At 49.5% G+C, this 138235-nt stretch overlaps 4 protein-coding genes across 11 annotated transcripts in view; 3 read left to right on the top strand and 1 right to left on the bottom strand.

Moving 5' to 3' along the window:
* The first annotated feature begins 16880 nt into the window (after positions 1–16880).
* Positions 16881–73851, top strand: Fgd3 (FYVE, RhoGEF and PH domain containing 3). Of its 4 annotated transcripts, none has more exons than XM_075969720.1 (18): positions 16881–17227; positions 38198–38350; positions 39415–39905; positions 46764–46853; positions 47565–47701; positions 49205–49361; positions 53191–53329; positions 53990–54048; positions 55253–55399; positions 56658–56750; positions 57996–58075; positions 60358–60388; positions 60987–61094; positions 62522–62584; positions 67023–67145; positions 69442–69582; positions 70927–71058; positions 71651–73851. In XM_075969720.1, exons 3-18 carry the CDS (start codon positions 39465–39467, stop codon positions 71900–71902), a joined length of 2193 nt encoding a protein of 730 aa, XP_075825835.1. In that variant the 5' UTR covers positions 16881–17227; positions 38198–38350; positions 39415–39464; the 3' UTR covers positions 71903–73851. The 4 variants fall into 4 exon arrangements, with proteins under 4 accessions (XP_075825835.1, XP_075825834.1, XP_075825836.1 ...); XM_075969719.1 differs by lacking the exon at positions 16881–17227 and adding an exon at positions 28011–28109; XM_075969721.1 differs by lacking the exon at positions 16881–17227 and adding an exon at positions 36980–37179.
* An 11393-nt stretch (positions 73852–85244) lies between these two features.
* Positions 85245–98003, top strand: Susd3 (sushi domain containing 3). Of its 3 annotated transcripts, none has more exons than XM_075969706.1 (5): positions 85245–85368; positions 92978–93166; positions 93643–93790; positions 95335–95544; positions 97501–98003. In XM_075969706.1, the coding sequence occupies exons 1-5, from the start codon at positions 85281–85283 to the stop codon at positions 97694–97696; spliced, it is 831 nt and encodes a 276-aa protein (XP_075825821.1). In that variant the 5' UTR covers positions 85245–85280; the 3' UTR covers positions 97697–98003. The 3 variants fall into 3 exon arrangements, with proteins under 3 accessions (XP_075825821.1, XP_075825822.1, XP_075825823.1); XM_075969707.1 differs by lacking the exon at positions 85245–85368 and adding an exon at positions 88880–91176; XM_075969708.1 differs by lacking the exon at positions 85245–85368 and adding an exon at positions 88882–91161.
* An 11530-nt stretch (positions 98004–109533) lies between these two features.
* Card19 (caspase recruitment domain family member 19) lies at positions 109534–123192 on the top strand. Of its 2 annotated transcripts, XM_075969703.1 has the most exons (6): positions 109534–109690; positions 117493–117635; positions 121077–121230; positions 122500–122559; positions 122729–122800; positions 122903–123192. In XM_075969703.1, exons 1-6 carry the CDS (start codon positions 109684–109686, stop codon positions 123016–123018), a joined length of 552 nt encoding a protein of 183 aa, XP_075825818.1. In that variant the 5' UTR covers positions 109534–109683; the 3' UTR covers positions 123019–123192. The 2 variants fall into 2 exon arrangements, with proteins under 2 accessions (XP_075825818.1, XP_075825819.1); XM_075969704.1 differs by lacking the exon at positions 122500–122559.
* Positions 123193–130213: 7021 nt separating this feature from the next.
* The window catches only part of Ninj1 (ninjurin 1), a 9235-nt gene continuing 1213 nt past the window's right edge, over positions 130214–138235 (bottom strand). Inside the window, exons 2-5 of one of the 2 annotated variants that reach the window (XM_075969702.1) lie at positions 135553–135712; positions 132686–132916; positions 131424–131587; positions 130214–130897 (exon numbers count right to left, since the gene is read on the bottom strand). In XM_075969702.1, the coding sequence (XP_075825817.1) occupies positions 131433–131587; positions 132686–132916; positions 135553–135712 (546 nt within the window). In that variant the 3' untranslated portion in view covers positions 130214–130897; positions 131424–131432. The remainder of the gene's footprint in view (positions 130898–131423; positions 131588–132685; positions 132917–135552; positions 135713–138235) is intronic. The other variant, XM_075969701.1, reaches the window with a different exon arrangement.

Below are 138235 nucleotides of genomic sequence, written 5' to 3'. Positions count from 1 at the left end.
TAAGTGCATGCAACCATATCTATCTCTTTAAATAGGTGCTGGGGATTCAAACTCAAGTTCTCAGGCTTGCAGAGCAAGCATTTCTACCCACAGAACCAACCTTCTCTCCATCCCCTAGCTTTAGGTACTTTTAATGAGATTAACAAGCCAGGCATGGGAGACTCAAGCAGGACTTTGAGATCAGACCAGACTGCTTAGTGAACTGCAGGTCAGTTTGGATAAATAGCAAGCACTGGCCTTGCAAGTGTGAAAACTTCAGTTCCATGCCCAGAACACAAGCAAAAAGAAGAGGAGGAAGCTTGGTGGTGGAGGAACATGCCTTTAATCCCAGCACTCGGGAGGCAGATCTCTGTGACGTTGAGTCCAACCTGGTCTACAGGGCAAGTTCTAGGATAGCTAAGGGTACACAAGAAAACCCTGTCTCAGAAAAAGAAAATCCCAGAGCATGGTGGGATATTGCATCTTTGTAAACCCAGAGACAGCAAGGTTGGAGGCAGCTCACTCCCAGCATAGGCTACTTGGTGAAGTTCCAGACTAATGACATGAGAGATGTTGCCTCAAACAAAAGGTGGGAGGCATATGAGATACAACACCCAAGGCTGGCCTCTGACTTTAATTTTTAATGGCGGTGTAGATGATTACACACCTACCAACCTTCACTTAATAGCTATTATTCTTGTTGCTGCCGACTGAATTGGGTACCGCTGCTTCAGTTGTGTAGAAGCTCTAAACCTAAATAGGGCCCGTGAGGATGTGTGGAGTTTGAATATAATTGACCCCCATAAACTCATTGGGAGTGGCATTATTAGAAGGTGTGGCTTTGTTGGAGGAGGTGTGGCCTTGTTGAAGGAAGTGTGTCACTATGGGGGCAAACTCTGAGGTCTCCTCTGCTCAAGCTTTGCTGAGAATGACACTCAGATCACTTCCTGTTGTTTCTAGGTCAAGGTGTAGGACTCTCATTTCCAGCACTGTGTCTGCCTGCACACCACCGTGTCACACCATGATGACTGACAATAGACTAAACCTCTGAAACTGTAAGCCAGCCCCAATTAAATGTTTTCCTTTATAAGAGTTGCCGTGGTCATGGTGTCTCTTCACAGCAATAGAAACTCTAACTAAGACAGAAAGTAATGAAGATTAAATGATTTCATATGTGGGGAGGGGAAGATCTAATAGGGCTGGTGTCTACATGGACATACACCTGAATAACACACATATACACACACTAAAAAAAAAAACAAAAGAAAAAATGTACCTACTGTTTGTTCCTTCCTGAAGGCTCACAGGTGTGTCGGATTTCTATCACTGTAATGAATACAAATGGAAAGGCTTCCCTTTGGTTCAGCCTTGGAGGTTTCAAACCACGACTGCTTGAGCCCTTTGCTTCTGCTGCCTGCGGTGAGGCAATACTTCACATAGAGTGAACCTATTCTTCTCATGACCAGAGGTATGAGAAGATACAGGAAGGGGCAGGGTCCCACTGTCCCCTTCAATAGCATGCCTCCCAGAGACTCAAATACTTCCGACATGGTTAACTGACGCACTCCTATAAAATGTGATTGTCCAAGAGAGGTTGTAGCTCGGAAGTTGAAGTCATTCCTGATGTTTCAGACAGAGGAAGATGTAAAACTAGGGATTTATTACGAAAGGACAAAGCCATAAAGAAGTAGCTGCCAGGGACCTGTGGCTGGATCCCAAAGTCATGTGCATCAAGAACACGTGGAAAACCAGTGGAAAACCACGGTCAAGGTCACAGCTACGTGGATCTGTGATGCTGGATAAGAGCTCAGCGAGAGAGGTCATTCTAAAGTGCCAGAGCCTGCACATCATAGGGTACCACCGTTTAGAGAGTACTACCTTCTTCCTTCTAGGGGTCTCATTTCACTGGCCCAACCTATGTGTGCCCCTCCAGCGTTCTAAAAGGAAGGGTCACCAGGATAGGGTTAGGGTTAGAGTAGCTTTTAGCTTGACAGCCCTTGTACCCCCCACTGCCCGGTACAAAGGAACAAGTAAGTGTTGTAGAAGTGGTCTATGAGTAAAAATAGATAACAAGAAAAGACAGTTTTAAAAAAGATGTATTTATGTTTATGTGTATGTTTATGTAGGTGTGCCTGTGTGAGTGTATGCCATGTATATGCAGGTGTCCAAGGAGGGCAGAAAATGACGTCGGATCCCTTGGAGCCGGAGTTACAGACAGTGGCTGGAAACCAAACTCAAGTGTTCCGGAAGGGCAGCACACAGTCTCAGCCTCTGAGCCATCTCTCCTGTCTCAATAGACGAGAGTTTTTGCAATAAAAGTGTTATTTGGATTTGATGTGGTGGTCCATGCCCATAAGCACTTAGGCGGCTGAGGCAAGCAAGATAGCTAAAGGGCATGGCTGGCCTGGCCACTGAGATAGTTCAGGACAGCGCGGGCAGCTTAGTGGGTCCCTGACTTGAAAGACAGAGTGCGGGAAACACGGTGCAGTGGGAGAGTTTGTTTGTTTGGTTTTAATTTTTGTTTGGTATTGTTGTTGTGGTTTTTAGTTTTTTTGAGGGTTTGTTTTTGTTTTTGTTTTTGTTTTTTTTTGGTTTTTCAAGACAGGGTTTCTCTGTAGTTTTGGTATCTGTCCTGGAACTAGCTCTTGTAGACCAGGTTGGCCCCGAACTCACAGAGATCCACCTGCCTCTGCCTCCCGAGTGCTGGGATTAAAGGCATGCGCCACCACGGCCCGGCTTGGTTTTGTTATTTTGAGACAGGGTTTCTCTGTAGCTTTGGAACCTGTCCTGGAACCCATTCTGTAGACCAGCCTGGCCTCGAACTCACAGAAATCCACCTGTCGCTGCCTCCTGCGTGCTGGTATAAAAGTCTGTGACACCACCATCAGGCCAGTGCTTTCTTACTAGGTCTGAAGCTTTAGGTTTAACCTATAGTATTGCAAAAATAAATAGATGGACAGAAAACATCACAAACAAGATGCTATTTGCAGTCTTGTTGCGTGGGTGCATGTGTGTGTGTTCCATGTGTTCATGTGGGCTGTGGGGGTGTGAGCGGAAGCTAGAGGTCAATATGGAGTGTCTTCCTCAACAGCCCTTCTTTCTGTTTTTGGCAATGAACCTACAGTGCATCTTTCAGCCAGACCGGCTGCTCAGCAAATCCCATGGATCCTCCTGCCTCTGCCTCCTCAGGGCTGGGATGACAGGTACACACTGGGGATCTGAACTCAGGTCCTTACGTTTGCACAGTGAGGCCTTTACTACCTGAGTCACCTTTTAGCCCCCTAATCATCAATTTGGATGCTATATAGTTATAAGATTAGTACAGTTTTTCCCCTAAAGAGCACCTATGAGTCTGGAGAAAATAATCAAAACAGTGAAACCCAAAAAGCAAAAGCCCAATCCACTCAGTGCTCTGGAAGTTTCTTTCCCAATCGCATGCATCAGACTAAATATTTATGGAAACTGCTGATGTTGGATACAAAGAGCCTGCGTTATTCTTGGCTAGTAAAATTGCTATCATCTCTATTTCTTTTTGCTATCAGATTGGCCAATTTTTATTGATCTGTCTTTAAGTTTGCAGTTGTTTGTTCTGCCGTTGCTGTCTCTAGTCAGTGCTCCTCTTCTGTTCCTATGCTTTTCCGTTCCCAAATTAGGATTCCCGCTTGTTTCCTCAGTGTAACCTGTCTTTGTGGAATCACGCTGCCGTGCTCGTCCCTTAGCTACTTAACTTTTCTAAAACTTAATCTTTGAACTTCTTTAGCATAGCCGCTTTGAAGGCTTTGTCTGATAAATCCAGTGTCTGAGGACAATAGGACACAATTCTCCCTGGATTTCTTTTTTCTGAGTGTTTGTTAAACCCTTGGCCTTTGAAGGACAGTATTGTACCAACTCAGATAATGGTTTTGTTTGTGTGTTTGTTTGCTCCCAGACTCTGTCTCCCTGACGACTCGTAGCTGTCTTGTTTTGTTTTTATTCATAAGCCCTGCTTCCCAGCTTTTGCCTCTGTGACTTCATAGCTGAGCATTCAGCCAAAGGCTTGCCAGCTTATACTCAGAGCCAAAAATGGCTTCTATCCTTGGCCAAAGCAAGAGGCTGAGCAAAATGGTTCTAACCATGACCACATCCAAGTCTTCTCTGGCTTCTACAGAAGGAAATGAGTCTCAACACAATGACCGCACAACCCAGAAGGTTTTTTCAGGATAAAAGGTTTGCTTTTGCCAAAGGGTGAGCACCTGTGTCAGGCCAAGCAGTCAAGCGCTCACAGCAGGGGCCACTGGGTGTTTAATCCTAACATGAATCCGTCCTGTGTCTCCCTCAGCGTGGTCAGGAGCTCGATTTCACATGGCATACGACTGGCTAATTTAAAGAGCCACAGCTGGTAAGGAGAATGAAGATTTCAGCACCGAGTACAACCTTGCACATATATTTTGATTTCAAAAAGTACTGACCCTGAAGAAATTTAAATTTCTGCCAAGTGGCTTTTTTACAAATTTTTAATTAATTTTTTAAAATTTATTTTACATACCAACCACAGTTTCCTCTCCCTCCTCTCCTCCCATTTCCTCCCCCACCTCCCATCTATCCACCCCATACAATTCTTTTTTTTTTTTTCGAGACAGGGTTTCTCTGTAGCTTTGGTGCCCATCCTGGAACTAGCTCTTGTAGACCAGGCTGGCCTCGAACTCCCAGAGATCCGCCTACCTCTGCCTCCCGAGTGCTGGGATTAAAGGCGTGCGCTACCACCACCTGGCTACAATTCTTTTTTTTTAACAGAGTTTTGTCTTATTTAACCTTTTGACAGAAAAGAGAGTGAGACATAAAGATAGTAGGAAATAAAGTTAGAAATAGAGGGGGAATAAAGAGTATATTTCTTTTCCATATCCTCCAATCAGAAGAGGGAAAGGAGGAAGATGGGGAGAGAGGAAGCGTGGCTAAGGTGTGAGGAGTGAGCTTCCAAGGAGTCCCCTAATTACAAGGCACTTATCCCATGCCAGGAGCCCCACCCTCATGACCTCCTAAAGGCTCCCAGGGGCTAGAGAAGAAACCCTTCTGGCATGTTTGGACATGGGACCCCTGTAAACTGGAATTCCAACAGCCTGTTGGCTAAGTTCTGACTGGGGCTTCAGTTATATGGGAAAGTAATCGCTGCTGGGTCGAGGAGCCCAAGCTGAGAATGTGCAGGAACGTTTGGATGGGTTCTGTGAAGTGACTGCGGTTGTCTCCTCTACCTGCAAGAGTTCGTGGGGTGGATACCACATCAGATTAGAGACTTTCTCCCGACCTGCTGTGAGATGACAAACATGTAGATTTGCTCTTCAGCCCATATTAATTGCCTATACCCCATGATAACACACAGAATTACCTAATCCTATATACGTCCTTATATGCCATTAATTTGAAACAATGTACAATACCTGCTGCATAAGGAGATAATCACTTGCTAGGCAGTGGTGGCACACGCCTTTAATCCCAGCACTCAGGAGGCAGAGGTGGATGGATCTCTGTGAGTTTGAGGCCAGCCTGGTCTACAGAGCTAGTTCCAGGATTGACACCATAGCCACTGAGAAACCCTGTATCAAAAAACAAAACAAAACAAAAAATAAATAAAAACAAAACAAAACAAAAGAGGCAAAAACAAAAAAGAAAGAGATGATCACTTTAATTAATGATAATGTTAAACATTGCCAACTTATCACCAACAAATTCACTTCAGACCATCCATCATGTGACTCACACACAAAAGGTTCCGAGACCTTAGATTCTGGTTGAGGAAAGGAGTCCACGAGTGCCACCTAGTGGTGAGTACTGGGATTTTTTGACAAGGACTTTGTCAGTTGCTATGTACATCTATTGTTAGAGACAAAATTACTGGCTTGCAAGTAGGCATTTACCGGAACTCCACTAAGCCTGAGGGCCCTACAATAATCTTGAAATCTGAAATACCCACAATGCATGAGTAATGGCGAAGACACACTCCAGGGAAGATGGTGCCGAGAAGACTTCCCAAGTGAGCTGGAACATCAAACAAGGGAAGCACACCCACAGGATGAACAGACAACCATCTGGGGGTCTTCCAGGTCTATGGCCACAATGATGCTGCCCCATGAGCAAGGACCTTCAGAGCTGCTTAACTTACAGATAGCCATTTTAAGGTGAATGGCTAACATCTGACCCTAAGGCCACCATAACATGACCTACTAATGAAGAATCTCAGAGCCAAGGCAGTGAGAACAAATCCACCCAATGGGATGACCTGTGCGCCGTTTTCCTTACAGTTGTGGAAGGATTGCACAATGCTAAGAGTCCTTGTGTTAGAATCTCGCTGACTCATAAGCAGCGACCAGTGGCTTGGCCGTGTGGCAGACAGCAGAGGTGAAGCGGGTTTTTGAAAGGATACCCAAGTTGTGTGTGGCCCTGAGGAACTCACTATCGACACCTGAAGAACCCTTCTAAGATCAAGTAGATGTAGCAGGCGTGTGTCCCAGGGGACTCAAATGAGGTGCCCACCGGGGTCTGACACATGGGAGGCCTTGGGGAACTGCAGCTGAGCAGAGGGGGGCTGCTTGTGTGAGTCTCTTGTTCCTTCTGGGGTATAAGATGCCCTTAATAACTCTCTTGTCAAGCCAGATATGAGAATGCGTGCCTGCAATCTCAGGGCTAGGAGGCAGATGGGAGACTCCCTGGGGCTTGCTGGCTAGCCAGCCTAGCTGAAGGGCTCAACACCAGGTTCAGGGAGAAACCTTGTTTCAAAACATAAGGTGGGACTGGAGACAGAGGTTAGTGATAGGCCAAGCGTGTTCAAGGCTTTAGGTTCAGTTCCCAGTACCACCCTAATGACGATCAGATGGGAAGTAGTTTAAGAAGACATTCAACATCAATGTCTCACAAGTGCATGAACACGTGTGTATACACACACACACACACACACACACACACACACACGAACTCTCTTTTCTGACATCAGAGACAGAAACTACAAAGTGATTAGGGCAGGGCAACCCTCCATATGGAGGTCGTGCCAGTAACCCCTTGTTGGAGCTATAAGCTGGTTCTGGCAGGAATAGACACGTCACACCGGGCTTTTCATAGTGAACCAAAACTGAAAATGTTAAACCTGTGATTTAAAAATGCCTGACAGAAGACAACTGTGTCATTTTATACTGCAAAGTTACATTTCCACAGACCGGGGGGCACACTTTCCCATCCACATAAAGCGAAGGAAACGTATCAAATGGGTGTGCCCTGCGGCACCTAACCCTTAGAGCAGTAACTCACTAGAGGGCTGAAATGGAAACGGAAACCCTTGTTCTCTTTTGGCTTCATTAAATATTTATGTATTTTGTGCACATGTCCGGGGGGGGGCACACAAGCAGTGTCTCACGTGTGGCAGTCAGAGGAGTCTGACTGTAGGAGTTGGTTCTCTCCTTCCACCATTGGGTCCTCAGGTCGTCAGGTTTGGCGGCAAGCATTTTCACCCTTTGAGCCATCTCATTGGCTTACGAGATTGATGAGTTCTCTCCCCTTTCTCCTATTAGGGGCTGTGGTGGTTTGACTATAGTTGGCCTCCAAAAGCTCATGGGGAGTGGCACTATTGGGAGATGTGACTTCGCTGGAGTAGGTGTGGCCTGGTTGGAGGAAGTGGGTCACTGTGGGGGTGGGCTTTGAGGTCTCCTGTACTCAAGATACACCAGTGTCTCAGACTACTCCCTGTTGCCTGCAGGTCAAGATGTAGGACTCTTAGCTCTTTACCCAGCCCCTGTCTGCCTGCAAGCTGCCATGTCGCACAGTGATGATAATGAACTAAACCTCTAAAACTGTAAACTATTAAAAAATTAAATGTGAGCCAGGCAGTGGTGGCACAAGCCTTTAATCCCAGCACTCAGGAAGCAGAGACAGGCAGATCTCTGTGAGTTCAAGACCGGCCTGGTCTACAGAGCAAGTTCCAGGAAGTCTCCAGAGGGGAAAAACATGTTTTTTTCTTTAAAAGAGTTGCTGTGGTCATGGTGTCTCTTCACAGCATAGAACAGTGATTAAGACGGGGCTAAGGATTGACCAATTTGTTGAATCAATTCAAAGGACCAATTCTTGGTTTTACTGATTTTTCTCTAATTCTCACCAAGTCCTGTTTGTTATCTTTCATTGCTTCCTTCTATTTGTTTTAGGGTTGTTTTTCTCCTTCGTTTCTCAAGACAGATGCTTAGATCACTGTTCAGATATTTCTTCTCTCGTTTCTCAAGACAGATGCTTATATTGCCATCCAGACGTTTCTTCTCTTTAACAAACATCTCTCATAAACATCCAGTGTGAACATAGTTTTACCCACCTTCAACAAATTTTGAGATGTGTATTTAATTTCGGCCTAAAATATTTTACAATATGGGTATGGTAGTTCACCCCTAAAAGCTCAGGAGGTGGAGGCAGGAGGATCAGGAATTTAAGATCATCCTCAGCTACATAGTAAGTCTGAGGCCAGTTATACACCCCCCGCCGCCCCGCTGTAGCCCTAACACCCACTGTTATTTTTATTTTTTGGGTTGGGGGGCGGTGTTGAGACAGGGTTTCTCTGTGTAGCTCTGGAGCCTGTAGACCAGGCTGGCCTTGAATTCACAGAGATCCGCCTGCCTCTGCCTCCCAAGTGCTGGGATTAAAGGCAATGCGCCACCACCTCCTGGCTCAGGATTTCTTCTTTGCCCCAATAATTAGTTAGAGGTGAGTTGTCTGAGAATAGGAGCCAACCTGGCTGTGGGGAAAGTGTCTGAATTCCTGAATTGCGGTGCCCAGCTCAGGGCAGGTATAGCCCATGAGATTTCTAAGTTTAGCTGGCACTGACATCTGCATTTCCTGATGGAAAAACCACTAGGCATCAGTATTGCTGGTAACATGTGGATGCTGGCTATGATGTCTGGTCTTTGGAAGCAATGCTGGATTATATGTTTCCTTCCCTGGGTTTTGCATGAAGCTGGAACTCACAGAACTCAGATTTAAGGCACTTCAAGTGGACTGGAGGGAGAAGGAACAGAAACTTGGACTGAGGAAGTATCAGGACATTGGTTTGGGGCCTGAGAAATGTTCCCAAGATATTGGGTGTTCTCAGTCAACATGAACACAGTGCCATGCCATAAGCAATCATGGAGTCTGGGGACCACATTTAGACCCAATCCAGGAGACTCTGAGAATTTGTGATATAGATAAAGAAACTGAAGTAGGAGGAACAAGTCTCTTTCAACATTCAGAATGAACACTGGCCTCCAGGTAGTAGCTGACTCCCTGGGCACAGTTCAGTTCCTGCAAACAGAATGGAAAACATAAGCTAGATATTTAGGACCCAACCAAGTGGTTATGGCAGGTCTGGGACATCAGCCTCAGAATCATTGGTAGCTGATCACATCCGCCATGATCCAGAAGCTTCTCACTTCCTGTCTCACAGCCCACTGTCACCCACTCTAGTCTCAGAATCATATTAAGGAAGCATCTCACCATTTCTTCTCTACCCTGTGCCCACGACAGACAACTGAAAACTGATTCTTTCACGGGCCACAGCAAGAATGGCAGAGTCCCTCTTGCAAACATCAAGCTAGTTAGTTCCCGGCAAGCTTATCTTCGGCATGAGCTCCACCTGAAATCTGGCTGAAGCAACCTTTACACCTTCCCTTTCAACACCTAGAATGTCTGCCCCGGCCTCCTTCTAGAGATTTCCCACTTACCCGTCAAGATCCATAAGTTATAACTAAGGAAACTTTCACTGCCCTCTCTGAGTCTGTGCTCGAGGCGCTCACACGGTCTCACCCACTTCTGCTGTGCCTGTCTTGTCATTGTTTTAGCTCTTGGGGTTCCTAACTCCCTGCTCTGTTAGACCAAGATAATGAGATAGGACCTTCCACCTCTCCATTCTGCATTCAGGGCAGCTTCATGGGTCCATGTCTGTGATCTCAAGGCCCTGCATTTAGTAGAATGCTAAACTGTCACTATTTTATGATTCTAAGCCCTTTTATCATGGAACATGTGCTTGTGGGTAAACTCCAATAGGATAATGATCAATCATTCATCAGGAGTGAATGGGATCCAGTGAGCCCTATTACTGCTGCCCTCCTGCCTTTCCTAGGGGTCCCTTCCCTTTCTCCCTGGTCTCTCAGACCCTTCCTCCACCCCCCTTTGCCTCCAAACCTGACAAGACAAGGGCACCTTCTGCCTAGGGCAGTGAACAGGTCTTTTAGGTCAAAGGAAGCTCCTGTGGGTGCTCAAGAGTCACAATCAAGGCTATAGACCCTGGGACATCTAGAAGTGATGGTGAACATTGCTGTAGACATTCAGACTCTGAGTCTTTGGGGTCGCCTATGTACCACAGAATGGGGTGATGGCTGTGGGAAGGGAAGAGGCTAGCTCAACTGCTTCAGGGTCTGCAGAGCAGTCAAAGGGACCCCAGCAGCTGTGGAGCATGACTCACAGGTTGGTGAGCAGCCGTGAGCAGCTGCATCTCCCATGAGTGTCCAAGTTCACTGTGTCTAAGGGCTGGGGACTCTCTCCTCCTCCTTCCAGCCTACCAATCAGCTACCATCTGCTTCTATGTCCTGCTTGCAGCTCCTCCACCCTGAAGCAGCTACAAAGGACAGCTTATTTAACTGGTGGTTCTGCCTGCAAGTTAGAGGGTTTATATTTGCATTTGAGCTGTTTGTGTGTGTGTGTCCACGGGAGTGGGTGGTACCGGGGATTGAACTCTAGGTTGATGCGTATGAGGTAAGGGTCCTAGTAGAAGGAGAGAACTGACTCCTATGAGTTGCCCTCTGACCTCCATGTGTATGCCATGGTGCACGCATGAGCACACACACATCAGATGTTTTAAAAAAGAAAAAAAAACCTGGCATTGCAGGATGTAAACAAGACCATAAAAGTCATGAGTGTAGTGACCAAGGAGCTCAGAATACGGCCTTGGATCCTCTGGAGCTAGAGTTGCAGAGTGCTGGGAACCAAATTCAGGTCCTCTGTAAGGGTAGCAGGTGCTCTTTACTGCTGAGCCATCTCTCCTGCCAGATGTTAAAACTTGAAATTTCCCAGGTAGTGGTGGCGCACACCTTTAATCCCTGCACTCAGGAGGCAGAGGCGGGGGGGGGGGGGGGGGGGGGGGGGGGGGGGGGGGCTTTGAGTTCAAGGTCAGCCTGGTCTACAGAGAGTGAGTTACAGGGCAGCCAGGGCTACACAGAGAAACCCTGTCTCAAAAAGAAAAAAAAAGACAGCAAACTTCCAAATGTTCAGTTTTCTCTGAGTGATGTTAAGTGCAGACGTGGGACACCACGAAGAGTAAAGAGACCTCGGGAAAGAGGAAGGGAGCGTGAATTATCCTCTTCTGCTCTGCACACAGCCTGGCCGGTATTCACAAGTCGCAGAGCCCAGCGAGCTGCAAAAATTGCCCTTAGCACCTGGCAGAGAAGGTCTCTGCAGGCCGTTTGTCCAACTAAGTTGAACCTGGAAAGCAGGTTTTATCTCAGCCATATATGAGGACATCGGGGCCCCTGGCCTGGGAACAGGATGTCTCCTTGACCCAGTCAATGTGTTCAGGGTGCAAATGGCCTGACTCAGGGTGCCTGTTGCACAGGAAAAGGAGAGGTGAATGGGGGACACCTTTTGGGGAGTTTGACCAAGAAGGGTGTAAGATTCTAAGAGAATAGTGTCATCTCCAAGACAGCCCTTGCAAATACCAGATATCCAGGCCCATGAGCCGAGCTCAAAAGTGCTTGCCACATGATGCTCCACTAGGAGCCAGGGAAAAACATTTTTATTTATTTGTTCATTCATTAATTTATTTTTCATCGAGGGAAACATGAAGAAATGAACAGACAGACAAACAAAACCCCCTGACCAGTTCTTATTATGGATAGAAGTCTTCAGGGGAGCCGGGCGGTGGTGGCACACGCCTTTAATCCCAGCACTCGGGAGGCAGAGGCAGGCGGATCTCTGTGAGTTCGAGACCAGCCTGGTCTACAGAGCTAGTTCCAGGACAGGCTCCAAAGCCACAGAGAAACCCTGTCTCAAAAAAAAAAAACCAAAAAAAAAAGAAGTCTTCAGGGGAAAAAAAGCCTGGAGACATAGAAAAATACTCCATAATGGAAAATTTGGGGCCTGTGTTGGAAGTGTTTGTTCCCATAAATGATTGCCCTGCTGAGTTTCGCCTTTCTCTCTCTCACTGAGTCATTTTTATTGCAGGCTTTAAGAACAATGTCATTTTGAAGTCTGCGGTTCCCAACAATCTATCCTCCAGCCCCCAGCTTCTTCCTTCTTCCTCAGAGAAAACCATCTTCTTGAATTTGCCTTTTCTGCAGCTCGTGTTTCCTTAATCTTTCAGCCAATTTGTCTGTGTTGGTTTCTAAGTTGGCATGCATGCTCTCCCTACCACAGGGAATTTGTACCACAGATGTGTGCTACCACATCCAGCTTTTTATGTGGGTTCTGGGGACCTGAGCTCAGTACATTAGTCTTGTGCTTTAAGTATTTGTACTCATTAAACCATCTGCCTGGATTTCTTGCTCCTTTACTTCTGAGACAGGCTGGCCTCAAACTGACGCAGCTGAGAGTGACCTTGAACTCCCGTTTCTCCTGCCTCCACCTCCCAAGATCTGGGGTTACCATGCCTAGTTTGGTGCCTGGGATGGAACTCAGGACTTTGTGTATGGTAGACAAGATCTCTACCAACTAGCGGGGCGGTAGAGACACGCCTTTAATCCCAGCACTTGGGAGGCAGAGGCAGACTGATCTCTGTGAGTTCAAGGCCAGCCTGGTGGACTGGTGGATAGGCTCCAAAGCTACAGAGAAACCCTGTCTCAAAAAAAAAAAAAACAACAAAACTCTATCAGTTGAGTTGTAACCCCTGCCCAGATCTCTTTTCTTTGTCACATTTGCCTATGCTTGCAACATTTTACAGAATGAATAGGAACTTTGTGTCGCCTAACACACCCAGCCCAGGTCCTCTCCCTTGGTCACCACCTGTGACTCTGATTCAGAGGGGAAAGAGTAGCAACATCAACTCCTCCCCCAACTCCCAAGCTAGTATCCCAGCACTGGGGAACTACCATGTATCAGGCTTGCCAGGGCCCATAGGCCAGAAATGGCATCTCAGGTATCTCAGTGTGTACCAACACAAGATAAAATGAGCAATATCCTGGAAGGAAAACCCACCTCAAAACAGAATTTGGCAAGGTGTGATAGTGTATAGTTGGAATCTTATTACCCAGGAGGCTGAGGCAGGAGAATACTGAGCTACATTTTAAAAAGTTATTCAGAATTTTTATTCTGTATGAGGTCAAAAGACAGAAATAAAGTATTACTACATATATTTAATAAAAATTAAATGAGAATTGGTTACTAAATATTTCCAGAATAAGTGATGGGTTAATCACTGTGAACACGTTTGAGCACACCAGGCCCTCTCATCTTTAATTCTAGCACTGTCTTGTGGTGATAGAAGGCTGAGTAGTAAGGAGACCTGGGAACTCAAGGCCAGCAGGTCCCAGCCCAGCTCTAGAAACAAGAGAGACTCTGTCTCAAACAAGGTGACCGTGAAAAGTGACTCCTGAAAGATGTCCTCTGACCTCCATGTGGATGCTGTGGCATGTGTGTGCCTGCACGCATGTGCACGCACATACACTCACACAGAGAGAGACAGAGAGACACAGAGAGAGAGACAGAGAGATTCCCTGAGACTCTTTGGCCTTCCTTCCCTTCTGTAGTAAAGCAGAAAGTTCCCACAGGCACAGCCCGCAGCTAGGGTCCTCTTCAGACCCAGCAGATGAAGCTCAGGATGAAAATGTGGCCCACATTTTTCTGTGTGCTTCTGGGAAACCCACACTCCTCAAACCTTAAATTTAGATTTTGAACTACAAAGTCCACTATAGGCTCAGATCTTCTGGGGGTGAATTCTGTGTGACGTGTGGTTAGCACCGCTGGGGACTTCTTTTGGGGAGTAGAATTTGGAATGAATCCTGGAAATGAGACAGTGCTGCTCCCCACTCTGCCCCTCCCCAGTGTTTTAGGGATTACAAAACAGGCTTTTTTCTTATTTTTGATACAAGGTTCCGTGAAGACCAGGCTAGTCTTTAACTCGCTACATAGCCAAGAATGATCTTGAACTTCTGATCCTGCTGTCTCTGCCGAACACTGGGATTATAGGCACGGGCCACCATTCCTGGTTTGTGTATTGCTGCATTCGAAACCAACGCATGCTAGGCAAGTACTCTACCAACTGAGATATATCCCAGCAGTCCTTTTTTCCTTTTTCTTCCCAAGAGATGGATTAGTTTGGAATAAAATGATCTGAATTTGGACAATTAAATGAAGCCATTTATGAAGCGTGCCTGTAACACAATGAATACTCCGGAAACAAAGGAAATCCCCTTCTGCCCTGCCTTTTGTTTACTGTTCGTCACAGTAGCAGGTGGGAAAGGAGGGAGCATTTCCCATGGACCCCCACGCTCTGCCTGCCCCACATTTCCAGAAATCATTTTTTTCCAAGTGCTAACCACAGCCCTGCCATCCCACCTATTTTAAGTGACTCCCTGTGTTGCTGTGTTACCCTCTGGTTATTCTGGTGACCACATGACATGCAGTGCCTCAGCTCTTCACAGCAAGGGCTCCTCAGAAGATGAAGAATTCATCCCAGACCTCAAGCCAATGCTGTTATTTCAGGGATTTTCCCGACATAGCGGAGGCCAGATGGGGACACTTGCAGCTTCAAAGCCAGAGCTGCCTCCAAGTGGGGAGGGTTGAAAGGTAAGCAGTTTTGGGGTGCCGAGCACCTCCCCTGATTGTAGTCTCACACACAAGGCAAGCCTACCACCGTGTGGGAAGCTGCAGCTATGGGACTGGGGTGCAGAGCACCAGATCCCTGTTGTTCCTTTCCCGACATAACACTCAGGAACAAATCAGAAATGTGGTCGTACAGGGTCTGGATGTGGGGGTGTAGTCCAGTGTTTGCCTAGGATGCAGGGAGTGCTGGGCTGGATCCCCAGCACCGCACAAACTGGATGTAGTGGCACACACCTATAATCCCAGGACTTGGAGGTGGAGATAGAAGCCTCAGAGTTTAAGGTCATCCTCAGCTGCATAGTGAGTTCAAGGCAGGCAGAGACACACGTCTCAAACAAACAAAAACAATGAGCTAAATAAATCTCCAAATAAACAAACAGAGCTTGAGATATAGAGGGGCGCAGGCCTGCATGCTCTGGGGAGTGTGAGGCATCTTAAGATGGCAAAAACTTCTCCATCCATCTCTAAAATAGCCATGTGGCCGGGTAAAAATGAGTCACCATCTGTGGTCGACATCCTGGTTGGCAGCTGAGGTTGCGTGGGCTTGTGGTTCAGGGCTGGAGAAGAGAACCTGGCACACGGGGGAGAGAGAAGTGCCTCTGTCGGGGTTTGGATGAGGGGGACTTAGAGAAGGCTGAGAAAAGAGCAGGCCAGAGAGCAGAGGGACTGGGCGGAAAGGGCTCTCTCAGTGGAGGGAGACGCGGAATCAACAGAACATTTACAGTTGGTTGAAGAGCGGGAAAACTGTGTCTACACGTGGGGTTGACGCTGGTTAAAGAATAAGAAGTACATGCAAATACTGATCGCATCTGCAGATTACCTAGGCAATGACTGTGAGCTGGACCCTGCATCAGAGAGGCACAAGCATTTGTATCCAGCACTGAGGATTGAGAGCTCACTCGAGATCTTCACAGAGCAAGACCCACCCCTCCAGGTGAAGACTGGGCTCAGGCCCCCACTGATTCTGCTCACAGGAATACTCTTTTCCTTTAGGATGGGTTTTCTTCATTGCACTTGATTTTAATCTCCCAAGTAGCATCTTAGATACCCAAGTTTCTGACTTCCTCTCCCTCCTAGCATGTGGAGGGCACTTCAGGGACATCTGTGGGACTTTGGCCTTGTTCTAATGAATTCCACGTGTGTAATGAGATGGTGGGTATATAGACAAGTGGACAAAACCCGAGAAGCTCTGGGCTTAGAGGCAGATGGCTGGACAGGACTGGCCACCCAGAGCTACTGACTCATGAATCCTGGCCAGCTGGTAGCACCCAGGACTGTGGGATTCTTTAGGGCTTATTCTAATTTCCCCATTTATAACTAATAAACACCATAGAGACTGTCCAGACTTCTTAGAGTCCCTACTTACAAAACAACACCATATCCACGCCACATACCTACAATACAGATAGATACATACCACACATGGCACATACCCAGACTTATGTGATGGATATCACATATGTGCCCTACACACCACACATTGGGCACGCACACCACACACTCTTTATACTACACATATGTGTATACACACCCTGGCACAGCGTCCATACAAAGACCTCTTAAGAAAATGCACATTAGCCGGTGTGTGTGTGTGTGTGTGTGTGTGTGTGTGAGAGAGAGAGAGAGAGAGAGAGAAAGAGAGAGAGAGAGAGAGAGATACCCCTTCAATCCCAGCACTCAGAAGGCAGAAGCACGCGGATCTCTGTGAGTTCAAGGTCAGTCTGGTCTACAGAGTGAATTCCAGGACAACCAGAGATACAAATAGAAAAATTCTGTCTCAAAAAACCAAAAAATAAAAAAAAAACGCACGTTTACTTTCATTGTAGCCTCCCTATACACAAGAAAAGTGTCCTCACACCACAAAAAGGAATTCTCTGTGGTATTAAGGGTACTTAAGGATCCCTGCAGCTTCAGTACCCTCAAGAGTCTGTCAGAAGTGGTAGGTGGGTGATGGTGTCAAAAAAAAAAAAAAGTAGCCTTTTCTCCTGCACCCGCCTGTAACCTAAACCCCCATGGATTCCTGCTCGCCCAGGCCACTGTCTCCACTCACTACCAGCTCGGCACCACCAGCCTAGCTCCTTGCCCTGTTGCTATGGGGACCAGCCTGTGGCATCCCGGGCTGAGCCCCGCCTGCCTGCCTCCTTAGTTCTCCACGTGCTGGCTTTGTCAGGGCTCTGTCTCCACAGCTGTGGCCAGCAGAAGACAAGGGCGCTGCCAGAGTAGGCAGGACCACCCACAGGACCCCAAGCGGGACTGATCAGGGCCTGAAGCACAGCTCAGCTCTTGACATCTCTGAGGAGACCCCCCCAGCTCGCTGCCCTCTGGGACTCGGGTGAGCTCCTCCGGAAGCTGTCCCTCGGAAAGTGTGCCAGTCTCCAAGGTTGCCTGCTTGGGGCGACGGAAGGCGCGAACTCCTCGTTTGTTTTAAAATGACTTTCATTCCCAAAGGAAGACGGTAAGTACTCTGGCTTTCAGGTGGCTTTGGGGCCTCCTTTGGGGGATCTGTGTGGCTGATTTCCAAGGGGCGGAGCCGGCAGGCAGGACTCTTTCTGAAGGAGGAGGAAGGTGTGTAATGAAGCCTCCTGAGTGAGGCTGTGAGGAAGTCACTGGGCCTGTCTGCTGTGATTCTGGGGTCCCCAGTTTCCACAAAGAATTAATTGTCTAGGTATTTATTAGACAATATGCAGAGATTTCTCCACCCTTAGTCCACTCTTCCAATTTTGTTTTCAAATGAACAGCAAGGGAAAATAATATACTTAAATAATATATCATTGCCTGTAAGGGCCCCATGTCAGTGGACAAGCATCTTGTCACCCCTTTTTCCTTTAGTTAGTGTTCCTAGTGCTGCTCTCCTGGAAAGTCACCTCTAACGCAAGTGACAATAAACCAAGAAAAAAAGGGATAGTCTGCTTTTCTGTGGGGAATTGGAGGATCATTGAAAGAAACTTGCTCTTTAGGTGAAGGAGGGGGAAATTTTATCAAAGGGTCATGCAGTGTGGCCTGTCTGCACTTTCTGGTGCAGACCCCTGGGCACTCCAGAAAGTCCCAGTCCCTCCCTCCTTCCCTTCTTCCTTCCCTTCTTCCCTCCTTCCTTTCTTCCTTTCCTCCCTCCCTCCCCCCTTCCCTCCCTCCCTCCCTCCCTCCCTCCTTCCTTCCTTCCTTCCTTCCTTCCTTCCTTCCTTCCTTCCTTCCTTCCCATTCTTCCCTTCCATCCTGCACTCCTTCCTTTTCTTGTTTTTATGTTAGCCTAGGCTAACCTCCTACTCACATGTAGTTGAGTTGGAACTCTAAATCCTCTACCTTCCAAGGGCTGAGATTATAGACACACACTACAGTATCCATTATCCAGCTCAGCTGTGTGTAGATTATGCTCTATATCAGTGGTTCTCAACCTATGGGCCATGAACCATTTATGGGTTGAAAGACATTTCCCAGGGGTTGCCTAAGACCATCTGCATATCAGATTTCGCATTATGATTCATAGCAGTTCATTCATTATTTACAGTTGTGAGGCAGCAACAAAAATCATTTTTTGGCTGGGGGTTACCGCAACATGAGGAACCGTATTCAGGGGTCGCAGCGTTAGGAAGGTTGAGGACCATTGCTCTATGTCACTCTGTAAGCTAAGACAGAGTTCTCATTTCCTAGAGCAACTGAGAACATAGGTATGGTTGGCTGAAATTAGCCTGAGGTGAAAAGAATGTGTGTTTAGCTGTGTGGGGGCGGGGTGGGGGGGGGTAAATGAGGGGTTTGAGTAGGTCATTAGGGGCTGTATCTTGTACACAGAAGTAAGTCAAGGATCTCTGTAGTGGTGAACCCAGCTGTTCTTGGATGACAGCTTACAGCTTCTCCTTCCCTGACTTTGTTCTGGGGTAGGGGGTGGTCCACTGAAGGGCTTCTGGCTTTGAGGCCTGAAAACCAGGATTATCTAGGGTGGGCAACTGATTTCCAGTCCCTCCGCCCCAAGGCTGGGCTGGGTCCCAGGGCATCTCCTCATCCTTGGGCCCAGGGACTCAGAGCTCAGGCTCCTGACAGAGACCTTAGTTTCCTTATTTGCGCTGTGAGAGCTTGTTTGGTGAGAGTCAGCCTATTGTTGGTCTGGTACTGTTCCAGCAGAGTGGGTTACACACACGTGGCCTTGGGGCCAGAGCACCCACTGTAAGAGGATCATGTGTCACCTATTGGCAGCCTTCTGTGGCATGGAAGAGCCAAGGGTACTTTTATGTCCTGAGTGGCTGGCAGTCGGGTCTGATAAGAGCTCCCCACTTCCAGCCTTCTGGGAGACCATACACATCTGGTCCATTTACTAAGTTTAATGGATATAGAGTCACATCACCCTTGCAGCTTCAGAGTGCAGCTGGGGCGTACACTCTCTCCCATGGAGGGAGGCTGAGCGGGGACTATCAAAGACAGAACAAGCTGGGGTGGAGACTCAGCTCAGCGTTCCAGGGACCTCTGAGACCCCATATGTGTCTTTGTGGCCTACAGTCCCATAAGAGGTTAAGAAGCTTTGCTGATAGAGATGTGTTCAGGAAGAGGGAGGAGACTGACGACTGCCCTGTCCAGATCAGCACCTGCCCCTGGATGACTATCACAGTCCCAGGTGTGCAGCCAGCGAAGGTGCAGCCATCTGTGCCTACCGTCGATCTGTGTGAGCCAGCAAAGGTATAGCCAGCCACCCTCCCGCAGTCTGCTGAGAAGCTCTGTTTGAGTCAGTTTCGTGGAGTTCAGTCCGTTCCCAAACTTGCTTTGTAGCCAAAGGCGATTTTTAATTACTGATCCTCCTGTCTCCAGCTCTCGGGAGCTGGGATTTCGTGTGTGTACCACCATGCCCAGATTACACAGTTCTGGGAATTGAGCCCCATGCTTCATGTATGCTGTCCCATGAAGGTGCTGTACCAGCTGAGTCACATCCCCAGGCCAACTGAGGAACTTTTAATCTCCCAATGTCCAAAAGCCCTGTGCCTACTGCAGGGGCCTAACTAACCAATCGCTGACCATATCTGGTCATGACATCTGGTCATAGATAGATCTATGATAGATATAAAACTAACTAATAGAATCCATCCTTCTTCTTTCCTTCTCTCCTTTTCTCCCTCCCTCCCTCTTTTTTTTTTTTGTTTGTTTGAGACAGGGTTTCTCTGTTTCTCTGTATTCTTTGGAACCTGTCCTGGCACAAGCTCCTGTAGACCAGGCTGGCCTCAAACTCATAGAAATCCACGTGCCTCTCCCTCCCTTCTTTCCTTCTCTCCCCCCATCTCCCTTTTTCTAGATAGCTCTGTGGGCATCCTCAGTTGCTGACAGCTCGGTTCTTTCCAGTTCTCCACACCCGCAGCTTGCCAGCTCAGCCTCATCCTGTTAGAAGGATCCTCGAAGTACACACCTGCTGTTGAACCCTGAGCAGTTTTCGCTTAGGGAGGAGCTGGGAATAAAGAGTGAAGAGTAAAGGTTGGGTCCAAGTGGTGGTAAAAATAACCATTTGGCAGGATTTAGTGTCTGGGTTGGATGCGGAGGGTAGAGGCAGGTTCCACATCGCTCAGGCTTCAGAGGGTGTTCCTGGCTGACGCCGCGCAGCTGCACCGGAACAAAGCTGGAATTATGGTCTATTCAGGGCCTGATGGAGTAGGGGCGTGGCCACCCCTTTAGTGCCTTAGTTTTTATGGATCACTCTATTTATGCTTCGACGCTTTTTTTCTTATAGTGTAAAGGAGGGGGGGGCACCAGTCACAGACTTCGCATGAAGGGCAGACACATCAGAGCTTTTTGTTATAAGTAAGAAGAAGCAATTGCTTTCACTTCAGGCTCAACTGTTATTGGAGGGATTGCCAGAGTCAGCCTGTAATTATGTCCCCTGTCTGGGATGCTCTCAAAATGCCATTTCACTTAGGCACTGAGCTGGTACTGCCTCTTCAGTTCAGAGCTGAATGCTCTGTGCGCTAAGATGACTGAACCATCAAATATTTGAAAAGCTTTTTTATTTTTAAGATCAAGAGGTATAGAGAAGCCTCATTAATTAGCTACTCTCTGTTCCCAGCGTTTTACGTGCACGACCTAGTCGGAGTTAAGGGCTCATCCAAGGTCAATGAGCTGACTGATTTCACACACAGACCTTTTTTGAGCACCCTGTGGCTACTTCCCCGAGAGGAGAAGGTAAGCCCCGGTAAAATTTTGTCAAAGTTTGGGAAATATTGTTCACCCCTGACCTGAGTGCCATTGTAATTGAATGACCTAGAAAGATTTCTGAAAGAAAAGAAAATGGTTTTCAGAAAAGGGACTCGCTCTCAGCTCCCCTCTCTCCGTTTCTTGGCTACATTTTTCCTTAGGGAAATTTAAGGGCGGTGAAGGAGGAATTAAAATCTCCATATATAAACAGACACGGAGACAGCTGGCTCTCATTGCACAAGAACTCTGGGCTGAGAATCTTGGACGAGCAACCAGAAGTTTTGCGCTTTTATTTTTAAATGGATTGACTTTTCTCTTGGTTACAAATATTGTGAATTAATCTCGTAAAATGTATGAGTTATTGAGAAATTTTGAGAAGAAAACAAAAATTATTGTATGCTCATTACCCCAACAGAGCCACACAAGTGGTCTCCTGGAAGCGTTGTCTTCCTGGGTCTAGGCTATCATTCAGAAGGAGTTTGGCTGTTGGACCCAGAAGCTGACAAGCGTATCTGGGGGCTGGGAAGATAGTTCCATCTGTAAAATGCTTACCTTGCAAATACAAGGACCTGGGTACAACCCTCAGATCTTACATAAAAGGAGCCGAAGAGATGGCTCAGTTGGTAAAGCACCCATTGTGCAAGCATTAGGTCCTGAGTTTACATCCCTAATACCCGTGCACATTGATCCCAGCAGAGGCAGAGGCAAGCAGATCTCTGTGAGTTCAAGGCCAACCTGGTCTACAAGAGCTAGTTCCAAGATAACTAAGACTGTGACGAGAGGAAACCCTGTCTCAAAAAAACAAACAATCAAACAAACAAACAAAAATATTCATGTACAAAAAAGTAAGGAAGGGGCTAGAGAGATGTGGGTAAGAGCACTGCTGCTCTTCCGGAGGACTAGGGTTTGGTCCCCAGCACCCATACAGTGGCTCACAACCATCTGTAACTCCAGTTCCAGGAAGTCTAACCTTCTTCTGGCCTCTGAGGGCAAGGTGTGCGCATAGTACACACACAGACATGCATATAGGCAAAGCACTCAGACACAGAAATTGAGGACCATACCTGATCATGACTGATGGTTTCCCCACACATGTGCCCCCACACACAATTCATACCTGCATATGCATATACACTACCAACATAAGCACAACATGTACACACACACACATTCACACCTGCACATGAATATACACATACACACATAAACACAACACACACAGACACAGACAGACAGACAGACACGCACACACATACAGACACACACACCCCTCTGGGCATGATGCACTGGCATGTAACCCCAGTGCTGAGACAACTGGAATACACAATGAGACTTTGTGTCAAAAAAAGAGAGGAAAGGAGAGAAAAGGTGTTCAGGACCTAAGGAACCACACTTGAGGTTGCTTTCTGGCCTCCACATGCATATGCACACAAATGTGCCCACACATACATGAACATGCACACACACATACATGCAAAGATGCTCCCTGTCCATGCCTCTTGGAAGTACTAGAAGGGTCTCCACCCTTCTGCTTTGTTGGTCTGGTGTTTATTTGTCTTTATGAAAAGATAAGACCCACTTAGACATTTTGCCCAGCACTTGGATTCTAAAGGGTTCCAGGAAGGATTTGGGACTTGTGACTCTCAGTTCCCAAGAACAGATGGGTAACTGGAAAACTCCATGCCCTCATGGCTAGAGTGACTGGTTGGGACCCAAACAAATGAAGGGCTAGCACGGGGGTTCCCTTGCTCTGCAAGGTCTCACTGTCTTTCCTTCTCCAGGAATTGCCTGTGGAGCCTGCTGTATGTTCTGTGTCTAGCAGCTGATTAGTAAAGGGTCATTGACTAGGTAACAGCATTGGCTCAGCCTCAGCTGTGGGTTCTGTCCTGGCAAGTGGATCTTTCCTATGGGGATTCCCAGAAAGTGGCATTTTCCCATACATTCCCCTGTAGACAGGTCTCTGCTCCACTTCCCTCTCCTTCAAGGTCTCTCTGAGTCTGCTCTTGGGCTTTTGATCTTCACAGAGGAACCCGAGTTAGGGGCCTGGTTCCCCCTAAGTCATTGCTAGGTTTCTTAGAGAATAAGGCTTAGGGATCTTATAGGCAGGATAGGGGCCTAGGAAGGGGTGTCCTTCCTCTTGGGAGCTGCCTCCTGTGCAGTGAGCTGCTTGGCAGGAGAGGGAAACACCCCTGATGGATATCTGAGGGGGACCTGGAGCCGATGTGGCCTTCCTCTGCAGAGCCTCTGGCTGCACGAAGTTATTCAGGGTCCTTGAGGTTGAATAGCATATACAGGCCTTCATGTCTACGGTATTATGGTTTGAATATGAAATGTCTCTCACAAGTTCATGTGTTTGTTTCAGTTTTTGAGACAGGGTTCCATGTAGTTCAGGCTGGCCTCAAACTCAATATGTCGCCAAGGACTACCTTGAATTGATCTTCCTTTCTGCACCTCTGCAGGGATGGAATGACAGGCATGTGTCACCATGCCTGGCTGGTTAGTGTTAGCTTCCTACTTCATAGCTGGTGGAGTTATTAGGGGAGGTCATAAACCTTTAGCAGGTGGGACCTCTCTGGAGGAAGTACATCACTCACTGGGGGCATCCCTTGGATGTGTATTATCCTTGGTTTTTTCCAGTCCCACCCTCTCTGCTTCCTGATCAGTCACTATGTAAAGCATTCTATTACATTCCCACTGCCACAATGGACTGATAGATTGTGAACCTTGAAACCTTTGGCCGGGATAGGTTCTTCCTCCTTTAAGCCGTATCTGGCAGGCAATGTGTCTCAGTGATACACGGTTAACACATCAGGAACATTGGAGGGCCGTGGGTTCATCAGGCCATTGGTCTCACGTACTCTTGGCTGAAATGATCAGAAAAATTAGAACATGTGCCTTCACTTCCCAGTGCCCACTCTTCTACTTTGGGCCGGAGCCTCCCTCCTTCTGACCTCAGGTCACCTCCTTGCTCTTTTCCTGATGAAAATATTGTACTGTGGATCTACTGCTGCCTAATATATCACCCAGAATTTAGTGGCTTAAAAAAGTGGTAGGGGCTAGGAGATGATTGGGTGAGTGATTTAGATCCCACACACAAGCCATTGTGGGCAGTTCTCATCTGTAACCCAGTGCTGAGGAAATGAAAGAAGTGTATGTCTGGAGCTCACTGGCCAGCCAGTCCAGCTGAAAGAGTGAGGTCCAGGGTCAGGGTCAATCCCCAGAGCTCACTGGCCAGCCAGTCCAGCTGAAAGAGTGAGGTCCAGGGTCAGGGTCAATCCCCAGAGCTCACTGGCCAGCCAGTCCAGCTGAAAGAGTGAGGTCAAGGGCCGGGTCAGACCCTGTCTTGAAAAATAACATGAAAGGCCAGCAAGATGGCTCAGGGATGTTCTGTATTGGCGTCCCTTCCAGGGAGGCTTCCAACCCAAAGAACAAAGAACACCACACAGAGAATGGCCTCATCAAATCCAGTGCTCACAATATCTAGCAGCAGACATGGACTGGGAAAGTTGAGTCTGGCAGCCCGAGTGTTTCTGGTTGAGCTTTCTCCCCATGACTGTGCCCCTGGTTTCTCTTCCCACCTCAGGCTCTTTTCTACCATATGATAGATAATAATGCCCTCTTGGAAGTGCCGTTCTCCAGGACACAGTGTTCTCACTCTTGATGTTAGGCTGTCTTCTCCTCCTTGTCACAGAGTTTTGGGGGGCAGCTCATTCCCAAACAAGAAACCTTGAAGGACACTTGATATACACACTTGGGTCTAAGTGGGGGTCAACTTCCTCTCAAGCTTGATGAAATGAGTTTGATCTCTAGAATGGCGGAAGTGATCCCACATGGCGGAAGTAGGGAACTGACCTCTGAAACTGTCTTCTGGCCTCCACATGCACACCATGGCCCATGTGCACCCACTCAAAAACACTCAAATTAAAATGCACTATAAAAGGTTAGGAGGGGAGAGACAGGGAAGATACCCTACATTGACCTCTGACCTCAGCATACATGTGCACCCTTGCATGCATGTACCCATGCACACACAGGTGAACACACTTACATGTGTATACTCATATCCTACACACACACACACACAAGCACACAGTAGTGAATCTATTACCTCTGTTCAGTTGTCTGGTCAGGAATTTGGGTGAGGCCTGGCTCTAGTTACTGTCAGATGGTGGCTGGGATACGCATCTTCGAAGGTAGCTCACTCTTTCATTCAGGGCAAGTTGGTGCTGATTGTTGGCTGGGGTCTCAGTTTCTTGTGCATAAGTCTTAGAGCTGCTTGATTACCCTTCCAACATGGAGACTGACTCTACCCTACCACAACGGAAATAGCAGTGCTGTGTGTGAATGACCCGATCTAGGAAGTCACCCGGCCACCTATGCAGGCTGTATTGGACACTAGTATTTATGAGTCATTCGTAGTGGGAGGGGCAATGAAAGAGTTTATCAGGATATAGTCATTTTCTGAGACAGGGCTCTCTATGTAGCTTTGGAGCCTGTCCTGAAACTAGCTCTGTAGACCAGGCTGGCCTCAAACTCACAGAGATCTGCCTCCCTCTGCCTCTCAAGTGCTGGGATTAAAACTGTGTGCCAGCACCATCCAGCTCACGGGGATTGTTTTTAGCGGTGTCACCCCAAGTCCAGGCAATGCTTCTTCCCAAGAGGGCATTGGCCTCCCTCCGTTTTCACCTCTTTTTTTTCCCCTCACTTTTTTGAGCCCTGGCTGGCTTGGAACTGGATTTGTAGACAAGGCTGGCTGCCTCTGCCTTCTGAGTGCTGGGATTAGGGGCGAGCACCATCACACCTGGCCTTGGCTTTGCTTTTAAGCCACAGGGGTTCTCCCTCCTCCCTCACTTTCTTCCCTCTCCTACTCTGAAGCCCTTCTCTCCAGTCTTCACACCTGGCCTGCCCTGCCGCTGCTCATCTTGACTTCCTCCAGCTGATCCTGACGGAATGGCTCCCAGGCCTGGTGAGAGTCCACCGCTGGCCTCCAGACTCAGGATGTGGCAGCAGAGAGACAACAGGTGCTGTGCTTCCTGGCCTGAGCTGGAAGCATCTGGGTGGCCCAAGGCCACCTCCTCAGGCCACAGGGTCCTTCAGGGAGTGAAGCAAAGGTCTCTGGGCTTCACACTGTCAGCACAGCAAGAGAGGTTCAGACAGGGACTGAGTCTCCAGGTCCTCAGACAGGGACCGAGTCTCCAGGTCCTCAGACAGGGACCGAGTCTCCAGGTCCTTGTCTGGCTTCGCCCTCACTCCTCACAACACTTCTAACGCGCATAACCTCTCCATTTTATGGAAGAAGAATTTGAGGCTCTGGGACGGTCTATCAAAGACACACGTCCTGAGAGCTAAGGTCTGAGCTCCTGGAGAGTTGGACCATTCTAGCCTATCACTTCTGCATACAGCAGCTTTGTGTGTGTGTGTGTGTATGTGTGTGTGTGTCCCATACAATGGCCAACAGAGTCAGAAGAACCTGTAAAAGTTCTGCATCACCTCAGTCTTCAGCTTCTGGAAGAGGACAATGCTCACCTTGCAAACATGAGAACCTGGGTTTGACCCCCAGAACCCACATAAAATATCTGGGTGTGGTACAAGCACTTGTAACCCCAGCTCTGGGGAGGCAGAGACAGGCAGATCCTTCAGGCTTGCTGGCCAGCCGGCCTTAGCTTTTACTTTCAGTTCCGGTCCCCTGAGAAACCCTGCTTTAAAAACAAATGGATGGGCAGCATCTGAAGAATGCTGCCTCGGCGTGTCCTCTGGCTCCAGGTGCAAGTGCACACAGGTGCATGTACACCCATGCACACGGGTGCACACTCATATGCACAGAAAAAGTCAGCTGAATAAAATAGGAGTTTAGAGAATCGAGGGGATGACTCAGGGCAAGCATGAGGACCTGGGCTCAGTTCCCAGCACCCACGGGGAAAATCTGGTGCAGTAGCAGACACCTGTAATTCCAACACTGGGGAGGCAAAGACAGAAGGCGCCCTGGGGATGACTGCTGGTTAGCCAATCTCCATGCTGATTGATCCCAGGTTGATTTAGAGAATAAGTGCCGAAAAAATAAGGTGGAGAGCAATTGAGGAAGACACTTAGCTTTAACCTTTGGCTTCCACGTGCACATGAGCACACACACTTACACATATGTGTACCTGCACACACACACACACACACACACATGCACGCACACACAGAATTTAAGATGAACTGATGCGGTGATACACAATAGCGATCCCCACATTTGAAAGATTAAAATAGTGTAAATTCAAATCAGTTGGAACCACTTGGCAATTCAAGACTATCCTGGACTACTTTGTGAGACTATCTCAACAAAACCCAAATAAAAAAAGTAGGATAGATCAAAAAGGCATTAATAACCAGATGTGGTGGCGCACGCCTTTAGTCCCATCACTTGGGAGGCAAGAAGCAGGCAGATCTCTAAGTTCAAGGTTTGCCTGATCTACAGAGTGAGTTCCAGGACAGCCAGGGCTACTCAGAAAAACTCTGTTTTGAAATATATATATATATATTTTTTACTAAAATGGAGGCAAATGCCCCCATTATTTATTGACTTCCTGAGATAATGAGAGGGCCTTCTCCTTAGGGCTGACGGGCAGTACTCAGGCCTGCTGGGGCGGGCAGTCCTCATCAGCCAGTTCACCAGAGGTTCTCCAGGTCTCTTGGAGTGGCCTTGAAGCACTCTTTCAGGGGTGGGGTCTGCCTCTTCAAACCTGTAGTCATTTTGCTGTTCCAACCAAGGTTTGAAGACCAAGTGGGGTTTCTGAGTCTGTCTGGCTTGGGTCACCTGTGTCCTGTGTATCGCATCCTCTTTCTGAAAACTTCAGTGATCTTAGGTCTGCTCAGAGGAGCCCACCAAGTCAGATGCAACAGTGGTCCTCACCCAGGGACTGTTAAACTTGAACTCAGCCCTGGCTGCTGCTCCTGCAGAGCTAGGAGCCCATGTGACTGAGAATTACGCTTTCGAAGTCATCCCCACCACAAGCAGATCAGGCCCTTCAGAAACAGCAAAGCAGCCTCCTCTCACATTGCATCATTGCTACGGAAATGCAAATATGCCACTGTTGTGTGACCAATATTGCAAAAATTAAAAAGAGGAAGTTGGGTTTTGTTCTTGAGTGAGTTCAGCCCTGGCGGAGACACAGACTGGTCTTGGAAGAACGGTGAGTAGAGACTGGCTCCTGGGATCTTTGGTGAGCCCTAAAATGTTGTCGCTGTCGTGAGGGGTGTTACATGGGGGAGGGTAATGGTGAAACACTAGAAGCCAAACAGGAACCATTCAGGCAGGCAGATGTTTTCAGGGCAGGAAGTTGCTGGGGAGTGCTAGCGGCAGCTCATTTCTTGTTGTTGTCCCTCGGTGGCTCGCACTGGAGAAAAGACAGTTGCTACAGGCATTGGCTGGCAAGAAGAGAAACTTCTGTCACTAGAGAGTACTGGACGTGCTGTTGGCAGATGGGGCACGGCTCAGACTGATGAGATGAGATGGTGAAGCTCAAGAGGGGCACAGATCCAAGGCTGACCCCAGGCAGTGATGACCCCATTCAGGGTGTCCTCTCCTGTCCTCCAGGCTTGAGGGAAAGAGAGCAGGTCTCTATCTAAGCTGAGGAGGATAGTGGGGGATAGGCCTTCCCACTCCAGGTGGCCTGGAATCTTCTAGAATCTACAGTTTAGATATTCACAGATGCACCTGCCTAGTAGGGCACTGCTAGGAAAGGAAGCTGAGCCCATCAAGGACTCCTTGGGACCTCCAAGCTGTGTCTGGGCAGCTCTGGGAGTGAGTGGTACCTTAGGAGCCTGTCAGCCCTAGGGCAGGCAAGATCACAGCAGCAGAGATGGATCGATAGGATTGTGATCACAGTCTGATTCTGTGCCGTGCAGAGGGCACAGAGACAGAAGAGGCAGGGCATATTTGAAAAGCCGGGCTCTGGGACCTGTGGGGAGTGTGGGGCAGGACTCACTGTCATTGTGAATGACCAGCCTGTTTCCGTTTTTCTGGGGATCTGTGTGAGTAGAGGATGAGCAGCTTTGAGGGGACAAGGAGAGGACCCTGACGGAGAAAGAAAGCCGGGAACAGGGTAATGGGCAGTTGCAGAGCCTAGAACTGCGACTTGGGGCAACTTCTCAGACTCTGCCTTGATTTCCCTGTCCATAAAGTGGAATCTGAATGACGCCAAGCTTGCTGAGGTTTAGAGCTTATGCAGCGCTGCCTCAGTTTAGATTGGTCCTTCAAACACCCTGGGGAGTCATGCGTGCGTGCGTGCGTGTGTATGTGTGTGTGTGTGCGCGCACGTGCACGCATGTGTGTGTACAGGCATGTGTATGTGAGCCAGAAGACAATCTCAGGTGTTATTCTCCAGGACCTGTCTTTCTTGTTTTTGAGACAGGGCCTCTCATTAGCGTGACTAGGCTGGCTGGTCAATGGGCCCCAGATCCGTCTCTATACCCTCAGCACTGGGATTACCAGAGCAGGCCATTGTACTCAGCTGTTGTTTTTGTTTTTAGCCTGAGTTCTAGGGAATCAAACTGAAGTCCTTATGCTTGCAAAGCAAGTGGTTTACTGACAGAGGTCTCTTCCCAGGCCCTGCTTGGTGAGAGAGGGAGCCCGTACAGAGTACTCTGTCAGCTCATCCTGGCCTCTCAAGCCTGTGAATGAACTGGCCGGTCCCCACAGAAACTCTCTGAGCTGATAACTTACAGAGTGCTTGGGGGGATGGGTGGGGCCAGACCCAGCAAGGACAGGAGGAAGTGGTTTGTCTCAACTGGGCTGCTACAGGCCCAGTGAAGCCTGCTTCTGCTCCTGGGGGTAGAAGTGGAGGCTATAACTTCTGTTTCTAGAGGAATCAGTACCTCCCAATGTTCAGGGGCCCCAGAGCCACACTGGACTGTGTGTACAGAGGTCAAACACATCATGAGATTAGCACTGAAATGAGCTTGTCTTCGGAAGCCTGACTGATGAGCGCGGTCCTGCTGCCCCGTGGTGAAAGTCAACTCCATAGGCTACAACAGGACTTGGGTATCTTTTTTTTTTTTTTTGGTTCGGTTTTTCGGGACAGGATTTCTCTGTGTAACAGTCCTAACTAATTCTGGAACTAGCTCTTGTAGACCAGGCTGGCCTCTAATTCATGGAGATCTGCCTGCCTCTGCTTCCCAAGTGCTGGGATTAAAGGTGTGCTCCACAACCTCCTGGTGACTTTGGGTATCTTAATGCATGTTCAGGAAGTTTCCACTGTATCGCACCTTCTTATAGGCCCTAGGTAGGCTGACTGATCCCCTATGTACAGATAGAAAAACTGAGGCTCCTTTGTAAAGTGACTGGGAAGGGAGTTAAAAGCAGCATTGGGCAGATATAAAACCCAGATGATGCGGGGTTTGTGGACTATTCCGAGATGGGTGTGTGCTGAACCAGGACAGAAGAAAGCACAGGGTTGGTCATGGCTGTGATGGCCTGTCTCTGCCTGCCCCTGGACAAGGCGACTGACTGGGCAGGGACCAAGCTAATCCAGGAAGGAAATGAGAGATGAGAAGGCCCTTCATTCATTGTGGTCACTTCCCTCTGTGCACAGGATCCTCCATGCCCCAGATACCCAGCAGGCGAACGAGGGGTTAGACCCGACAGATCTGTGCTGGTGGGAGGAGCGTAATAAGGCAGATCCTATATAAAATGGAGGCAGCACCATGATGGGTTGAGGGCAAGCCAAGTGCAGCCCGGTGACATGCCTTGCATCCACAGTGAGGCAGACATTTGGACCATCTTGAGGTTCTTCCCACTCTCCCTTCTGGTGCTCTCAGTGCTAGGACAGCCTCTTCCGGTCAGCAGGTAGGCTCTGTGGCATCTGAGCCTCACATTTGACTTTCCTTTAAAAAGCTGACTGGTGAGACCTTGTTTCAAAAACTCCCCAACTGGGGCTGCGCCTACTAGCTTCCATCTACACTGGCCACTGAACTTAGTTTACTGGTCTCAAGTCCTTTCCCCAACACCCACGCCAGTGACCCCTGCCCTGGATGGCCCCGCTAATACAGAGCGTGGTCTGTTAACTTCAGTCTTGTTAACTTTCCCTTTCTACTGTGTCACTGCCCATCTCTGAACCCCTAGGGATGAGGGATAATTAGATGTGTGGGTTCTGTAAAGCAGGGTGATCTGGACACTCAGGTTCTAGGAGGTGGGGTGATCTATGCTGGAAATGAAATCTGGAGTTTAAAGACCCCACCAATACTGCACAAAAAACACACAGACAAAGTGAAATAAATTGACAAAGCAACTTTTACTTTTGCAAAAGGGTACATTCCTAGGTGGCAAGCACATAGAGCAAGTTTTTATCCTAATGCAAGGGTCTTGTGTCTTTTCCCCACTGGCTGGGGTTCAGCCTTACTTGCTATTGGCTAGTTTAAAATCCAGTGCAAGTTTGTGAGTCTCCATGTTAATTGTCACCTACTGCAAATAGAAGCTTCTCTGATGAGGATGGAAGGGCACACTAATCTATGGGTCTAGTAAGTCGTCAGGAGAGTGTTTAAGACAATGTCTACTTGGTAGAATAGTGGTAATAGATTCTTCCCTAAGGCCTGTGATGTGTCTCGTCACAGGTTCTTGGCCTGATAATGGTGCTAGGTATGGGTTTCCTCTTATGGAATGAGCCTTAAACCCAATCCGAAAGTCGTTGTTTACTCCCATGGTGTTCATGCCACTACTACAATGCTGAGCCTGTCTTTCTAGGCCAGTCATTATGGTAGCTCAGGACACAGCTGGGTATGACTGACGGTTGGTTACTTTCTTCCTCTGGTAGCAACTTCCAGCGCCATGAAAGCTAGCTAGCAGGGATGAAACTTCCAGGTCAGCACCAACTTTATTTCCTCCATGTTTCATGACTCCAATATGTGATATCTTCAGCAATTGGGTCTTACCATCAAATTCTGTAGGGTGACCAATAACATTGGCCTGTAAAGTTTGGAGGTCTATGGGGCCTCATTGGACAACAACTCCAAAAGAGGTAACCCACTTTTAGTCCTGAGTACTTTACTTGTTAGCCTATGGTGTTTAGTAGGGGTATTACTAGTCACCCCATTATAGGGTAGCTCTAGTTTAACTCTCTCTGTCTCTGTCTCTCTCTGTCTCTCTCTGTCTCTCTCTGTCTCTGTCTCTGTCTCTCTCTCTGTCTCTCTCTGTCTCTCTCTGTCTCTGTCTCTGTCTCTCTCTCTGTCTCTCTCTCTCTCTCTGTCTCTGTCTCTGTCTCTCTCTCTCTCTCTCTCTCTCTCTGTCTCTCTCTCTGTGTGTGTTAAAGAAACACGTAGGGGCTGAAGAGATGGCTCAGAGGTTAAGAGCATTGCCTGCTCTTCCAAAGGTCCTGAGTTCAATTCCCAGCAACCACATGGTGGCTCACAACCATCTGTAATGGGGTTTGGTGCCCTCTTCTGGCCTGCAGACATAAAGACAGAATATTGTATACATAATAAATAAATAAATAAATATTTTTTTTAAAAGAAACATGTATAATAGGCTTTCATATAAGTTTTTTTGAAAAGTCTTTAGTGTTATTTATCCCTTCCCGGATCCCTCCTCTATTTTGCCCTCTCACCCCATCCCAATTTAATCCTTCCTGTTCCAGTATACACAGCCCTGAATGGGCCGTCTCTGTCACATCCCCTCCTTCCAAAGCTCTGGGGTCATTGCAGAAGAGGGAGCAGAAAGATTGTCAGAGCCAAAGGCAACAGGTGACTATAAGGAAAGACTGTCTTCTGGACACAGCAGGACAGGTAGATATATGAACTCACAATGGTTGGCACAGCACATACCAAGTCTGTGCAAGCCCAGGCCGGACACACCCCGGGATCGAGAGTGGAGGTGGACACGGAGTCCCACGTCTAGCAGTGGAGCTGTCGGCAGTTGATAGCTGCCCGGAGATGGAGACTCGCTTTCTTTAAGACTGTAGCCCCTGCTAGGCCGACGATACTCCGGTGGAAGGCCACATATCCAACATACGAGCAAAGCAAGCTGAGCTCAATGGTTTAAAATAAAAAGACACAAATTTGGGTGGGTAGAGAAGGGAGTGAGTGTGGGAGGAGTCAGGGGAGAGGAGTGACTGCATAAAACACATTGTGTGGAATTCTAAGAGAACTAATAAAAAACAAGAGGGAAAACTTCAGTGCAAAGAAAATGAATGAAATGAGAAAAGGGGTCCTCCGCCCTGGCCATTAAATTTTGGGAATGGGGTAGGGCCTTTAAGTAAACAAAAATCTTAAAGATGAGGAGATTACAAAATAGCATTGGAAAGGTCGCATTCCCGGGGATCATTCTTGCAATAGAAAACATTTAAGTTCCTTGTAATTATTACCCTCACTTGGGCACCCTGCTCTTAAGACATGGGTGACCTGGGCAATGGAATGACATGGATTCATAGGTCCTATAGGTGGGTTAGCCTGGACTCTCAGGGCCTATGAGATGGTATGCCCTGATCCCATGCTCTCAGGTTCTGTAGGTGGGTTAGCCTGGACTCTCAGGGCCTATGAGATGGTATGACCTGATCTTACGTTCTCAGGTCCTGTAGGTGGGTTAGCCTGGACTCTCAGGGCCTATGAGATGGTATGACCTGATCTTACGTTCTCAGGTCCTGTAGGTGGGTTAGCCTGGACGCTCAGATCCTATGAGATGGTATGACCTGATCTTACGTTCTCAGGTCCTGTAGGTGGGTTAGCCTGGACGCTCAGATCCTATGAGATGGTATGACCTGGTCCCATGTTTTGTGAAGTAGATCCTGACAGGTGGATGACATGGATACTCCTGGATATGCAGGGGTCCAGCCTTCTTCTGCTTTCCCCTTCCCCCGTCTCTGGGTCTGTCATCCAGGGAGATGACTATGACCTAGAAATGTAGCCCACGAGAAAGTCATTCTTGCATTTATTTTCCTAGAGTTACATGCTGAAGCTGTACTAATACCAGGGCCACAATACCAGCTCCCCCATGCTGTGCCACCACTCACTGTCCCTAGCCTCAACCCTAGGTGACAGGATGTATAGCTGGGCCTTGATCTTGTGGGCAGGACTGTGAAAAGAGGGTAAGTGGTATAGGGAACCAAATCTGTGTGTTGAGGCTTCAGAAACAGGGTGGTGAGTGTCCTCTGCATGGCTGAGGTCTCTGTGTGCCCTACTGCTCCCGGAGCGCCACTCGACCTGGATTAAACTCAGGTGCTTTGAGATGTTGGCATCTTGATGTGAATTCTCACAGCTTTTACCTGTAGCACACCACGCCCGTCTGTGCTCTATGCGCTACCATACAGTTAGTGAACCGGGCAAGGGGCTGGAGATTGAAACACACAAAGACTCACAGACAGACACAGGTCATCCTTGATGCCAGAATGCCCCCTTCTATTGTGTCCAGGGGCAGCTTATATAGGGATCCTTAACTGATAGCCACGCTCCAGCCAAACCCACCAGAAACCACTCCCCTGCCATCAGGAACTCCTGAGGGTCTCGTGCTCAGAGCAGCTGCAAGCATAACACATTGTTTACAAGAAATTCAGAATATGGGGGTTCACAGATCCCAACATTTACCCCCCTTGATGGTTCAAAAGAAACTGTTTCCTCTGAACATGGTGGCTTATGCCTGTAATCCCAACTCTGAGGAGGCTGAGGCAGGAAGATGCTGAGTTTGAAGTCAGCCTGGACAATCACAAGGCACTGCCTCAAAAAAAAAAAAAGATATTGCGTTATCGTCTTTCTTCTGCACTTAGCTTGTCCTCGTACCCCTGCTCTGTTCTGAGGTCCCACTAATCCCACCCCCAATTCCAAGGCATGAGGCACCCTATTATGCTCTCAGCAGACACCTCCCTGTGGGAGATGGGGGAAGATGGGGGCTCTTGGCCACAGCTGCAGCAACTAGAGCCCTTCCTAGATTGAGAACCCACAATGAGTGCTGATCGCTCCTAGGCTCCTCTGGGTCGTGAGGTGACATTAATCTTGCTGGGTTGGGAGCTGGTTGTCCTACCTGGGCTAAGCAGGCTAGAGGCACCCTGGGGCTTGCTCCTGGATGATATGGACTTGGTGGATTCCCCCTCCCCCCCCACACACACACAGTCAGGGTTTCTCTGCCTGTCCTGGAACTGTCTCTGTAGAGGAAGCTGACCTCAAACTCAGAGAGCCACCGACCTCGGCCTCCAGAGGGCTGGGTCTAAAGGCATGCACCACCACTACTTGGACTTGGTGGGTTTTCAATGTGAAGCCATTAAGTTAAGCCAAGGAAAAGCTAAGCAGGGACCCAAAGTGGCTTACCTACAGCTATCTGTCATTATCCTTAGATATAGGGTACGTTTTAATGTTCTTGTCTGATAGTTCCAACATCCTTGTCAGTTATGAGTCAGTTTCAACTGACTAGGGTTTTGGTTTGGTTTTTTTTCCATCATGTGTCTGGTATTTGGGAGGAGAGAATTTTTTTCCCCATACAAGGTCTATGTGGCTTAGACTAGCCTCTAACCTCCCATATATCCAAAGATGACCTTGAATTTCTGACCCCCCTGCCTTCTCATCTGAGTAATTACAAGTGTGCAACACCACACAGAGTTTAGTGCGCTGGCAACTGAACCCAGGGCATGCATACTATGTAAGCCCTCTACTGATTGGGCTACGTCCCCAGCCCTGCCTGGCGTTTTTTGATTAGATGCTAGGAATTATTGTTTTTTGCCTTGCTGGGTGCTAGATATTTTAGAGTTTTCTTTAAGGATAAAACTAAATTGTAAACAGTTTGCCCTTCCTGTTAAGACTTGTTAAGTGGGAGGGCAGAAGTGGGCCAGTAGAAGGTGAGTGACCTCCCTGCACTGAAGCGAGACCCTCCTGAGTACTGGGCCTGACTTCTTGCAGCTCTGCAGTTTCCCGCTGGACATGGTCATAGGAACAAATGCTCCCTCTGGTCCTCTGAGGGGCTTTTCTCGGTCCAGGTTTCTAGATTTCCTCCCACATGTTCTTGACAGTCCTGGGGGCATCTCTGCAGGTCTCTGGGTCTTTTTCTGTGAAGTTCTCTTCTCTGTAGGGCTTTGTCCTGTCAGCCCCATCAGCCTTCTTAGTCAACTATGGGGGACATCTTCTCACCTCTGAGAGCCCACTGGGCTCTCCTTCCTGCTCCGTGGCTCACAATGATCCTTAGGCAGTCAACAAGCGATCTCAAGGCTAGTGGGGCTCTGCCGTCTGACGTGTGTTATCTTGTGAACTCGCCTTTGTATGGTATATAGTAGCATACAGCACACCATTTTGTTTTTATTGTTTTTTTGTTTGTTTGGTTTTTTTAGACAGGATTTCTCCTCGTAGCCTGGCTGTCCTAGAACTAGCTCTGTAGACCAGGCTGGCCTTGAACTCACAGAGACCCGCCTGTTTCTGCCTCCAATTAAAGCCAAGTGTTAGGATTAAAGCCACGTCACGACCGCCTGGCTTCAGCACACCAATTGTAATGGGCATTTTCTTCTCCATTTGGTGTTGGCTCCACTAAAAATAAATCTGGTTTCTGAGCTGGACATGACAGTCTACAGCCAGCATCCCAGGCCTTGGGAGATAGAAGCAGTAAGAGTCAAGGGTTAAAGGTTAGTCTAGTCTCGGCTACTTAGCAGGTTTGGCTCCAGCCTGAACTACATGAGACCCTATCTTAAAAACAAAGATGAGGTGGGGAGATGGCTCAATTGGTAAGATGCTTGCTGTACTATACAAGAATCTGAGTTCGGGTCCACAGCACCCACATAAAAAGCTGGGCGGGGCAGCCAGTTCCTGTAATCCCAGTTTTGGGTAGATGAAGAAGAATCCCTGGGTTTGTTGGCGAGCCAGTCTAAACAAACTGAGCTTCAGGGTCAGTGAGAGGCCATGTCTAAATAAGATGGACAGCGACTAAGCCGGACATTCAGTGTTGACTTCCGGCACGCACACACACAAACCCGTCTTGACCAGAAGCACAACTCCCCTGTAGTGGGGAAGAGACAGCCTCTACTCTGCCGGAATCGCAGCCTCTGACCACACTGAGACTGAACTCGATACTCACGTTCCTTACAGAGCTTTTTATTGCTGTGTCATGTGTGACTTCTGGAAACTAGCAGTTTATCTCCCGTGCTATGTCAAGAATGCAGCGAAACATGTATTTTCTGTTTGGAAGTCTAATGTTTCTGTCCAGCGAGCCCGCAAAGAATGAAACGTGAATTCTAGTTACTGTTTAACTTGCTACCGTCTTGGAGCATGCTCAACAAACTTCTTTCTGGTGGAATTTGACAGGTAAACTCACTTACAGTCCAGCTACTATAGACGTTTGGACACCTAACAGGCATTGGCCTTGAGGCACTGTTACATAGTAACCTGAGTAATAAAGCTATTTCCTTTAAAGAAAAAAAAAAATGTGACGCTAGCCAATGAAAACTGTCTTCCTGAAGTGACTTTGGAGTCGCTGACAGAAAAACCCACTCCAAGATAGTTTAGCCACAGGAAGGTAAGAGCTCAGGAGCCTGTGTGGGTGGGAGGAGCAGTGTCCAGTGGCCGATTGGTTCCCAGAGATAGGGGGACACCACTGATTCCTTGTGAGAGTCTAGAGGCAAGGCAGTCAAGTGTAGCTCCAGGACAAGGACAGACATCTCTCTCTCTCTCTCTCTCTGTGCGCACAAGAGTGTGTGAGGCTGCACCCATGGTTCTAACTCTGCTCTCCAGGGAAGAAGGACGTCAGGAAAGAAGCTGTGGGCCAGGGAATATCTGAGAGTGAGTGTAGGGGAGCCAGCAAGAGCATCGAGCTACCGAGTGTCCAGGGTAGGAACAGTGTGAGCATGTTGGCTGTGTGTGTCCGGTGGGGCCACTGTCAGAATGTGTTATAGAGTGTGGCTAGGAGAATGTGGGTGTGTGTGAGTGACCGCGTGAATAGCAGAGCTACTGTGTGTGAGTGTTTAAGATCACTACTGTGTGTGCGTGGGGGACTCTACAGTGAGTTATTAGGAGTGTATCTGGTGACAGTGTGGGCTAGGGAGAAGGCGCCCAGCTCTCCTAAACCTGGGCGTGGCCCTTGCATTCCAGCTCATCCCTGACTACAGGGCACTGCTCAGCTATGGGCACTGACCCTTCTTAGGTCACTTGTATGGTTTAGACGCTGACAGTGAGCCTTGCTGTGCCTCCATCCACCCCGAGGAAGCCTGTGTTCTGCTTTGGGTTTGGTATGATGGGTGGGGGCCTAAGATGTCTTTCTCCAGCTCCTTCCTTTAGAACTTGGCTTTGACCCTTCCAAACACTATTCTCTTTTGTGTTTTTCCAGTATTGTCTAAACATCTCCACTTCCAATGGTCTGGGGAAGAAATTTTCTATAGACTCTGCCAGCCTCTGTTGGGCAGTCCCACAGCCCAGGAGGAAGCAGGCGCCTGCCAGTCAATCTCTGACTGCCTCTTTGGGCAACAGCATCGGGTAACAGGTAAGAGACTGTTGTCTGCAGCCCCCTTGTTCCTCTGAAGCTGTACTTAGCCTCAAGAAGATGATTTCAGGGACGGTCTCTCTCCCTTTAGTTGAGTCTCACCTTTGACCCTCCTAGAGCTGTTGACCAATTCCGTGAGCTCTGAGAATTGACACTTGACTTTGTCTCCTGTCCGGTGTACAAGTGTCACGTGAACTGCCTGTAGTGCCCAGGTCATTGGCTTCGTCTCCTGAGAATGCCAGGGTTTAAAAAGCTGTGTGGACACAGCGGTGTGTTGTGAATGGAAGCTGCCACCCTACTGCTGGCTGCGTCACACACTATTCCACAGGATAACTTCTGTGTGGGTGGGGGTGGGATATCCTCATCTATGTATACGAGAGAGAGACAGAGACAGAGAGAGAGACACACACACAGAGAGAGAAGGGGCCAAAGGTCATATCAGCATCTGTGTTTTATGTTTTATTGTTGTTATTGTTTTTATGTTTTCCAAGACAGGGTTTCTCTGAGTAACAATCCTGGGTGTCCTGGAACTCGCTTTGTAGACCAGGACGGCATTGAACTGGCTGAGATCCGCCTGCCTCTGCCTATCAAGTGCTGGGATTAAAGACGTGCGCCACCACTGCCCAACTTCCCTCTTATTTTTTTGAGGCAGGATTACTCACTAGAACTCATTCCTTTGAGTTCCGAGGATCCAGCTGTCTCCACAGCCCTCACCCCCAGCGCAGGGATTGCACGCACAGTCACGCACAGTCACGCACCACCACACCCGACTTTTAAAGCCTCTGAACTGGGGTCCTCGTGCTTGCCCGGCAGCAAGCTCTTTACCCACGGACTCCCCAGGACAGGATTACTTTTTTATGTCCGTAAAAACCTTACTCTTCAGATAAAACATGCTCTCTTTGCCATTCTCTCGAAGACTGGCTGGATAGAACCCCCCGGAGGCCAGTGCGGTTTTGTGAAGTGATATTTCCCACACAGCCCCAGCCTGCCCTGTCTGACTGAGGCTGGCTCTCTGAGGGTTGCTTTCAGTGACCATACCGAGCCTGCGTCTTTCTCTCTAACAGGAAGTCCCTGGTCATCCTCTGAGCAGAGCCCAGCAAGTTTGGCTGTGAAGATGGAACTGGGTGGGAGCTCCTCAACTCCTCAAGAAGCCGTTGCCCCTCTTGGGGTACTAGGTGCTGGGCCCAAAAGCTCCCCACTGGGGAAGCTTAAAGTACTTCCCATAGGGCCAGGTGCCCACCAAGGGGCTCCTGGCAGCCCAGCTTCAGCAGGGGACAGCTACTTGGGGGAGCCAAGTGGTGCCATGAAGATCCCCAACAGGGACAGTGGGATTGACAGTCCATCCTCCAGCGTGGCCAGTGAGAACTTCCCCTGTGAAGAGGGCAGTGAGGGCTCCCCAGGCCCAGCCATATTGAGGCTACACCCTGAGACAGCTGTGGACAGCCAAGTCCCACAAGATACCACCGCGCAGGAGGAGAAAGATAGTGGCGTGGGTGAGGACCCCGACCCTAAGATCACCCCTTCCAGGCCAGAGGAGAATGTCGGCTTGACTCAGGTAAGCTTCCCTTCCTTTACACCCAACACAGGGTGCCTGGGCAGTGACAGAGATTTGTAGTGTGTAACACCCACACCTGTGCTCAGGAAATGTACCCACACACTCGCTCCATGCAAGGAGAATGCCCCCAGATACCCTGGGTGTGCTCATCCATGACACTTGAATGTGGTTTCTTTTAATTGATGTGGTGTGTGTGTGTGTGTGTGTGTGAGAGAGAGAGAGAGAGAGAGAGAGAGAGAGAGAGAGAGAGATGTTTCATAGATAGTTATTATTAATTCTCCTTTAAAAATTTGGTAGAATTTGTCAGTAAAGCCGCCTGTGCCTTACCCTTTGTTGGGAAGTGGGGAATTTTTGATTCAAGGTCCTTATTCATTGCTTTCTCCAGATATTTTTATTTCTTCATGATTCAGTAATCTTTATAGCCAAGTATTTCTGAGGATTCATTTTTTTTTCTAGGCTATACAACCCGTTAGCACATACTTACTCATTTTCTTATAAACTGTATCTTCACCTCACCAGCTGTAACAATCCCACCCTTCTTTCACTGACTGGTGACTGAGTCTTCTCTCTGTTCTCTAAGGTAACCTAGATAAAGTTTGTGAGCTTTCTTGAGCCTTTAAGAAGACCAACTTTAGCTTGGTTACTCTTTTGAGATTGTTTTTTCCATTCTTTGTCTTTTATCTCCGTTCTGATCTTTCTTACTTCCTTCCTTCTTCTAGCCTAGCCTTGGGCTTAGCCTACTCTGCTCTTCTAGTTTCTCAATATGTGCAGTTAGCTTGTTTTAAGATTTCGTTTGTGAATATATATAATTTTTCCATGCTTGGAATGGAACGGGGGACCTTGTACACGGCAGATAAGTGCTGTGTCGCTGAGCTACATTCTCACACGTCTTTCTTTCTTTGTCTTTTGAGTGTCTGTATTCACACGTGGGGAGCATACTCATGGATGCAGGCACGTGCACACCTGTGTGGGAATGCATGCAGAGGCCCTGAGCTGATGTTGGGTGTCTTCCTAGACCATGCTCCACTGTATTTATTGAGGCAGGAGCTCTCCTTGAGCCTACAGTTCTCCCATTTGGCTAGTGTAGCTAACCAGCCTGTCCTGGGATTCCCTGTCCCTGCCTCCTGAACGCATCAGTGTTACTTAATATGCCTGTATCTGTGGATTTGCCCCTTTTTCTGACTTTATTCCATTGTGACTGAAGATGATATTTTGAATAATTTCAGCTTCCTTGAATGTGTTAAGCCCTGTCTTACGCAGCACACGGTCTATCATAGGTTACATTGATGTCAGATGAACCATTATGTGTTGTCCAAGACTCGGTTTGCTTGCTGATCGTCTGTTTAGATGTTCCATCGTTACAGAAAACTGGGTATTGAGGCTTCTGGCTATTAATTTGTTGCTGGTTAGTTCTCCATCTAATGTAGTTCAATTTACTTCATATATTTTTATATCGTCTTGGTGACTTTTTTATCATTTTGTTGTGTTTTTATAGTTATTTTTAATTTTTAAAAACATGGCTATTTATTTAGTGTGTGGAGGAGTGTGGCAGTCAGAGGGATGGGAATGGAATGGGTTCTTTTCTTTCCAACAATGTAGGTCCCAAGGACTGAACTCAGGTCAGCAGGTTTAGTGGCAAACACCTAATTCTGTTTGCTATACATAAGGCCACTCTCTTTTTTTCTTTTTTTTTGCAGGAGAGTTGCTATTTGCATATGATATCTTCTCCCATCTTCCCCCACTTTCATCCTGTATGTTCTTACATGCAAATATGCAAAATGAGTCTCTTGTGAATAGCATATGTAGGTGGATTTTTTTTCTGTCTCTCAAGTCCCTTCCCAAATCACGACACAGAGACTTATTATTAATTATGAAAGCTTGGTCAAGAGTTTAGGCTTGTTTCTAACCAGCTCTTTTATAACTTAAATTAACCCATTTCACCTTTATTTTGTCCTGCCCATGCTGCTTCCCTGCTTCCTCCATCTTTGGTTGGCGACTCTCCGTATCTCCACCCTTCTTCTTCCCAGTGTCCTCTCTGCTCCGAAAATCCTGCCTAGCTTTTTATTAAACCGATCTGAGAGACAAATCTTCACAGTGTACAAAAAGCTTATTCCACAACAACACATTCAAGAAAGAGGGCGTGTAATAGTGCACACCAGCAATCCTAGAATTAGAACCCTAAATTCACCCTCCGCTATGCGGGGAGTTTGAGTCCTGTCTGAGTTACAGGAGACCCTGCCCCCAACCAACCAAACTAAACCATAATTAATTGTTGTTTGCTTGATTCCTGGTACCCCAGGACCAACCCGCCTGCCTGGTGTCATATTCCCAGTCCTCTCGGGATTACAGGATTATAGTTCATTAGATCTATGTATTTTTTTTTTCTGAAGAGTTTAACACGAATACGTGTAACGTCAGTACTGATGGGGAAGGACATGAGGGCCACTCCTAAGGTAGCACCTTGTCACCTGTCTGCACCTTGTCACTTTCTTGCTCTCCTTTCCTCTCTTACCCTTTTTCTTTGTATTTATTTCATTGGTGACATACTTTGATTCCCTCCATTTTCCTTTTGTGCATGTCCGTAGATGTTTTACTTCTAGCTACCATGGTTGTTAGTCTAACATTTTAAATTTCCAGTCTTTTCATCCTTCCTGATGTCACAGTTTCACCTGTATAACATTTCTCTGATTACTATTTCTGGGGTGTGTGATCCGGGATGACCCCAGACTAATAATTCTCCTGCTAGGCTCCTAAATGACAGGATTACTGGCTTGTTGCCACCACATCCACACCCAGTTTACATGGTGCTGGGACTGAATTCAGAGATTCCTGTGCACTAAGCAAGGGCTCTACCAACAGAGCTAGATCTGCAGCCCAAGTGCTGCTGGGATTAAAGGCATACACCACCACTTGGCTTAGTTAGGATTTCTATTACTGTGAAAAGACACCGCGACTGTGGCAACTCTTATTAAAAAAAAACCAAACATTTAATTGGGGCTGGCTTACAGTTAGAGAGGCTTAGTCTGTTGCTGTTATGACTGGAAGCATGGAAGTATGCAGGCAGACATGGTGCTAGAGAAGGAGCTGCAAGTTTTCCATCCTGTCCCATAGGCAGGCAGCAGGAGACTGTACCACACTGGGTATAGCTTGAGCATCTGAGACCTCAAAGCCCGCCCCCACAGTGACACACTTCCTCTAACAAGCCCACACCTCCTAATAGTGTCACCCCCTATGGGCCAAGCATTCAAACACATGAGTCTATGGGAGCCATTCCTATTCAAACTACCACAGTATGTGTGAGTCTGTTGGGTGTGTATGTTGGGGGTGGGGGGCTGCGTATCCCTGTACTTACCTGGATCATACTCCTGCCTTAGCCTCATGAGTGCCAGGATTATAAGCATGAATTAGGTGGCTTTTTCTTAGCATAGTTGGAGTTCTTTGAACTTCTGGATTTGTGTATTCATTTATTTCCTAAGATTGGGAAGTCTCCCGTTATCATTTCTGCAAATGATTTCTGTCTCTTATCCCTTGTGACTCCCATATGGAGATCTTGGTCTACCAGAAGACGGATGTCCTGAAAGCCCTTTAGAATCCTATGCTTTTCTCTCTTCTTTCTTGGGTTTCTCCACTGACTGATTTTAAGTGACTTCTATGGGAACTGGAGAGATGGTTTGTGGGTTAAGAGCACTGGTTGCTCTTGCTGAAGACCTGGGTTCAGTTCCCATGACCCACAACTCCAATTTCAAGGGATATGATGCCCTCTTCAGGCACTAGGCACACACCCAGTACATATACACATACATACACGCAGGCAAAACACTTGTATACATAAAATAAAAATAAATAAGTCTTGGGAAAAAGGCAGGGCATGGTGCTGGAGAGAGAGCTCAGCAGTTAAGAGTACTGGCTTCTCTTCCAGAGGACCTAGTTTGATTCCCAGCACCCACATGATAGCTTGTAACCCTCTGTAACTCCAGTTCCCAGGGATCTGATGCCCTCTTCTGGCCCCCATGGGTACTGCATGCGCAGGTGCACAAACACAAGCCGCTAAACACACTGATGCATATAAAATAAAAAAGAAGAGACAATCACAGCAGTTTTGCCTGTTTGAATGACTTCTCTGTAAGTTTGCTGTTTCTTTTGTCTGTTCAGGTCTAGATGGACCCTCTTTATGAGCTCTTCAGACTCCAGAATATTTGCTTCATTCTTTTGTTTGTTTGTTTGGTTGGTTTTTGTTTGTTTGTTTGTTGTTGTTTTGGTTTGGTTTTTGTTTTTTTGAGACAGCGTTTCTCTGTAGCTTTGGAACCTATCTTGGAACTAGCTCTGTTTTTTGTCTTTTTTCAAAACAGCGTTTCTCTATGTAACAATCTTGGCTATCCTGAAACTCCCTTTGTAGACCAGGCTGGCCCCAAACTCACAGAGATCTACCTGCGTCTACCTCCCGAGTGCTAGGATTAAAGGCGTGTGCCATTACCATTCAGTCTCAGATCTGTATTTCTGTAGGGTTAACTTCACGTGGGCTGTTTCCTTCTTCTGATTGGGCCGTATGCTCCTGCTTCTATTTATGATTTATAAGGTTTTTGTTGTTGTTGTTGCTTTTAGTTTTGGATGAGTGGAGGCATCTGAAGAAACCATCCCTCCGATTGTGCTTTAGGTGAAGACTTCCCCCATCAACACAGCCGGGGATCTCAGAGCGTCTGCCTGTGGAACTGGAATTCTAATGTGCTTTTGTTTTCAGTGACTTTCACACTCTAGTTCTGGGTTCGTCTGCTCGCTCACGCAAGACAGAGTCCACAGTCCCAAGTCCCCTGGGTGGAGCTCTGAGGAGCCCAGTTTATCAGTGCCTGTTTTCTGTTTCTGCCCTGAAGACCTAGTCCTGGTGTGGGAGGAGCCCTGGTGTGGAGGTTCCCTCCCATTTGTTCTGTGTCATATTGCATAAGAGGAGGAATGCTGCAGGGCATTGCTATAGACCGAATGTGCACCCCAAAAGTCACCTGCTAGAGTCTTTTTAAAAAAATATATATTTATTTATTATGTATACAATATTCTGTCTGTGTGTATGCCTGAAGGCCAGAAGAGGGCACCAGACCCCATTACAGACGGTTGTGAGTCACCATGTGGTTGCTGGGAATTGAACTCAGGACCTTTGGAAGAGCAGGCAATGCTCTTAACCTCTGAGCCATCTCTCCAGCCCCACCTGCTAGAGTCTTGTCATCAATGTGATACTACTTACATCATAGTCTGCTTCATGGTCAGCCTTTAGGAGGTGTTAAGAAATGAGGATGGAATCAGTGTCCCCACAGAAGGGAGCGGAACGCCTGGATGTAGCCCAGCTGCGGAGTGCTTGCCTCAGGGTGTGGTCAGGTCAGAGTTCAATCCCCAGTACTAACAATAAAATAGGGATCAGGGAGGAGCTTGTGGGTGCCTTTCCTTCTGTTCTTCTGTCACTTGGGGACGCAGCACTCGCCCCTCTTCACCTTTCCGCCCCTTTCACACTGTGAGCGCAAGCATTAGCGTCACCATTTTGAAACAGAGACTTGTGATTTCACCAGACACCAGAACCACCAGTGCTTTCATCTTGAAATTCCAGCCTCCATAGCCATGGAATGCATTTCAGTTTATAAACTGTACACTCACGGGCATTTTGTTATCTGCCAAACAATTAGACTACCTCTGGCACACCCAGTGCCACCATTTCCCCGGGGATTCCCTTCTCGGCATCACCTGTAGGTGCCGTGGTTGCTCAGTTTGTGTCTCCAAATCTCATAGATTTTCTGGTTCATATATTGTTTCATCTGTGTCTCTGTGGAGGACCTGCAGCTTACTGTCTTGTTGATGTCCCTTTGCAGCAATGTAGTAGGCTTTTATGGGGGCCACCAACCAGCTCCCAAATCATGTCTTGGAGACTTGTTAGTTTTGAATGCTTGGCCTTAGCTTGGCCTTGTCTTAGCTCTTACTTTGATCTGTTTCTCTTTATCTACATTTTGCCTTGGGGCCTTTTCCTTCCTTCCTTCCTTCCTTCCTTCCTTCCTTCCTTCCCTCCCTCCCTCCCTCCCTCCCTCCCTCCCTCCCTCCCTCCCTCCCTCCCTCCTTCCTTCCTTCCTTCCTTCCTTCCTTCCTTCCTTCCTTCCTATATATCTTACTTTCCTACAGTCTCCATGTCTGATGACAGCTGCCTGGCTTCTGGCCCCAGGTGTGTCCCTCTCTCCTCCTCCTTCTTCTTTGCCTACATTTATCTTCCTATTTATTCTCTTCTGTCCACTGGCCCCAACTATCCATCTCCTGCCTATCTACTGACCATTTCTGCTTTTTATTAGACCAATCAGGTGCCTTGGGCAGACAAGGTGAAATGGCAGCACATCTTTATATAATTTAACGAATGCAGCAAAAACAAATGTAGCACACCTTTACACAATTAAAGTAATATTACCTGGCATAAATATAACACATATTTATATGTTAAATATTTCACATCACAGTAGGACGTGTGTGTGTGTGTGTGTGTGCGCGCGCGCGCGCGCACGCACGCGCTCGTTGCTACTGATGGAAACAGGTTTTGAACATGGTAGGTAAATTTTCTTTCACTGAACTGCACCCCACCTGTACATTGGATTCTCATATGGTTGCCATGGCTGCTCCCTAGTTAAAAGTCCAGAAACAGAACTGGCCCATCTGTACTGTAGTAGCTTTGGGGAGACTGGCAGAAACTGCTGTGCTTTTTCTAGAACACTCCATGGAAATAGCATCTAAGAGAACCAAATACCACATCTCTCTGCCCCTGGGCATCCTGGTGTATTGTGGGTAACCTCGTTAGGTGTACCCCTCCACCCAAGTAAGTGATTTCCCTTCTCTCTGCAGTGCTCTGACCCAAAGAAGCTGCTGCACATTGCCCAGGAGCTCCTGCACACGGAGGAAGCCTACGTGAGGCGGCTGCACTTGCTGGACCAGGTAGCCCATAGGGCTGGGGATCCCCTTCTCTCCATGCCCAGAATTCAGACTATCTGTCCCTTCATATTGTTTAGTTATTTTTTTAATATTTATTTATTTATTTATTATATTATGTGTATAGCATTCCTTCCACGTGTGCCTGCAAGCCAGAAGGGGACGCCAGGTCTCATTATAGATGGCTGTGAGCCACCATGTGGTTGCTGGGAATTGAACTCAGGACCTCTGGAAGAACAGTCAGTGCTCTTAACCTCTGAGCCATCTCTCCAGCCCCATATTGTTTAGTTATTATGCATAGAGTATGAATTGACAAATAATAAAATTCAGATAAAGTGAAGTCTGGACTGAAAACATTTTGTTCTCAGCGCTGTGGCTCTGGGGCAGAACTTAGTATGTTCTCTTTGGGGGACATTTCTTCATGGAGGATGTATCGTTTGAACACATGAATGGATGCTGGGGTCTGAGGTGTCTCAGTCAGTAAAGTGCTTGCCTTGTGTGCTCAAGGGCCTGGGTTTGATGCTTAGAACTCATGTAAAAATGCCAGGCTAATCATGGGGGCTGATCCTTATAATCCTAGCACTGGGGAGGCAGAGGCAGGTGGATTTCTGTGAGTTTGAGGTCAGAAGAAAAAAAAAGGAACCCAAGAGCCCACTCCTGTGGCAGGTGTCTGGCTGGCTCATATTCAGGGGCCATTGTGGGCTTCTCTGTGCTCAGGTTTTCTGCACCAAGCTGACAGAAGCAGGGATCCCTCCAGAAGTGACCACTGGCATTTTTTCCAACATCTCCTCCATCTACCGCTTCCATGGGCAGTTCCTCCTGCCTGAGTTGCAGAAGAGGATCACGGAGGAATGGTGAGTGTGGTCCATGGCCACCCACAGGGTCCGGAAACCTGAGTTCTTCTGCCTGGCAGCTGACAGGTTCTTGGGGGTGGAGGCTGTCACCTGGAGGCCTGAGTGCCTCCTTTGGCTGAGACCGGGCTGGTGGCTTTGACTGGGCCTTGGGCGTCTCTTAGCTTGTGTATCTAGATGAGATCTGACATCTGGAAGCAGCACAATGAACAATACTGATGATTTTATTTTCCTCTCAGCTTGGTTCTACCTTTGCTTTTAAAAAGAACCTTCTTGTCGGGTGGTGGTGGTGCACGTCTTTAATCCCAGCACTCAGGAGGCAGAGCGGGTGGATCTCTGTGAGTTCAAGGCCAACTTGGTCTACAAGAAGTAGTTCCAGGACAGCTAGGACTGTTATACAGAGAAATCCTGTCTCAGGGGAAAAAAAGGACCTTATCCTCGGGAGTGGTTCTAGGTCCTCTGCTTTCTGTGCCCCTCAGTTTTTGCCTATTTTAGCAAAAGCTACAAGCCATAAGGAGTGCAATGGCGCAGGAGGGAGAGGTCCACTGGTTTTAACCATTGCACCCCCTGCATTTTGGGAGGCTTGAAGTTTTCCTGCCTTCCTTTTCAGGGCTTGCATGCTCCTCTTGTCTCCTGACTTTGCCTTGTGTGGTTGTGAGGGTGTCTTGTCATCTTTGTCTCTGTGTGGCTGGGCCACTTTGGGAATCTTCGGAAGCTGTGGAGCAGGTAGCACTGTGTCCTAAAGGTGCTGAGAGCTGGGCATAGACTTCTGGTGACAAAGCCCGTATCTGGCAGCACAGGCTTTCCCCCCTGTGCTCTGGAATTCTGGGTCCATCCCATCTCTGCAGTCCTGTGACGATGACACAGGGCCACTTGCCTTGCATCCCCAGTTGCTCAATTTATGAAATCAATCCTTGGTGCGGCTTCCTAGGAGCACCAAGTGGTGGCTTTGTACCTGTGCCTTTTTCCTCTTCTTTTGGTAGTCACTAAGGATAAATCTCAAAAAGAGAGTGCTAAGGTCAAAAATTACTATGTTAATTTTTTCCCATGGAGATGTGAACAATACCTACTTACCTAAGATAGGACTCCAAGGACAGACCGAGAAATTTTTTAAAAAATTAAAAGTGGATTCCACCCAGTCCCAACTTAGTTGAAGCAGTGAGCACGGGTGACTTCAAGGTGGCTGCAGTCCTGCGAAGTCTTCTCTCCGTGGCTTTGGTGCCAGTGCACAGAGCCGTAATTTCTAACCTGTGTTTATTTGGAATGGCGCTTCACTGACCATCTTTGATAACCGCTGTCTGCCACTTGAGGGCAGCACCTCTGTGAGGACCCTGTGTTTGGGCTCTGGGCCTCAGCCAGTACTGTTGAGGTACTTAGAGAAACCCTCTCCTAATGTCCAGAAACACTGTTTTCTGCGCCACAATCTGGGAGGGTGACCATCAGAGATTACTCGCCATCCCCACTCCACCTAGACTGTTCATCTGACGACCGTGCTTCTCCACACAGGGACACAAACCCTAGGCTTGGAGACATCCTGCAGAAACTGGCTCCGTTCCTGAAGATGTATGGCGAGTATGTCAAGAACTTTGACAGGGCAATGGGGCTGGTGAGCACATGGACCCAGCGTTCTCCGCAGTTTAGTGAAGTCGTCCATAGCATCCAGGTAGGTGACTGCAGAGGCAGGTGAATCTTTGTGAGTTCGAGTCTAGCCTAGTCTATATAGCAAACTCCAGACCAAACAGCACTATGTACTAGGACCATGTCCAAAACAGAAAAAAACAACCAGAAAACAACAACAAAACTAAACAAACAAATAAACCTTCCACAACAAAACGTGGTCTCTAGATCTGGCTGGTTTGAATTCCCTACGTAGCTAAGGTTGACCCTGAACTTCATCTTCTTAGTGCTGGGATTACAAGCGTGCACCACCACACCTGGCTTATGCAGTGCTGGGATTGCAGGTCCGCATCAGCATGCCTGGCTTTTCTACATGGGGTCTGGGGTGGAATTCAGCTCCTCATGCTTTTGAGCAGCTACATCATCATCCCAGGCCTCTGGAGAAGCGGTGGCACTAACTCCACACACAAGTGCGTAGTACAAGACTCGTCTGTGCTGTGTGTAGTAGCAGGCCACTTGGCCGTTTGTTCATTTCCTGGCCACCCAGACCCCAGAAATAATCACACAGAAACTGTATTAATTAAATCAATGCTTGGCCCATTAGCTCTGCTTCTTATTGGCTAACTCTTACATATTAATTTAACTCATTTCTATTAATCTGTGTATCGTCACGTGACTGTGCTTACCGGCTAAAGTTCCAGCATCCGTCTCCAGCAGGGCTTCTCTCTGACTCCACCTCCTTTCTCCCAGCATTCTGTTTAGTTTTCCCTGCCTAGCTCTGTTCCCCTATAGCTCTGCTTTTATCCGTTAATGGTAATCATAGCATGAGGGGAACCCCACATCAGCTGTGAGTTCCACACACATCTCCCTCCAGAGGGTGAGGCAGTGTTCAACCTGACCACACACCACTGTCCCTGTCCACACAGGGCAGACCAGGCTCTCAGGTCCAGCAGGTCCTCAGGTGACAAAGCACATACAGGATTGGGATGACAATTTGTCTGTATTGACCACCTCAGCATTCTGTTATCCCTGAACAGTGGGTACTGTCTGGGGATACTTCCTGATAGACACAGCCATGGTTCTGTCCCTAGGCCTCAACGCAATTTAGCCATTCTCAGCAAAGACCTGGACTGTGTCTGTTGACACTGGTGTTGCTTCTGGTATCTGAAGGTTAGAATCTGGGACAGGTCTACAGTGCACAGAACTGCCCACAACAGAAAATTCTCCTGCATTGTTTGAGATGCCTTGACCTGGACAAAATGGGATCAAATGACCATCAGATTTCCCTTGGTCTCTGGAGAATTCTTTGCTTGATCCAAATCATATTTTAAATTATAGGCCTTAAAATCCAATGTTTACTAAGAGTTTGTAAAATGACCAACTTAAGACTAGAGAAAGAGCCAAGAAGAGAGTTTGGATCTCTAGCACCAGGTGAAGGCAGGCATGGTGTCACGTGTCTGAACCCTCGTGCCAGTGGCCGAGGGTAGGGTCACGTGACAGGTAGATTCTAGGACTGATGGGCAAGCCTAGAGGAAACTCAGTTTTCAGCCAGAGATATACATGTGCACAGCACACCCAGGCCTGACCACAAAAGGACAAACTCACAGACAGTCCAGACCTTCTACGCCATCATCTCCACACACGCACGGTGGTTACTGCCTTTTGAAACTCATCTGCAGACAGTACTGCAGGTTCAGGGCTAAGTGTGAAGGAGAGTGTCTCCCACACATCCACAGTGCTGACTGAAATCAAGAAGCTCACATAGCTGCCACAGCTGTTGTCACCTCACAGCCCACACAGTCACCAGCGATCCCGGCGATGCACTTCTAAGTTTTCTCTCCAGGACCATGCACTGTTCTCATTACGAGGCTGAGTCCTTCCCTAGGACACGCTCTGTCCTTATCCTCTTGAGGGAACTGGCTGCCTCTTGGCTTGGGTTTCTCTGCAGTTTTTCCATGATTCAGTTGGGGCTGTGCCTCTGTGTGAGTGTCGCTGGAGCAAAGCCTTTTGTTTTGTTTTGTTTTGTTTTCCTCTATTCATAAATTCCTAGCAGGGAGATAACTTGTAGCCCTGTGAACATCCATTCCCCGCATCTTCCCTTGATTCTTGCTTGAAATAATCTCTTTCTTTCTCTCTCTCTCTCTGGTATATGCCCGTGAACATGTATGTATGTATGTATGTGGGTATGCTCATATATGTATGTACAAGCAGCGGTCAGAGGTCAGCTGAGGTCAAGTGCCTTCTATCACTCCCCATCTGATATTTTGGGGTAGGTTTCTCACTGAACCCAGAGCTCACTGATTCTGCTAGGCACACTAGCCAATGGTATCTGCTTATCTCTGCCTCCCCAGAATTGGGATTAGAAGCAAGCACCATGACACCCAGACTTTTTTTCAGATTTTCTTAAATTGTCTGTGTATGAGTGTTTTGCCTGCGTGTATGTCTGTGAACCCTATTCATGTCTGGTTCTCAAGGAGTTCAGAGCTGATGTCAGATACTTGAAACTAGGGTTACAGGATGTCATTAGCTGTGCAGTTGCTAGGACTGAACCCAGGTCTTCTACAAGAGCAGTAAGTGCTCTTAACCTTTGAGTCATTTCTCCAGCACCAATACTCAGATTTTTTTTTTCATAAGCGCAACCTTCATTTAGAAAACAAAGACAGACATGGAGGCGCACACCTTTAATCCTAGCACTCAGGAGGCAGAGGAAAGTGGATCTTTCAGTTCGAGGCCAGGACAGCCAGGGCTACACAGAGAAATCTTGCCTTGAAAAAAAAACAACAGCCGGGCGGTGGTGACACATGCCTTTAATCCCAGCACTCGGGAGGCAGAGTCAGGTGGATCTCTGTGAGTTCGAGGCCAGCCTGGTCTACAAGAGCTAGTTCCAGGACAGGAACCAAAAGCTACAGAGAAACCCTGTCTCGAAAAAAAAAAAACCCCACAACAACCAAAACAAAACAACCCCCCCCAAAAAAAAACCCTAATTATTTTAGGGGCTGAGAAGATGGCTTGGTGGGTAAAATGTTATGTTTATGAACCTGAGTTCAGATCCCCAGAACCTGTTAGACCCAAAAGAGTTAAAGCCCATCCTACCAGTTTTGTTCTGGGACCTGAGGAAGGTGTGGGTAGCCGGAGCCCTGAGGTTGCTCCAGGCAGGGCAGTGGACAGGATGAGAAACAGCAGGCTCTCTCTATCAACATGGCAGAGGCAGATGAACCAGGCAGCATGGCAGGAGAGCCCACGGCTAGCGAAGAGGCAATGGCGTCCTGGCAGTCATCGCTGGCAGGCTGGTGTGCAGGGTCAAGGGTGTAGACTCCTGATGCCTGCGCCAAGAAGGTTCTAAAGTGTGGCAGACGGGAAGCTGTGATCTAGAGGGAGGAGGGGAGGTGTGTATGGGGACAACACAGGGCTAGGCCTTCCTGCCCCCACCTGCTCTCTCCATTTATTGTGTGGGGGGAGCTAGGCACAGATGGCCTCCACCTGAAACAGAGGAAGTGGACCTGAGGGTGACAAGGATGGGATAGGGGTGGGAATCACTTTTGTGGGGGGAGGCCTGGCCTGGCGCTTGTTTTCTTTAACTCTAACCTGCTAACCCAGAGAGTTGCAGCTCTCCCTCCATTGTAGGCACCTGTGGTCTGTGCCAACTGTGTCTTGAAAAGCAGGCAGCTCCAGACAACCGCCAGGGACTGTGTTACTAGAAGCAGGGACTAGGCTGGTGACCGCATGTGTGTTCCCCCAGAAGCAGGGGCTAGGCTGGAGACCCCGTGTGTGTTCTCTGTTCTCCAGAAGCAGAGGCTAGGCTGGAGACCCCGTGTGTGTTCCCCCAGAAGCAGGGACTAGGCTGGTGACCCCGTGTGTATTCTCTGTTCCCCCAGAAGCAGGAGGTGTGTGGGAACTTGACATTGCAGCATCACATGCTGGAGCCTGTGCAGAGAATCCCCCGCTATGAGCTGCTCCTCAAAGACTACCTAAAGAGGCTCCCCAGGGATGCCCCGGACCGGAAGGATGCTGAGAGTAAGTGGACCTGACTGCATGGCTGAGTATTGAAGGAGCGGCTGGCTGCATTCCTGGTGCCCGGCTGCCCGTACGGCTAGCTTTACCCGAAATAATTACACGGAAACTGTATTCTTTTAAACACTGCTTGGCCCATTAGTTCTAGCCTCTTTTTGGCTAGCTCTCATATCTTTGATTAACCCATTTCTAATAATCTGTGTAGCACCATGAGGGGGAATCTCTGGAGGAGGCTGAGAACCCTGGGCTGAGACACACAAAGGCAGGAGAAAGATCATACGAAAGGATGCTGTCTCTGGGGAAGACACTGCCAAACCCTGGCTCCCTTCAGAGCTTAGGATCCAGCAATGGGCTCCACAGTGAGGACATTCTTATTTCAAGTGACATAACCAATGTAACTGGGGGCAACACAGGGCTGGGGACTGTGCAAGAGAGTCAAGAGAGTCAGGGGTCCTACTTGTGTGGGCCCCAGCAGGATCAGCAAGTGGCTCTGAGCTTTGTCCCTTCTCTGGGCCAGACCTCTGGAGCAGTCTGGTCACCCTGAGCAAGGAACGGGAACAAATCTTCCCACTGGAAGCCATGCCTCCATTTCAATGTCAGCCTCTCCAGTAAGAACTTGTGGCATTACCACGTGCCTAGTCTCAATCAGTTCTCCCCATTCAGGGTCGCTGGAGCTCATCTCCACAGCTGCTGACCACTCCAACGCTGCCATCAGGAAGATGGTGAGTGCAGTCTGCTGTGGGGAAGCAAAGCTATGCAGGAAGGGTCGGGGGTAAGAGGAACCTTTACCCCGATTCCAGGTGGGCCCCATCATTGAGCACATGTGTATCCTGTCTCCCCAGGACATGCCAGGTGCACATCCCAGTACCCCCTGGTAATACCAAGTGCAGGTTCAGCCTCTTTCTGTACAAAGCAAGAAGGCATATGCCCTCTGTCTTAGGGTTTCTATTGCTGTGAAGAGATGCCATGACCACAGTAACTCTTATAAGCAAAACATTTAACTGGGGTGGCTCGCTTACCATTTCAGAGGTTCAGTCCATTAGTATCACAGCGGGGAGCATGGCAGCCTGCAGACAAAACGTGGTACTAGCTACGTCTTGAGAAGGCAACAGGAAGTGGTCTCAGTGTCAATAATGAGCAGAGTGTGAGCAAAAAGAGACCTCAAAACCCGCCTCCACAGTGATACACTTCCTCCAGCAAGGCCACACCTCCTTTTAGTGCCACTTCCTGTGAGCTTAATGGGAGCCAGTTATATTCTTTCTACCACACCCACTTTCCCAATACAAGCCAGGACACGCCATGACTACACCTATATGTACTACTCCTCTACGTACCTGCCTGCTCCTGCAAGGCCATGGGTTCTTCCCTGCCCTCCAGGGTCCCATGCATCCTGTGTTGTTTGGTCCACTAGCATCTCTGGGATCCATACTAGAAACATAAAGGGCCAGCCTGACCTACCCACTCTAGGTACACTTGTAATTTCTGCAAATCCCAGGACAGGACACCGCGGCTCCATTCTACTTTGTGTAGGGGCCATGAACTGTTAACCTTGTCCCCAATGTATCATTGTGCATCATGTCACCCCAACCGGGCCTGGGGAATGCGATATGTGGATTGGCCCAGTCTGGGTCATGGCTATTCAGCTGATCCCTACATGCCTCAGTTTCCTTGTCTGTAACTCGGGATAACAATGCCACTCACCTCGTAGAGCTTGCAGAGGTTTGTGATTCTCCGAATGTTGGTTTTCTAGTCACCTTTATTATTCGGCTCAAACGTCACCCTGTGTTTCTTTCCCTTCTCACAAGTGGTCATTTCATTGCTGCGTCGGACTCTGGGTGACAGTTGCAGAGCATGGCTCTGCTCACCTCTGGGTCCAAAGCAGCTTGTGCGACCTTGCAGCTGCCAGAACTTCCTGTCCCCTTGCAGGAGAAAATGCACAAGCTCCTGGAGGTGTATGAGCAGCTGGGTGGGGAAGAGGACATCGTCAACCCAGCCAATGAGCTGATCAAGGAGGGCAACATCCAGAAACTGTCAGCCAAGAACGGCACTGCTCAGGACCGACACCTCTTCTTGGTGAGCCAGGCTGCTATCCCAGCCACAGAACTCCCCATCTGCCTTCTCAGACGCTGGGCAGTACTAGCAAGACTCAGAAGCCCAAGGAGGAGGTTCTTCCATGGCCTCCCCGATAGTTGGCTGGGCTGTCTCTTGTCAATGACTCTGCCCTGGTTTCCATGAGCATCTAGTATTGATGTCCCTTATAGCCAGCATTTCTGTTTTCTTTGATCTACCTCTGTTACAATTAAAGAGTCTCCAGAAACCAGAAATAAAAGAAATTGTAGCCAAACATCAAGATCCCAACTGTCCCCAGAACCTAATTCTGGTTTATAGGGAGGGGAAAAGACAGGAAGGAATTATAGTGAGGGCTTCCCTCGAGTACCTGATGTACAGGAAGAGACACGATTCTTTTTTCCATTTTTCTATAGCTGTTTCTCTTCCCCTACCTCTGCTTCCTCTTCTCTTTCCTCCTCCTCTTCTTTCTTCTTTCTTCTTCCCAAGGCCTTACATTTGCTAGGCAAGCACCCTATCCCACTGCCTCGCACCCATAGTCCTTCATCTATTATTGAATAAGTAGCTGTACCTTTGAAATTTTTTCTTTTTCAGCTTAAGGCCTGTGACCTATCTAGCCACAGGTTATTGGCTAATAATACTAGATATGGGTTTCAACTTATGGGATGGGCCTTAAATCCAACCAGAAAGTGATTGGTTCCTCCCATGACATTCCTGCCACTATTGCACAAGTGGGCATGTCTTGCCAGACCAGTTGTTATTGTAGCTCACAGGGTTCACCTCTGGCTCCTCTGGTAAAGTGCGTGGCATCTTTCTGTGCTATAGAAGCTATTTATAGAAATGAAGCCTCCAGGTCAGTACTACTTGATTTCCCCATGTTCTGTGACTTAAGTATGTGGCGTTTTCAGCAGGAGAGCCATCAAGTTCTGGAGGGTAACCAGGAGCATTGGCCGTAGCCTGTATTGTGTGGGGATTTATGGGCCCTCAGTGGCCAGTCACTCCAAAAGAAGTAACACTTTCCTAAAATTGGGCTTTTTGTTTGTTAGTCTCTGGAATTTAGTGGGGCCATTGCTGTCTGTTATAGGCTCAGGAGCTGCCTTTTGAATGTTGTGCTTAAAGGCATGTGTGAATCTTTAAATAAATAGATGTATAACTTACTATATATATATATATATATATATATATATATATTACTTTAAGACATTAAAGAAAGCTTATATGGGGCTCCCTGTGACTGCCTCTCCCCATGGCATCTTTCTTGCAGTTCAACAATGTGATGCTCTACTGTGTACCCAAACTAAGGCTCATGGGCCAGAAGTTCAGTGTACGGGAGAAAATGGACATCTCTGATCTCCAGGTGGGTGGGTCCCTCTTTCCCCGCTTTTGCCCTGGAAGGGGCAAAAACAGGGATGGGAATGCTGGGCTTTGATGACCACTTGTGTGACTCAGGGGTTTCCGAGCCAGCATCTTGGTCTTGGTAGACTAGCCTTGGGTGGGCAGTCTACTGCTCCAAATAATAATTGCTCCAGAAATATTTTCTAATTAAATGACTCTAAGTATCTGAAAAGGCAAAGATTTGATTAAACAACTGCCCACTCCATAGAAATTCCATTGAATCCAGGTTAAGAAATAATTACAAGCAATGACTTGCTAGAGAAGAAAAAAATTGCTTCTTCCATAGTTAGAAGAATCCACTTTTGCCATGTTGCTCTATGAGAAATCAGTCCTGGGCTGGAGAAATGACTCAGTAGTCAAGATCTCCTGCTGCTCTTTCAGAAGACCCAACTTCATTCCTAGCACCCGAACTGAGTGGCTCACAACTGCCTCTAACTCTAGCTCCAGGGGATTCAGTTTCTCCCTCTGGCCTCCTCGGGCACCTGAACTTGTGTACATAACAGCACACAGACCCACACATATAAATAAGTCTTTAAAAATGGCTTTTATACGTTAATATCATTTTTCAACATGCAGTGAGAAAGCCCGGAGGTTTCTGGCTGGGCCCAGGTCTGCATCTCTGTGATCCCTAACCAGCTGACCAAGGTCAGGGACTCTTACAGGGACCAGCGAGAGCTGCCGGGAGAAACTGTGCTCTGTGGTTTTGTGCTGATGGAAGAGGGTGAAATCTGAGAGCCCCCAAGGAAACAACACTACTCCATTCACTCTGTCTGGGTGCACTCTTGTAAACCCATAATGCACCTGTCCATGTGGGCTCCAGCACCATCTGAGGGACATAGTCAAGGATCTTCCAAGACTTTTTATCCCTCCCATGGAGGAGCAGCTGTGCCGGAGGGGAAAGACTTGGCCAGGGCTGCCGGGGGACAATGGCTCAAGGAGTCCTGATGGACAGGTACATTTGCCAAGCTGCTGGCTAACACAGAGACTTGCCCAGCTCTGGGTGGGCAAGACCAGTGACCTGCCCTTCCCCTGAGCCTCAGTATTCCCACCTTATAGATCTGAGAGCCCCTGGAGTCACCTTGACTCTTCCACAGGAAAAACAAATGAAAGAAAAACCTCTGATTCAGAGACTATGGGTCTGGGTTAAGGAACAGCTAAAGTGGCAGCTCGCCTTCATTTGCTCTGTTCTGTGTTCTTCTTCCTGCAGGTGCAAGATATTGCAAAACCAAATGCAGCACGCACATTCATCATAACAGGAAGAAAAAGGTCCCTGGAGCTTCAGACTCGGTATGGCGCTAGCAATCTGCAGCTGCACGAACACCTTTGGCCTGAGATTGTAGCAGATGGCTTGTTATTGAAGGAGATAACTTTTCAATATGTTCTTATTCGCTTGTAGTTCAACACTTCACTAAGGATGCTTACCAACAACAATTAAGAATTAAGCCTTTTAATTCTAGGCCTGTGTTACTATGATACTAACCATCTCTTAAGTAATCATCTAGAAAATTCTGCACATCTGTGTATGCATGTGTGCACATGCATCTGTGTGTATGTGTGTGTCTGCATTTTTTTTTTTTGTTTTTGTTTTTTGAAACATGGTTTCTCAGTAGCTTTGGAGCCTGTCCTGGAACTAGCTCTTGTAGACCAGGCTGGCCTCAAACTCACAGAGATCTGCCTGCCTCTGCCTCCCAAGTGCTGGGATTAAAAGTGTGCACCACCACTGCCCAGCATGTCTGCATTTTTTTGTTTTTTTATTATTTATTTATTTATTATGTATACAATATTCTGTCTGTGTGTATGCCTGAAGGCCAGAAGAGGGCACCAGACCCCATTACAGATGGTTGTGAGCCACCATGTGGTTGCTGGGAATTGAACTCAGGACCTTTGGAAGAGCAGGCAATGCTCTTAACCTCTGAGCCATCTCTCCAGCCCCATGTGTCTGCATTTTTAAATTAAAGATGGAACGCTGTCTCAGTGGATAAAGTGCATGCCACATGGCATGAGGACCTACATTCAGACACAGCAGTGTGTGTCAGTAATCCCAGTCCTGTGACGATGGAGACAGGCTTGCTCTTTAGCCACCCTAGTGGATTAATGAGCTCCAAGTTCAGTAAGACATCCTGTATCAAAAAGTAGGGTGGATGGTGATTGAGGAAGACACACAATACTGACCTCTGGCCTCTACACACATGAACACATGTACACACACAAACACACACAGACACACTCAAGGGTGGCTATAACAAATAGCATGTGTCTTGGTTAGGGTTTTAGGGTTTCTTTTTTTTTTTAAGATTTACTTATTTTTATTTTGTGTGTATTGGCATTTTGCCTATATGCATGTCTGTGTGAGGGTGTCAGACCTTTGAGTTACAGTTGTGAGCTGCCACGTGGATACTGGGAATTGAACTGTGATCCTCTGGAAGAGTAGCTAGTGTTCTTAACCACTGAGCCACATCGTCTCTCTAGCCCCTTGGTTAGAGTTTCTATTGCTGTGATAAAACACTATGATTGAGATCAATTTCTGGAGAAAAGGGTTTATTCCACTCACACTCTCAGGTCATATCCACCACTGAAGGAAGTCAGCGCAGGAACTGAAATAGAGGAACCTGCTTACCAGCTTGCTCCCCATGGCTTGCTCACCCCGCTTGCTTTTATGACCCCAGGGCCATCTGCAGAGGGGCGGTACCACCCACGGTATACTGGATCCTCTCACATCAGTCATTAAAAAAAAATGCCCCAAGACTTGCCTACAGGACATCTGATGGAGACATTCTCTCCCCTGACGGTCCTCTTCCTAGTCAGTTTGACAGAACGCTGGCCAGGACACCAGTTCTTCATCTTGCTTTTTTCAGTTAATGTGTAAAGATCATCTGATAATCTCACATATTTTCCCAGAATAGCACAAACCCTGTCAGTATTATCAACTGGCACCAGGGAGATGGCTTAGTGGGTAGAAACACCACTGCCAAGCCTGATGACTTGAGTCTCATCCTTCATGGTGGGACCTGCATGGTAGAAGGAAAAAGCCAACGCCTGCAAGTTGTCCCCTAAGCCTCTATAGGTGGCACTAACACCCGTGCATATACACAAAAACTTTTAAGTAAACTGTAATGATATTTTTTAAAAAATCATCAACAGGGCCCCTTGTTGACAGTCCGAGTCTCATTTCTGCAAACTGTGACAAGAACAGAGTCCCATACTTGGGCTTTTGTGCACACGTTGCTGCCTCTGTGAGATGTGACTCTGAGGGGGAACTACTGGTCAGCATGTGGTGTGCCTGCTCTGCCTGTCACGCTGTCCCCCAAGGCCAAGCTTGAGCTCTCGCTGGCTGTGTGTCAGACATCCAGTCCCATTTCACCTATGACAGGGGAACTTGGTAATCACCTGCTAGGGTCCAGGGTGCTGTTGGTCTACAAGGTGAACTAGCCCCAGGGGCCCACATGTGTCCTGAACACTGAAACTACCCTTCCAGCCTTGAGTTGCAGTCATAAGACAGCGAGTGGCTAAGTAGGCATGCAGTGGGTACCTGTGGATGGACTGATAAAATACTGGTTTTGTGTTCGTAGGACAGAAGAAGAGAAGAAAGAATGGATTCAGGTGAAGCTTCTCAAGTTTGTTCTCTCTCTGTCTCTCCCTCCTGTGGATAAAAGCTAGAACCTGGGGCCTGCTCGGCAAGGGCTCGGCTGCTAGCTACAATCGTCAGCTCTTGTGTTTTGGGGATAGGTTTTGTTAAGGGAATGACACTGGCCTCAAACCCTCAAGCCTCCTGCTTTGGGATTCTGAAGGCTAAGATTTCAGACATGCATCACCATGTCTGCCTTACATCCTCATGTTACTGTAATATGGCCATTTCATGTTGGACCACATGGCCTAGGTACTCTTCCCTAATGCTAGTACTGCCTGTCCTCGTGCCGAAGGGAGGAAGTGGCCATGGGGTGCCTCTCTCTACGCTTTCAGGTACCATAAGCCTTTCATTTACTCGTTTGAGCCCCTTCTCCACAAGTAAGAAACCAAGGCCAGGAGGGGCCTCGGGCTAGGTATGTCTTTCTGGAGCCAGTCTCTTTGGTCATATTGGCTCCAAGGCATGAGTCATCGATGAGGATAACATAGATGACCAAGGGTGCTTTCTGGAGCACCTGGACCATGAGCTCTCAGGGTCATTCCTGACAGCCCTGTGGCTTTGCTGTGTGTCCAGGTTATTCAGGCCACCGTGGAGAAGCATAAACAGAAGAGCGAGACCTTCAGGGCCTTCAGCAGTGCCTGTAGCCAGGATGAAGAGCCCGGCCTGTCTCCAGACCAGCCTGTGAGTCAGCAGCCTGTCGTCAAAGGGAAGTGGGAAGTCAACTCTAGGCCAGGGAGAGAGGCCTAGGGGTGTTATGCAGACAGCTTGAACTTACATTTCTCTGCTTGCCCTATGCTGCGGAGCACTGCAACCGGCTGGGCCTGCTGCCTTGCACGTTAGCATTTGTGTGGAGGTGCTATTTCATCATCAAGATAGCCACGAGCAACAAAGAACCTTATCTTCTTCCTAGAACTGAGCCTCTGAAGCTCAGTGATACCCCCAGGTCACTGCAGTGGTACAAATATTCTCAGGTCACGGTGCCCCTCTTCCACTCCACTTGGAACAGCAAGTGGATGCCTTTTTGTGCTTATGTTTTTTTCCCCAAACTCTCCTGCACCCCTGAGGTATCAGCTCCAACCCTTCTGCCAGTAGTACCAGGAGTATATGGTTCCCCATCCCTTGTGGAGTGGCCCCAAGGGTACAATAAGAAGAGGCGACTGAGGCAGGGACTGGGGATGGGCATCCATCCCTCACGTTGGGGTTTCCCCAGAATCAGAGAGCAGACTGGATGTGGAAGATGATTTCTGCCCTGTGGGAGGGCAGCCTTAGAGGCTGCACCAGAGGGTGCAGCAAAAACTCCTGGAGAGAAGTCCTCTGGGACAGTGATGTGCACCCCTCCCCACCACACACACTCCCCCCCCACCTTCATGGACTGCTTTGCTCACGTGCACTAGGTACATCTGGAGGGAACACCTGGCCCCTCCTAACTCCTCAGTCTATACCCACCTCCAGCTGACTTGTCTCCTGTCCTCAGAGGGTCTGCCTTTTCCTTATTATTTGCATCAAATCTGCTCCCATTTTTCCTGGGATTTTGTTTAGCTTTGTTTTTCGAGACGGGGTTTTCTCTGTGTAGTTTTGGAGCCTGTCCTGGAATTCTCTCTGTAGACCAGGCTGGCCTCGAACCTCTGCCTCCTGAGTACTGGGATTAAAGGCATGCACCACCACCTGGCCCTGGATATATTTTTGAGGAAAGGTTAGCATTCTTAGAAGGATCCTGTGAGCTCCTTGAGGGCAAGTGACTTAGAGACAAAGGGTACAGAGCAGGCTGTTGTTAGTCAGCAGGGCCCGGAGCATTAGAAAGCCTGCAGAGTGTTCACGGACCACAAGGATGGGGAGAGCATCCTCAGGGACACCTCATCCTTCTATAATGTGTGACTTTTTTCAGTATCAGGATTAGGGTAGGCTAAGTCAGCCTCACCTGCTGACACCCAGGTGCCTTCAGTTCAGGGAGTGGTGTGGCTCCTGGAGTCCCAGCCTTTATTAGACCAGTTGTCACACACACTACTCCTCGATACACAGAGGTATTAGGTGGAGGAAATGTCTTCTGCCACACGGGGCGTGCCATGTGACTGGAGAACCACTTCACACTGGTCTCTCTTCTCTTCCAGATCACGAGTGCCAGCTCCGTGGAAACTACAGGGGTAGCTGACAGTAATGGGGGTCCTGCTGGGGTGAGTGATTGATACCTATGGATTAGCAGGAATGGGAGGTGCTGGGGTTGGGGTCAAACCAAGGCATCCTGGAGGGTGAGGATTGCCTTCTCTGGGCCTGAATGTCCAGATGTGAGGCTGCACCTGAGGCAAGGTACTGGTGACCTAAGTACCAAAGGTGGAGGCCATGGGGAGCCTGTCTGTAGACATCGCACAACTATGCGTGCCATCTGATCTCTGTGTGCGCGCTTATAAACTTGCTGTGTGCAAATTTCACCCTGATAACATGTGCAGTAAAGAAGTGCCAGCTCCCCAGGACAGCAATGTGAAGGACATGTTTGTCCCTCATACCAGGCAGGTTTCCCGGAAGCCGTGGTCACCTCATCTCTCACCCTTTGTGTCCTCAGGGCCAGGAAACTGGGCACATGGGCCTATCTACTAGGGACTGATCCTGGAGGGGGAGCTGGGGGGTGTCCTTATTTTAATTGGGGATGTGTGATAGGCTGAGGTGCATGCATGCTTGCTGTGGACCGAGTACCAGCAACCAAGCCAGAGCATCACTTTGGGGCTTGGCATTCACAAACACCTGTGACAATAGTAGTAGGGGCAATTCTGGGGCACAGCGTCCCTTGTAGCCTGCAGTGATGATTCTGCCTAGCGGCTTGCTGGGTCCTGGTGGACTACTGCATTAGGGGAGTGACTGGCGCCATCTGGTAAGATGTCTCCAGCCCATCCCAGACATGGGCTCTTCTCCCTGGGCCCTTTGACAGTACCATAGGGGTACAGTTTCCTGTTTTCTCCTGCACATCTTCTTCCCTTCCCAGTGTTCCTGCTCTTTACCCCCCCCCCTTTCTCTTTGTCTCTCCTTCTGTCTTTACGTCTCTCTTTCACAGTCTCTGTCTCTCCATGTCTGTTCTATGTTTCTCTCCTCTGTCTCCATCTCCATCTCTCAGTTGCTCATACATAGCCTGGATCTTCTTGCACTGGAGCCCTGAATGGGGCTCAGAACAGCTGGTGACTTGGCCCTGCAGCTCGGAGACTAAGACCTTCTTAGGTTATAACTGCTGGGGTTTGTTCCCCTAAAGACGTAGGCTCAGGTCAGTCGGGTGAGCTGCCTTGAAACAGGCGAGAGACAGACTGTAGGCAGAGCCACCTGGGATAGAGAACAGAGGAGGGCCGGTGTGGCAATGAGTCCAGTGCAGAGTGTGCAGCCAAAGCCTCTCAGGGTGGCCCTGAATGTTGCTGTTCCCCTCCTTGTGACCGCAGCTCTCCCAGGCCCCACAGATAAAAGCTCATGCTGGTCATTGGTCAGGCAACCTTGAGAGCGCTGTGAGGTGAGGGAGGGCTGAGACATGATAAGGCCTTCTGAGGAAAGAGCAAGGCGAACCCCGAAATAAAAGGAATGGGACAAGAGAAGGGACCCTTGTTGAAAGGCTGCTGCAGTCTGGCCAGTACAGACAAGACAGGAACCCCAAGGATGAGCTCTGTTGAAACTGGAAGTCAGGAAGTCTAAATGTGTTGCATGCAGCCGAGGGGGAAACAAACATGTAGACACCCCCAGTGCCTTCCTGCTCTAGTCTGCCTGTTCCTGCCACCTACTGGCAATGTTCTGGTCCCCACTGGCTCTGCCAGGCGCCAGGCGTTTGTACCTACTGTCAGCTCTACCTACATCCAGGAAGCCCCATGGCTTGTCTCAGGGTTCCTGTTAAATATTTCTCGTTCTCATGACACCCAACCTAGTGTCAACCTTCTGAGTTGCTAATATATATGTACACAATTCATATATATATGTAGATAGATGATAGATAGATGATAGATAGATAGATAGATAGATAGATAGATAGATAGATAGATATGAGGTTGGTCTTACCCAGAGCCTTGCAATCCTGTTAGTCTCTTTCCTGAAGCTTGTGGTTATGTGGCTGTGGCTGCACCACAGTTGAGCTTCCAGAGGGACACACAGTCACCTGGCCAAGCCAGGCTCAGCAGTTCATGAACTCATAGTCTGAAATTCTCCCAAGCCGGGCCCACATCTTTCAGCCAGGATGGGTGTCCATGACCATCTTCCTGATGATGCCATGGGCTCTGTTCCTGCATTGTCCCATCCTCGGCCCTGGGGTCAGCTCAAGGAGCCACTTCTGGTGACCAGCTGATGGCTGAGACATCCAGGCCCAGGAAATCACCAGTTCTTTGTTTGTGCAGTCCCTAAGGCTAAGCCCACAGGCTCTGGAAAGGGAACCCTCAGCCTCCAGGAGTTGCAGGGAGGCAGAGGTTCAGGGTAGAGGTAGAGACTGTTTATAGGGACAGTAGTGCCTGTGACTGCCCTGAGGACATTAGCAGTGGGGCTTGCAAGTGAGCCATCTCGCAGCTGGGGCTCCATGGGGGTCAGAACCAAGATTAGGGGGATACAGCTGGAAGGAACTACAGTTGGCTCTGGTTTGAGGCCCCGGGTGAGTCTTGCTTACTGCAGCCTTACTGACTTCTGAGAACGAGACGGGGAAGCTCTAGGGTACCAAATACAGGCTGCTTTTGCTAGCTGTCCATGTCCTTTGATTGGGAAGGGACAGCTGGGAGCCCCAGAGTCAAGGCCTTAAACCATACCCAGGGCCTGCCTGGATCTCACAACATGGTCACTGCACCTGCTGGACACCATGGCCATACTTGGTGCCTGGTCTGTCCCACTTGTTTTTCCTGCTTCTGACCTAGGACAGAGTCTTTTACAGGCTCACAACATTCACGCCACAGCAGCACAGTGTTCACTTTCTGATGTCCTTGTTCCTTTCTCCTCACTAAACCAAGCTGAGGCCAGCCCTTCCTCAACAAACAGGCCCACAAACAACGGATACCTCAGTAGAGTATGGCCATGGGCTTCTCCCTTGATTCCTGCACTGGGCTGGGCTGAGCTGAGCCAAGCTGAGCTGAAATTTTGGTGAGCTCAGGATGGTTCTGAGGCGTCTATGGACCTGCACTGAACAGCATGATAGGGTCAACCACAGAGGAAACCTACAAGAAGCTCAAAAGCAAGGTTTCATTTTCAATCAAAAGGGTTTCGACCATGGGTGCCAGACTTTTACTGCTTCTTGGCTTTTTTGGACAGGAAAATAAATCCCTTCAGTGTACTGGGCATGTGCCCTGTGCCTTCCGACACACAGCTTCTGTTAGGCCCTCTTTCCTAAGAAAAGCCAAACCCCATCCAGGAAGTTCTGCAAGCACCCTTGCAGAATTCAAAGGCTTCCTCATTCTGTTAAAAGTCCAGTTGCCTTAACAGAAGTACACACACACACACACACACACACACACACACACACACACACACACTGACAGTCTGAAAGCCCCCTCCAGAGCTCCAGACCTACTGTGAGAGATACACAGCCCCATCTTATCTGCCATAGAAGCATTGTCCCTGATCACCCAGAAGTCAACAGCTTTCCCATGATACTGGAACTGCCTTTTCTCCATAAGACCCCATTCTGTACCTGCCATTAGGCTCCAGACCAGAATTGCCATTAGAAGAACAGAGGGACCAGCCTTAGCTTCAGCTGAGCCAGGCGACCTCCTGTGGGAACCCCTCCAACAGGACCTGGTGTTCTTAGCCGTGTCCGAGTAGACTGCTGGGTCATTTTGTGACTTGGTCTAGGCAGTCCTGAGAGGACCCCACAATGGGAAAGTCTTATGTAGGGCTGGGGGCTCCTGAGACTAGGTGAAAGGTACACTTCCGGAGGCAGAAAGACTCAGAGCTCTTGGGAGTGAGGGTTTTTCACGTCAGGTCTGGCGTGCCTGCCCTCCACCCACTGGACACAAAGCTTGACAGTGGACCTGAAAACAAAGTACACTGCAGAGGGAGGAAGTCAAGGCCAGCTTTCAACTTTGTCCTTGGAGCAAGGACTCACAAGACAGAAGAAGGCAGTGGCTGTGGGAGACGCAGCAAGAGGTCAAGTCTGAGCACAACCTCAGATGGCTTGGTTTCCTCACGTGACCTGCTTCTGCAGGACTGGCACACAGGCGTGTGGAGGCACATGTATGTTTATGGTGTGTCTGTCCCCAAGCGTTCAACACAGATGACCCTGAGGATCTAGGGGTCACATGATCCCTCTGGGCTGCAGTCAAGGACACTCAAGGTTGTGGCAGCAGGTGCCTGTCCAAACCACTTTCCTCTGCTTTGCCTCAGAGTATTTTTCTCAGACATACCCAACAAAGCCACTAGCCAAGCTGTCTTGACCTCTTGGAACCTTCCTTCGGGCAGTGCATGGTGTGTTGTGTGATGCACTGGGGTGGTCCCTGGGATAGGAGCCGGGAAGGGTGCAGCTGCTTTCGCTCTGCCTATTCCCTTCTGCAGACGCCACTTTTGCTCTGGGCATGGCCACTTGCAGAATCCTTAGCTAACCCCCCACCCCGATCCACAGTGCGTCATTTTGTGCTCACACTCTGAAGCTGACAATGGCCACTCGTCTTCTTGTAGATCGAATCCAGAAAGTTGTCCTCTAAAACAAGACGTGACAAAGAGAAGCCTGGATGTAAGAGCTGTGGTGAGACCTTCAACTCCATCACCAAGCGGAGGCATCGCTGCAAGCTGTGTGGAGAGGTGAGCATGGGGCAAGGGCGGGGGAGTGGATTAGATGGAGGCCAGGTTGCTGCTCACAGAGTCTTCACAGATTCTAAAGGTGGGCAGCAGCCACTGTTAGTGGGTGGCATGTGCTTCTTGAGAGTCGTCATGTGCACAGCTGGGGGGCTCCGAGAGCCACATGGCAGCCCTGCAAGGCTGCCTCCTCCAGATCCTGTATTAGCTACTTTTCTCATTTCTGTGACATGTGATACCTGAGGGAAACCGACTTAACGGAAGAAGGCTTTATTGTAGCTCACAGTCTTAGGGTACACAATCCATTGTTGCGGGGAAGGCATAGCACTCAGGGGTATGAAGTATCTGGGTCATGTTGTATCTGCAGTCAGGAAGCAGGAAGTGGACAGGAAGTGGGGGTGGGCAATCAAACAGTAGGTCCTACCCCTAGTGACTTACTTCCTCTAACAGTGTTTTCTACAATCTTCCAAAACCGTACCAGATACCCGGTGTTCTCACATGAACCTGTGGGGGACATTTCACCTTTAAACCAGCACACTGTCCCCTACATATAGATGTATATGAGTGTGACCCTCTGCTGTAGAAGCTGGTTTCTGGGCAGCTCTGATGTATGACAACATTCCTTCCAGCTGGAATACTGCTAGCCCTGGAGATTCACTGCCCCAGCTGGCAGTTGAGTAAAATGTAGCGTTTCTGTCCTGCAATAGAGAGGTGAGAATGCTGTCCTATGTAAGGTGTTGAGGAGGCAGGAGAAAGTGGAGGGCTTGGTCATGGTGGGAGTGAGCCAATGGTGAGCAAGGTCTGATGGGATCATGCCATAAGGGGCCACCACTGACTGGTGTCTCCCTAATACACCATCTCCAGTCTTCCTCACTCCACCCCAAAGTCCGTGCTCCTGGGAATGAGCAACTGAGTCATTACTTCAAAGTTTCCTTGAAGAAGGAACTAATGGTTTAAGTATGTTTAGACTTAGATATCCAAGTTGCATCTGGGGGAGGGATTGAAGTGAGGAGGGAGAGAGAGAAAGAGAGAGAGAGAGAGAGAGAGAGAGAGAGAGAGAGAGAGAGAGAGCTGTGTCTCACCCAGACTTACTTGAAGCTATTCATTCAAAGGATGTGAAGACTGGTGTTCTCTGATTACACATTTTCATAAAATTGCACCATGCTGGCTGGGGTGGGGGAGAGGGAAGAATAAAAAATGAATTTTTGGATGGATGATGATGATAGATAGATAGATAGATATAGATAAATACATAGATAGACAGACAGATAGATAGATGATTGATAGATAGATGGTAGATAGATAGATGATAGATAGATAGATAGATAGATAGATAGATAGATAGATAGATAGATAGATTGATAGATGGATGGGCAGGTGATGGGTGTACAGTGGATGGTGCATAGATAAATATCTAAACAATGGGATGGTAGATTGATGGATAGATGGTAGATGGTTGTTCAGTGCATAGATAGACAGATATGGATGGGGGTTGATGAGTGGGTGGTAAATGCATGATAGATGGAGAGGAGGCTGGATGGGTGAATGGATGAGTACAAGAGGAATTTGGAGAGCACAGAATAGCCTGCAGGCTGGGGCTCCAGTCCAAGTGCATGGGCTTAAAGACGTCACCAAGACCAGGAGGTTCCTAGCAGTGATTGCAACTGAGGTAGGAGCACCTGGAAGACAATTGGAATCTGTGGTTTCTATTAAGAGAGGAATGGGCTGTGCAGTAGAGATCTGTGAGTTCTCTACAGGTGACTTCCGGGACAGCCAGGGCCATGCAAAGAAACCCCGTCAAAAAAAAAAAAAAGGAATGGAAGAGGTGTGAGGGTGAGGGCTGCTTTACCCAGGCCTGGGCTGCAGTTGAAATGAGGAAAGATCCTAGGCTGGCTGGCCAGTGAGCTCAAATCACCTGTCCATCTCTGTCTTCCCAGCACTTGGACTGTAGAGCCAAGTCACTACACCCAGCTTCTACACGGACCCTGGGGATCTGAACTCAGGTCCTCATGCTTGAACAGGAAGCACTTTACCAACTGAGCTATACCCCATGGCTTTGATTTTCTTAATGGTAGTGTCCTGGGTCTTCTTATGTGAGTGGGCCATGTTCTTCTTATACACAGGGTTTCTGAACTCTGGATGGTCCTGGTAAGGCAAGCAGGTCCGACTAAAGTCATTCTCTGCCTTTAGATGTGGCTTCCAGTATCCCAGGTCAAGCTTTGCCTCTTCCTCTCCCTCTACAGGTTTTTCCTCTTCATCTGCTCAGGATGCATGCATGGTCAAGGGCATTCTTCTCTTGCAGGTCATCTGTCGAAAGTGCTCAGAGTTCAAGGCTGAGAACAGTAAGCAGAACCGTGTCTGCCGAGAGTGTTTCCTGGAAGAGCCCTTGGTCCCTGCGAACCCTAATTCTGAGACTCCCACTGAGCTCAAAGAGAGTGCAGAGGTGGGTGTCCCTGGTTCCTGGGGCCAGGACAGATGAAGGGGACAGCCCAATGTGGCCCACAGGTCTGGAATCAGGGAAAGATACTTGGAGCATGTGTGTGTCTGAAGACTTCTCAGGACTAGTCAGGTCTAGAGCCTGGGAACCACGTGTAACCTAGGAGTTAGATGGAAAGGTGTCAGCTCCCCTCTGGACTGACTGGAGGTGCAGCATCAAACTGCCCCTAATTCTAGGCATTGAGGTTCATGGAGCCCCTCCTTCAGCTTGGGGCAGGCGGAACCCCAGATGTGTGTGTGCATGATAGTGGTTAATGATGGGGTAGGGTTAGGTTTGGGGGTGTCAGCTCCTCTCCATTACCACCTCTTCTTCCTGAATGTGGCTGCTATTTTTCCAGCCTTCTTTCTTTAAAGACCCAGTCCCTTTTATGGAGTAGCAGGACATCTCTGAAAAGGAAGCCTCTGTTTTCCAGGAAAACCACATTCTCCTTTGTCCCCACTTGATTTGGTGCTGTGTGGTCTCCTGGGAGTTCTCTCAGATGTCAGTCTCCCTCCCAAAGATGGTGTGAGATGGTCCAAGAAGGCTAGGGTCAGCCACTGTCAAAGCTCCTAACTTCCTGGATGGTAAATCTATCTGGGAAGTCAAGGACAAAAGGCTGTTAAGGACTGAGGCTGCAGTGGCCTTGACGGTGAGGCTCTGGCCCCATCTACTGATATGCCTATACTCTGCACTCTCCATCTGGAGATGCATTCTGGGAGTCCTGAGGATGTGGTCTAAGACCTTGGAAGGTGCACTGAGTCTTGGGAAAACCATTTCCCAGCAGGAGGTGTTGGAATCATGTTCATGTGGCTCAGGAGTCTTGTTTCTGTGATAGCACTACAACATGTCAAAAGGGAAGCAGGGTCTACAGGAGGAGTACATGAGGTGTGTGTGTACACATACGTGATGTGGAAAGTGTGTGTGTGTATGTGTGGTGAGTAGAAGGTGGAAGGTATAATGTATGTGGTCCCTTCACCTCGTGACCTACACTCTTGTACTTACTATTGAGTTTATAAACACATAGCACCATACCTGGCTTCCCCTTGATACTTCATTGTCTTAACCTGGAATGGTCTCATTCTCCCAAGAGTGCCCAGCTCCAAACACTACTTGAGACCACATGACCTGCCACTGACCTCCAGTGACCCTTAGACCCATATAAAGTTGCCCTCAACCTATATCCAGGCCTTAGCTATATCTCTGTGGTCATTTCCTTCCAAGCATGGGCCCTGGGCCAGCCCAGGCTCCTCAGGTGACAGAGATCACTACAGGTGAGGCTACCCCCAACCCTATTTATTGTTCTGTCTCCAGAAGCCTCCATCTGTGCATCCTCGGCTCTGCAGCACCCTGCGTCTGTCCGACAATGGTACAGCCTGGAGTGACGTGTGGGCAGACATCCGTGAGTCAGATCCCCAGGTGCTGGACCTGCTGGAAGGCAGCCAGGTATGTGTCCCTGTCCCTCTTCATGTCCAGGCCTATGTACTATGAGATGTACTCTGCTACCACAGTGCAGATCCTCAAGCCTGAAGTGCCCATAGCATGTCTGGGCCACTTGGACCACTCTAGTCATAGAACCTGGGCCCACACTTCTCCCAATGCCTGGCATAACTCTCTGCTCCCCTCTCATGGAAGACGGGTCTCTGTAATGTCAGAGTGGGAGCCGGATAGTCAAAGGACACAGAGGCTGGACCCTCCTCTCCACACGTACTCACCCTTCGTTCATTCATATATCTTGGGCAGATGCATCTGGGCACTCTGAGCCTTGCCCGGCTACTCTTAACTCCCGTTGCTAAGTTATAAGAGTTATCCTGCCTCACCTACCCTGGGACAGGGGTTCTGAGGGAAGCCATGGGTCTGGGGAGGTCTGCTGAAGCAGATGAAAGCTCCTCCCAGGAACTACCCGAAAGCCTGTCGGGCAACCTGTCTGCAGTTGTCCTGGTGACCGGCCGCACTATGTGGGCCTGGGCATGGTGACCTGCTTGTGTGGCCACTGGCATGAGCCGGAGGCCCCACTGACCCCCTGTCTCTCCTGCAGGCTGGCAGACTGTTGCATTCCATCTCTCTCTCTGGCTGTACTATAACGGTGCCCGACCCTGAGGAGGAGCTGGAGACAGGATGTGTGTGGAAGCTGCATCAGGGTCCACGGACCTGGTGGCTGAGCGCCCCCTCCGCAAAGCTGCGGCAGAGTTGGCTGGAAGCTCTGGGCACTGCTGCCTGTGGGGACACAACTGGGGACAAACCTGGTGCCGCGCAGCCCCAAGCCTCAGCAAGCACTGACACTCCATGAGCAGAGCCTCCTGCTGGCCTTTCCACTATTCTGTTAGCCTGTGTTCTTTTTGAGTGACATGAGATGTCACATGAAGCAATTAAGAACTCCTGGGACCACCAAGGATGGACTGATGGCCCAGAGAAGCGTAGCAGTGGGCCCAAGATCACTCAACAGGTCTTAGACAAGAGTTGGGCTTCTGGCTCCCATCCCAGCATTGTGGTCAGAGCAGGGGAGAACAGCCACTACCAACTATCACATGTCATCTGAGTGGACTGGATGATAATACCAGCCCTCAAAAGGCACAAGGAGATCGGGTGGGCACTGCCCAGGGGTGAGCATGTCTAACCTGGTGTGATGTCACTCTGGGAAAGGCAGAGATGTCTGTAACCTGGCCTGACTTTTGTCCATCTATCCGCTGTGTGAGCTGGATCATGACCTGGGCTCCACTCCTCTGGGCTCCACTTCCACCCCATCCTCTCCTGAAGCATTGCTCATCTGCCGTTTCTGCCGAGCCCTTGAAGGGGAAGGAGCAAGGGCCTTCTCATCCTACCATTCCCAAACAGCCACACTCAGAGACTGTGGGGAGGCAGGCCCTCACCCCTGTGTGGCAGGTTTATGGGATTTCAGACTGGTCTCTCTGTGGGCAGGTGCCATGTTTGTCAGTATAAATAAATGCTGGCTGTCAGCCTAGGGACCTCAAATCCACTCTTAACAGAATTCCCCTCAAGGCAGGTGACTGGCAGAGGGATGATGGGTGCAGGAGACAAAATGGCATGGACCACACACTTGTCTGGGAGAGTGGTTCTGTATCCCAGAGGCTGTAGGGAGTGGGTGAGCAGCTAAGCCATATGTCAGGATGGGGGTGCTGCCAGTCAAGATGCGGGGATGTGACAAAGGTCGTGGGACTCAGGGTGTTGCCTCTTGAGGAGCAGGAAATTCAGAGAACAATGACGGGGTTTTTGGTCCTTCAGGATTCCAGCCCTCTAGTATCAGCCCTATATCTATTACAGCCCTGTGCGGAGACGACTGGGCAGGCAGAAGGGCAACCACCTGGTGGGCAAGGGGATAATGGGTGCTGGTTCTAGGTAGCATTGGGAAGCACAGATGAGGTGGGGCCTCAAGTGAGATGGGGCCCCGGGTAAGGTAGGATAGGGTAAAAGTAAAGCGGGCTGGAGCAGAAGTGAGGTGGAAGGGGCAGATGGAAGACGTAAGGGGCAGAGGCGAGGTGGGCAGAATACAGGGGTGCAGGCGAGGGTCAGAACCCAGCTGAGTCTATGCAAGAGCCAGCTGGGCTGGGCATGGGCTGCCTGAGGATTGCTGCAAGCAGCCTTGGACTCACCATGCTGAGCTGAAACAGCAAAGCAGACAGAGCACTTCCACACTGGGAGGAATGAGGCTACTCAAGGCAGTGAAGTCCTTTGTCACCCAGTTCTGGATGGGGCAGTGGTGAAGGTGGCTCAGGCAGAACAACAAAGGAAGGAGGCACCTTCCTTGGCTGGGCACACTGCATGGCAGATGCACCAGACAGACACAAGCCTTCAGTCTCTTGCCATCCTCTGCTGCTTCCTCCTGCTCGTAGAAGTTCTGGCCTTTGCATTTCAAGGATGCCAAGTGCCCATCCTCTGAAGAAGCAGAGCTTGAGGAGGATGCCTCTGTGTATCCTGCCCCCAGGGTGTGGACTTGTCAGCTTGCAGTTTGGGGGCCCCTTGTTGCCCCGAGAAGATATTAGACAAGAGCACCTTACAGAAGAAAGGATTTATTTGGCTTGCAGTTTGAGGCTACAATTCGTCATGCTGAGGAAAACATGGTAGCAGCAGTGTGGGCTGCATTCCATCCACAGTCAGAGAGCAGGGCTCCACCCACTTTCTCCTCTTTATTCATCCCAGGCCCCTAAGCCAGGGAATGTTGCTGTTCACATGCAGGGTCTGTTTTCTCTTCTCAATTAAACCTTTCTGGAAACACTCTAATGACATAGCCCAAATGTTTTCATCTTAGTATTCTGAATCCTACCAGGTTGACAACACCAACCATCACAAGTCCACCCCTTGTCAAATGCATCGCTTTTAAACCTCAGTATTCCACCCTCGGAACCTCCTGCTCGTTTTCATAAAGGATTTGCAAACTCTTCCCAATTCCAAATTTTCCCCAAGGTATAATAAGCACAAAGTTTCTGCTGAGTCTCAGGCAGTCTCTTAACTGTGAGGCCCTGTGAAATAAAAAAAAAAAAAATACAAGTTACATTCTTCTAATATGCAGTGGTACAGAATAAGTCCTCCCAGTTCAGAAGTGAGCCCTGGGGCACGGAAAGGAGACTCAGCTGTTCAGAGCAGTCTCTGCTCTTACAGAGGACCACAGTTCAGTTTCCAGCACCCCGTCAAGTGATTCACAGTTTGCCTGTCACATCAGCTCCAGGCGATCCGATGCCCTTTTGGCCCTGTAGGTACCCGCATGCATGTGAAAACACACACACACACACACACACACGTAAAACAAATCTTCAAAACAGGATTAGAGAGGCCACCAAGTAAGACTGAATCAAAGCAAAACTGTAACCCGGCAAGATAAACACCAAATCTTGATCCAGCATATGGCATCATCTAGGCTCCAGCAGCTTTGGGTATCCCCTCCCTCCACTTCTGCTTCCTGCAGCCCACCTAGCCTGTCTTTCCTTCCACCCCATACCTGCAGCTCTCCTCAAGAGGCATCTCAGTCCTGGCAGCCTCAGTCTGCAATCTAGGCCCTACCTTCACGACTTCACACGGTAGTCTTTCACATCTCTTCATTTGAAGAGTATCTGGCCACATCACACCTTGTCTGGCCTCAGCTGCCTTCTAGGACTTCAGTGCCAGCCTCCCAAACGCTGAAACCCTTGTGTCTTGCATGCCCAGCACCACACTAAGTTCTGCTTCCGGCTCCAGATGTAGTCTGGCTCCTTTCAACCCCAGCTGTGGCTGCTTGAGTACCAGGGTGGCCTAATCAGAGGAAACGCTCTCGAGGTGATTGTTTGCAAGCAGGAAACCTCAGTGGCACTCACAGGCCAGGCTCCCTCCTCTCAAACGGATTTGCGGATTTGTGGTCTGCAAGCTGGAGCCTTCCATGGGTGGGCTCTTCCCTGTTGTCCTAGTGATGAGCTGAGGTTTCTCTTTAAGGGTGTTACTGTCTTTAACAATGACAACTGCTTTCCCAACACGGCCTCCCTCTCTCCCTCACACTCCTTTGCTCACCAGGCTGCACACTTTTTAATATTTTTCTACTCCAGTTTCTGCTTTGTTTTACTGTAGACTTAGGAGAGCAAACAGTGAGCTCCATCAAACAAATGGGTCTATAACCTTTGAATTCAGCCTCACGCGAGCTTTTGGAACACCGACAGAGCAGCCAGATCCTTGGCCAGAATACCACACACTGGCTGTGTAGTCCAGTTCCCCAGAGAGTCCTTGATCTCCTCTAAAACCTCATGAGCCAGGCCCTCTCAGTTTCTCCCCTCTTTCTGGTCCTCTGAACTCCTACCAGAAAGCTCTATTTACATGGAGAATCCTAGGCCTCTCTAGTTTGCAGCTCTGAGTTCTGACATTCACTTTCCTCTTGCCAGCTCATTCCAAAGGCCCAAGAACCACATGGGCAGGTTTAACACAGCAGTAGCCCTACTCCTTGGTACCAGTTTTCTGTATCATTTACCTTTTCATTTGGTCTGAAAAAGCAATTGAAGGAAGGAAGGGGCTGGGGGGTGGGACTCCCAGTGAGAGGGTGTGGTCCTTCAGGGTAGGGAAGGCAGAGCAGTAGGAGCTTGAGGCAGCTGGTCACATTCTGGTCACATTCTGGTCACATTACCTCCATCGCCAGGCAACAGCGAGCAATGAGTGCTGCTTGCTCAGCTCGATTTTTTTTTTTTTTAAATTCAGTCCTGGATCCCAAATTGTGGGATAATAGTGGTATCCTCATTCAGGATGAGTTAATTCTCTCTGGAAATACCTTCACAGGCAGGCACATGCTTGTCTTCTTGGAGATTATAAATCTATCAAGGTGACAGTTCAGGACAACATCAAAAAAGGCTTCCATGTCCGTGTGCATAGGAGATAGTGTAAAAGGGCGAGAGAGACGGCTCAGAGGTCATGTTGCTCTCCCAGAGGATTCCAGTTCGATTCCCAACAAAGGGCTCACAACCATCTGCAGCTCCACTTGGAGGAAATATTATAAAACCATGGAGAGGAGGGTCCCACATGGAGGGCAAAAGCCAATTGCTGTGTCAGCATTCAGCCCACCAACCACTTCACCTGGCACTCCAGCCCCACTACCCCCAGAGCACCGGCTTCATCCTCACCGTCCCAAGGAAAAGAGGTCAGTTTGCAGCAGGCTAGGATGGGCCGGGTGTCAGAATCATAATTCAGCTTGCATGGTGCAAACTGAGGCGCAGAGAGGGAGTACACCTGCCCGAAGTCACCCAGTGAGAGGGCCAGCTGGGGTTCACTCCCTGGTCACCCATTCATTCACGTACCAGGCACTGCTGCCACCCATCCTGAGTGCCAGTCTCACAGGGGAGTGGGAGTACTGGATGCCACATGGACATCAGAGGTATTGGATACTGCCTGCGGCTCCCGGCCCCGTCACACTTCCACACTTGTTTTCTCCTGATGACACTATCGTTCCCCCACCCCAAGTCAGGCTCAACCTACCAGCCTGCAGAAACGGCTGGCCTCCTGCCACCTCAGGGCCTTTGCACCTGTTGCTGCCTGTGCTGGGGCATTGGCAGGGCTCTTCCTGAGACCTTAGATGGCCGCCTGTGAGAGACCTAATCTTGTCTAGCCTAGGCCTCCCACCTTCCTGTTTGACTCTTAGCTTTCTTGTTTGTTCTATTGCCCCATGTGCAGTTGGAGCACCAAGAGTGGGCTGGCATGGCTCAGTGGGTAAAGCGTCCTCTCAGCAAGTATGAGGACCTAAGTTCTAATCTCCAGACCTCACACGAGAGCCAGGTATGGCAGAGCACTGAGGACATCTGCAATCACAGTGCTGGGGACGGCAGACATCAACAGATCCTTGGAACTCACTGGACTGCAGGCCTACCTAAAGTGGTGAACTCCGCTGAACCTGGGTTCAGTGAGGGACTCTGTCTCAAAAAATAAGGTGGAGAGAGATTGATGAAGACACCTGATGGTGACCTCTGGCCGCCACACACATGTGCACATGCATGTTTAAATGTGCACACCCACATGAACACACACATATATTTAACACACATATACATAAGCTTACACATAGCATGCTGCTGCAGAGCAGGACCTGGCATGCAGCGAGAGCTCAGTAAATAACTGCAGGCAGCTTGGAAAAGCTCAGTGTGGCCCCTGAATGGCTTGTCTGTGGACTTCTCAGTGGCAGACGGCAAAAAATTAGAGGCTTCTGAGGATTGAGGAGGTCTAAACTCCCCTGACTCAACCAGGGTTCCCAAGGCATCAGAGGCAGCTCTTGCTCATACCAACTTCCACTGTAGAGACAGGGGAACTGAGTCCCAGACAGGCCACCATACCCTAAGACCACACCCTAGGTAGACAGGAGCTTGGATCCAGTGGGCCAGGCTCCAAATGTGTCTGCCTCTCACTCTCCTACAGAGGCAATAGGGCTAGCCCACAGCCTAAATTGCCAAATTCTAGGTTTCCTGGCATGCTGGCCATCAACTCTTCCTGCCACTTGTGTGGTCTATGGGGTTTGGGCATTAAGCCCCAGTTGCTCCAAGATGTCTCTTGTTACCCTTTAGCAACCAGTCCAGGCACTGGGTGTCCAGGGAAGGGAGATGCTCAGCTTTGTCCCTAGACAGGTCTCAGGGGTATGGCAGGGAAAAGTCTGGGCCTGGCCGGCAGTCACGAGGGTGCTGCGTGCTGATTCCACGGCCAAATCCTTCAGTGGCTACTTTGAACTGTCTTCCTTGCAGGGTTCCTCAGGGGCGTGGATGGGGCCAGATATCCATGGGTGTGGTCTAAGCCTGTCTCTTTGCATCGCCAGCCAGTCCTCCCACCAAGCTTCTCCCATGCTCATCCATCACTGTCAGTCGGAAGACTGAGAGGAGAGGGGATCCACCCACACCACAGGTTCCTCCTCCCAGACCAGTGCTCCGCCACTGGTTGCTGTGGTGTCCCGATGCCAGGGCGGCAGGTCTGGGTGAGACAAGGTGGGAGGCAGCAGACCAGGGCAGGCTTTGGGAAAGCAGCAGCCCAACCAACATTCTACACATTCCAGGTGTCCTTGGTCCGCCCAGCCCAGGAGTGTCTGAGTTGGGTGCCTGCTCCCACGTAGGAGCTCAAACACAGCCTCCAGCAATCCTCTGTAAATCTGTTTCTTAGCCACCAGTGGGACAGGGTGTGGCCTTGCAGAAACCCTGCATCACTGCCCAACCTATCTGTCTGCCTTTGGATCCTGAGGACTTCTAGACCGCTTCCTGCTGGGCTGTAGGGAACACATACCCAGAAGTTGCCCTGGGTAGGCGCATTCCCAGAGGTCTCTGAGGATGGTACCCACAATCTCTGCCATCTTTGCTCCTTCTGTGCTTAATTTCCCTGTTTGCTGTTCAGGGATTGGACTCAGCCATCTCTGACCAGCTGGGGCAAAACACAGGACAACAGGAGACTGTTCCAACAGGTCTCAGGAACACAAATCATCTCTGAGAAGCACTGGAGGCTGGGAATGTGTCACTGCAGCTCGGAATTCTGGGAAAGGCAAGAATATGCTAAGAAGTGGGCTCCCCACTCTGCATCCATGACATGGGCGGGACTAGCAAGTACCCAGTTTCCTCCAGTCCCAGGGATTGGCTCAGGAGCAGTAAGCTACCCATGCATTCAGATCATTTTGGAGCCAGAAGAAAGAAGCTGTCACTGAGTTCCAAACAGGCAAGGGGGCCAGGCTGAGCTCTGATTGCACCTCAGGCAGAGACACTAGAACATCTGTTTCTATTGGACCAGACCTCCAACAAACGGGACCTGCCCACATAGCCACGGCCAACAGGGCCCAGCTGTTAGACTTTCTAGACACTCAGAACCCAGGCTCACAGCACTTCAGTGAGGAATCCCTCGCCCCCCACCGCCAGGGCCACACCCACCCTTCAGGAAGCTTAGTCTTGGGATCTTGTGAGCCTGCACCAACACTATGGCTCCTTTCCTCACGCATCTCCATCCCGAAAAGGAGCTCAGCTTTCCATTCTTTATCAAAATTCAAAAGATGTAAATTATTGCTCCTTTTGAAGGAAAAGCAACTCCTATCTCCAAAAGACAACTGGAAAACTATTGATATCCCCCAAGCCCATCCATTTCTAGGAGAGAGTTTCTCATCTCAAAGCAACCACCTCAGAGAGTCAGGGGAGCCTGAGTCCTCTGTCCTTGCAGAGCCTCACCGGAAAGCTTCTGTCCTTTCCCACTTACAGAGGAGGACCTTGTTGCTCCTCCCAGGAGCAGACCCTGCAATATGGTTCATGCTCAAGGAATTTATTAGGAAAGCAATTAAGGAGCAAGACTGAGAAGGACCAAATGCTAACACAGGTGTAAAGTATTGAATGGAGTCCTCAGATTCCTGTCTTCCTGCAAATGCAGATGAAGCCACTGCTGTGATTTGTGAGGTGTGGGGCTTCAGTGAGGTCCAGGATGGTTTTTTTTTTTATTTGTTTGTTTTTGTTTCTTCAAGACAGAGTTTCTCTGGTTTGCTTTGGAGCCTGTCTTGGAACTAGCTCTTGTAGACCAGGCTAGCCTCGAACTCACAGAGATCTGCCTGTCTCTGCCTCCCGAGTGCTGGGATTAAAGGCATGCGCCACTGCCTCCGGGTGCCAGGAGAGTTTTAAGGGGTGCTATGATGTGGAAATTGGGATGTTATGATGTAGAAATTGGGATGTTATGATGTGGAAATTGGGATGTTATGATGTGGAAACTGGGGTGCTATGATGTGGAAATTAGTAACTCCCTCAAAACCTCACTTATCAAAGACCGAGTCCTTAGAAAGGTGACAAGGGTGGGACCTTGAAGAGGTAGATTCTGGTGGGAGGTCTTTACCTCACTGGAGGTCTCCTGGGAAAAGACTGTGGGACCCGAGTCTCTCTGTTTTCAGATGTAACCTCTTCCCAATGGTTCTCAACCTGTAGGTCATAGCACTGTTGTTCAGATGACCCTTTTACAGTGGTCACATATCAGATATTTACATTACAATTCATAACAGTAGGAAAATTACAGTTATGAAGTCGCAATGAAATAAGTTAATGGTTGGGGGGGTCATCCTAACATGAGGAACTGTATTAAAGGGTCGCAGAATTAGGAAAATTGAGAACCACTGCTTCCTCCCATGTACATACTTACCATCAGTCCTCCCCAGACCTGGCTGAGCTGACGTCATGTCCTTGAACCTCCAGAATAGGGAGTTAAATGAATCTCTCTTTTTCATAAAATTCACCTACTTTGGGATCTCTCTCTCTATATATATATATATATATGTGTGTGTGTGTGTGTGTGTGCAAAATGCACTAATATAAGGAGCTTAGAATATCCTAGAGCAGGCTGGAGAGATGGCTCAGTGGTTAAGAGCATTGCCTGCTCTTCCAAAGGTCCTGAGTTCAATTCCCAGCAACCACATGGTGGCTCACAACCATCTGCAATGAGGTCTGGTGCCCTCTTCTGGCCTGCAGGCACACACGCATAAAAAAATACTGTATACCTAATAAATAAATCTTTTTAAAAAAAAGAATAAGTTTAAAAAAAAATTCTGATCTTTAGCCTCTACTTCTCTGTTGGTAGAATATCCTAGAGCTACGAATCAGCTCTGAAGTGTCTGGTATTTGAATACTTGGTTCCCACTTAGGGGATTCTTGCAGAGGATTAGGGGATTGAGGCTTTGCAGGCAATTCCACAGCCTGTCCAGGTTGCTAGAATTAGGAAATGCATTGTTGAGACAGGGTAGTGTATGCCTTTAATCTCAGCACATAGGAGGCAGACCTCTGTGAGTTTGAGGCTAGCCTGGTCTACAGAGCGAGTTTTGGGAAAGCCAGGGCTGCACAGAGAAACCCTGTCTTAGGGGAAAAGAAGAAAGAAAGGAAGGAAGGGAGGGAGGGAGAGGGGGAACGAGCTGTCTGAACACAATGCTGAAAGTGTTGCTGAACATTACTTATTGAAGAAATTAGGGTGTAGCCCTTGGGTAATGGTTCATCTCAGAGTACAAGATCCAGAAATATCTGGGGGTAGAGGCTTTTTCCAGATGGCATCCATGAGCTACTTGGGACACTGACAGATTTTCCAAGACTATCACAACAGGAGAAACATGGCTACCCTGGACTGGGAGGCATAAATGGTGACTGGTGAGGTGAAAAAGCCAGAACTTGGAGCGCTGCAAAGGCAAGCTGGAGAAAGCAGGCCAGCGTCTGCTACCAAGGTCCCAATGAGCAGGGTCACTGCTATGGGCTCAGGGAACACAGCATCAAGCCATGGGTGCCTGGTCTAAGACCATAACTCCTAATAGAACTTGTTGCTAGGATTCAGATTTGCGTTAGACCAAATCACTCTCCAATCATCAACAAATTAAAGGTAGTTAATTTAGGAAGAATAAAGGGTCATTTTGGCTCATCATTTTGGAGGATCTGGAATGGATCATGTTGTTCAGGGCAGACCCTCATTGGTGCGCCAGGCCTTGGTAAAGTGGCAGATCTGCAAACAACCTCCAGGGTCAGAGTCGTTCTTGTGCCCCCATTTGGATGAGCCCTGGCCAGTCTTAGAGGATACAGAGACATCCGTCTGGATTCCTACCCTGGAGGAGTCAAGAATCACACATGCACACACACCTCCCCGCACTGAGAAACCCATCTTCTGTGGTGTAACCATTAGTTACTGCCTATGCTCCTGTAAGCAAACCCTAATGAAACTCCCTAGGTCACAAAAAAGAATACCTTCGCTGGGGTGCTTGACAGGCCACAAACTGTCACTCTTTCACTGAGACTTGGAGAAAGAGACAGGAACCCCACCCTCCAAGGGGCAGAGGCTTACTCAGAGCCCCCAGAGGCCAGGAACAGCAGAGACAGGAAGAGTCAGAATTGAGGCATAGGAACCTCACGGTTGCTAAAGACTAAGCAGCTGCTGGTCTAGCATAAGTAAGGGCATCATGGGGGAGGAAGGGAGGGAGGGAGGGCAGGCAAGGCTGTCACACTTGTCTGGAGCCCAGGCCCTAGAGGCCTGCCCTTTCCACTGTGTGGGTGCTAGGTATCAAAGCAGCTTAGCAGGCCCCAGCGTATTAAGCCTCTGGTCACCCTGGAGTTACCCGGTCACCTTCTTACCTCCCAGCTTATCTGGGAGCAGCCTCCCTCCCGCTAATGAAAACACGAGGCTGCCTCTGGAAAGCTAAGAGAAGGGAACTCTTCAGGTCATCATAACGAGGCTAATCCTAACAGCTACGTGACCTTGGGACAGATGCATCCTTCTCTGAGCCTTGGTTTCCCCATCTGTAGAATGAGCATTAGTTCATACCCTTTCTGTCTCCTTCCTTCCTTCCTTCCTTCCTTCCTTCCTTCCTTCCTTCCTTCCTTCCTTCCTTCCTTCCTTCCTTCCTTCCCTCTGTCGCTCCATTCGTCCCCCCTCCCTTTCTTCCTTCTTTGAGATAACATCACAGGTACAGGCTGGCCTAGAACTCCTATTCCTTTTACCTCTACCTCCCAAGTGTTGGGTAATAGACGTGGGCCCCATGATCAACTAGCCTACATCTTTTTTTTGACAATTACAAAGCACAATGGCCTTGGGTGTGTTTGAAATTGTTTATGGGTATGAATCTTTGAAAGATATCTGTCACCTGGAGCTGGAGTGTTGGTTCAGCAGGTAAGAGCACTTGTTGCTCTCTTCTGGAGGACCCGAGTCTGGTTTCCAATGCGTACATCAAGCAGCTCCCAGCTCCCTGTAACTCCAGCTTCCAGGGATCTGATGCTGTCTTTGGCATCTCTACAGATGTTTTTATTCCCTCCTCCCCCTCCTCGAATGTTTGTTCCCTGTTTTTCATGTTAATTTAGCATATGTATACGTGCATGCATGAGCGTGTGTGAAGGCAGAGGGTTACTCTGTGGAGCTGGTAGTCTCCTTCCACCTTTAGTAGACTCTGGGAGCCGAACTCAGGCTGCCAGGCCTGCACAGCAAGCATTTTTACCCACTGAGCCATCTTGCTGCCCCTATTTCCTGTTTTCTGATAAGAGAATACACTCACTCATTGTAGCAAAGTCAGAAAATCCAGGAAAGAGTAAAGAGGCCAGAAGAAAGAATGCCTGAAACCTCATTGCCCTACAGCAGCCAGGCATGAAGCAGGAAGAGCCAGCTTCCTAATAGATAGTGTCCCCTTCCCCTAGTACCCCATTGTGTCCTCAGCTCCTGAACTGGCCAGGTAGGTGGCAGGTGTTCAGCAGTCACCCCCTACACACACACACACACACACACACACACACACACAGACACACACACACAGACACACACACACACACACACACACACACACATCCTCAAGGTATCCCTGAGCCATCATTTCTGAACCTGGGATGGTGCTAGTTGTTGACAAACTGGCTCACCTGCCAGGTAGAACAGCAAAGTGGTCATAACCCAGACATAACCAGAACCCCACGCATATCCTTCCCTTAACCTGCCACCAAGAAGCTAACCCCAGTGGTACCTGTAGAAGGTTCCACAGGGCCTGGCAGACATTGTAAGAGAAATTCTGATTTCCCCTAACATCTAGCTTTTTGGAGGCACAAATTTGGGTTATTTCTTTTATTCTTAAAAGGCAAAACATCTTTAAAAAGAGCAGAAGCCCACATGTTCTTCATGCTTATCTGAATCTTATGAGCCTTTAACAACAGAACTTTAGGTGTCCGGTCCACTGTGAAAGATTTTGTTTTGTTTTGTTTTGTTTATTTGTTTCAGTTTGGTTGGTTTTAGTTTTTCAAGACAGGATTTCTCTGTGGAACAGTCCTGACTGCCCTGGGACTCACTCTGTCTACCAGGCTGACCTCAAACTCACAGAGATTCACCTGCCTCTGTCTGTCAAGTGCTGGGATTAAAGGCGTGCACCACCACTGCCTGACTTTGTGAAAGGGTTTGAGGGTAAAATTATCATTTTTTTATTGAGTAGAAACTAGAACAAAGAATCAAAGCTGGGTGGTGGTGGCGCATGCCTTTAATCCCAGCACTTGGGAGACAGAGGCAGGTGGATCTATGTGAGTGTGAGGTCAGCCTGGTCTCCAGAGCGAGTCAGGACAGGTCACCAAAGTTACACAGAGAAACCTTATCTCAAAGAAAAGAAAAGAAACAGAATCAAGACAACAGGAGCTGGAAGGATAGCTCAGCAGTTGGGAGTACTTGCTGTTCTTAGACTGTGACTGAGTTTGGCTCCCAGCACTCAACATGGTGACACACACACCAAACATTGGCATGCACAGGGTGCATATACATGCAGGTCAAACACTCATATACAGAAAATACAATAAAAATCTAAAGAAAAAAAGTAACATGCTCCCTGGGGACTTTGGATTGCTCTGGCCCTGCCCAGACCCCGTCTCTGGCTTCCCACCTCCTGTGTGATGAGATAACACGTTCTGTTGTTCTGTGGAGCTCCTTGTTCTGCAGACCTAGGAAACATCCCCACCTAAATAATCTGTTGGCCTGCAGTGCCGAACACCTGGAGGCCTGAGCTACACATGGTGGTGGGTACCATTTTCTCATCTGTGACAGCTTCCACCCGAGCAAGTCCCCACTGGCAGAGAGGGGGCCACACAGGGCAGTGGGATCCTTGGCTATTGGGCAGGAAACACTGGTGTCTCAGAGTGTGCTCGGGGAAGATGGGAGGGGGGTTGGTATAGTGAGGTGTGTGGACGGGACCTACTTCTCACGATTTCCATGTAAGGAAATTGAAGAAAGCCATCACGTGTGACCCACAAGTTCAAGTGGAAAGAGGATATTAGTGGGTGTAACCAACCCTGACTCCAGAGGAGAATGAGGATGCATCTCTCACTGCTCAGAAAGCAGAGGCTGGAGAGCCTTCCCGGCCGGAACCCCGTTCTGTTCTCTACCAGGACTTGTACTCTCCAAGGTCACCTGCCTGGCCCGTGTCCTGAGGAGGGCCGTGAGCCGAAGGTGTGCAGAACGATTACCAGGGGGACTCTAGCTCAAGTGCTGACTTCTGGGCGATCAGCCAGGGGCTTCTCAAAATCCGCTCTACCTGGCGTCCAGTCTCTGCCTCAGTCAGCCTGGTCCCACCCTAAGGCGAAGGCGGGACTTGATTAAAGTTCAACAACAGCGTCTTGGAGGGCGTGTCCTGGGTTTGACTCGAGACATCCCCGCCTTCTAGTGACCCGCCCCTCACTTAGGCCCCGCCTCCACCTAGGCAGGCTCCCCCTGACCGCTGCAGAACGCTCAGGATGCCCCGGGTGTCTGCGACCCTCCGTGGCAGGGCAAAGCCACGGGGACGGGCCGGGAACGCCACGCCGGCCCCAGGGAACCAGACAGGTGAGGACTGGGGCCGCGGGTCTCAGCGTCCTTTTCATAGACGGAGAAACGGAGGGGCGAGGGGCTGCCGTGCTGGGGACCGTGCCCAGGAAGGGGGCGTGCGTCGCACCGCCAAGGCCTCCTCAAGAAGGAACTTTCCCGACTTCCCACCGATGCAACAGGCGACCCCTAACTGAGCCGAAACCGGCGGCGAGCGACTCGAAACCAGGCGGCGGGCATCTCCTAGCGATTGCACGAGTTCGGCGATAGTAGCCCCGTCGCCGTCCCGAACGCCTGCGGAAGTCGAAACCGGCTTCACCTGGCGGGGTGCGCGGCCCGGGGGCGGAGGGAGCTGCCGGGGTGGCCTCTGGGTGGGAGAGAGGTGTTAATCTTTGAAGTTCTTCGGTGACTACTCCAACCTCACTTTGTAAAACGGGAAAGTGAGCCTGTGAGAGTGGAGAGGCTGAGGTCATCCAGCTGCCCCGGCCCTGGGTTGCGCCTAGGCTGTCAAGAGAGGTCTCTGGAAGGCGGCAAAGTGACATTTAGGTGTGTCGTTTCTAAAATGTGCTTAAGAGTGTTTTGTTTTGCTTTTGGTGTTGGTGGTGTGTGTGTTGTGTGTTTTGGTTTTTTGAGACACGGTTTTTCTGTAGCTTTGGAACCTGTCCTGGAACTAGCTCTTGTAGACTCAGTGCTGGGATTAATGGCTTGCGCCACCACTGCCCGGCCTCTTTAAATGGGTTCTAATCTCAGTTTTGGTAAATCTGAGAAACAACCAAAACTGAACCTCTCATTTCTTCCAAGAGCTCCATCCTGTGCAGCCAGGAGGTGTCTCTGAGGAGAGCTTGGCCCCATTGCTCTGGAGGTAGCATTGCCCTCACCTTAGTGTTGTGGTTCTCAACCTTCCTAATTTAGCCACGACCCTTTAATACTGCTCCTCAACTTGAGGTGACTCCATAACCATAACATTATTTTGTTGCTATTTTGTAACTGTAATTTTGCTACTGTTATGAGTCCTGTGTTTTCTGATAAATATCTGTGATTTCTGATAGTCTTGTGAAAGGGTCTTTCGACTTCCAAAGGTGTCCAGACTCGGGTTGAGAACTGCTGCTTTAGTGGATTTGATTTGTCGGATACTGTGCCAGCGGGCCAGCAACCCCACAGGTGTGCTTAGTTTTAGCTTCCTAATTGTTAATCCACAGGATTACCTGTGTGTTTCTGGAGACCAGCCCTGGGTCTGGTAGTACTGGAGAAAAGGGGCGTTCCAGTGGTGAGTACCTTCTGCCTTGAGGAATAGGTCACCAACTGGAAAAGGTGGCCGGAGGGTGGCCTGAGGCCCTGCTGACTTTGCATACAAAAGACTATTTGCATAGGGAGTCTCAGGAGAAGGTCAGGAGACTTTTGGTTGTCCCTGGCCCTGCCTGGCTTCAGGAAGAATTAGTGTCCTCTCAGTACATCCAAGTCCCCATTGTTTGAGTTTTGGTTGTGTCCCCTCACACCTGGGATGAGTCCTACCCCGGTGCCTCAGTTCCCTTCTGAGACACAAGGTGAGTGTTGTGTTCCTGCCTCCAGACTGGGGGCAGGGCTAGCCGAGTACAAAGAGAGTCCTTGTCCTTGAATAATGCAGTAGTGGGACTTCCGGCTGCCTGTCTTATTTGTTTTATAGGCTGGGAAGGCAAAAGAAGGGGCCTGAAACCTCTTGGAGATAGTTTGATGCTGTCAAAAGAAAAAAAAAAGATAATTGGGATGTTAAATTATAGTTGGCTCCCACAATCTGTCGAATGGGCACCGTACTGAGTAGGCCAGAGGCATTCTGAAGGTCAGGTCTCCTGTGGGTAGGAAAGGCAGTCGTGAGGGCAAGACTAAGAGTGTTGTCATTGTCCCACTCCCCCCCCCCCCCCCCCCCCCCCCCCGGGTCTCCTATCTGAACTGGAGGGAGGGTTTTGACTCAGCCCAAGGGCAGCTCCTGAACTCCCTAGTCCGGGAGGTTTTCCAGGAACACAGGGTTCCAGTGACTGCAAGCCACCTTCCGCTAACTCTGGAAGGAACCTTGAAAAGTACAAAAAGAGAAGCTCAATGGATAAGGGGCTGGTGGGCCTTTTGAGTGTCCTCTTGACCTCATCCTTGAAGCCTGCTGTGCCCATATTACATAGGGTAAACTGAGACCCAGTGATAGCCAGTGTGAATCAGCATGAGGCTCCCCTCCCCTTGCCATATACTCCCCCAGAAGATTCAGGGCTACATTTCCCTTAGTTAGAATATTCTGTCTTGCCATGGAAGGGAGCCCACAGCTGATGATATGGAGCCCAGCCTAGTTGGCCCATGGTTTCAGGGGCATGGGAAGATCGGTTCAGAAGGGACAGATGGCTTCCCAGGGGAAATACGGCCAGGCTTTGGCCCTTGCGTACTCAGTGTTAGAGCCGCATGTTGTCCTGGCTGCTGGTGTCTCAAGGTCAAGGTTCCTGCTGTCAGTGTGCCTGTGTATGTGTAAGTCAGTCATTGCAAAGAACTTTGAAACAACATCACCACCACCACCACCGTGATTCACATTTGGCATTTGGAGAGATGCAGACCCAGAGAAAATTATGTAAGGACTCACTGGCAGGTAGGAACACAAGCCTGGCCACCAAGTCCTGGCGAGGCTGTGCCCAGAAGCCCGCCTCACACAGCCTCTGCCAACATAAAAGGGAACTTATTAACAAGGTCAGGGTGAGGGGGCTGTGGGCCCCAGGAAGGACAGAAGATGCTGGCCCCCGCCTGTGGTCCAAGGTTCCAGATAAAAGATTAACAAACAAGGCTCTTTCCCCAGGCATCCGGCTGGCCTCAAGGACTGGGGGAGGAAAAGGGAGGAGGAGAGGGGCCTCTCCCAGATCCAGCCCTGTGCATCTCAGGGTAGAAGGATCTGGGAACACAGCTACTGCATGTGGACTGGATTGAGATGTCAGGTGGACCAGGCTAGAGACTCTCTCATGGGCTGAGAGGGTCACCTTGCTGTGCCTATCTGTCCTCTGTTCCGTCCTGAGCCTAGAGGACCAGGCTGGGTCGTGTGTGTTTTTCATATTAGCATTAATCCCATTTGTTTCTTTTTTTTTTCTGTTGCTTTTCACTCTCTTGAAGATTTCCTTTCACATGGAACAAAAAAGTGCCCACGCCCCAGAGTTACTGAAGTAAAAGCTGTACCAGAACTGCCCAGAGGAGCTACGGTCAGATGCATAGACATGACGGACTGTGGGATACCCTGTGTCCAGTGTCCAGGGGCGGTTCCCAGAGAGGGCTGAAAGTCACCTGCTGTCACCTTAGCTGGGTGCCTGCCTGGGAACATGGGGTGTCTTCACATTAGTTAGGAAGTAGTGTACCCGCTGGAGCTGGGCTTGGTGGGACGTTTTGAGCAGTGGAGGGGCGGATGGGCTTGATTCTTAGACCCTAGGCATAAGGAGTCTGTGGAGCATTGATGAGGAGTAACTGTGGGTCTGAAGATTAAGTTTGGAGGTCTATCTCTAAGTACTCTTTGTTTGTTTGTTTTTCCAAGACAGGGTCTCTGTGTATAGCTTTGGCTGCCCTGGAACTCTGTAGTTCAGGCTGTCCTCGAACTCAGAGCTCTGCCTGCCTCTGCCTCTCAAGTGCTGGGTCTAAAGGCACGTACCAGCATGCCTGGCTCTTGGAAACGCCTTGAAGCATCCCTTGAAGAGGTCTACTTGTGTCACTCATGCTGGTCTTGAGCTCTCGGCCCTGCCTGCTCCAGCCTCCTGAGGGCCTGTGCCACTGCATCCAGAGAATCACAAGCCTCAGACTTTGACAGCATTTATCTCTGCCTGCCCGGTGCTGTCTGTGCAGTCATTTAAAGGCCACTCGAGGCTGAGGAAACCCAGGTGCCCACCCTGGTGTTTGCCTTGAGCAGACCTGTAGGCCTCAGCCTCCTCATCTAGAAGATGAGTTTACCCCAGAGCAGAATCTACTAGCCTTGCAGGCCCAGGGATGGGCAAAAGGAAGGTCCCTTGTGCTATGGACTCGGGAGATGGAGACTGTGCATGTGTGTGTGCCTGCATGTGTTTTCATACCTGTAGCACAATTAATAAGAACCCAGAGACAGGAATTGGGGTTCAACCTGAAGGTTAGAAAAGCAAAATAGTCATCCACTGGCTCTTACCTCTACCTCAGTCCAAAGTGGCGACCCTGCCTCCAGGAATCTCAGAATGAGACTGTGTGTGAGAGATGTCTCCTCCCATCTTATTTCCTCTCTAGGGCTGGGATTAAAGGCATGTGCCACTACCAGTTTTGGCAAACTAGTCTCACTACTGGGATTAAAGATGTGTGTCACCACTGCCTGGTCTATAAGGCTGATCAGTGCAGCTGTTTTATTCTCTGAACGTTCAGACAAGTTTTATTTATTAAAATACAAATAAAATATCACTACAAGCACCCTTAGTCTGGAGTGCTTGAGACATGGCTTAAATTCCTACTTGAGGGATGCAGTTCAGTTGGTGGAATACTGGCCTAGCATGCATGAAGCCTTGGTTTCCAGCCCTGGCATGGCACAGACCCAGTGTGGTGGTACACTAATCCTCTCACTGGAGAGGTGGAGGCAGAGGGTTAGCAGTTGATTTGCTACACTGTGAATTCAAGGCAGCCTGATGAGACAATGGATCAAGTTCCACTGAGGCAGGTTCTGTGAACCAGCCCTACCCTCCCAGGACCCAGTAGGGCAGAATACCCATTTTGCAGGTGGGGAAGTCTGAGGCCAGCGTGAAATGTGGGCTGGAACTTGTTCTTGAATCAGATCCAGGAGCCCAAGTGTCTTCCCCTGCCCTAATATGGGGGAAAAGTCTGGGGACTTGTTTTGGGGAGACACACCCAGCCAGGGCCACTTTCTCTGTGCTTCCTTTAGCTTGTTTAAAGAAAGTTGGGTCTACCTGTTTCGAAGTCTCCTTGAGTAACACAAGGGGGGCATATCCCCACTGTCCACCCCCATCCTTTGCCCAAACTCCTCTATTTAACTTTTTTTTGTTTTTTGTTTTTCGAGACAAGGTTTCTCTGTAACATTGGAGCCTGTCCTAGAACTAGCTCTTGTAGACCAGGCTGTCCTCGAACTCAGAGATCCCCCTGCCTCTGCCTCCTGAGTGCTGGGATTAAAGGCGTGCACCACCCCCCCCCTGGCTCTCTAACTTTTGAAATGGAAGAACAGTGGTTAGGAGGCTGGACTCTACCCGCTGTGAGTTCCCTAGAGGGCTGGTAGAAGTGCCATGTTTGGGACCAGGACTGCCCTTGAATCCTCTCCATCCTGAGTCTGCCCCAGGTTCTTCTCTCCACCTTGGCTACTTCATACCTTCTGCTCCGGGGCTGTCATCCCTCTGGTTAGACTTCACTAGAGGTGTTTTCCTGCTTTTATTTAGCTCTTCAGTTTGACAGAAGATCCTGGGCTTCTGATAGCCTGTCTGGCAGGGCTAGTTGGCCCTCTTTCCTTGGTCGCCGTTGGTAACTTCGCCCTTCATCCCCCACAGTTGTGAGGCTCCATGACAAGGCAGGAAATCTGCCTTTTAAGATTCGTGACTGTGAGGTATACCAAGGCCTACAGCCGCTAGCTGAGGACAGGCACCCTGTCCCAGCAGAGCCCTCCCCACAGCACCGGATGTGGCTGCTGACAGACATAGTGTGAACCAAGTGGGGACATTGCGGTGCCCCACCCTCTCTGCAGCTAAGACATATTTAGGGGAAGTGGACCACGGGGTGGTTTCCTTGATGGGCCACAGACTTCTCTTCGTCCAGTCCTCTCGCATCGCTGCCTGGTGTTTCATCTGCAGGTGATGATACAAGCCCAGGGTAAGAAGTCCCCAGGTAATAAAGGCTGCCCTAAGCTAGGTCCCCTGGCTCCACAGTCGGGGCTAGCCCGATTGTGGTACAGCCCCCATTGGGGCTGTAGTCTGTCATGGCCATCCTGTGTGGCAGATACTTCTGCTTCTGGACCCTTTGTGATGAAGTTCTAGTTTAGCAAAGCCCTGTGCTGGTGGGCCACTATGGGTGTTGCTACCCATCCCCACCTCGTCTCTGCCTGGCTTGTGACCAGGCTGGTAGCAGGTGGTGAGGGTGGGCCTCTGCTTTGCCAGCTCAGCTGCAGAAGAATGCAGAAGTTGTGACTCTAAATTGAGGACTAGGAAGTGTTGGCTGCCTGGCATCCTGGGGAAGAGCCCTGGGCCTGGCTAATGTCTGCCCAGCCATGTCTACCACAGCTCCAAAATCCCATGTCCACTTCCCTGGCCAGGGGATAGATAGTGTGTTTCCACACTCCAGGACTCTGAAAAGGCAAAGCAGGAGCATGGACCATGAAGTCAGCTTCCTTCGGTCCTGCCCTGATATCTGGGGAGACAGAGTTGATGTTTCATGGAGCGAGATGAGACCTTGGAATTAAGAGTTCAAATTATGGCCAGGTGGTAGTAGCGCATGCCTTTAATCCCAGATCTCAGGAAGCAGAGGCAGGTGTATCTCCGTGCGTTTGAGGCCAGACTGGTCTACGGAGAGTTTCAGGACAGCCAGGGCTACACAGAGAAACCCTGTCTCAATAAAATAAAATAAAATAAAATTATGACCGTACCTGTGACAGCTAGTGACCCAAAGCCAGTGAAGCTAGTACGGGTCTTCATGCTCTCATGAGAAGCATTTTACCGGCTGAGCCAGCTTCTCCCTGGCCTTTCTGTGGTCCTGGTTGCCTCCTAACTTTTGCTATAATTTGTGGCTGTACATTAGCATGTTTGTGCCTTGATGGGTGAATCTGCTAGAATGTGGATGCTTCCCAGATTATGGCTGTCTCTCTAGGCTCTGAGGTGACCGTTCTGCTTCCAGGAATGGAGGTAGCATCATGGTGTGCATCACGTGAGCCCGCACACTCACCAGATGCCATCCAGGACGGCTTGACCATCACTGCAACACAAAGAGTCGCTTTTCTGCCCCAAGGGGTGCTGGGTTTTGTCATCATCATCATTGGTTGTGTCATGCTGGGACAGAACCCAGAGCCTTGATGTTAGGCCAGTGCTCTGGCAGGGTGACACCCCCATCTCATTTGTTTCCATGGTGAACAGCCCTTGCAGCTGAGTCTGGTGCCTCACATTTAACTTCAACACTTGAGAGGCAGAGGCCTTAGGATCTCTGTGAGTTCGAGGCTAGCCTGATCCACAGAGTAAGTTCCAGCACAGCCATGGCTACACAGAGAAAACAAAGCAACATAAAAAATAAATAAATAAATCGTAGCAACCTTGCTGAGGGAGAGGTCAGCTGTCATTCAAGTTTCTTGGCTTGCTGTGTGGCAAGCATGTTTTTGTGGTTGCTAGCTATTATATCTCTTGTATTCCTTGCTTACACATTAGCTCGATTTTAAAAGAAAATTCTGTGTTTAACTCTCATTGGGAAGATCTCTTTGCAAATCAAAAAGATTGGAGTTTTGTTTACTTTCTAAATCTCTTTCCTCGTTTTGTTCATCTGAGTTAATGTTTATCTTTCTGTTATTAGGACTTTTCTGGTCTGTCTCTCTCTCCCTCCCTCCTTTAGAACAATGCTTAACTAATCATTGTGTACTGGGGGCTGAGGCAGTTCCTCTCTTCCTCTGCTCACTGCAGCCCAGCCTCACAGGCACTTCTTTCTCCAGGCACCTGTGCTCAGCTCCATCCGCCCCCTCGAGGCACCTTGCAAGTTGTCCGTGGAGATGGCACCTCACTGGGGACTGTGCTCATGTTCCACTGCCCCACTGGACACCAGATGGTGGGGTCTGGCCTCCTCACTTGTGCCTGGAATGGGAGTGTCGTCGACTGGTCTTCAGGAAGCCCTGTATGCAAAGGTAACCGCCCCCCCCCAGGTGCTCCAGCTCAGCTGCTGGTGGGCTGGTGAGATGGGGACCCCACATACTGTTAACACTGAAGGCTATTAATCATTGAGGATTCTTTTCCCCCTGTTGCCTACTACCGTGACTGAATACAGATGTCAGACCCAGGGGCTGGCTTCCATCCTGCCGCTGCCCTGACTCCTGACGGGTCACTCACTGTCGTCTGTGATGAGGAAACAAACCCTACCCGCTTCCTTACTCACTCTCCCTTCACGATTGCCTCAGACATCCCCTGATGGATGTTTTATTCTAGGTGCCAAGAATTCTAGGAATTGGGAGTGCAAGGGTCAGGGTTGTGCCAGCCCTGGATTCCCTGTCTCAGGGGAGGAAGATGCACTTTCTAGTTGTCCAGCTGTATGTGTAGCACAGGCAGAACCTGTCTTGATTGTCCAGTGCCCATGTGCCAGGACCTGGTGGCTTTCTCCTTCTAGCTGTGCCACCGCACGAGACCTTCGGCTTCAAAGTGGCAGTGATCGCCTCCATCGTGAGCTGCGCCATCATCCTGCTCATGTCCATGGCCTTCCTCACCTGCTGCCTCCTCAAGTGCGTGAAGAAGGGTGAGCAGCAGCGTGCCGACAGGTACGGTGGCAGGTGTCCTTCCAGGAGGTGGGCCTGTCTGTAGGGTTGCTGACCGCACCTACTAGGTACCCTAGGGCAGTGTCTGAGGGTCCCACAGGCCCAATCTATTCTTGTGGGTACTGTGGTTCTTGTGATTCTGGGGCGTAGAGCTGGGCTGTGAAGGCACAGGACGTGTGTATGTGGGGAGGGGGTCTTTCTGTCTGTCTGTGTGCGTGTGCAGTTGGTCATGTATGAACATGGGTGCATGCATGTGGAAGTCACAAGACAACCTTGGGTGTCTATCCGAGATTTTTCCTTCTGCCCTTCTTGTCTTCCCTTAGGATTACAGACACCTGTATTATGTGTCCAGCTTTTTACCTGAGCTCTGGGGATTTGAACTCATCATGTCCTCATACTGCACAGCAAATGTTTCCCCCACTGAGCCATTTCCCTGTCCACATACGGGGGGCATGTAGTGAGCTTGCACACACATGTGACAGTCTATTATGTCAGTGACATTTTGGACTGCCACAGATAGATGCTCCACCCTTCAGATGGGCATCACTGTCCTCACAGATTGGGAGCCTAGGATTACAGGTGTGCACCACCACACCTGGCAGTTTCGCTGTGTTAAAATACACACACACATAAATTCACTGTGTTACTCACTGTTAAGGATGCTATTGGGGCACGTGCAGTGGCTCATGGGTAAAACACCCTGCTGTCAAGTGTGAGGATCTGAGTTCTATTCCTGGAACCAGACAGTGGAAGGAGAGAACTGACCCACAGATTGTCCTCTGATCTCCAAACATGCCCTGTGGTGCATGTGCCTCCACCCACAAAATAAAAACATAATTTAAAAAATTAGGACCCTGTATATGCTGTTCAGCACCGCAAAAACAAATGAGTGAAGAAACTATTTTTTTTTTTTTTGGTTTTTCGAGTCAGGGTTTCTCTGTGGTTTTAGAGCCTGTCCTGGAACTAGCTCTTGTAGACCAGGCTGGCCTCGAACACACAGAGATCCGCCTGCCTCTGCCTCCTGAGTGCTGGGATTAAAGGCATATGCCACCACCGCCCGGTAAGAAACTTGCACGCCTTTAATCCCAACACTCAGGAGGCAGAGGCAGGCGGATCTCTGTGAGTTCGAGGCTAGCCTGGTCTACAAGAGATAGTTCCAGGACAGGAACCAAAAGCTACGGAGAAACCCTGTCTCGAAAAATCAAAAAAAAAAAAAAAAAGAAAGAAAGAAAGAAAAAGAAACTAATTCTTTAAAAGCAGTGCTGTTTGCTCTGTGTCTCAGCACAGTGCTCAGCGGTCAACACTGCCTCGTGCTAGAAATGTCCACCTCTTGTCTGCTAAGCTGCTTTTCACTGGAGCCTACATGCTTTTTTCCGCCCATGGCTGTTATATCCAATAGCCCAGGTGTCCCACTCCCATGCCTAACGTGTCCTGCTGCTGTTCGCTGCCAGCCAGAGCCAAGATGAGCTGTGTGAGGTATTTCTGCACGTGCACAGCCGGGAATGAGGGGCCCCTCAAGGTCTTTTATCCTGCACTCTCTCCTCCAGGACGGCACAGCTTTGGTACCAGCTGAGAGGTGAGGACCTGGAGACGGTACAAGCTGCCTACCTGGGCCTCAAGGGACACAATTATAACAACAGCAGCAGCATCAGTGGTGGCCATGGTGGCGCCGGAGGTGGCGGCGGCGGAGGTGGCGGCGGCGGAGGCAAGCCAGGAATTCAGCACAGCCAGGCCCATGACAACCACAGCTTCGCCACGTGGGTTACGTTGGTCACAGACTGGGGGAATGTTAGGGATACCCTTTCCCCAGCTCAGTCTCTGCCAGGTCCTGGGACACTGGCCACCCCACATTCTGGGGACCTGGGTGTACCTACTTCTCTGGTGCCTCAACTCCCAACCCCAAAGCTGTTTCAGTGCCCTGCCCTGACTGACATCCACCCCTGGCTATTGCTCTATCTAGTATGATCACCTTGAGTTTAAACTTGGTGGGATGCGGTAGCTGGCAAAGATCTTATGCCCTCCGATTGTGCTGTCTGCTCTGCCAGAGTTCCTTGCCTTCCTCTCTCTTGGGTCTCCATGTCCCCTCACTTTCTCTTTCACCTAGTTCCAGGTAGGCAGCAGCGATGGCTCTTTCTCTCTTGAAATGCTTTATCTTTTTTAATGAACCAGTAAAGGCACAATCCTTCTTGGTCTCTCTGATAGTCTCCTGTAACGTAGGCTGACCTCAGGCTTGCTCTGGAGCTAAGGACCTGAGAATGACCTTGAACTCCTAGTCTGCCCACCTTCACCTTCCAAGTGCTGGAATTACCTGTAGGTGCCACCATACTTGCTTTGTGCAATGGTAGGAATTGAACTTAGGGCTTTCTGCATGCTGTGCAAGCACTCTTATCAACTTAACCATCTCCTCAGCCTTTTCTGACTCTAGGATCTGGCTGCCTGGATGGTAGGTAGAGTAGAAACCACCTCCAGGGTTGTGTCGCATTGGTGTATCTGCCTTTGCACTCAGCATCTGGCCTCTGGGCTCTAAACGGGAGGAGGCTTCTGTCCTCTGCAGTGTGCACATCTGAGTTTCAGGCTGGAGGTCTCGTATAGACAGACACCCTGTCCTAATTAGAGTTTCTTATGACTGGTGAGACGTGATCAGAAAGCAAGTTGTGGAGGGAAGGGTTTATTTGGTTTACACTTCCGTATCATAGTCCATCACTAAAGTCAGGACAGGAACTCAAACGGCAGGAACCTGGAGGCAGGAGCTCGTGCAGAGGCCATGGAGGGTGCTGCTTACTGGCTTGCTCCCTCTGGATTGCTCAGCCTGCCTTCTTATAGATGGCACCACCCACAATGGGCTGGGCCCTTGACATCAATCACTAATTAAGAAAATGCCTTACAGCCAAGATCTTGTGGAAGAATTTCCTCAGTTGAGGCTCCCTCCTTTCAGATAACTCTAGCTTAGCATGGTGGATGCTTATAACCCCGAGCCTCAAAGCCCCTGGCCTTGGGTTCCCAAGAAGAGGGGTGCTCTAGGCCTGGGGCCATCTGCCCCTCAGGCAAGGCCCACACTGCCTGGGTATTGAGCCGGCCTCTGCTCTTGCTGTTGGTGCATATACTCTAACAAGTATTGCCAATATGTGTAGTAGTAGTGTTGTTCTAAATTCTTCCAGATGCTTGCTGCCTTCCTAAATGAGGGTACTGAATTGTCCCCAGTTATTGGAATGTTAAAAAACTTAATGCTGTGAGGCAGAGGCAGGCAGATCTCTGTGAGTTCGAGACCAGCCTGGTCTACAGAGCGAGTTCCAGGACAGGCTCCAAAGCCACAGAGAAACCCTGTCTCGAAAAAGAAAAAAATTAATGCTAGCTGGGCGTCATAGCACACACCTTTAATGCTAACACTCCTTAGGCAAGAGGATTTCTGTGAGTTTGAAGCCTGTCTGATCTACATATCTAGCTCTAAAACAGTCAGGGCTACGTAGAGAGGCTGGGCTGTTGTTCTCTATACTCTGAAGCAGCCCCAGAGAGTTTGTTTTCTATGGGCGCTGGGCATGAGAGAGCTGGGGTCCAGGAAGAAATTGCTCTTGTTGCAGGGCTTTCTGGGGGGTGGGCGCCTCTGTTAGAAGGAGATTGCCCCTTGGGCAGTGGTCTAGCCTGAGTCTGTTAAGGTCCTGGGTAAGTCCAGAGAAAAGCCTTCCTTCTCCAACACATGCCTCCTCTTCTCACAGAGACCTCAGCGACATCAGAGAGCAGGCTGGTGTGGCCCGCAGTGTGGACAAAGACCCCTGGACTTTTGGGATGGGAACTCCGAGCCCTGGTGGCTCCTCCAGCTCTCCATGCACTTACGTGATGGTCCATGCGATGAACTCTGCAGGGCCGGCCCCTGGAATGCCTATGAGGCCCAAAGTCTACCTTCCAGGGTGACCGCACTAACCAGAGGCCTGCAACTCAACACTTGCCCAGCTGGAGATGGGCCAGGGAAGTCACTTCCAGATATAGGGAGCTCTTGGGAGCCTAGCTGACATTAAAGGCTGGGGCCCCAGCAGAGAACCGTCTGTCCCGGAGGAGACCTGTGGCTGTTACAGGATCCACTCATTGAACTGCTACGGGAACGAGGTCCCAGAGAAGCTGCGCCATGACCAGGGTTCTTTTACAGAGACTGAGAAATTTTAAGCAGATATAGTTTTGCATAATAGAATATGAAAATGTTAATAAAGTACTTTCAGCAATACAGGTGGCCAGCACCTCATTCATGGCCTGCAAGCAGGGACCCCCTGGACTTTCATCTGTAAATTGTAGGTGGGAGAAATAAATGTGTTTTCTTTGCATAAAAACACAAAGGTGGGCATGGGAGTGGTTCAGTTGGCAGAATTCTTGTCTAGCATACAGAATCTCCTGTACCACATAAACCAGATAGAGTGGAAAGAGGAGGATATGAGTTCAAGGCCATCCTCAACCACATACTAAGTTCAAGGCTAGCCTGGGCTATAGGAGACCCTGTCTAAACTATAGAGCTGTGCAGTGGTGCCCACATGCCTTTAATCCTAGCACTCGGGAGGCAGAGGCAGGTGGATCTCTGTGGCCAATCTGGTCTACAGAGTGAGTTCCAGGACAGGGTCCAAAGCTACAGAGAAATTCTGTCTTGAAAAACTGAACCTCAAACTCGGTCGTCATAAACCTATCTTGTGTTCTTACTCCCTGGAGCTCTGAGCTTGTTGGAGACTCTTAATAGAGTCTGATGACTTAAGCACACTGAGCACTGGTTACTTACAGGTCTGGGTTTGCTTCTGGCACTTTCATAGCCCCCTCCTTCAAGGTTCCTTATAGCCTGGAGACTGGTTTCCAAGGTAAGCTCCCGGTAGATTCTGGGGTTGCCTTGAAAGTCACTTTTTTTCTGTCTACAGGCACTTGTACTTATGTGTACATATACATAATTTTAAAACAACTTTTTTTACATACTTGTGTCCTCCCACAGTTTGGGTTATGACCTGTCTCTAGCCATTGAGAAAAGTTGGTTTGTCCTGTATCCTTCCTGTGTGTTTGAGCCATGAATAAGAACCTGAAGAAGTAGTCAAGAGGAAGCTGGAGCAGCTGTCCTTGCCTGCTAAAACCATGGTTATATTTTCTTACTTAACAGTAATCATGTACCTGATAGAAGTCACATTGTCCTTCTGATGAATGCCCCATAATTTACATTATATAAAATATATTTTCTACACACATTTATAATGTAAATTATATATCCGGGCTAAAAAGACACCGGATGTTTGATATTCCCAGGTGTCACACACCTTTGTCCTGACGACCTCTTGTGCTGCAGATTTCCAGGGTCGAAATTCAAGCCAGCGGCATGTCGGATGGCAGACTCAGAAGTGCTCTCCCTGCTTTGCTGGTGGTAGAGAGCGGTGTTCTGAGGGTCCTGTGGTCTTGGCTGTCAGGGTCCATCCTGAGTACATTCCAGGGTAGGGGTGTGTGGATTAGAAATGTTAGACAGAAAAATATACAAGAAGAAAGACAGGGACACGGGATAGAGTTGGTTAGGCAGCCCAGTGAATACCAAATCTGCCCACGTTTATGTTTCATCGGCTTTATATAGCCCAATCCAAAGAGGAGGGGAAGACAAAAGACTACCTTTCCAAAACGCAAGGTACAAACAAAGTGATTAGCTTCTCAAATACCCAAAGCATCAAGTAACCAGTTAGGTCAAAACATCCTGTTAGTAACCCTGAGGGAGCAGGAATAGGCCTGAACTCTGACCTTTTGTCAAGGTGGAAGGAATCTACGTGTGGGTTCCCACACTCAGCTTCAGGCTAGGTCGGCCTCGCTACAATGGATCTGGACATTGGTCAGAAACAGTCCAGCTTTTCCCAGAACTTCGTCCACCAACCTGGACTTGGACAGCAAACGACTCTGGGTTCGGCTAAGTTCCAGTCCCTGTTTCCTGGTAGTAATCAGGATGGCAGAGGTTGGACACCCCTGCAATTGGGTGCATAAAAATATTTTTAAAGATTTAATTTTTTTAAATGTGTATGAGTATTTTGTCTGTATATATGTGAATGGACCATATGTGTGCCTGGTGCCCACAGAAACCAGAAGAGGGCAGTGGATCTCCCTGGAGTGGCACTTAAAAGAGTTGTGAACTATGTGGGTGCCAGGAACTGAACCCAGGTTCCCTGCAAGAGCAGCGGGTGCTTTAAAGCCCCAGCCTCTTTTTATTTTTTTTAGTTGAAGGCATTTTTTCACTAATTTGGCTCACTTGCCTTGCTCAAATCCTCCTGCCTCAGTTTCCCAAATGACTGGGATGATAGTCATAAGTCATCAGGGACTTTACTATTTGATTTTTAGTTTGTTTTTGAGATGGGGTCTTACTGCCTTGCCCTGCCGGCCTCCAGTTTGTGTGTTTGAGAGACTGCCCTGCTTCAGACTACCAACTAGCTGGTACCATCCTCACTGTGTGACAACAGAGCTAGCCCAGCTCCCCACCTTTTAAAGTTTGTTTGCTTATTTATTTATTTTTGAGGCTGGGTTTCCTGAAGCTCAGGAATCTCTGAACTGAAGTTGACCCTGAACTGCTGATCTTCCTGTCTCTACCTTCTGAGTGCTACACTAGTTCATGTATTGCTAGGGATCAAAGCCAGGGTCTCACTAGGCAGACGCTCTACTAATAAGCCATCTCCTCAGCTCTCTGCTTCCCTTTTAAGGCTGAAAAATATTCCATTGTCTGGATGAACTTTTTTGTTTGTTTTGTTTTTAAGACAGTTTCTCTGTGTAGCTTTGTAGCCTGTCCTGGAACTCACTCTGTGCACCAGGCTGGCCTTGAACTCACAGAGATCCGCCTGCCTACGCCTCCTGAGGACTGGGATTAAAGGCGTGGGCCACCACTGCCCAGCCTGGATAAGCTGCTTTCATTTGCTGGTTACCTGTGAATGGCATCAGCCTCTGCTACTGTATGAAATCTGCTCATGGATCTTGCTTGTTGGAGAAGGCTGCTTATTGGTTCCTGGCCACCCGGCTAGCTTAGACCCAGAATAATCACACAGAAACTGTATTAATTAAATCACTGCTTGGCCTTTTAGCTCTAGCTTCTTATTTGCTGACTCATAACTGCTTGGCCTATTAGCTCTTATTGGCTGAGTGTTATATTAATTTAATCCATTTCTATTCATCTGTATATCGCCACGTGGCTATGGCTTATCGTGTAAAGTTCTCAGTGTCTATCTCCAGCAGCTCCATGGCTTCTCTCTGACTCCGCCCTTCTTTCTCCCAGCATTCTGTTTAGTTTTCCCCACCTAGCTCTGTTCCCCTATAGCTCTGCTATAGGCCGGAAGCAGTTTCTTTATTCATTAATGGTAATCACAGCACACATAGGGCAATCCCACATCACTTGCATGTACTGTAGAACACTTCCCCAGTTATCCTGTAGCACCCTCACTTCAGCCAGCTCTGTGCTCTGATGTAGCCCAGTGGGAGAGCACACGGGAGTCTACACAAGGTCCTGTGTTTGTCAGCACCATGTGTGCATGCATGCACAAGACAACAATTGTTTATCTTTGCTGGCTAGTGCGTGTATAAACTGACAAGATGACCACTCCATGGTATGGTTAAAGAGAAGATTTTTATTGTAAATATGAGAGAAAACAGAGGCATCTGGAAGAGTCTAAAGCAGAGAGAAAAAGTAGACTGAACATGGCCAGCAGACTGGACCTAGCCAGGGCTATCTGTGAGACAGGAGAATAGAGGAAACAGTGAGAGAAGACAGAACGGAGCAAGAGAGTGTGCACACATTGTGAGAAATAGCAGGATTATAAGGAGAATGAGAAGTTGGGAGGGAAGCCCATGAGCTGGATGAGGTTTAGGGTAGGGGAGGAGATGAGAAGGGTTAGGATGCTAGCTAGCACGGACTTTGGAGTGTGGAACAGGTACTTGTGATACTGAGGGAGCCTGGAAGCCAGCATGAGCTTTGATAATGCTGATAGGAAGCACAGATAGCCATAACTCCCTTCTGCCAGAGTTAAGGGAAATGACTCCTTTTGGTAGATGGGAACTAGTTTCACACGTTCTTGAGGGATGCTGGCTTTTACCTAAGCATCAGAAATTCTATAGTTCAGGTTGAGCTCATTGGGCTTCCTTTTGCAGTCTGGGGAACTTGAGTTTTCTTTGGAACAACCATTGAAGCTTTTAGTTAATGAGAAGTGGTGATGTAGTCTCTTCTGTACCAGCTTCTCAGCTGAAATTAGGATGTTGTTGGGGCCCAGGAGTCAAAGGTTGGTGGGGGGAGGGGATTCAGGCCATGGTAGGGGACATCTGTCAGAAGCATCTCATTTGCTGACCCAACCTGAAGAAGCAGGGAGCAGTCTCATAGGCTTTACATAGGCTTTCAGCAGGTCCAGGGCCTGTCAGTTCATACCTGGGGCTAACATCTTGCAGGCCATTTTGGAGCAGCCTTCAGGTCACAATGGATTCCTGGATGGTGTCTGTCAGCTGAGTGGAAATTTTCTGGGACAAATATACACTAGTGTAGTAATAAGGGCGGCAGGGCTGCGTCCCCAACACCCCAGCCGCCTGCTTGGCTAGCTTATGCCCGAAATAACAACACACAAACTGTATTCATTTAAACACTGCTTGGCCCTTTAGCTCTAGCCCTTACAGGCTAATTCTCACATCCCAATCAACCCATCTCTAATAATCTGTGAGCACCGGTCTTACCGGGAAAGATTCAGCATGTTTAACCTGGCGGCTTGCTTCATCGCATGTGTCTGCCTGGGAGCTGGGAGCATGGTGTCTCCCTGAGGCGTCTGCTCCCGAGAGGAGAGCTGTGGAGTCTGAGCTCACTTCCTCTTCCTCCCAGCGTTCTGTTCTGTTTACTCCTCCCACCTATCTTCTATCCAATGAGGACCAAGCAGTTTCTTTTTATTTAACCAATGACCTTCCTCCATCACACTAGGGACTGAAGGTAAAGTTCAGGAGCTTAGGGGGAAATCTTTATTTTGGGTGTGTACTGTGGTCCCAATAGTTGGGGGTATGGAAGGGTCTCAAGACTGGGGGAAGGGAAGAGCCCACCCTCAGGGATAGGCAGTGGGTGGGAAAGCTTAGGCTGTTGATGACAGGAGTACTTACCTGGAGTCAGTTTCACCTGTGACAAGTGGATCTCCAAGTCGCGACTCCCTGAAGCTTATATGAGCTCTTTCATGTCTATGAAAAGATAAAAGTTTTAGATGTATTAGCATGAGCACTGTCTGCAATCTGCACTGAAGTCCTCACTGTAGGATATAGTTCTGTGTTAAAAACATAAACACTGTCCTCCAAACAGGGCTGGATATATGCTTGCAGCACTGTGGGATGACTTTTAAGTCTCCATTTAGAAAACCACCACAGGAAATTTAAAAATGTGAGCCTGTGATGATAATAGTAGCAAGAGCTTTAACCAAGGCTAGATTAATAACTCATCAGAACTACATTGATAAATATGTTAAACCGTGAACTTCTGAGGCCTTCATGTATCATCTTTAATTCTTTTTTCCACATACCTTAATTTGCTTCCTTAGATCCTCACAATTTACATAAATTTTAAACCTTTTTTTCCACTCAATCATTTAACACAGAGTCATAGGTAGTTGGTTATAGAGAGCAGTCATTGAAAAGCAAGTTCCTTTTGTAAGAAGAATTCTTAAGATGAGCCTCTCTGCCGATGCAAATAATTCCAATCAGACCAAATTAGACTGAATAAAAGATACCCATGTTTAATGCAGCGCTCCCGGGCGGCCAGGAAAAGCATGGTGAGGGGAAGAGAGCAGGGAAGACCACGCAAAGCCTAGAGACCACGTGTGCCTTTTCTGGGCAGCGGCCTAAATAGCCTGTGGGAGTGGTCCACTGCTTGGTGGGCTTTCCTGGAGGTGGAGTCCTGACCAAGGCAACTCCCAGGGGGAGGGGGCTTCCAAAGATGGATGCTGAGTATTACACCTTTAAATAAAGGAATAGTAAAGAAACAGTTTTTTAATTAGTGAAAGCAGCATAATCGCTTGAGTTTTCACATGGAAACCCATTTTGTGCAGCTCTTTTTCGGTGTGAAGCATGTCAGCAGGTAAACCCGTCAGTGAGTCTGCCTTGCTCAGAAGGGGACCTACTAGTAACTCTAGGAAAAGCAAGGCCTGAATTTTACATTTGAGATGGACAAGGCAGCTGCAGCCTTGCGGGAAGAAGCTATCTGGCTCAGGTCTGCTTGCTGCTGCTAACCTGATAAAGCTGTATCTTTCCCAGGTGCCATCAGCACCATCACAGAGATTTGAGGAGGTAAATTTGAGTAGGGAGTAGAATCCAAATGGTCTCTGTATCCTTTTAATGTCAGAGACTTGCCCTCTATCTGGAAAGCCATGGGGTCCTCCATTGTAATCACGCTGGCCCTGGGACACAGGTCATCAGTCTTGGGATGTCACACAAAACATTAAGCCTTCTGCTTACACACAGAGTAGAATCGGCTTTCAGCCTCCAGATCCAGAAGGTCTGAGAGATTTTTTTCTGGAGGAGGAACTTGGGAAAACTGGCCTACATTGGTAAGGCAGAATAGGGCAGTAAACCCAACGTGTCCACAGTTTGGCAGGGCCCTTGCAGCAGACGAGGCACGCGGCAGTTCTTCGCCCAGTGGTCAGCATTACCACAATTGAAGTAAATTCCAGGTAGAGTCCATTGCTGCCCATCTATGAAGACAGCCTCAGCTGCTGCCACCAAAAGCTTGTACTTTTGTGCAGTGCACAATGCCTGTCTGCACTCTATGCGCTACCATACAGTTGCCGAGCTTTGGGCAATGACCTGGAGGTTGAAACACACAAACACACACAGACCTCTAGTCACTGGTAAGAAGCCCTCTATTCAATAGCACCATGGAGGCTTATATACCCAACAGTCAAGTGGGCCAACAGGTGAAAGCCTTATCCTCTGATCCTCAAGGCCAAGGCAACACGTGCTCGTGAAACAGAGCTGGTAAACAACTTTGACACAGCCTTTAGTAAAGATCTCTAGCAGGAAAGAGCAGCTGGAGGACAGGACTCCAAATGGTTCCAACACTTTTGTCTATCAGGAAAAGTCTTCTTCAGTAAACACTTTAAATGCCATATTCATCGCATCTCTCTAGGGGTTTGAGAAGGACATCATCTAATCAGTATACCTGGTTTTAAACAAACTTATTTGTTCTTAGTTACCTTCTTCAGGCTTAAGTTTCACACCACAAATCCTGGAAATGAGAGTATTGAGAGAAGTAGACAAAATCAAGAAAAGGAGTGTGAGAGAAGCAGCTGAGACCCCTATTGGGAATAGTTTACTTTTTGGCTGTTTAAAACACATACTGTCTTTTCCTGTGCTGTTATGTTTTTGTTCTCCTCCTTGTCACAGAGTCACGTGACCTACCTGACCCAGGACAGAGATTTTGGAGGAAACCTTGAAACAAGCATGCTGGGGTCTGGAGAGAAAGGGCCATAATCCAACTTTTTATAGAGTAGAACAACATAAAACAAAATTTTAGTATTATCTACACCCCAAAGACATCTGAATCTCTTAGAACTGAATTTAACAATCAGATGGTCTCTCCATCTGTGGAACAAAGAAGGCTTAGAGATAAGAGATTTTTGAGAGTGGAGAGCAAATAAAATTTAGAGATAAGGGACTTTGGGATCATTTGTTTGCATAGAAGTTGTTACAGTCTGTGAGAATTTGGAAATCTAGTGTGCCATCTTTGGCCACTGGGCTGTACTGAGGCCAAGTCATTTGCAGTAAAACAGCGAGACTTAATGGCACCTCTGAGTTCAAGGAGGAAAAGAGATTAGAGAAGGCAGTGGGTATTCTGAATGGGAAGAGCCCATGGTTAGAGACAGGACCCTGCTGAGAATGGAACAAGCAGGAAAAAAGACATCTTTTAGAAAAGAGTGAAGGGAAGGTGGGAAAGGTTGAGCGGGGAAAGGGTCATGAACAGGAACACTGCTAGAGGAGGAATCCAACATCTTAAGAAACCCAGGAGGACATAGTGAAACTGCCCATTGTCCCTGGGGGACTTAAACAGCAGGCTCCAGTGGGCAGTTTATAGGGACAGAGACAGCTCAGGCAGCTCCTAGAGAGAGATGAAGAGAAACAAGTGGCTAGCCCTGGTTAGAGACAAGAGAAAGTTCCAGGAGGGAACTGAGAGGCCAAGCTAGAGAGGAGGCAGCCAAGAGCAGAGTGAGCTCCAGGAGTGAGCTGAAAATGTGGGGAGGAGGATCACGGATAGAAGAGAGAAGAGTAATTCCAATCTGGGATGTCCTCAAGCGAATCAGGAGACTTGTCAGAGAGAAAAATCTCAAATCACAAAGGAGAGGCTTCCCCTTGTATATGGTGGGTACCATTAGCGTGAGACCAGGGCAACTTCTGTAGCAGTGGTAGGTCCCAGGAGCCAACTGAGACAGAGCAGGCAACTCCAAGTGACACTCAAGCACCAGGAAAGAGAAGGTGGAGGGAAGAAGCAGCCGAAGAGACAGACTCTGATATTTGGAGCTGATTATGATGGGTGGTAGAAGGCAGCGGGAACAAACAATCCGTTCCTCGGGAGAGTTAAATCAGCCGCTTGGTTCAGTTAGGAGAGGCCCAGTTCCTCATCCCCACCCCACCCCACCCCTGTGGTGTCTGATCACCCTGGCCTGCCCTCAGCATCTCCTGGGCCCCTGGCAAGAGTCTTCCTGCTGGACGGCTCAGTGGAGGACAGAGTGAGAGGCAGCAAGCTTTCCTTCATTACAAAACCATTCCTCATAACCCACAAATCCCCTAATCCACTAATTCACAGATGGATTAATCCATTCGAGAGGGCAGAGCCCTAATCACCCCCTGGCAGTCCAATCTGGTCACACCTCATTGTGTGAATTAATCTGCATGAGTTTGAGCCGTGCAATGCAAACCCTACTAGCAGTTGCTTTAGCCAGAGTCTCCCTTATACTTTGCATGTTTGTGTGTATACATGTTTGAGGATGTACATGAGTTTGTGGGTGCATGTGAAGACTAAAATCTGCATTCAGATTACAGGCATATGCTGCCATTCCCGGTTTTTTGTTTTTTTTTTTTTCTTCGAGACAGGGTTTCTCTGTAGCTTTGGAGCTTGTCCTGGAACTAGCTCTTGTAGACCAGGCTGGCCTCGAACTCACAGATCCACCTGTCTCTGCCTTCCAGAGTGCTGGGATTAAAGGTGTGCACCACCGCCCGGCCCTATTTCCAGATTTTTATATGCATGCTGTGGCTCTGAACTCAGGTCCTCATGCCGTGGGACAGGTTGACTAATCCCATCTCCCCAGCCCCATTCCTTCCCTTACTCCAGATGATGCCTTTCTTTTTATCTTAATTTTTGAGAGAGCCTCACCTATCCCAGGCTAACCTTGAACTATGTAGCCAAGAACAACTTTGAATTTTTGATCTACCTGCCTGCCCCCTGAGTACTGGGATTACAGGTGTGCGCTGCCATGCCTACTTTATTTGGTGCTGGAGATCTAACCCAGGGCTCCGTGTGTGCTAGGCAAGCAAGCACTCTACTAACTGAGCCTCAGCCTCTTGGTATCTGCCAAGCCTCCACAGCCTCCTCCTTGGCTGTAAACCCCATACTAATCTTACTGTATTCAGACCGGAGTTATCTTCTGCAGCTGGCTTTTATTCTTCCCGTCTACTGCAATGGTCCTGAGTAAGTCTGGACTCACTGGCTGTGACTCTAGCCAGCTCTGGCTTTCCTTTGGCTGTCTCAAAGAAAAAGGACTTCCAGCTGCTTGGCAGGAGGTCGGGTGTAACATCAGCTGGCACCCTAGAGTCTGCATAGACTTTCCACACTCACATATCTTAAGTCCACAGGTCCTGCCAGTGGGAGAGCAGCAGTCTGTGCCCGTCTCCCTCTCCCTACCTTCGGGAAGAGGTGGGAGTACCCAGGGCCCATCCCTGATTGAGGGAGTGCCTTGCACCTTGTGTAGATCCTGGTGTGGACATCAGGTGTGGTTGGTAGCCCCTTGTATACCTATAGCTGTCCTGTCATAGACTAAGGCCTTCTTTCCCTGCACGCTTGGGGTAGCAGGGCCTCCTGTTGGTGTCATTGGACCAAATGTTGTACAAACTCTCGAGTGCCAACGAGCAAGAAGCCTGCAGTTGGAAGGCCACATCAGGCTGCTAGACCTAGGGTGGGGGACTCTGCGCTAGGCCTCAGCTTCCCTCATGGGATCTAGGGAGATTGGGTGCGCAGGAGAAGATGTAAAGGCTTCCCGATGGTGAGTCTGGCAAGGGATGCCTAAAAATGGGTGGTACAGGGAGACCTCAGTCCCACCCCACGACTATAGCAGTGATATATGTGGAATAATTGGGTCATTCTGTACCCAGAGGCCCTTCAGAATGGTCCCAATGTGGTCCTAGGGGGGCTCTGGCAGGACGTAGCCCGGATCTGGCCCAGGCACGTGTGTAGGTCAGGTGCACACTATCTCCTGGAACAAGGTCTGTCCATGCTGTCTGTCCGTCTGCCTGCACAGACTGGTGCTGAGGAGCTCTCCAAATGCCTGGGGAATCTGAGCTAACCTCGTTTTCTGCAGTGTTTAGCATGGGGCAGGAGTGTAGCGACCACTACCACTGGGTCCAAGAGTTTGGAATTCCCAGCGACCTTGCAAGTCAATTTCCAGATGCCTTTTGAACCTCCCATTCCCAAGATGAGAATTTACAACCCTGGGGAGAACTGAGGCTGAGATGGAGGGCTCAGGGACCCAGGGATTCCTGGGCTGTCCCGGCAGTGCGTCCAGACCTGGGGCCCTCAGCAGTCCTGGTCTGGTTCCAACGTCTCAAGTTCTGGCTCTAAAATGTGTTGCGGTAGCAGCACCAGCAGAGACAGGTAAACTGGTGCCTGCAGCCATTGCCATTGCCATTGCCGGCTGTGAGGGTCTTGCCTCTCCCACAGACCTTCATTTCCTAGCTGGGCCTGGGCCTGGGGACTTCTTGTGGTGAGCACCAGAGCTGGAAGGGCCAGGCCTACCTACAACAGAAGGGAAATAAGTGGGAGGTTGAAAGATTTGCCTGAGGCCGCGTGTTTTATAATTATGAGAACTGAGGCTCAGTCAAGCTAAATAACTTCCCTAACTAGGCTGCAATGCCAGGCACTTGTCCCCTTTCGTAAATAGGGGACTTGATAAAAGGATGTTCCACCAAGCTCACTGTTAAGTCTCAATTCCTGGGTGCCAATGAACTCTCACCGGCCTTTTTTTTCCAGTCCTGACCTGCTCTGTGACTTTGGATAATTCATGTCTCTTTTTGAAGACTCAGTTTCTTTATCCGGGAGATGGGATGGGGTGGCCAGGGCGCAGCTGCGGAAAACTGAGCCTCCGAGAAGCACACACCTACCTCTTAACCTCCTAGAGCAGCGGGCTCCGTGCCGGAGGAGGGGCGGAGCTTAACGAAGGGGCGCGGACCCCATGAGCTATTGGAGAGGCCGTGCGTGGGGCGGGGCTTGAGGTCTCTGATCCTGACTGGGACCTGAGCCGGACTGGGCTCCTCTGCCGGAGTACTTAAGCTGGAGGGGGCGGGGCTCCGGTCACCGCTACTGCCTAAACTTCTCAGGGGCGGGGCTCACTGGGGCGCGCAGTTCGGAACACCCGGGGGAAGCCTGAGTCTAAGATGACAGGGGGCGGGTTTCGGTGGGGGGCGTGGTTTATAGTAGAGTCCCGGTTCCGCCCACTGCTAACTCAGCCCCAAAGCTCGACACGGAGAAGGGGCGTGGCTAGTTGGAGGGAAGGGCTTGAGACTGGAGACGTTGTCGCCGTAGCTGGGCGGGGCCTAGAGGGTAGAGGCGGGACTTAAGGCCCGGCCTGCAGCGGCGGTCACCGGAGCCGTCGGGCCGGGCGGCGGACAGCCGAGGACCGTGGGGCGGCGCCGTGTCCTCCGCCATGACAGGTGGGCGCAGGGCCAGGCGGGCGACGGGAGCCGAGTGACCTTGGTGTTAGCTGGCACGGACGACTCGGGCGTAGCGGCACGCGGTGGCGGGGTGTCCCGGGCTCTGAGCGGCGGGCCGGGGGCGCCGGGGGCGGAGTGGGGGGCCGTCGCGGGCGGAGGAAACAGAGCAGCAGGTGAGCGCCCGCAGGGTGCACGGCACCGGCTGCACCTGCGGAGCAGGGCGGTGTCCCGGGCCGGGCTGGGTCTGAGAGAGGGAAATGGTGCTCACCGCCAGTCTGCTGAGACTCTAGAGCCGTCGGCGATGGCATTCACCCCCACGGAGGCGGGACCGGCTCTGCGCCCCAGGGCAGCTTGTGGTACCAGTGAGACGCCCGTGCTTCCCGCTTGCTCATGAGCCTGCGAGACTCCTGCTACGTCCCTTACTCTAGATGGTTCTAGTGAATTCGGAGCAAGCAATTTGCTCCGGGGACTCACCCACTTTATTTCTGATCCCAGCCAGACACAGTGACATTGCTGTGCTGAGTTTTGCCTGTAAAAGAATGCCGTGGGGATGAGTCAGCGAGGGACCCCCCTCTGGCAGAGAGCCCGGGAATGTGGTGGCTCCCAGATGCCGCACTTTTGTTCCTGGGAGTCTCACTCTTATGCTTCTTGTGGCAGAGGTCACCTGGGATAGCCCAGGGAGTCAGGGTAGCCCCAGAAGTACCCAAGGCTCTCTAAATGGAGTCAGAATTGGTGGTGCCCAAAAATAAGACCTTATTTGCTGGAACCTGATGACTTCGTAAACAGACTAGAGGAAACCCCAACTACCACGCTCTCCTTTGTCATCACTCCGTGTCTTTTTTGTTTGGGGCTGCAAGTTCTGAGAACTATCTATGTATAGAGAGCTCTGCTTGTGTCCCTATACGCACTCTTATTCAGAATGTCTATGTGGAGACATAAGGAATATTAAACCTGTTTAGGGATGGAGAGATGAAATCTCAGGCTGGGTAAGTGCCCCCAGACCACTCTGCTCGTCAGTGGTAGGAGCAGAATGGGGGGCCTGGTCTCAGCATTCATGCTGGGCCCTGCCCTGCCTCTGGTTTTCCAGATCCTCTAGTAAGTTCATTAGGATGTGTGGGACAGATCTCAGCTGTGTTGGTTTCCAAGGGCCCACTGCAAAGATAGGGTACCGGTAGAAAATGAGGCATCTCACCTCTAGGAGAACAGGTGGGACTGGGGTAGAGGATGGGGTGCCTTTTAGCTGGGAGGACACAGCCAGCCTGTGGCCGGTGGCAATGACAAACACTTTTTCTCTTTCCCATCTACTTGCTGGCTTTTTGACACCTCATCGCCCTTCCTTTTTCTGGTGGGAGATGGAGACTGTAAGACAGAAGCCTGAGAGGATTGGATGGGCAGCTCTGGGGCCACAGATCCATTGTTCTGTGGTCCTAGTGCACCTGCTGGGGGCCTACCATACAAATTAATCTTTGCATCCTCTCTTTGTGTGTGTGTGTGTGTGTGTGTGTGTGTGTGTGTTGATGGCTATAGAACACTGAGAGTTGTGTCTTCACAAAATAGATAGTCACCCATGCAGTGATGACACGAGCTTCTGAAAGAGATTCAGGGGAAGTTGATGCCCAAGTTGTAGACCCCAGGAGAGTGAATTCCCAGAAGGGGGTTAAATATGCTGGGCATGAATCAACCAGGTTTTCTCAGCCTACTGCCTGGGTCCTGATTCTGTGGTTGTGAGCTGCAGACAAGAAGGCTTTGGGACCCCTATGGCAGAGTAAGGGCTTGTGGGGCCCGCAGCTTCAGGATCCCAAATGCCAGAGTAAGGATTTCGGTCTGAGCTGCAGAAGTTCAAGATGATGTGAAGGGCCATACTCGTGGTACCAGCTGGCAGGGAGGGGAAGTACAGGCAAAGGCTCATGGATTCTGCACAGAGCGGTCCATCTGCTTTCATCTAGTAAAGGCATTCCAGGCCTTGTTTACAGGGGCCTGGTATCCAGGCAGAGCCTTGCCGAGTCTCCGTGATACCCAGTGGCTGCCTATATGTGGTTGCATGCATAGTTTACAAGAGCCGCAGGAAACACAGGAAATGCCTTGCTCTGGTGCAGCTGGCTTCAACCCTTGGGCTGGGCCACCCATGGCAGGTGACTCAGGGCTCCTGTGACTCATGACTTGTGGGCAGCAGAGTCCCATCTTGGCTAACTAGCGGCTCTCAGGGTGGGAGGAGGCCGCTATGAGGCTCTGGCCTCTATCTACCGGTAGACCGCGCCTTTGGACCTTGGACTGGAGCCCATTCGTTCCAGAACTCTTCTGTGAGTGCCTGCTGTGTGTTCAGCCCTGCACACGTTGGCACAGTGTGGGGACAGCAGACCCCTGAATTCAAAGTGATCCATATGTTAGTGACAGAACAGAATGCGTGGCTGTGTCACCTCCATGCTAACTGCAGTTTTGTAAGTTTACCATGCCTTCATTTCCCTATCTGAGAGGGTGGAAGTTGTAGAGCCAGTGGGAGGATGGAGGTTATAAGTAGGTGTAAATAGGACCAGAAAATGCCTGGCCTGTGGATTGCTTTTTGAGTCAGCTCAGTGTTCATCTGAACTTGTTAATGAGATGCTGCAGGCGTTGGAGCCAGCCTACCTAAGGCACCTGGTAATATGGCAAGTTACTGGGTGTCCCTGGGCTATTGGTAAGTCTGTCTTCTACACAGATTTCAGGGGCTATACCAATATTCCCAGTCCCCAGCAGCCATGATGGCGTGGTGCTGATGGCCACAGAGAGGGGATGGAATGGCTGATGACTGGGCCTTGGGGGAGCAATGACTATCAACCAGGACAACCCTAGCCCTAGCCTCTGAGAGCAGGCTCCTGGGCTGAGGATGTGTTTGTGAGGTCTTTGGTGAAGGCAGCCCCCACTGTTACACTGTGAACCCCTGGAAAATACCCCCAAGTTCCTGGCATAGGGTGGGCATGCTCTTAGGCTATGCCCACCTGGGTAGAAAGGACACCCCCACAAGCCACCATCAGGGATGGGAGGGTGCAGGAGTCAGAAGACAGACCAGCCAGGAGGAAGGAGCAGGGGACCAGAGGTGTGAGAGAAGATCCTCTGGACTCCTTCTCAATGCATTCCTACTCAGGGTTGCTCTGCTTTCCATGACTCCCCCTCCTGCCCCAATTTTTCCATAAACATCAACAATGGAAATTTTCAAATAAGTTTTCTTAATAGACTTTACTTGTTAGTTGAATTTATTTTGAGCCAAAGCCTCTCTTTGTTGTTCAGGCTGCCACACCCTTTCTCGTAGCTAGGACTGCAAGTGTATACTGCCTGGGTGCATACTGTCTGTGTGTATACTGTCTGGGTGCATGCTGCCTGGGTGCATACTGTCTGTGTGCATACTTCCTGGGTGCATGCTGCCTGGGTGTATATTGTCTGTGTATATACTGTCTGGGTGCATACTGCCTGGGTGCATACTGTCTGTGTGTATACTGTCTGGGTGCATACTGCCTGGGTGCATACTGCCTGGGTGTATATTCTCTGTGTGTATACTGTCTGGGTGCATATTGCCTGGGTGCATACTGTCTGTGTGTATACTGTCTGGGTGCATACTGCCTGGGTGCATACTGCCTGGGTGTATATTCTCTGTGTGTATACTGTCTGGGTGCATATTGCCTGGGTGCATACTGCCTGTGTGTATACTTCCTGTGTGTATACTGCCTGGGCCTATAGTGCTTGGGTGTATACTGCCTGGCCTTTTCGGGGGAACAGTTGACTGAAGATTGAGCAGATAGTGCAGAGATTGAGGAAATGGACTCCCCTTCCATCCTTCATATAATTACCATTTTCTATCATTTTGTTATTGTTAGCCGAAGCCCAGAATCTGCACTAGCATCTCCTCTTTGTGTTGGACGTTCAGTGGGCTTTGACAAATGCTTTATGCCATTATACAGAATAGTTTCACTGCCTAACCCTCCCCTGTGCCCTGCTTACTCATCCCTCCCTTCCTCCTCATGCCTGGCAACCCCTGATTTTATTGTCTCCTTGGTATTGCTTTTTCTGTAGTGTGGTGTAATTAGAACAATAAGGCTTTTTCAGACAGGCTCTTTCACTCAATGACGTGTGTTTAAGGCCCCTCCACATCTTTTCATGCCTCTAGTTTATTCTTTCCAGTACTGAGGCCCAAACCCAGGACCTTGTACATGCTAGAAAAGATACCACTGAAATGTATCTTTAAAATTTTTATTTTGACACAGGGCTTCACCAAGTTGGATAGACTTTGGTTTTGTTGATTTTTCTCTTTTAAAAATGTTCTTGAGGAGCCGGGCGATGGTGGCGCATGCCTTTAATACCAGCACTCGGGAAGCAGAGGCAGGCGGATCTCTGTGAGTTCGAGACCAGCCTGGTCTACAGAGCTAGCTCCAAAGCCACAGGGAAACCCTGTCTCGAAAAACCAAAAAAAAAAAAAAAAAAAGTTCTTGAGGTTGTCTTTACTCTAATTGGCAATTCCCTTCTTTCTGTTAGCTCTGTTTGACTTGTCTAGTTGTTCTAGTCCCTTTGTCCTTCCCTTCCAATTTAGTTGCCTTTTTTCTTTTTTAAAGTTGGTGAGGTGTAATGGTTAGCCATTAATGCTAACTTTTTTTTTAGACGAGGTTTCACTATGCACTATGTAACTCCAGTTAGCCCAGACTCTACATAGATCAAGGTGCCCTCAAACCCATAGAAATCAACATGATTCTGCCTCCAGAGTGGTAGGATTAAAGCATGTGCCACACCTGACCCAAGCTCTCTCTTTTGTAAACTGTGTGAATTTATTTATGGATGTTGCTTCTCCCTCTCAGAGGTATGCTTGCTCCATTCCTTAGGTCTTGGTGTGTTTCTCATTTGACTCAGGTTGCTTTCAATGTATTTTGTGGTTTCATATTTGTTGGAGAAGGGCTGCTTGTTGGTTCCCAAATGATCACACAGAAACTGTATTAATTAAATCATTGCTTGGCCCATTAGTTCTAGCTTCTTATTGGCTAACTCTTATATTAATTTAACCAATTTTTGTTAATCTGTATATCACCACGTGGCTGTGGCTTATTGGGTAAAGTTCCCAGCGTCTACCTCTAGCGGCTCCATAGCTTCTCTCTAACTCTGCCTTCCTCCTCCCATGCCACAGGCCAAGCCAGTTTCTCTATTCATTAACCAATAAAAGCAACACATAGACAGAAGGACTTCCCTCACCACATTTTGACCTGTTAGTTCAGTGGTTCTCAATCTGTGGGTTGTGACCCCTTTGAGGGTTGAATGATCCTTTCACAGATGTCACCTAAGACCATCAGAAAGCACAGATATCTATATTACTATTCATAACAGTAGCAAAATTACAATTATGAAGTAGCAGTGAAAATAATTTTATGGTTGGGGTCTCCACAATATGAGGACCTGTATCAAAAGGGTCACAGCATTAGGAAGGTTGAGAACAACTGTATTAATTCCTACAGATTTGTAAACTCTGATTGTATCAATTTCTAGCTTCATGTCATGTGATCTGAAAAGAGCCTTCAGTTGAAATGCTTTTAAATATTTTGAGACTTATTTGTGGCTTAAGATCTGTATGTTTTGTGATCGAGAGTATGTTCCATGTGCACTAGGGAAAAGTGTGTTTTTTTTTATTACTGGGTAGTGTTTTCTGCGTATGACTTTTAGGTACAGTTTAGATAACTGTTCAAGCCTTCCATTTCCTTATTGATCTTTTATCTAGTTGTCTGGTCTGTTTTTTTTTTTAAAAAATATTTATTTATTTATTTGTTATGTATACAGTAGCCTATCTGTGTGTATGCCTGCAGGCCAGAAGAGGGCACCAGACCTTATTACAGATGGTTGTGAGCCACCATGTGGTTGCTGGGAATTTGAACTCAGGACCTTTGGAAGAGCAGGCAATGCTCTTAGCCACTGACCCATCTCTCCAGCCCCTGGTCTGTTGTTTAAAGTGGTATATGAACATCTTTAAATATAGAGCTGTCTGTTTCTCCCTTCAGTTCCATCAATATTTCCCCATTGGGGCTCTGATACTTGGTGCAGATGTGTTTATAGTTGTTACATATTCTTGATGACTTAACCTTTAATCCACATATGCCGTTTGTCCTTTAATCCCTTGCACCAATTTTGACTTAAAGTCTATTTAGTCTAATTCTAATCCAACCACCGTGTTCTGGTCTGGTTTATGTTTACAATCAAGTGTGTTCAACCTGCTGCCTGTGACCACATGTGGCTGGCTGAGGACAGCTGTGACTGTAGCCAACACAAAACTGCAAGCTGACTTCACACTAGGAAATTGCTCTTGAGCATGATGTTTGTAGATGACAACTTCCCATGTTGAAGTGTCAAAGGGTTGGACACGCCTAGGTGGGCTGTCTTTTTCCTCACTTTACTTTCAACCTGTTTGTGTCTTTAGGTCTTCAGTGAGCGTCTTGTCGGTATTTAGTTGAAGCATTTTTTAAAATATTTATTTATTTATTATGTATACAGCATTCCTTCCATGTATGCGTGCAGGCCAGAAGAGGGCACCAGACCCCATTACAGATGGTTGTGAGCCACCATATGGTTGCTGGGAATTGAACTCAGGACCTTTGGAATAGCAGGCAATGCTCTTAACCTCTGAGCGCCCCCCCCCTTTTTTTTTGGTTTTTCGAGACAGGGTTTCTCTGTAGATAGGGAGCCTGTCCTGGAACTAGCTCTTGTAGACCAGGCTGGCCTTGAGCTCACAAAGATCCGCCTGTCTCTGCCTCCCAAGTGCTGGGATTAAAGGCATGCGCCACCACCCCCCGGCTTGGAGCATTTTTTTTTTAAGTATATGTCACATTTTATTTTTCCAAGGAGTTTTCTTTCTTCTGTCTTCACAAAGCTGCTTCTTTACACAAAGAATGGGGTGTAGCACCAGCAGGTCTAAATCGTGGTGGGGGTATTTGGTCCTTGCAGGCTTCGTGAGATCGATTCCCGACCACCTTGCTATGAATAGCACAGCTCACGCAGTAATGCAGCTTGACACAGAGTTTGGGAAGCACACAGGCGTCAAAGTTTCAGATTAGCATCTGACAGCAGCGGCCTCTACAATATTCTGGTTTCAAATGACGAACTTCTTAATGGCCTTGTCCTTGGACATGCACCAGGTCCAGTTCATGCAGCAAATTGACCGCACATGGCCACAACTCTTTTTTTTTTTTTTGGTTTTTCGAGATAGGGTTTCTCTGTGGCTTTGGAGCCTGTCCTGGAACTAGCTCTGTAGACCAGGCTGGTCTCGAACTCACAGAGATCCGCCTACCTCTGCCTCCCGAGTGCTGGTATTAAAGGCGTGCGCCACCATCGCCCGGCCCACAACTCTTTTTGGCATGACTGCTGTTTCTTCTTCTTTTGGTCACCTTAGAGCCAAGACCAGAAAGAGTGGAGCATATGTTTTTAAGGCCATTCTGCCAATCTTTGCCTTTTGATTAGAGAGTTTATCCTATTTACATTTAAAGTATTTGCTGAGAATGAAAGATTTGTCTCTGCTATCTGTATTTTGTAGGCCTTTTAGCTTTTACAGTCCTTGTTTCTACCTTTGCTGATTCCTTTTGTGTTTAGTTAATATTTTGTGGTAACATTTTGATTTATTTTATGTGTATTCTGTAGATTCTTCATTGTGGTTAACATGAGAGAGAATTGTAGCTGCCCCCTCCAGAGAGACTGCTGCCCTTCCAGCAGCAGGTGTGGGCCTCCTGTGGTCAGCACCAAGGACGCCGTATTTGGTGCCTCTTAAGGCTGCGCTGGCTCACCCATGCTATCCATATGTGTTCCAGATCAGACCTACTGTGACCGGCTGGTACAAGACACACCTTTCTTGACCGGACAGGGTCGCCTGAGCGAGCAACAAGTGGACAGGATCATCCTCCAGCTGAACCGCTACTACCCACAAATCCTTACCAACAAAGAGGCGGAAAAGGTGCTGAGGGGTGAGCGGGGCCGGGTAACCACTTGAGCATGCCCCTCTGTAACAGGTCTCTCTTTCTCCCTCTAGTCAGGGCTCAAATAATGACACAGAGACTTTTGTTAATTATGAAAGCTCGGCCTTAGCTTAGGCTTGTTCTTAACTACCTCTTATAACTTAAATAAACCCATTTCTATTAATCTACATGCTGCCATGTGCTTATAGCTTTTACCTCTCCTGCATGTCCTGCTTTCTGTGTCTGACTGGCCACTCCCCCTTTCTTCTCCCAGAGCTCTCTCTGTCCGCAAGTCCCACCTATACCTCCTGCCCAGCTATTGGACATTTAACTTTTTTAAAAACCAGTCACAGTGACACACCTTAACACAGTATAATCAGATATCTTGCAACACTCCTCTCTGAGCTGGGAGAAGCTGGCACAGGCCTTGAATTGTTTTAGTGTAGCAAGAGGCTACTTGTTTGTTTCCCAGCCGCCCTGCAGCTCAGACCCGAAATAATCACACGGAAACTATATTATTTTAAAACACTGCTTGGCCAATGACTCTAGCGTATTTCTGGCTAACTCATATCTTAAATTAACCCATCTCCATTAGTCTGTGTATTGCCACGAGACTGTGGCTTACTGGGTAAATTTCTAACGTCTGTCTCCCATGGGGCTACATGGTGGTGTCTCCCTTGACTCTGCCTTCATTCTCCCAGCATTCAGTTCAGTCCTGTCCTCCCTCACCCCCCCCCCCCCGCCTAGCTCTACTCTGCATTATAATGGGAAGCCAGTTTCTTTATTCATTAACCAATAAAAGCAACACATAGACAGAAGGACCTCCCATAGCATCTCAGGAATGGGAGTCACAGCTGCACTTGGTCAGCTGCAAGTGGCCTCCTGTCATCAGATCTGATGCCTCAGTTTCTCCAGATGGTCCTGTGGTGGCTGGCCCTTCCAGAATTATGAGAAGGTTTGCAGGAGATGATACAGTGTCTTAGAGTTGCTCTTGCTATGATAAACACCATGACCAAAAGCAATTTCGGGATGAAAGGGTTTATTTGACTTATGCTTCCACATCCATAGCTGAAGGAAGTTAGAACAGGAACCCAAACAGGGCAGGATCCTGGAGGCAAGAGCTGATGCAGAGGCCCTGGAGGGATGCTGATTACTGGCTTGCTTTCCATGCCTTGCTCAGTCTGCTTTCTTATAGAACCCAGGACCACCTGCCCAGGGATGGCACCACCCACAATGGGCAGGGCCCTCCCCCATCATTGCTCCACAGGCTTATCTTACAGCCCAATCTTATGGAAGTATTTTCTCAGTTAGGGTTCCCTCCTCTCAGATGACTCTAGTCTGTGTCAGGTTGACATAAAATTAGAACACACAACAACATAATAATAGAAGGAGGGCAGAGGAAGGAGGGATCCGAAGTCTGGATGTGGAATTGGGCAGATAGCTCCGTTGGTAAAATGCTTTCTGTGTGAACACAAGGACTTGAGTTTGGATCTTGAACCTGTTAAGTGCAGCAGACACAGAGACATAGAGCCCAGGGGCTTGCTGGCTAACCAGTTTAGCCAAATTGTGAACTCCAGGTTCAATGAGAGATGCTGTCTCAAAATAGTCAGGTGCAGAGCCATTGAGGAAAGCATCCTGATATCAACCTCTGGCCTCTGCATGCACCATGGGTAGGCACCTAACCCACAAGCACATAGACACACACGTGCGCACACACACACCACATGTGTACTCACACACAGAGACACAAACACACACTCATCCACACACACACCTCACATACACACATACACCCCTATACCATATACACACATACCGACACACCCCATACATGTGTAGACACACACACACACACACACACAAACTGTAGTGATATTTCATTTGTATTTTAATAAATAAAGCTTGCCTAAAGATCAGAGAGTAAAACAGATATACTGATCAGCTTTACAGACCAGGCAGTGTTGACACACACCTTTAATACAGTAGCCACACTAGTTTGCTATAGAAATCAGGCAGTGCATGCCTTTAATCCCAGCACTAGAGAGGAATATAAAGCAGGAGGAGACAGCTCTCAGACACAGTCTCATTCTGAAATTCCTGGAGGCAGGATCGCCATTTTGAACTAAGTAGAGGTAAGAGCCAGTGGTTGGCTGCTTTGCTTTTCTGACCTTCAGGTTAAATTCCAATATATCTCTCTGAGTTTTTATCAATTGTGCATCACAGACACACACAGATTACACCCACACACACCCACACACACACACCAGAAGTCTGGACCTACTGGTACCCTGGAACCACACCGTGGCTTTTCCAGAGGGTCAAAGTATGAAAAGACTCACTGTCTTTTGCTGGTCAGTCTTCCTTGCATTTGTAAAGCCAAAAGGCCCAGCCTGTGATAGGTGGGCAGGGGAAACTGACCTCATCCCACAGCCAGGCTTGGCCTGCCTGCTCAGCAGGCTTGAGGGAGACTTGTCCCATTGGGAGCTTCAGCATCTGTGGAAGAAGCATGCTATCCACTTGGCTCAGAGACCGGAATGTGACCTGGTTCCCCTGAGCCAGGTGAATAGCACACTCTCTCTGGGTCATCTCTGCTTCTCACCCACAGCCCTACAAATAGTTGAAGTCATCACGCCATTTGGCAGAAGGGACTACTGAGGCCTGAGAGACAGCGCAGACACCATGACTGTTCCGCCGGAGATAGCACTTCAGATACAGTCCCCGGGCTTTGTGTCAACTTAGACACTTAGTGTGAGCCACCCAGTGATTTTAAAAAGTGACAGGCTCAAATTCATCTCATTGTTGCAATAAGAAATACATAAACTTCAGATGCTTATACCTCAAAGGGGGAACTTGCTTCTCAGAGGCCTTACTGCTCCCCTTATCTCTGGTCAGTTTTCAGCTGTAGCCATCAGGGGGCAGCACAGACCACAGGCTCCCGGTTCTGGACTTAGTGCCAAGTGGTCTGTCCACTGACCTTCACAACCTCATCAGAAGAAACTGTTCTTTTCTCAACTGACTTTTGAAATACTAGACACTTGTTCCCACAGTCTGAAAAGTAAGAGCAACTGTCACGGATGCCGCCATTTGTTCTCTGTAACTACCCACCATGGGGGATTATTTTCTTTTTATGAAAACTGCGTCTCAGGGGGTTGAAGTGACTCACTGAGGCCACATGGGAAGGAGCTACACCGAGTGTCATTACTTAGGGTGATGTCCCCCACACCCTGCTTCCTTGGTGACCTCTCCCAGCCTGTAGCCCTAGGGACACAAGGATTAACCGAGACTTAGCCGGTTAATTAACTAACTACTCCAGTGTTGGGTGCCACACAGGTGGTGTGAGAGATTGAGAGCGTTCTGAGGTCTGTGGTACTGAGGCTGGGGTTCCGAGGGGACCACCTCACAGCTGCCCCCCTTCAGCCCACCTTTTCTTCTGCCCCCAGTTCCGGAACCCCAAGGCATCTCTGCGTGTGCGGCTCTGTGACCTTCTGAGCCACCTGCAGCAGCGTGGGGAGCGGCACTGCCAGGAATTCTACCGAGCACTGTACATCCATGCCCAGCCCCTGCACAGCAACCTGCCCAGCTGCCACACTCTTCGTAAGTCCCTCCCCCACATCCCTACCTGCAGCACCTCACACTGACCAGGGAGGGCGCCAACTGCGAGCTGCATGGTGGTCCTCAGGGCCCATCTGAGTCTGCAGCAGCTCAACCTGGGCTTCTTTTCCCTCTCCATTCCTCCTCAGAGACCACCTAGGGAGAATAGCACAGGCTGGATATCAGTCTGTCTCTCCCTCTGTCCTTTCTCCCTCTCTATCATTCCCCTCCCCCGTACCAGTTTTCATACAGAAGCCAGTGCTCCATGTATCCTATCTGACCCCCTTGTTTACCATGTCTGTGTCTTCATTTCTCAGTTCATAGCAGCTTCCTTCTCACAGCCCTGTGCTGCTCCTTGGTGATCCCAATGGGGAGTTACCAAGCCCGCATAGACCCTAAGGCTGTGTCTACCTTTTGTATTCACCGGTCTGCTCATGTGGGGTTTCTGTAGGGCATCCTTGGGTATAGGTGTGGGTGGTTGGTGAGAGACAGTGTGATCTCAGAGCTCTAGGTGACAGGTAGGTCCCAAAGGTCTGGGATCATTAGAGCTGCTAGGACCTGGAATAAGGCCAGGGGACCTAGAGGAGGCTCTGCTGCTCCAGACAGACAGATGAAGTGACTCTGCCCATGCACTCAGCTGGGACCCTGGGCTGGTGTTTTTGATCCCGAGGAGTCTTCCCCAGACCTCACATGGCACAGTGGGAACAGTTGAGGACAGACTGAATTGGCTTTCTCCCCCATCTCTACAAAAACTGCTTCCCTGGGCTTTATTTAGAACCCAACTGGATCCAAGCCATGTCCCTACTGGAAATGAAGCACTTTCTGGTCCGTGGGTGCCCCAGGGTCTGTGTGGCATGTCATCTGTCTGCTAACCCCATGGGGAAGTCTAGGGAAAAGCTCTGGCCTCCTCTGCCTGCCATGACAGTCCCTATGATGCTAGCAGGTGGCTCTTGATAGTGGATATTTGTCCTGAATTTGATGATGTGTGGCCAAAAGGACACAGTAGCCTACTCCACACCTATGATATCCTAGAAACTAGACCAAAGGAAACCCAAATTTATGCAGTGTTCTCTGGAGAGCTGATCTCTCTATGTGACCAACTGGGCCTGCCCAGGGCACCAGGTACAATGGCCATGAAGAAACGTGCGAGCCCAGCACCTTCAGTGAGCCCAGCACCTTCAGGAGGCAGAGGCGCCGCCTTGGGCTTCCCTGGGGACAACTCCGCTCTCAGCTCAGCCCTCTACTAATCATGCTCTGTAATTTTGTTTCCAGAAAACTCAGATTGCAGAGAGCTGGACTGGGGCAGCGAGAGCCGTGAGCTGAGTGACAGGGGTAACGCCCCCGCCACCTCCTTTTCTTTCCCTTTTCCCTCAGGGCTCTGTCTGTGTCCCAGGGGCTTCTCCATCCCACATCGGGTTCTATTCCTGGCTTTCTGTTGGGGGACAGCCCCCCTGTAGTCCTCAGTCACTACTATAGGCCATTCACACTCCTTTCTCCCCAGGACCCATGAGCTTCCTGGCAGGCCTAGGCCTGGCGGCAGGCCTGGCCCTCCTCCTCTACTGCTGCCCTCCAGGTGAGTGCAGGCCCCCAACGCTCCAAGCAGACTGTGGGAATTGGAATTGGACAGTGACCAATGGCTGGTCCTTGGATTATCATTTCTCCCTTTGTCTTCTAGACCCCAAAGTGCTTCCTGGGACCCGTCGCATCCTTGCCTTCTCACCCGTCATCATTGACAGGCATGTCAGCCGCTACCTGTTGGCCTTCCTGGCAGATGATCTCGGAGGGTTTTAACTAACCCAGACCTTGGGCCTTATCTGCTGCTTAACCAAAGAATCCCCTGGCCACCCACTGTGGGGTCTGCACTTCTTTTTCTAAATACTTATTTTTCATTATTTATAATTTCTATGAGAACACATCACCTTCACTCTACAAGGTGCTTAACATGAAATGTTACGTCTCTGCCTATCCCATGTCCTCTTCTTGAGCTGGTTTTGTGTGTGTGTGTTAATGTTCTAACAGTGGCTGTTCACCTAGGACTGACCCAGATGCTCCTGGCTTTGAGTCCAGCCTTGGCCCAGTGCCTCCTTCAGGTTCTCCCCCATCCCTCCCTCTTCGGATATCCCTCTCCTCCATCATCTACACATTGGAGATGTCCCACACCATCCCTACCCCTTTACCACATAGGCCCCCTGCTAGCCCCTCCCAGCACAGGCCCCTCCTGTGCTGTCTCTTAGCCTTCCTGGTTCTTCCTGCCTGGATACCCTTGGTGATACCATCACTGTTTTTTTGCCATCTAGCCCACAGGGGATGGGGAGAATGGCAGTCCCTCTCTGTTGATGACTGGATCCCTGGGATAGGGGTAGTGACGAGAGCCCACCGTGTCAGCACTCAGAAACACCATTTCCCTCGAAAGCCTCAGAAAGTGTGGACCATTCTCCTCACTTTTCCCCTAAGGTGAGCCACTGGCTGTTGCAGCCCGGCCAGGATAAAGGGAGATGGGCAGTAGATGAGGGCTGAGATCAGTCCACCCTGTTCTTTCCTGTGTCTAAGGAAGCCTCATTGGCTTACCTTCCCCAGAGCTCCTGTCCTCTGCCTGGTGATCACTGTCTAGCCACCCTGACCTGAAAAGGAAAGCCCTAATGGAGCCGAGCCCTGGAGCCCAGATCTGTCCACAGACGGGCTGGGTGTGGCTGGAGACCGGGCCCCAGCTGCGTGTGACGCTGTAGGAAGCGCAGTCCTTGTCACTGACCTACCGGAGCCACCCTGCCCAGGCGGGAGGACATCCAGTTCATAGAACCTTCTAGATCCCTTAGAGATGAAGAAAAGGCATGGTACAATTGAGGTCCTCAGCACAGGTCTCCAGCCACAGCCAGCCCACCTGAGACCAAGTGTCATTAGGCAGAACTGCACACGTCTGGTGGGAGGGGTGCCTGCATACTCAGGGGCAGGTACCATGACTCCTCCCATCCTTCCTTCCATGAGGGAAGCCAGCAGTCAACAAGCCAGCTGATCTTTTGTGAGCAGGCTCAGCCAAACTACTGAAGATGGTGGCACTTTGGCACAGAAGACAGTCCTGTACAGCAACATATGTACAAACTTACATACATGTTCACAGCACATACATGTTCATAGTACATCCATACTCATGCTGTGTACATGTTCACTCACATATATGCCATATGCACAGATACACAGGTCCATTTGCATGCATACTCTACACATGCAAGGCACCAGACACGGGATATGAGTCAGGACATTTACAGCGCCCGGGGCCGGGTGCCTGAAGGGTTTGTTATTAAGCAGCTCCCAGCCAGTTCCTCCCAATCAGGCTTTTTTGAGGAAACAACATTGTCAACTCACAGAGTCATCATGAGTCTGTGTTTTCAGGAGTCACTGAGTTTCCAGAGTTACACGTGCTAGGTTGTGGAAGTTACCCAGGCAGGTGCAGACTGAGATGACCCAAACATAAATGTGGGATGAGTCGGGCACAGTCCCCAGGGAGAGGTTCCATTCAAGTCTCAGGCTCATAGAGCACGTGAGGGCTCTGGTCGCCAATCTGCTGACTGGCTGACCCCGGGCCCTAAAGCTGGTACTTTGCAGGCATAGTGTGCATGCTCCATTGGAGAACTGCCGGCAAAGGCGAAGGAAGGCTGTTTCTTCAGTGCCTTTCCGTCATCCGGGACACACTGTGCCCAGTGAGAACATGTGGCTTTGGGGCCAGTGCTCAGTTACCATCTCGCAGCCCCACCTCAGAGCTGCAGGAGCAGGGAATGTACTTACCAGTGTCCAAACTTCAGTTTGTATCCCTGTAACACAGGAACCCTACTCTGGGCTCCTACTTATGAGAACCATGGCCACAGAGAGCGCTGGGTGAGCTGACCACTCAAGGTGACAGATGCCTGGGTAGAAGTGGCAGCCCCTTGTGTCAATTGTGTGGACAGGCCCTGGAAAGTGGAGGGGGGTCTCTAGGGGCACTGAAACCCTAGCTTCAGGGAATGATGTCTGGGAAGGTCCTGGGCCTGGTCTCCATTTGACTCCACTGTGATTGTCCTTCCTTAGAGACACCTCGAAGACCTGTGAGGCCTGGTCCCCTGGCTGTACAGGAGGCCAATACCCTAATGTAGGCCTACTTAGCTTCCCAGGATTGCTGACTTCCTTTTTCTGCCCATGACCTTGTAAAGGCCTACCTTGAGGCCCTTAGCCTGACAACCCCTGGACACAGGCTATCCCTGAATGTCCCTCCCAGCCACTTGAGCCCCATCCTGTAGCTGGACTCAAAGCCTGTGGCTAAGGTTTTCAACATCCTGGACTTTAGTTGCCGCCTTCTGATAGGCTGATTCTCCATGGGCCTTCTCCCTCAAGCTGTATCCCATGGAAGAGAGAGTACAGGAACTCCCCTACCTGGGCTTCAGCATCCTGATAGGACCCTGGCCTTCCTCCTTGTCATCTTGTGACCTGGAATGAGTTAAGTCTACAAGGAACAAGTGCCACAACTGGCCACTTGCTCACTGATGCCCCTTGAAACACAGGACAGTTAGGGTCATGTGCTGGCACACTACAGTGTAAGGGGTTCCTGTAAGGAATAAGCCGTTCTCTATGGACACCCCTTGTCGCCTGTCCTCTGATGCATCCTCTGTGTCCTAGGTAGGATGCCACTGTCTCCTCTAGGTTGTCTTGGATACTCAAACGAAAACAGGGTCTGCTCCTTGGGCACTGTTCCCAGAAGGGAAGGAGCTAGCGAGGGTAGCGGAGAATGGAGGAGTTTGTGGTGAAGGAACCAGTGTGTGTGTGTGTGGGGGGGTTCTGGAGTGGAGCAGATAGAATGGGACAGAGTGCTGAGCAAGCTGCGCACAGGTCAGTGGGGACACAGGGACGCATGAGGGCGGAGCCCAGAAATGCATCTGCAGCTTACACAACTCAAACTGACGATTTGGGGGTGCGCTGACTCTGCTTCTGTGTGGTGGCATTATTTCTAGTTCCTGCTGGGTCAGCCCCTGCGGGCTAGGCCATCTCCCCTTTGCAGATGGCTTGTGAGGCCCTGCCAAGGTCCCCTAGCCACAAATCCAATCAGCCACAGACCATGACTCAGTTGAGGGGGTCCTGGGCACTTACCCTCCTCCAGACCAGATGAGGAGCTGGGACAGGCAGACCTGTTGTTCTTCCCACTGACTTTAGCAGCTGAAGGGCCCTCAGGGCGATGGAAAGCTGAGGGACACTGTTCTGTCCCATCATTGCTCAATTCTCTGTCTCTCACCTATATGGTGGATGAGAGGGTGGGGCATCTAGACACAGGAGGGAATGCATGACAGGCCTAGCTTAGGGAGGTACTGATTAAATCACTGTAGGGCACCCTCCCAAGGTTTTTACTTTTTTGTGGTATTTTTCTGTTTGTTTTTGTTTTTTTCCTGTTGTTATTTTAGCTTTTTTTCTCCTTTCTTTCTTTCTTTCTTTCTTTCTTTCTTTCTTTCTTTCTTTCTTTCTTTTGTATTTTGAGACAGGGATTCACTGTGTAGGCCTGAAATTTGCCATGTAGACCAGGTTGGCCTTGAACTCACAGAGATCTGCCTGCCTCTTCCTCCCAAGTATTGGGATCAAAGGTGTGTACCACCACTGCCTGGCTTTAATCTGACAGCAAGTCAAGATTCTGGTCCTATCTTGCTGATGACCAGGGCAGCAAGGGGGGTTTGAGTGAGGCTGTGTTGGAAGGATCCTTAAGTTCCATTTTGCAGTCGACCTGGCAGGTAACATGGGTGCGATGGAGGGTTCCCCGGGCCTGAGAGTGGGTGGTGGCACCCACTGGCAGAAGACAGCCTCTGGGGTCCTTCCTCCCTCCCAGATTAGTGGCACCAGAGTCAGTGCTTTCCAAAAATTAAGTATTTTGGAAGGAACAACAGAAAGCCATGAAGGCAGAGGGGTAGGAAATGGAATCAGGGGGGAGGAAAGATACCTGGGTAGTTGGACAGGGGGAGGCTGAGCATGACAGTGTGGGAGGAGACACCTGCAGTCTGGCTGGATAGGACCAGCTCACATTTCAGGCAGGCGCTCCTCCCAGTCCAGCCCCACTGCACACAGTGCTTCTTAAAGGACACGTGGTAAGGACAGAAACACCAGAGCAACAGCGTGGGAACCTGATGCTTAGACACTGCCAGTGTTTGCCACTGACTCTGGGGGCAATGGTGGGTGGAGAGCTGGCCCAGGCCAAGGTTTCATCAAGAGAAGCAAGGGAGCCGGGGAGATCCTCCACTGTGCAAGTATGGGGACCCAGTTCCTAGCACCCCATACAAAGCTTAGCATGGCTGTGTTGCCTAGGGTCCCAGTGCTAGAGACAGGATCCTTGGAGCTTGCTGGTCAGCCAGTCTAATGGAATCAGTGATTTCCAGGATCACCGAGGAACCCTGCTTCAAAAAAGGAGAGTGATTGAGGAAGACATCTCTGACCTCCACATGTGCATACGTGTGTGCGCACGCACACACACACACACACACACACACACACACACACACACACACACACACAGTCACACATGCGTGTAGAGTAAAAAAGCACAGAACGGGATATACCCATTTCTTCCAGCTCCAGCAGAGCTCCCTGGCAGAACTCTTATTTCCTGGGTGCCAGTGTTGGCCTTGCATCAGATTACATGCTGGTGGGAGACAGTTGGCATAGGTATCCGGTGTGAGGGAGTCGTCTAGGACAGAGCCGTGGGGAGCAGGAGGAAGCACAAACCAAAGGATGGAGATGGCGGAACAGGGACACACACATCAGGAGATCAGACTGTGAGGGGTCCTCTTCTCACCAGGGGCATCAAGATGGTCAAAGGTCAGCTCTGAGCACAGGTCCATGGCAGAGAGGGCTATGTGCTCACGCTGAGCTACCCTGACCAGGGACTCTGGCTTGGGTTACAGCCTAAACTCGGTGAAACCACTTCAGAGCCCCTTAGTTCCATCTGGGGGTTTCCTCTTTTGATGAAGAAGGAACTAAATTAAAGCATGTGTTGGTCAACATCCGGCTGCTGAGTCCAGGCACCCAGGAGGCTGCTGGCCAGTCCACGTGGTGGAGGGCACACTGGGACAGGTCTGGTGAGACCCAGGCCCTCACACAGGACTCTGCTGACTACACTTGGCAGCCTTCTGCTTTGTGTGCCCGCAGTTTCAAGTTTAAGTTCTCGAATAGCTGTGATGACATATGTACCCCTGCACCCAGATTTCCCCTGGAACTTTTTTTTTAAGACAGGTTTTCCGGTAGCCCAAGCTAACCTCAAACTTACTTAGGTAGTTGAGGATAACCTTGGACTTCTGATCTTCCTGCTTCCACTTCCCGAGTGGAATTACGAACATGCATCATAAAATTGTTTCTCCTGGAGTATGTAAAGGGGGTCTGACCATTTCCCCCAGAGGTGATTTCTCTCATCCATTACTTTGGGTACCTGACTGGTCAGCTTCACCCAAGATTGCAGGGGCTTCTGGGATGTCCTAGAGCCCTGGTTTCTAAACGGGCTTATTCATGTAAGTGAGGGATAGATAGGAAGTGGGGGTTTTGAGGGAAGCCCTGGTCCCTCACTCTCTGAACTGGGAAGGATGCCTAGAGAGGACAGAGGCTGGTTGAAGGGGATCGGGTATGGGTGGGTCTTATGCCTCAGCACAGGGCCAATGTGAGGGAAATGGGGCAGATGGAGGGCTGAAGCTGGAAGGGACAGTGAGAATAACAGAGCAGAGGAGAGGAGGGCCTGGGAACCTGCTTCTGCTGGGAGAGGGAGACCTCTAGGTAAGATAGTCTCAGGCCATCTCCTATCAAGGAGAGGGTCCCTGCTGACCATGGGAAGTGCTGGCCACCACTTTGGGGGTGTCCGACAGTTGGCACAGAGATGTGTCTAAGTGTTAGCACAAGAGGGGCCAGCATCAGTGAGCACTCGAGTGGGTAGAGAGCACATGTGACCCCACTGAGGCCAGCATTGGCAACTAGAGACAAGAACATGGCTGTTTCCCAGTACAGCACGGCCAGAGACAGCCTCAAAGATTCCAGTTGACAAACCTTGGGCAGCCATGGTGCATGACTCCTCTCAGCCCTGCAACCCCAGGTACCTAGAAGACCCATCCTTGAGCTCCTTCACTTGAGCAGGCCTGAGGGACACCTCCCGAACTTGAAGAGGTAGTAAGGGGCATGTGGTATCCTAAGAAAGGTTTTGTCTTGTTTTGTTACAAATGATACAGGCCCTGGGCATGAGACTGAGGTTTACAGGGCAGTCATTGGGTGTATCAGACTGATGTTCATTTGGGAAGACCAGCAGTTTCTAGTACTTGGCATGCCAACACTGGGCAGTCAAAGTGCAGAGAGTTGCTGTGTCCTTCCAACATTGTACCCAGAGGCTGGCACACTCCTGGGCAGCTGGGGCCCAGGTACCTGTACTCCCAAATCCTGAAAAGGCCAGCAGAGCACACTCCAGAACAACAGAGAATATGCCTAGTAAGACGTTCAGTGTGTAAGAGTGTTCTATGAACTATTTTTGCAACTTGTGTGTGTGTGTGCGCACGTGCATGCAATATATACATATGACATTGTGCAGCATGTGTGTGTAGAGCCCAGATGTCAAAACCAGGTGTCACTTTAGCTGGCTGGCCAGTGGACAACAGGGCTCCTTCTGCTACGCCAGCACTGATAATCCCAGCACAAGCCACTGCACCTGGAATTGTACATGGGCGCTGGGGATTTGAACCTGGGTCCTCAAGCTTGTGCAGTAAGCACTCTACCACGGAGCTATCTCCCCAGCCTCTCTTAAAACTGCTCTGTACATAAAGGCTGTTGAGCCTCAGATCCCAACTTCTGCCTCAAAACCTACCCTAGAAAGAGGAAAGGCTGAGAGTTCAATCAGGTATCCCAAAGAGGATAAAGACCCTAGCTAGAATGTGCTGATGCCCCTGCAGGGAGGGGCTGTCTGGGAGTAGAGAGTGGTGCCCCAGGAGGGGAGGGTGGCACATGGAACCCAGCAGGGAAGCATATAAGCTTTATTGTCGTTCCTGATTAGAAAAGTGGGGCCTAAACCCCTGAGTAGGGGGTTAGGGTTCTTCCCAGGTCACTGCTGGCAGACGGTGCCAGCATGACCTGTAGCCCCCATTGGCATGGCTGCCTCTTAATGATTGGCAGCCAAGCCCAGGCACTGAGGCTAGAACCACTGGCCAGTTCTGGAGCTGACGATACCGTTGGCTGTCCAAGGTCCGGGGGTTAGGAAACAGCAGAGGCAGCAGTCTCCAGGGTGACCTGTGCAGGCTCCATGGGAAATAGGGACAGTGATGCATCAGCAGAGGGAGGGGCATATCCTGGTCCTTCTGGAATGTCCTGAGACAGAGGCCAGTGCTGGCCCCTCATCGAGCCCAATCGTGGACTTGCTGCATGTCCTTGGGTGGGCAGTGACCATTCTCCGGGCATGAGTTTCTGTGGGGCTGTCCAGTTCTAATCTTCATGGCCGTGCATCCAGATCCCACATGCCTTGGGTGGCTGCCCACACAGCAGTCACAGTTGGATGGAAGTCCATCCCTGGCCTTGGTCCAGCGGTGGCCAGCTTGGGCTCTGGTGGTTTAAGGGAGTGCTGCACACAAGAGGAGAGATGCCTGGAGGGCACAGCAGCTTCAGGGGTCTGGACAGCTGGGCTGCGGGTCAGATCACTTTAAGGACTCTGGAAAGACGAAAAGAGGCGTGAGTGCTGCAAGGGCCAACTAACAGTGCCCCAGGCTGGACAGGGTGCCTAGTCCATGCCAGTGACCAGCTTGTGGGCATCAGGGCTACTTGGTCTTGGGTGTAAGGATCTATCCACCACGGGCAAGATGCTGCAGCCCTTTCACGGTGAATACAATATTCCTGGGTCTCTGTCGGGACTGAAAGACCGGCCTATCATGGTGACCATGGCCACCCACCTAGCAGAAGCCACTACTCCAGCTGTCAGCAGCAGCAGATCATGCTGTCACCAAATATTTGAAATCTCTGGAGATAACCATGAAGAGTATCTCCAGAGCCAGGAGGACTGGGGCCAGTTTCCACAGGCCCTGGTACCAGCCTCCTGGCCAGATGACCTACATACTCAGGAAGCATCAAGGACTACATTCAGAAGATTAGTAAGCGGCCTGGCCATGCCACATGAGGGGACAGCCAGCCTAGAACCCACCATACCCTGCAAGTCTCCCATGGTGGTGATAGCAACTCACCTGGGTACCCTACTGCCGGGGTGCCACGTCCATTACAGGCTTCTGGACCCCAAAGGCCGTAATGAAGATGTTGACCACCACGATGATGAATACCAGTCCCGTGGCCAAGTTGTTAAGGAAGTCCAGCTTGGCGTGCTTGGCTGGGTTGTTAAGGTCATACTTGACTGTGGGCGAGAGGGAGTAGATGCTGCCCAGGGAAGCCTGGACCAGATCAAAGTGTCTCGGGAGTGTGTTGAGTGGACGGTGTAGGGCTCTTGGCCATATTTAGTGTTTTGTTCCCCATTCAAAAATTGCCTGCTTTGCTAAAATTAGGCATGGATGCTTACCTTCTATATTCCCCACTTTCTCCACGAGGAAAAGAAGCCCGGCATGTTATGTGCTAAGCTAACGACACTTCTGAATGCCACCAGGCCAGGTTTTGCTTCAAAGGCAAAAGTGCTGAACTCAAGAGCTTTAATTTATGGAGCCTCCAATCCAACCTAGGCTGTGCTATTATACCCATTGCACGGGTATGGACCATGAAGTCCCGGAAGGTCCCCTCATTAGCCCAAGGTCACACTGTCAGAAAGCAAATCTGGAGCCCAACTTGTTCCTGATGACATCCGCTCTAACCCTGGAAACCTCAGGCACTTTCCTATCTGCTATCCATCTGTGCCTACCAATGAAAGTGGGTTGCCTGCTGAGGGCACATTCAGTGATTAAGTTTGGGAACTAGTGATTGCACTCTACACTTCGGGTTTTTACTTGGACATCCTGTCCATAGAGACAGTGGTCCAGGTCCAAAGTCACCTTGTGGGCCCAGAATCATCTTATCTCCAGCATCCCCTCTTTACCTCATGCCCCAGCATCTCCTCTTTACCTCCCAAACCAGAGTCCCCTTATCACATCTTGACCCAAAGTCTCATCCCTGCTTCCTAGGTAAGGGTCTCTTTGTCTCCTGTGGAACTTGGCTGCTCTTTGTTACTGGACACAGACAGCAAAGTCAGGCCTGAGCTGGTTTGGGCAGGGAGGACTAGCTGACAGAAGCTATCATGGCAGGGAACTCACTCCCCCTTCCCTGCACTATACCATCTTCCAGACCCCGAGGACCCTAAAGTTTACTCTGCTTTCAAAGGACAAGGTCAGAGGGGAGAAGCCACAGCCTGGACCAAAAACCTGGCTACCTGAGAGCCAAGTATCCGAGGAGAAACCACTACCCCCCACCTACCCCTATGTATCTCCCCACCCATCCCTGGGGCTGTGCAAGTAGCCATGGACCCTACCCAAGAAGATGAGCAATACGCCCACTCCGATCTGCAGCACGAGGGAGATGGAGATGAGGACCACGAGGGGCACGAAGAAGGCAAAGTCATGGCCCTGTTCCACCACGGCTTTCAGCTGCGATGCGTTGGCCATGAGCAGTGCGATGTCTAGCATGCTCTCCGCAGCACTCTTCTTGTTGGCATAATGGTTTACATTGATGGGCCGGTTCCTCCAACCCCAGCGGGGTGGCTGTGGGGAGCAAGGCGGTCAGCAGGCAGGGTCAACTTGGGGATCTGGGTCTTCCTGGTGCTGCGGGGAATTACCAAGGCCCCTGCAGGTAGGGCTTCTGATGCCCCAACCTTGGCAAGTGCTCACTACTCTAAGGAAATTCCCCGGAGTAATGTTCTGGAGAGAAGGAAGCCAGAACACCATCCTCAGCAACACTGGCCTCCAGCTGAGAAATACCATGGCCCTCTCTATCCTGTACAAGAGCAGGTAGTCCTCCTTCCCTGGGAACCCTGGGCCTCCCCTTCCTCAGAGTCTACGTTCCTGACTGGTATCAGGAAGAGACACGAGGTGGGAGTAGACAGGCTCCCCACATGCTGGCCCAGGCTTGAACTAATCTTTCCTGGACTGAGTTCAAAGGTCTGGTCAACCCTGCCTTGGCTCACCTCCCAGGCCCAGCCTCACTACCCTCAGTGTAGCTTCACATACAGACAATAACCCCAGCTTCAGCATCACCCTACAGAACGGTCTCGCCACCCAGTTTAGCTAAAGCTACTCGTGGATATGTGGCACCAAGAGCATACAGCAGGTGTTCAATAGATGCCCCACCAACCTGCATGCAGTAGAACAGGATGTCTGTCTCCTGAATTTTCAGAGTAACGGCAGAGATAGAGTTCTGAGCTCCTTTCAGGGTGGGCAACCCTTGATGGCCTTCTCTCTTCTCTTATGGCTAATCTCAGTCAGTCCCTGTTCCTCCCCGGAGGCCACTTCCCAGGTCACCTCCCACCTCTCTTTCATTGCTAGTCACAAAGGACCCTGTAGTCTCTCTCAACCCACAGGGCTTCCCCTTCCAGATACTCCCATGCTCTGAGGTTCTCTCTGGAGGTCCCTGCTTCCAGTATACCTCCCCGATCCCCCTGGTAGGACCTGTCCCTCTCCTGTACCAACAGGTCACCTCTCTGGCTGGCTTGCTGCATTCTAAGGCACCTTTAAGTGGCTAGTTTTCTCTTTCCACTGAGCCAGTCAGCTCTCTCAAGCTGCCCTGGGCCCCTTCTCAGCTACCCAGGAAAGTCTCACCAGACCTAGGCTCAGCCTTTTGTCCGCTGGTGCCCCCGAGCCTTCAAGGCCCGCATCATAGCCTCCAGGGATGGGCATGGAGCTCAAAGAGGTAGCCAGGACCCGCTGTTGGCAGTCAGCCACCTGGCGCCACCCTGAAAGATCCTGTTTCTAGACTCATGAAAGATACAGGGCATGGAGGCGGTGCTGTGGGGAAGGTGCTCACTGCACTCAGGTGACTATTTTCTTGCAGGCTGGGAAGCCCAAAGCAGATGCCTCTACTTGGACAGTGTGCGTGCCTGAAATTTTTTCTGAAGTCATGCATTCAAGAAGGAAGGCAGTGTGGGTGGTGGGAGGAACAGGTGGGCTCTGCTGCCTGAACCTGGGCTGGAACATCCCAACCCCTGCTTTCAAAGTAAGCTGCCCTTCAAATAGCAAGCTCCTTTTGGTAACAGTTCTTACTCAAGGGTACATTCCTCGTGTGTGAGTATGTATATAGGTATGTGTGTATAATTTTACATGCATATGCAGTTGTATGTGTTGTAGAAGTTTACAAATGCATGGACATACATAGGTATGCATATGTCTCGAGTACTGTGTGTGCGTGTATGTGCAAGCCCATGTATCACATAACACATACATATACGTATCTTCACATAAACACACACAGATAAATGTGCCTACACATGTATGCATACATACATAAACACAGAAAGTGGAACTTTTGATAGCTTAGCTGGCGGAGCAGAGAACTCCAACTTCAGAGAATGGATGAATGATGCAATAAAAGCCGCAGGCTAAGCTTGCAGGCTGCTGGGCGGCAGGAAGAATTCCTTTTGATTCTGAACCATTTAAATACTTGGTGATCACATCATCACAAGGAACAGATACATGAAGGAGCTGTTTCATGTCCCTAACCTCCCCCTCTGCTCTCAGGACTCTTAGTCACAAATTCCTATGTCTCTGCTGTTCTCACTCAAGGGGTAAACTGAGGCTCTGCACTGGAAGTTTCTTTCCAAAGCTACACAGCAGTTGGGGGCCAGGCTACAATCTGAACTTTGGGGCTCAGAGTCCCGGCAGCTGAGACTCTAAGAGGACAGTTCTCAAGGGGCCCTGTGTCTAGTTCAGGACAGCCAGTCCTGCCCTGTCTGTGTCTCACATACGCCACGGGGCTTGTGGACCTAAAGCCTGGGATGGCTCATAGCCCCTGGGACTGACAGAGGCTATGATCCATCAGCCATCTGCTTCCCTCTCACCCTGTAAGATAAGGGCCTCAGGCTGAGGCACAGGCCCGAAGGCAAAGCAGGCCTTTGCATGGTGTTAAACTCCACCTCCCACAGCCTGGCTCTGTGCCCCCACATACTGTAGGTCTCCCTACCTTCACATCTGGGGATGCCCTCTGGGAAACCCATCTGCCACTGAGAACTGGGACACACCACTCTTCTCTGGGGATCAGGAGATGGGAGTCTCTGGGGGCTCTGTAGGATACCTCCAGGGAGTGGAAGATCCACATTCAAAGCCAGGATAGGGCTGCACCTGCACACATACCATAGGTGTCCACCCTCTGAGGCCTCTGGGGCTTCATGCAGCTGGGAAGGGGCCCAATCTGGGGTCTGATCCTGAGTCATGCTGATGGCCTCTCCCAGGATATACAATAGGATGGATTCAAGGGTGGCTGGGCCACCCAACCACAGATCAGGGAGCCCTGCGGGCCTAACTAGTTGCTCGAGCATGCTAGAAAACCCTGCCATGCCTGTGCCAGTGACCTGGGCAGATGAGGGAGAAAATATACTGGTTAATATGTCCCAGGGCTGGCAGGAGTTTCCTGAAGCCTCAGAGGCAGCTGGGAACTGACATCAAGTAGGCTGTTTTCCTCTAAACACCAAGAAGGAACATTGTGCAGTAGTCAGCATATACAGGGAGCTGCACTTGACAGGGCCTGTCTCATGGATGAGGTGGGAGGGGAGTGGGCACCTAAGGGCTGGCTTAGTCATAGCACAATGAGTGCTATGGACCCCCCCCCCCCAAAGCTTAGATGGGGATCTGTGCCCATCAGCTTGATCCATAAAGCAGGGTGTTGTCCCTTATATACACACCCTGCCCTTCCCAATCTCGCCACACCAATGGCCGGCAGGGTGATTGTTTATCAGTAAAACAGATGTGAAAATCCAGGGGATTTTATACCATGATTTCAGAGGTTCATGACCTGCTGGGGCATGTTGCATCAAATGGCAGGGCCAGGATATACCCATACTCAGTGCCTGGCTCTCCCCGGTGACAGACTTGACTGCAGTCAAGGAGCAATACCAGCATATGAACAAAAAGAGAAACAAGGAAAAGAAAGGCCAGGCTACACAGGCCCTCCATGAGGCCAAAATGTCCTAGGTGACCCAGAGGTCTAAGTCTAGATAGATCCTTGATGACCCCACCCTGGACTGCTCAGAGACCCTGTTACACACCAGCAGATGGTGGGGGTTACTGTGGCACAGGGGCAGGAGCTGCAGACCCACTCCTAGGCCAGATCCAGCAGGAAGCCACCTGTCCCTGTCCGAATCTAAAGCCTAGACTTCGGTGCCCCAGGCTGCACTGCCCTTGCCCAGGGAGCCTAAGTGTTTCCTGGTTCCACATATGCATTCTAGTCAGGAAACTCCAGTGAGGGAGCAGGAAGGATAGGAGGCAGGGTCCCCACAGCCGACTCACTTCCTGTGGCTCAGAACTGACCAGGAGTTACCCTGAGGCCCACTAGGGTGGCCTTTAGAACTTGGCTAAGATCTGACTGTCCTAGGATCTGCCAGGCAAGCAAAAATAAGGGAAACAGAAAACTTCTGGCAGCTGAGGCCAGGCAGAGGGAATGGGCGTGTGCATGGTACAATGACATGGCCTGGAGATCTAAGATATGGCCATTGATACCTCAGCCTGGGTTCAGTGAGGGGCAAGAGAGCAGGGTGGGCACCGCAGGGCTACTGCCCAGCTCCACTCAGTCCCCCCCCCCCCGCCCAAGCAGGGTCTAACACGAAGCTACACCCAGCATCATCACATGGGCATGGTGTTTCCTCACTGAACTGTGTTTACTGTTCCACAGCTACCAGGTAATAGTGAGCTAACTCACAACAACTGCCTCGGTCTGGACATGAATGAGGCCTTTAGGCGCCTGGCTCTGGGGCACCTAGCATCTGGAGGGGCACAGGCAGAGCTTGCCGAGTGCTGTACTTCAGAGGACCCACTAGGGCAGCTCTGCGGAGCCTCTGCCACCTGGGAGGTTAGGGCGCTCCTTTTTCCAAAGGCAAAACTGAGTTTCCCTTGAGGTTCCACCCTAAGGACAGCACTGTCCTCCCCAAGCCTCTGTGGGTGTCACCATGAGAATGCCTCCATAGCTAACACCACTGTGCGCTGTACTCTGTTGCAAGCATTTCCTCTGCACCAGCCATACAGTTCTTACTTAGCAGAAGCCCTGCTCCCACGGCATTTCATAGATGATAAACTGAGGCACAGAGTGCTGACACGCCAGATATTTGGAGGTAGGGTCCTGAGGTTGGGAAGGGGGACAAGGCATTGAGTGAGGCAGCCTTTAAGGCTGGCCACACACCAGGGAAGCATCCTGTCCCCAACGACCCTAAACAACCCCCCCTCCCACCCAGCCCTGTATGTTCTCAATAATCCAGACTCAAGACTCTACTTGTACGGATCCCTCTTCCTGGGTGCTTTTCCACTCAACCAGAGGGACAAATCTGTGTCCCTCCAGCAAGCCAATGCAGGCAACTCCATCACACAGGAGCCTTCTCCGGCCTTTGCTCCCCACCAACCCCCTGTCAGGCAGTAGTTTTATTCCCCTACCTGTGCTTTTCAATGAAGCAGTGGGGGATGGGTCTCTCTCTCGGGGTCTCTCTCTCTCTCTCTCTTTCCCAGAGCCAAGACAGGGACTCCCAAGCACCTAACCCATCTCTCCTGTGTATAAGCCCAGACTTCCCTTAGGAGGCACACCTCATCCAGCTGTCTGCAGAGTTCAACAGACATAGCACCGAAGGGAAGGCACAGCAAGGCAAGGCCCGGGGCTGGGACAGGCAGGGTTCCCTTCAGACCAGCTTCTAAACCACCTGTCCACCCGCTCCTGATCTGCATCCCCTGGCCTTAAAGGCAGAGGGATATCATTGGTTCTTCCAGTTAGATGATGTTAAAAAAAGGCCCAGAGAGATCTGACCCTCTCCAGAACAGCCAGGGTGTCCCTTGTCCACTGCTCCCAGAGTGCTCGCAAGTCTCAGCTGTCACACCTGAACGAGTCTCACGGCTCT

The sequence above is a fragment of the Microtus pennsylvanicus genome, chromosome 4 (assembly GCF_037038515.1).
Source record: "Microtus pennsylvanicus isolate mMicPen1 chromosome 4, mMicPen1.hap1, whole genome shotgun sequence".
Lineage (NCBI taxonomy): Eukaryota > Metazoa > Chordata > Mammalia > Rodentia > Cricetidae > Microtus > Microtus pennsylvanicus.
Note: the sequence above shows the minus strand (reverse complement) of the source record. Positions and strands in the feature narration are given on the sequence as shown.

Coding starts and splice junctions, on each gene's coding strand:
- Fgd3 (XM_075969720.1), top strand. CDS start 39,465: ATGGAACTGGGTGGGAGCTCCTCAACTCCTCAAGAAGCCGTTGCCCCT. Junction 53,330..53,989: donor GGACCGGAAGGATGCTGAGA/GTAAGTGGACCT, acceptor CTCCCCATTCAG/GGTCGCTGGAGCTCATCTCC. Junction 58,076..60,357: donor TCCCTGGAGCTTCAGACTCG/GTATGGCGCTAG, acceptor TTGTGTTCGTAG/GACAGAAGAAGAGAAGAAAG.
- Susd3 (XM_075969706.1), top strand. CDS start 85,281: ATGCCCCGGGTGTCTGCGACCCTCCGTGGCAGGGCAAAGCCACGGGGA. Junction 93,791..95,334: donor GAGCAGCAGCGTGCCGACAG/GTACGGTGGCAG, acceptor TCTCTCCTCCAG/GACGGCACAGCTTTGGTACC. Junction 95,545..97,500: donor GACAACCACAGCTTCGCCAC/GTGGGTTACGTT, acceptor CTCTTCTCACAG/AGACCTCAGCGACATCAGAG.
- Card19 (XM_075969703.1), top strand. Junction 117,636..121,076: donor CCAACAAAGAGGCGGAAAAG/GTGCTGAGGGGT, acceptor TTCTGCCCCCAG/TTCCGGAACCCCAAGGCATC. Junction 122,560..122,728: donor CCGTGAGCTGAGTGACAGGG/GTAACGCCCCCG, acceptor CTTTCTCCCCAG/GACCCATGAGCTTCCTGGCA.